Raw genomic sequence first — 144,179 nt, forward strand, 5'->3', positions numbered from 1 at the left:
GAAGGACTCCAAGCTGGTTTTTATTCATGTATGTGTGTGTGTGTGTGTGTGTGTGTGTGTGTCTCCTCGGAGAGTCAGCTGTCACACAGCGGGGTGATTGTGAGCTAGGTCATGGGAGAGCCTGAGACTCTATGTTCCTTTCTTACTGGTCTGGGCGTGTGGAACAGACGCACAGGTAAGGATGGCAGGATGGAAGGATAGAAGGTGCCTTTAGGTCTTGCTCAGCAAAGCTGGTGCTCAGCTGCTTTAAACTCACAGGGCTTTAAAAGTGAGGGCCTGTTACACTCTGAGTGGCAGCATGTCATCTATCTGTGACCCCTGGCTCCTGTTCTAAGACCCAGTGATTGCCCCATTTTTCCTAGCTTATGCCATTACCAAGGAAGGAGGCTTGTTCCCAGTTCCCAGCTCTCAGCCGTTAGCCTCAGATTCCCCCAACTCTCCTAATAGAAAATGCAACTCCCATAAGGACCAAGACAGCAGGACTAGAGCGAGCCAGAGTAAGCTAGGTGGACAGAGAGGGGCCAAGGCCATGAGTGCAGAGTGAAGGACTCAGCCGAGCTACACCTATAACAAGCACCCTGGCTGCACACACTGATGACAAAAGTGTCATCTTGAGGCCACCTCCTCCCAAGGAAGGAGGAGGAAGCAGTGCCCCACAGGTCAGTGGCTCTGTCTGCAAGCTCTGTCTCCTGCCCCACTGCTCTCAGGCCAGCACTTGATCTATAGTCACCTCCTCCACACTTGCTCCCCTCATCAGCTCAGACTCCTCTGAGTTCATGGCTAATGCCTTTGCCCCTGACTTAGCAGCTTTCCCTGGAGAGCCGACGTCCACTTTGCGTCTGTAGTCTGCAGGGTTAGACCTCTTGGTTTTGGCCTTTTCATGGCTTCTCGGAATTTCCTGCCCCAGCTTCCCCCACCCCCAACAAGAGGGAATGTGACTGTTAAGAAGGTGCCTCATTAAAAATTATTGTTTAAAAATGCTTACTCCTTTAAAAACAAGTATTTGTACAGCCATGTGGGTATTTCTCTCTCCAATGAAGTCACAGCCTGCATCCACAAGGATGGTCCTTTTTTGACGGCAGGAATGTGCTTGGTGCTTGGTCTCCTTTTCTGCTTCAAGTGGTTGTCACGGTGCTGGGCACACACAGAGCCCACAAGGATTCTCTGCTGAAATAATGAATGATTAAATTCTACACAGTGTGTACAATTATTTCTCCACAGGAAAATATATTCAGGGTTTATTTAAAAAAAATCAACCTTTCCTATTGCTATAACCAAATACTTGACACTGGGCAATAGATAAAGAAAAGAGGTTTATTTAGCTTGCAGGTCTGGAAGTCTAAGAGCATGGCTCTGGTTCTGGAGAGAGCCCCCATGGCTGTGTCACATCATGGCAAACAATATCATTGAGAGAGTGCACATGACAGGGAGAGGGTGTATGGCCAGACAGGAAGCTGGACGGTAGGGAAGAGCTCATCCTGTCTACTCTCACTCTCGCTCTAGCTCTTTCAGACCCATTGCAGGCTGGGAGAATTACATTAATCCATGTCGAATGTGATGCTTCCAGTGATGTCATCACCTTCCATTAGGCTCTGCCTCGGAAATCACCACACTGAAAACCAAGTCATTGACGTAAGAAACTTGGGAACACTCACGCTCAAACCACAGCAGGATTTCATCTTTGAGAATCTCTCACTGCTGTAGCTCTCAGACTCTAGAAACCACACACACACACACACACACACACACACACACACACACACACGTATGTACATATACACATACACAGATACACATACATGCACGACCACACACATGCACACACATACACACACGCACACACACGTATGTACATATATACATACACAGATACACATACATGCACGACCACACACACATGCACACACATACACACATGCACACATAGATACACACACACACACACACACCTGCATAGACACACATGGTGGAGAAAGCTTATATATACTTGTAAATAATTCTAATTATCCCAATAGAGAAACTATTGGTGCCCATGATAACATCCTATATTAATCTGATGCCTTTGGTAGGATTCAGAACTGAAGCCATCAGGTCCTGAATTTTTCATAAGACTTTTTTTTTATTGATTTTTACAAAACATTTTATTGATTCAATCTCATTCCTCATTAGTTAGTCTCTTCATCCTTTTCGGCTTCTTCACAGTAGATTCAGTAGGTTTATATTTTTAGGGGTTTATCCATCTCTTTGAAGTCATCTAGTTTGGGGGGGGTGTTTGTTCACAGTTCTCTCTCTCTCTCTCTCCCTCTCTCTTTCTCTCTCTTTCTCTCTCTCCCCTCCCCTCCCCACTCTCTCCCCACCCCCACTCCCACTTCTCTTCAGACATAATGTCCTCTTTTATAATGAAAGGGAATTTACCCCCTTCTCTACTTAGTCTGGCTACCAGCTTGGCCATTTTGTCTGGGGAGATGTTTCGGTCAGTAAAGTCCCTGCTACCCAAGTAAGAGAACCTGAGTTCCATTTCCAGCACTAGTGTGAAAACCTGGGGCTGGTGGTGGGTGAGCCTAGATGAATAAGCAAGTCCTGGGTCCAGCGAGAAACCTTGTCGCAGAAAACAGAGTGGAGAGAGATGGGGGAAGACAGCTGATGTTGCCCTCTGGCACAGCCCCCCCCCCCCAGACTCACTGTGGTTTTCATTCTGAGGGTCCTCTCTGCTATTTCCCTGGTTTTTTTCTCCCCCATCTCCGTTCCAGGAATTGTTGCTTCCTGTGCGGACTTTGGGTGCAGTTTCTTCTTCCTCCTCCTCACTGGGGCACAGGTCTGGGTGGTTTGGCTTCTTCATTTTTTCTTAATGCAGTGTCTCCTCCGGTCTTGCCTCTTAGAACTTCTTTTTGCTGTATCCACACATTCTGGGTTTTTTTTTTTTTTTTTTTTTTTCATTTCCATTTCCCTTTGTCTCAACATTTTTTCCCCCACACTTGGTTTCCTTTCTGACTCCTTGGTTGTCACAGAGTGTTGCTTAATTTCCACATATTTTCTAGTTTCTTCCTGCTGCCGACTTCCTATTTCATGCTTTTCCTGAGTGTGTAGTTTCATTGCAGCAGGAAAATATATTCGATGTGATTTCAGCCTTCTTCAGTCTGCCAAGGCCTGGTTTCTGGCTGAACATGTTTATCCTGGAGAACACTTCACGCCTGTGCCCTTGATTAGAGAGTGAGCCCGCTTCTGACGGATGGAGTGCTCTACGCTTAGTCCATTCGGGGCCTAACTTTGTTCAAGTCCGCTGTGTCCATGTTGATTTTCCATCCAGAGGATGTGCCTGGTTTTTGAGAGGGGGGAAGTTGTATGCTTTTCATCAAAATTCACATGTCTAGGACTAATGTGGCTCAGTTGGTAGAGTGCTCGTCTGACAAGCAGGAAGCCCTAGGTTCGATCCCCAGCCCTGCATGTACCAGGTGCAGTGGCGCACACTCATAATCTAGTTTTTGGGAGGCAGAGGTAAGAGGGTCAGAAGGTCTTTGTCAGCTGCACAGTGAGCTCAAGGCTAGCCTGAGCTGCGTGAGACCCTTTCTCAGAGGAATGAAATAAACATTCATTTGCTGAGACGCAAGACCCAACGTATCACAGGGTGATGCCTCCAGGCAGTGATGAAGTACTTTTGGAACTGGGACAAATGACTGCATACAAGGTCTGCAGGGAAAGTGATATGTCTGCTTTTTATCTTTTACAATATAGTTTGAAAAGGGCTTGGACCTCTGGGTCTTCCACAGAATACTATCTTGGTACCTTGTTCATAATATGAGGCAAGTACCGCATGAACAAGAGCTTTAGGGCATCATGGGAAGCCAAGGAAGTCTTGACTAACGGTGTAAAGAGCAGATGGCATCCTGAGTGAATGTGTTTTGATGACACGGGGCATGGCCATGTCAAGGACCCAATGGCTCAGATCCACGGGAGTGGCAAAGCCTTCCCCTGGGTGAGGCTCAGAGGGATGACGAAGCTTTCCTCTTGTCCAAGCGCTAATGCCGACAGTGTGCAAGTGTGAGTCTTTATGAAAGACTGACCGTTGTGTGCAGAAACCTTAGGCTGCAGCTGTCCCCTTGCTACTGCCTGCTGGCAGGCTCCTGAGACGAGCTAGCCCCGCCCCTTTTGCTGTACTTAAGGCTCTGACTCCTGCACAGTAGGTGTGCTCCATTGGATAAAGCCCACCTGATCTCAGCTTGTCTGTACCACTTCCCTTGCCTTCCCAGCCAGGTCCAGGTCCAGCCCAAAGCCAAGCTGCCTGGGGACTTTGGTAGTGCTGTGGTTCCAGGGCTAGGAGAGGAAGCTTACAGAGCATTAGATGCTGGAGCTTAGAGGTCAGGAACATTCCCTCCAAAGTAATGGTAGTGTGTTTTGTATCTGTCATTACCAAGGAAGAAACTCGGTGGTTGCTAGGCTTCTTGTGGGCCTTGGATTCAGTATATTATATACCCAGGAACATGGCTTTGACCTGTCTACCATGTAACATGGAAGACTGGGTCCTTTGAATGGAGTCCCTGGGAGAGCAAAGGGTCTACAGCATCACATCCAGGATGCAGATAACTAGCTGGTCCTGCGATTTGAACCACATCTCCTGTCAGACCCTTAGGTATTTGAAGTGTTAAGACAGGATGCTATGTGGAATTTATGGCAAACCCCAACAAGAGATTGCGAAGTGGATATACAGGATTTTAGAGTGGCAAAACTCCTTGCACAATGTTGGGCCCTCATAGGGACAGAACATCCAGTGGCCATTTGTGACCAGAGCTGCCTCTTAGGAACTGCATTTTTTTTTTTAACTGGACATGGTGGTGCACACTGTAATCTCAACACTCAGGAGGCTGAGGCAAGACAATTTTGAGTTCAAGGTCTGTCTGGCATATATATATATATAAAATGCAAGGCCAAGCACGGGGTATATGCAGAGAGATTGACTCAAAAACAAATAGCAGGGGCTGGAGAGATGACTCAACGGCTAAGAACACTTGCTGCTCTTGCAGAGAACCTGGGTTCTGTTTCCAGAACTCACCCAGTGATTCACAACCATCCATAATCCCAGTTCCAGGGTTTACAACAATAAATCAAATGATACTCTCTTCTGACCTTCGTGGGCACCCGGTATGCACGTGGCACACACATACACACGCAGGCAAAACACTTATACACATGAAATAAATTTTAAAAAAATTTTAAGGAAAAAAATTTTAAAAACAGCAAAAGATTCACATACAACTTTAAAAAGTTTTCTCTCTAAAGATTAATTATGCAGAAGAAGCTGAGTTTAATCAACATGTGCAGTCGTAAGAAGAAGCGGGCAAGAGAATTTTGGGCCCTCGTAGAGACAGAACATCAAGTGGCCATTTGTGACCAGAGCTTCCTCTCAAGAACTGAGCTTTAATGGAACATGGTGGCGCACTGTAATCCCAGCCCCAGTGCATCTTAAGACGGGAGTGAGGTCCAGCAGGTGAGAGGACGAGAAAGCCCCACGAGCAGGAGGCTAGGACCCCGCTTCTCTCCCTGGCATATCATGGGTCCCACACCTGTCCTTGCCTCTCTAACCAGTACTTAGAATCAGCTGATGAAGAAGAACGGTCATTCTGGTCCACATGTGGGTCAGCGTGGGACACAGACTCAGCTGACCATAATTCCTTATTCTGTGGCAGCCTAAGTGAAATCTACCTGTGAGGGGAGATCCCCCAGTGGACAGAGGTATAGGCTGTGAAGGTGGCCATCATTTTATATATAGAGAGAATTGATCCATGACAGATGTACATACAGGCCCACCTAAGGACAATGGCCATATGTTCCCAGATGATGGAATTGATGGCTCTGAGATTCACGAGGGGCAGGGACAGCAAGGCCTCAGCTGTCACCACTCTGACTGATCCATGTAAGGAGGTTCCCTGACATTTTAGGCCCACGCCTGGCACAGGGGAAGAAACATGCTTCCCCCAGGGAGAGTATGAGGCTCCAATTGGCTCTAAGACTGTGGCCTGGTCATCCTGGGATCCTTTAGTCAAGAGCCCAGCACATGAAGTAAGTTTGGAGTCACCATCCTGGCAGGAGGTTGACAGTGACCCTAAGGATGTGGCTATTCCTATCAACTGGAACTAGGGAAGCGGGTGGCTGCGGTCAGCTGATACATGTTAGCAAGTAACTGATGAGTCGCAGGATCCATTGACAGACCAAGATGGGGATGATGACACAGGTTCAAGTCCCTTAGGGATGAGGTCTGGGACACTATCGTGTTATTTAAAAGGCCCTGCATAAACCCTCATCTCAAGTGAGGAGTGGAAAATACAGCTGGGGGCTGGCACTTCAGCACAGTGTTGGCTCCGGCTTCAAGGTTGGGGAGATATATGTAGTCAGACTTTGGCTATTTTGTTGGTTTCTTTTTCCTACCTCCCTACACTGCCCCGATCCCTTCCAACCCCCCAATACTAGGTAGGAGAGAAAGAAGGTTCAAGGGGGAAAGGAGGCATAGAGTTCCTCACAGACAGTCTGAAGGAGTCCCATATCCCATACCTGGGATTAGAACAAAAAATGTCACCTTTCCATGTTTTGAAAGAAACCAGAATTCTCATTAGAGTCACATTTTGCTAGCTTTTCCCAGCATGAGCTCAGGAAAAGGGACCATCTAGAACTCCAAAGGACCACATAAAAGGATGTTTACCAGAGCCATAGTGCAGCATCCTGAGGTGATGGCAGTGGAGGGTCACCCACATCTTCCTTGCAGGAATCAGGTTCTGATTCCTGCATCTTGCTGGCAGATTGGTGACGCTTGGCTTGAGTCTTGCTCTGCTTTGCTTTTACCTACGGAGAATCCTCTTGCCAAACTCACTCTGTCTGAGGCAGCCGCTCAGAAAAATTATTATACTGGGCAACATAAGGCTTTTCCAGCAAGTATATAACGTACTCTGAAATAACACGCCCCCCCCCACCCTGCTCTAGCCTTCCCACCCACCAACCCCCCACGTGCCCTTCCCTCTCCTATTAGTCCCTTTTGCTCTCCTACATGACTTTGGTCCTTACTTGCATGACATCTGTACGTACATAATTTTATGTATCTAGTTAAGCTCCAGGACTCACAGATGAGAGAAAACATGCAGCATTTGCCTTTCTGAGTCTGGCTTAATTCATTTCATTACCTCTAGTTGTACTTCAGAAATAAAAATTGTCATCAGATGGCACTGTGTTATGCAGAGGAGGGGAAAGGGCATATGTATATGAGCACAGCATAATGTAAGCATGGGATAGAGGGAGGGAGGGAGGGAGGGAAGGAGGGAGGGAGGGAGGGAGGGAGGGAGAAATTGGTTAATTGATTATGAGAGTATAAAGAGTTCAAATCCCTTCTTTTCATAGAAGGAAGAGTCTAGATTATATCAAAAAGCATTTTTTTGGAGGAGTTGAGGAGGTGTGGCTCAGTGGGTAAAGCACATACGAACATGTGTGAGAGTCTGAGTTGGAATTCTCAGAACCCAGGAGTATGTCAGGTGGGCACGGCAGCCTTCCTGTAATCCCGGCACTCAGAAAGTCAACACAAGAGGCCCCTGGAGTAAGCTGGCTGTCTAGACTAGCCAAACTGGCCGTGTAAAATAAAGGTCCAGCAAGAGACCCTGTATCAGATATATAAATTGGAGAACAATCTCAGGTGCACTCTCAATACACACATGCATACGTGCACCCACATACATGTGGATATTCATATGCACACACAAACATACACATACAAATAAAAGAAAAAGGGTTTTAGATCATGATATAAAAGCATAACTGTTTTAAAATAGTTAAAATCCAGAAATGGATGGCTCTGGATTTTGAAAAATCAGGACTGAAGAGGGCAGAGGGGCAGCAAAGCTGGTACTCTTAAAAAAAAAAAAAAATCTTGTGCAATAATTTGACAGCTGAAATTATAACATTCGATGAGCTCATTAAATATGTAAATTAAAAATTAAAAATTAATTACAATGGGATTTGAAATCTGAAAACCTTGGGCTGAAGTCTTAACTCCTCCATCTAGTCCCAGAGTCACCTTAGGGAGGTGCCTCAGTTTCCCCATCCATCAGCTGCTCTGTCGTGCTGTTTGGACATTTTGAGCCAGGCTGGCTCTCGCCTGGAAGCTAGGGATTTACTAAGAGACCACAATCAGGAGAGGTTTGCCCCTTGCTTGGCTTGGCTGGTGAAAGAGACTGCGGGTTGTGCACTTTCCACAGCTGTGCTCAAAATGGCACATCCCTCTGGCTTGTGAAGGCTTTGCACGTCTCCTTCTGAGACAGATTGTCTCATCAGAAATACCAACATATCTGGATGATCTGCTAAACCAGCTACCAGCTAAATTTGCTGCCTCCCAAAATAGTTGTGGGATATCTCTAGGACAGGCCCAGCCCCAAACGCATTCATGAAGGCAGCCAAGGCTGAATCCAACACTCCCACACCCTGCAGCTCTGCGGCTCTCCAGCCCCCACCCCAGACACTCAGTACCTTTGTCCCCCGGCCCTCCACTGGCTCTCCTGTGAGGAGGCTCTTAAAGGCTCACCAGGCCACAGAGATGTATCACTGGTCAGCAGTGACTTCTATCAAAGTGCCCATTTCCCAGGAAGATGCACATTTGAAGGATCGATCGAGTATTAAGTTAAAGAAGATAAATTCTAGTGGTGAATTAATGTAGCAACTAGACATTAAGGGAGGATATTTTGGGACGTGATGACATCCAAGCTCTTCTAAAATTATATCACGCACATGAGCACAGTCAGAACGTCTTTTTCCACACAGAGGCAGCCATCTGACAGGCCTTGTTCAGAGGCCCCAGATAGTGCCTACGGCCAGGAGCCCTAGTCCTCCACAGAGTCCTTGCATGAAATCTCCGCAGACTGCCCTCCAGGTACAAGAAACCCTTTCCCAGCATCCCTTGCGTGTGGACACTTACTGTCTTTGGCCCCAGAAGAGCCTCCTCCTTCCTTCCTCAGTACTGACTGATGGATGGTTCTTGTTAGAAAAATCTTCCTCTAGCCAGTTTGAATCTGGGTCCTCTCTCTTCCCTCTAAAACCAGAGAAAAGATAAGTGGAAACACTCTCCCAGGGTTAGCCCTGTGTGACACAAAGGTATTGTTTCCTTTGCTATTAAAAGAAAAAAAAAAGTGTTCTATTGAGTTTTGGAGAGCTCAGTTCAGGGTGCTCCTGAAGGTATGGGTGGTTGATGAAGGATGAAGGAAGGATGAAGTGATTGGGTAGTCAAACAGGTCTGCGGACTGCCGAGCTGGCTGAAATCACATAGATGCCTTTGTTGCAGGCTGTTTGGGGTCTACAACAAGGCAAAGCACCACCCCTCGCTCTCAGAACGGAGTCTAGAACTGGCTGCTGTTCAGGTCATGTGACCTTAGAAGGCTCTTTTGCTGGGTGTCTTGTGTTATTAGCATTGGTAGACCCCCCAATGCCTAGCTCTGGAGTAGGCATGCCTGGTGTTCAGAGGCCAGCATCTGAGGGCTCACAGAAGCAGAACAGCCATGCTCCCTTCAGCTCTGCATCCAGTAACCTCACATGGCTTCCTCAAAACTGGCTGCACCATGTGCAGTTACGCTACAGAAATAGACTATTAGTCCGCTTTCTGTGTCTGTGACAAACAAATCAGGGAAAACAGCATGTAAGAAAGATTTATTGGTCTTATGGTTTCATGGGCTTAGGTTGCTCGTGGTGGGGAGTGGGAGAGTTGGGGGTGGGGGAGTTCAGAGGTGGGGGGGTGGAACAGAGCAGCTCACATGGTGGTGGCCAGGAAGCAGAGAGCAGACTTGTGTTAGTGAGCATTTTCCTTTGTTGCTTTTTAGTCTCTCCAAGCTCTCGGTCTGTGGGATGTTTCTATCCCCACTCAGAGTGGGTCTTCCTCCGTTCATTCATCCTTTCTGGAAATGTCCTTGAAGACACTCAGGTGTGCTCTCTCCCAATCTCTAAGCACTTCCCAACACGTCAAGTTGGCAATCAAGCTGATCCATTTCTCTGGCCAGGTGGGGCTTTGTGCTCCTGGAGAGCTGCTGCTGCTAACACATGAACCTGACGTTCATCCGATGGCACACCACTACAGCCACCAGTCAACAGATGTGGCCCGTCCTTCCTCACTGTGGTTTGAACTGATAAAAACAGGCCATTTCTGCTTTGAGACAGGACATGGAGATGGCATCTCTAAATGCTTCATCTTCAAGTCACTCTACCCCAGTGGCTGCTGAAGCCCAAATGCACTCCATGAGGTAGGTCAGTGTTACCTTTGAACAGAAGTCTGTTTCGTGAAGGGACCCAAGCCTCCAGAGGTGGCCTGGGTGGCTAAAGCTGGTAGGCCACAAAGCCCTCATGCTGCAACCAAAAGCATGTAGAAGGCGCCGACTCTCGGGCAAGGCCACCCTTCCTGAAGTCCTCAAGATGACCGTGTGTTGCTGGTGTGATCACTCCTGCCTATCACACACCAGGCTTCTCCCAGGGGTGCGACATCCTGGTTCTTTGATGTAATACGAATCCTACCATTGTGTGGCCTTGAGAGAAATCAGTTTTCTTATCTGTAACATGGTAAATAACAACACTTAGCTCCATGGTCGTTATCAGAATTAAACGAAAAAGCATCCGTGGGAAACACAAGCCACTGTCTGGCCCACAAGCGCTCAGTGGTAGGCGGCCTTCGTAAGCACTATGGTTAGAATTATGACGTCGAACATTCCTCTCTCTTGTCATCGATGCCGCTAATGCCCAGGCTACAGCCTCTTTGCCAGTTCTCCTGATCTTCACCTTCTGTGAGTGAGATAGGCTCGCAGTTGCCGTTCTAATTTCTTTCCATCACTATGTTAAAACATCCAGACCAAAAGCAATCTCGGGAGGAAAGGGTTTTCTTGGGCTTACACTTCCAGATCACAATCCATCACTAAGAGAAGCCAGGGCAGAAATCGGGAAGCAGGAACCATCAAGAAACACTGCTTGTTGGCTTGTTCTTTGGCTTAGTCACTGGCTCTTGCTTGGCTAGCTCTTTTTTCAAATACAGTCTCTGATTATCTGTCCTAGGAATGGTGACACCCACAGTGAGCTGGCCCCTCCTACACTAATTAATAATCAAGATATTTCTTTTCAGACATCCCATAGACAAACTTGATCTGGGCCATTCCTCAACTGAGACGTCTCATCTCAGAGGACTCTAAACCATGTCAAGTTGGCCACTAAGAACAACCGGGATAGCCATCCTTAGGAATGCTCCGCACAGCACATGGGAGCTTGCTTTCCAGGAGATACCTGAAAGGTGTTTCCCGTGTCCCACCGTCCTCCAGGATCAACTACACTAGTGGGATACAAAAGCTTTGTTCTGTGGTGGGATGTCGCTGTGGTACTGTTTTGGTGTAGACCTTTATCAGGATGATGCTCGGCACCCTGAAACTGGTTTTATTTAGCCATCTCCTACAGTCTTTCATTTTCTTACCATTTTCACTTGGAGCTTTCTCTTAGTCAAGTGCTTCTAAGAGCTCTGACCCCAAACTGGCCGCAGCCCAGAGTCTTATGTAAGACTTATGAAGCCGAGAAGGCAAGCACACTGGTAACTCCTGCTGTGGGTCTTACCTTCATCTTGTCTAGGTAAAGAGCTGTAGAAAGGGCCTAGAACAAAGGACAAAGGGGCAAGCAAACATCATATGGCAAGAGGAGAAGCAGGAAGAGAGGAGGTTAGACAGAAAGACTGAGAGGAAAATGGCCCAAAGAGTAAGGGCAAGATACTCAGCCTTGTTGGAGAGTGCCCAAGTCCTGAATAAGGACTCAGTCCCCTATCAGGCCTCAAACCAAACCAATGAATGACTCTTCACAACGAACATTTGCAAGTAAAGCTATTTGAACAAAAAGGTATACTGTGTGACACACCTTAGTTTCCATGGGAAGGAGATTCTTTATTTATTTTTTTAAATTTTATTTTCTTTTGTGGTGAGGTTTAGGGTGGAGGGCAGATATGGAAGAACTGGGAAATGAGTGGTATTGGGGTGCATGACATGACATTCACAGAGAATCAGTAAAAAATTATGAAAAAAGTTGTAGCAAGCCACTTGCACATTCTATGATGCAGGAGCAGAATTTACCTTATATATTTATGTATCTACACTGATACCTGCTCCTACATATCTATCTATTTGTCTGTCTGTCTGTCCGTCCATCCGTCCATCTATCTATCTATCTATCTATCTATCTATCTATCTATCTATCTATCTCCATGTGGACCTTTGTTGATGAACATTCTAAACAACTTCTTTACCAAACCTCATTTGGAGCAGTTGGAAGCGAATACATGGGGTGTCACCATGTATGCTCATGTTTAAAAAACCACCTTGGTGGATAATGAATACTTAGAGGGCAGAGGTAGCAGACCTTAAAAGAATGCCAGCAGCAGCTGTAGACACATAGCAATCACAGAAGAAAAATGGTAACATCTTCAAGTAGCCCAAGGAAACTCTTAAGCCAGAATCTCAGGTAAGAGCACACGCCTTCAATCCCAGCACTCAGGAGGCCAGCCTGGTCTACAAAGTGAGTCCAGGACAGCCAAGGTTGTTAACACATAGAAACCCCATCTGGGGGGAGTGGGGAAGAGTTAGGAAAGGGACCATAATCCTGGTACTCTGGAAGCTGAGGCAGAAGGATTGTTGAGAGTTTAAGAGCAGTACCAGTTACACAGCAAAACCCTATTTAAAACAATTCAGGAGAAAGGAAAAACAAGTCATTATAAACAAAACCCAGTAGTGTCCCCTACTAACAGGTCCTGTCTCTCAGACCTATGGAGGGGTTGTACTAAGGCGGCTAGTGCTGGAAGCCTGGACTGCGCTTTAGCGGTAGGAGAAGGACTAAGCAGATAATCCAAGAGACTAAAGCTACAGTGATGCTGTGAAGAGACTATGGGATGTAAGGCAGCATGGACCCGAGGTGTTGGGCATGAGGACTGCACCAGACGAGACGGAGCCAGTACAGTTGGAGTGTGCAGCAGTGCAGTCTTACACTGTTTGATGACAGGGATTTTTATTGACTTCAGACTTTGCGAAATCCACTGTAACTTGTGAAATGGCGAAACGCAGGCCAGAGAGATGGCCTAACAGGTAAAGGTGCCTGACCACCTGAGTTCTGTTTCTGTGACCCAAGGCTTTAAAGGACAGAACTAACTCTCTAGGGCCATTCTCTGAATTCCACACATGTTATGGTATGTATAAGCACACACACACATGCATGCATATGTACACATACACACACCATGGCATGCATACCCACACATGCGCATGCATGTGTGTGCGCATAAAAATATTTTTTTACAATCAAGGAAAGCCAGCTAAAGAATTTATATAAACCAGTAAATGTAGGAACTAAAAACAGTCAAAGGAAAAAGACATTAAAAAAAAAAAAAAGGACAATCAAATGAAAGGAAAAACAACGTAGGAAAAAAAAGCAGATGCATAGTGTTCCTAAAAAGGCAGAAGTGAATCTTCATGGATTAGTAAGCACAATATGTCTCAATGGATGTGAATCTCTGGTTAAAATACGAAGACTGTGAGAGTGGAGTTTTAAATTTCCGTCTTTGTATCCTTTGTAATATGTACATAAAAGAGAAAGACTGAAAATTTGAAAGTCAAAGACCAGAAGAGTCACGGTGTGGGAGGACGTTGTTGAGAGGAGGAAAGAGGGCTTTCTGTTCCTTACAGCTGATGTTGGCATCCTGTATCCCTGAAACCTGCTCATGTACGTCTGTCCACCCTATTCCCGCTTCACCTCATGAGCTTGTCCAGTGTCTCCCTTTTCAGTCCGGAGCAGAAGTGTGCACACGTGGCCCAGGATCCAGCTCACTCTAAGATGAGAAGAGATGAGCCACATTTCAGAAAGTTTGTTCTGTTGGTGAGAAGAAAGCACCAGAGGCTAGGCAATAGCAGACAATGGTCCAGGCAAGAGACAAGAACAGATAGCATAGTTAGGAGGTGTCAAAAGAAAAATCTGTAGGACAAATGGGAAGGGTCTTAGCAACTTGTATTCCAGGTTCGATCTGACTTCACAAGTGCTCATGCAGCGGCTGACAAGATGGCAGCAGGTAAGAGCACATCCTGAGGGGGAGATCCTGGTCCCCAACAGCTATGTTGGGGAGCTCATGACACCTGCAATTCCACCTCCAAGCAATCCAATGCCCTTTTCTGGCTTCTGTGTGCAAGACACACAGGCTTATACACACAGTCTCTCTCCCTCCCTCCCTCCCCCCCTCTCTCTGTCTCTCTCTCTCATAAAAATAGTGTGTGTGTGTGTATGTGTGTGTGTGTGTGTGTGTGTGTGTGTGTGTGTGTGTGTGTGTGTGCAGGCGCGCATTTGCCCAGAGGGATACTTCTGAAATGACTTCAAAGAGCTCAGCCAACCCAACCCAACAACACTAAGACATTTACAAACAAAACAACAGCAGGAATGGGTCAAAGGGGCTAGGGAGTCTGGAAGCAACAAAAGCTCAGTTAAGAAGTATAAAGAGACAACGCATGCCCACCATGAGTTGATTTACTTATTTCTAGGCAGAAACCCAGGACCATGTGTGGGCGCAATGAGACACACAGGGGCATCTCCTCCCTTCCTGAGTTAAATGAGACCAGTGGACAGCTTGGCATGCCTTCTCACTTTGAAATTTCATGAGTGGAAGTGGAAGAAGTGCATGCGTGCCTCTGTGTGTGTGTGTGTGTGTCCTGCATTTCCTCATGTCCAGCCACTTCCCTGGATGTCATCCTCTGTGTATGTGACTGTTCATTCCTTCCTCTCTCTCCTCCTCTGCTGACTCCCCACCGCCCCCGCCCGCCGCCTTTTTTTTTCCTCCTCTGAAACTCTGTGAGACGCATGAACATTTCTCAGTTATGTGATGTTCTCAGCAGGAGGATGGAGCCAAATAATGGTGTTTCTAGTTATTACTCTGATGAATCACAGGGGAACAGCCTTCACCAAGGTAGAACGGCTCGCATAAAATATGTTCATTCAATTAAAAAAAAAAGAAATTGAAAAATAAGATACTGCCAACATGGGGCTCTGAGTTATGTAGGGTTTATGCAGCGATTCAATTTGCAATTCAAGCAAGAAACACGCCAGAGAGGCACCTGAGAAGAAACTCCCTGGAGTTGGGGGAAGGGCTCCCACTGCCAAATAAAAGCCCTGAGCCTCTGATGAAGTTTGTGGACCAGGAAAGGAGAAATATGGGTAGCCCTCGGCCTCCTCTAGCCTAGTCTGAACACAAGATGGTACTAGGAATGCTGTGGCTCTTGGGAAGAAGCCTTAGCTGACCTGTGACCCCTGTTGCCTAAGGTGGTCATGCTTTGGACCACATGAGTCTCCGCCTCGTTGCCTCATGGGATTGACTCAGTGTCAGCACCTGACCCAGACACCAGAGACAATGAACTATGCCGACCAGCCTGAACAAGATGCCCAGAAGTCAGGAGAGAACAAATAGAAAATAGCAGAGGTAGTGAAAGAGCCAGGCTGTGATGAGGCGGGACTGCTCCCTCTTGTTGTTCTAGACACTGGAAAGGAGAGGACAGGGTCTCTCTTCAACAGAGAAGCTTCTCTTGAAGTCTGCCCTGCAGGCCCCCCCCCCCCCCCCCCCGATTCCTGTTGCTCTTCATCACTTTCACTTTTCCCAAGCCTCACACTATTACATTGTGGCACTATCATTTCCTTCTACACGATAAGATTTAGGCTCCAAGCTGAAGAAACATGGCTGACATAAGCAAAAGATGAGGAAAGAAGGCATCCTCAGAGACTACAGGGAGGAGTGTCGGGAACTTTGCTGTCTCTGATCATCTGCCTCAGGCACACAGAACACACATTTCAGGGAACATAGCCACCATCATGTTCACCCCCTCCTACTGCAAGATCCTTCAGGAAGAGAGAGTCATCCCAGGGAGCACACTCCTGGGCTCAGCCTGGGCCAGGTGTACCCCCTAGGCCCATCGTTGTTTTGGGGGCCCGAAGCAGCGTGGTTGGCTCCCTCATGTACACAGGCACCTGTGGCCAGAGAGGTAGACAACTCTACCATGCAGGCACTGAAGGAAAGCAGGAAGGAGGTAACAGTTACTGGAGAGCGATGCCAGGCAACACCGCACACGCGAGGCAGAGGCCAGGCGTCACCCCCAGGCCCCTCACTCACTGTGAGCTCCCCAGGGCTGGAGCAGACCCCTGGAGACAGCATCTTCCTGCTAATCACCTCTGAGGGGGCAGCTGCTGGAATACATTAAGGTAACTCGATTGTAAGATTTTAATGACACAGCACTGAGACCTTGGAGGCCTGAGACCCGCGGTCGATCAATGCATGGTCCTTTCACTCAGGCCCAAGTGACTGAAAATCATTTTGCTCCCCAAGCTTTTAAAGGTCAGGAGTTGAATGCTTCAAGAAAAATCTTTCTCTATTACAGGGAAACCTCCTGCATTTAGCGGCCTGTCAATCAGCAGCTCACCCCCAGGAGGCCTCAAAAAGGGAGTGCAGGAAAGAAATACTGCCTTAGTTTGTTCCTCCTGTTTTTCTTTTGACTATGCCACTTGTGTGTGTGTATATGTGTGTGTGTGTGCCTGCATACGTGTATATGTGTGTTCTAGTGTGTATGTTGTATGTGTTCATGTGTGCACATGCATGTAGGTGTGTATATGTTATATGTGGGCATGTATGTTTACATGTGAGCATATGGGTGTGTCTTTTTTGAGTGCATGTGTGTATGTATGTGCTTTGGGTGTGTGAGTATGGACCTCTGTGCATGAGTATGTGTGCCTATGTGTGTTCACATGTGAGCACATGCCTCTGTGTGTTTGCATGTATTTATGTTGTGTGTCCAATATGCATGTGTGTGCTTCTAGTGTATGTATGTACACATGCATGCATGTGTGTGCCTTTTGTGTGTGCATGTGTGTGCATATGTGTATAATATGTGTGCATTTGTGTGTGTATGCTGTATGTGTGCATGTGTGTATGTGCATTCATGTGAATGCATGTGTGTGCAGGCATTTTAATTGTCTGTGTGGGTGTGGGTGTCCATGCCTGTGGGTGCATGAATATGTGTGTATGTGTTTACATGTGTGCATGTGGTGCATGCCTGTGTATATGTGTGTACATGCCTCTGTATGTACCACTGTGTTCATGTGTGCCTCTGTGTGTGCAAGTGTATGTGCACCTGTGTATGAGCCTGTGTGTGTGTGTGTGCCAGGGTGTTTGTATGTGTGCACCTATGTGAGTGTCTGTGCATCTATGGATGTGTACATGCATGTTTGTGCATGCCTATGTGTGTGCTCCTTTGTGCATGGTGGTGTATGGTAAGCCATGTGATGGGGTGTGGCGTGGGAGTGTTAGTTGGGGAAAGCTGAATAAGTCTGGGGTTGTGCCTTAGTGGGTAAAGTGCTTGCTGTGCAAGTATGAGGGCAGAGGTGTATGACGTACACTCGTAACCCAACATTGGAGCAGGAGTTTGGAGACTACAGAGACAGATGCCACAGGCTTGCTGGTCAGCCAATCCAGCCCACAGAGTGAGCCACAAGATCAGTCAGAGAGCCTGTCTCAAAAAAACATGGTGAAGAATAACAGAAGAAGACACTCAAGTTGGCCTCTGATTTCCATGTGTGCACCCAGGTGAACACTGGCACATACACACTTATGCCACACACATGCATGCATGCGTACACATGTGCGCACGCACACACACACACACACACACACACACACACACACACACAGAGAGAGAGAGCTTTTTCAAAAGTAAAAGAAGTTGTCACCCTAGGAGTGCTTGGAAGCCACTTCAATCCTTAGCCTACTTAAACACTTCCTTGTTCTGCCTCCAAACTGGTAGCTTCAGCTTCTGTCAAAGATTGAAGGGAGGTAGGGAAGAGTTGGGGGTCACCACATGACTGGAGGACACCTCCTCAGGCCACCTCAGAGTCCCAGGAATTCCTTCAAGGAAAGCTTCTTCCACTTGCCTCTTATAGATCAGGGCAGGGGTTCAAAATGCAGATGAAGCCACAGCACCTCTGTGTGCTGGCTTGGCAGGGACTACGAAGCTATGTGTCTCCTTTGCTGACTGGCCTTGGGTTTAAAGACATGCAAGTGGGAGGGACAGTGTCTGTCACTGGGGCCTAATCCCTTTGTTCCTACCTGCCAACCTGGCAGCCTTTTCTAAACCAGTTTTGGCTGCCTGGGCAGCTGTGAGGTGCTAATGGGAGTGCTGGGCAGCGGGACTGGTTGCCTGGTAACTGCAGGCTGCTCAGGGTCTCAGGTGGCTGCTGGGTGGGCCCTTAGAGCTGCCCCAAAACTACAGCCTCCTCCATCTTCAATACTAGAGGGCTCAGCGCTGCCCAGTAATCGAGGAACCATGTGACTTGGGGCTGGGGTCCTCTTGAATCCTTTTCCTTATTTCTGAAATCATCATCTTGACAGAGTGTCTCATTGACCAGGAGGCCCAGGCCAGCTCCCATCTCCTCTGACTCAGCCTACTTCCTGGCTTATCTGGAATAAAGACAAAGGACTCAGCCTGGGTCTGGAAAGACAGGCATACGTTTCTGAGTTCAGATCTCCAGCACCCACATAAAAAGCCAAGCACGGTAGTAACCCTGGTGCTGCAGACATAGAGATAGGTGGGTTTCTGGAACTCGCTGGCTGGCCAGTTTAGCCAATTGGTAAGCACCAGGTTCAGTGAGAGACCTTGTCTCATGAAATAAGGTGGAGAGTGACTGAGGAAGACTGTCCTGCACACACACACACACACACACACACACACACACACGTGCATACACACAGGTTCATCTGCCAACATAATGGTTGGAAGTCTTAGGAAAGATAAGCTGATGTACTCTTCCTTACAGAGAGCTCAGTTGTACAGGGACCCTGGGGAGGTGGCTTTGGGAGCTGTCCCTCATACTGGGGACAGGCTCTTCAGTGACTTAGCTGCTTTGAGTCATCTGGGCTCCTATAAGTAACTTACCCCTTACCAATACTCTAATAAACAACCAGTAAACGTGTTGGTTCAGTAAACTAGGTGTGGGTGGACTCACTTCTCAGGTCTGTCATCCTCAGACCTGTCTGGACCATAGAGACATTTGTTTGTGTATAACCCCCTTCCCATGAATTCTTCCCTTTCACAGTCTCCTGGGTCTGAAATGCCACCTTCACCGTGCCAACCAGACATCACCCCACAGATGTGTGCTCATCAGGTGATTGCTGAGCACTTCAGGAGTGTATGGCTCCACTCTTGCCACAGGCCACCTGGGATCTGGAAAGGGCCATAGACACATCTGACACACCCTGAGTAGGGAGGCAGCCACGAGTACTCAGGAGCAGGACAGTCCTTCTGAGTCTTGACACTAAATTCAGGTTCAGCCCAGGGTACCAAGTTCCTTCCTGAGGTCTGAGGGCGACAGACAGAGCTGGAGCCTCTCTGGTCTCAAGTAAGTACCACCGCTGGCCTCAGGTCTGTGTCACTCCCACACATGAAAGGGCACTGAGTCACAAGACGGAGGCTTGTGGCTCCCACTGGGCCTGAGAACGCTGAGGGTCAGTCAGCATACTGAGCAGCATGGCCAAGGCCAAGCAACAACCGAGGAGCGGGGGGGGGGGGGGTGGGGTGGGGAGGCACAGGAGGGCTTCTGTCCTTCAAGTCTGTCTTTCCTCCCCTATGTCCGAGTCTTTCCTTAGTAAGTTCTCTGAGGACAGGTTAGCCAAATGGCCACACCACTCTGTCTCATTAACAAGCAAGCCATGGCAGCCTGTGGGGAGCAGGAGAACCCAAGGGAGCTCAGAGCCCCCACTCTTTCAGGGTCCCCTGTGGGCCGGGGCCTGCCTTGTCACCTCTGGCTCTGCTCTGATGTGTCTGATGCCCTGGAGCTTCTCACACTCCCAGCCGTGTTCTAGGCTGAGTTCTAGCTCACCAAACTCTGCAGAAAATGAAGAATAGCTGCTCAGATTTGCAGAGCGCCCGTGCTCTGACTACCAAGTAAAGTGAGGGATGCAGGGAGGGGATATTAACTATCTGTGAGGCATATCGATCTCCTGGCCCCACACTGGTCAGGAAACAATTAACGGCCAATATGTAACACAAAAATGAAACTCACAGTTGTCAGACGGCCCATTTGGAAATATCCTAACCTTCATTTTGTACCGAGAGAAATTCTGCGGGGGACCAGAGCCCTCCCTACCTTGCCAGTGAATGCTGACCTGAGAGACATGGGGTCTCAGTCTGTACTGCTGTGCTGACCTCTGTAGGCTCAGTTTTCTTAACCAATATATTTTATTACAACTTATTAACCGAACTTATGTCACCTATAACCCGACTAACCCAAACAACAGGAAATGAGGATTAAAGAACACAACAACAAAACCTTAAGGATATCAGTTCTGAGGAGCGATTCTCCTGGCGTAATCAGCAGGATTTCTTCTGCTAGAACCTGGAGTAACCAGAACCCGGAACCTCAGCAGGAGCCAGAGCCCTGAAGCCTTCCCTTGAGTGGTTCTCTCTAGGAGCATCTTGAAGTGCAGCGATGAACAGCCGAAACTATCCCAAGTCTCCAAAAAGCCCTGCCTCTGGTTCTGGGCTCATTTATATATCTCCTCCCAGAGTCTGTTCACGGGATCTTTTCAGCTGTCAACAATCAAGCTCGTCAACAATCAATCAAGCTCCCGCACGAGGTGGTAGGCTCAGCTCACAGTGATGTAGACTCCATCAAGCCCATGGCTTTCCTGCCTGTCCTATGTCATAAAATGGGGATCCCTTACTGTATCACCACAGGAAGTCTGGATAACTGTCCACAGGAAGATAGGCATAACCATCGCCTTCATACACATTAACTTGGAAGATAAAGGTGTAAGCTATCAGGACCCATTAAAATGACAGATATAAAGGGATCCCCCGCCACTGAGAAGGAAATGGCTGAGTTCCCAAATCCCAGGGTCATGTTGCCAAGCTGAAAAAGCCAAAGGTCAAAGACCTCACCGCTAATCTGGGCTAAGTGTACACTGCTAAGTTTTCTGTACATAAATACAATTCAAAATTGCCCTTCAAAAAAAGTCTACCTGTGTTCAGTATGAAGCAACTACTTTTCTGAATACCTTTAACCCTTGCTTAGCTGGCCTTGAGGACACAGCACTTCTGGCTGTGGAGGTCTGGGTGTACTTACAGCTTAGTGTGGGGGAGGGGGGAGGCCGGGATAGCAAAGGTGGTGATGAATCCTGAGAGGGAGGGTGTCAGATACAGTGACTCGTGGGAATAGGAGGCTGTTTAGAGAAGGGATGGAGAAATGATGGGCTGAGCGTCGAACACCTCAGGATGTTCTACACTGAGAAAGGCTGATGGTCTCCCACACTGCAGGCCTCAGCATCTTTGACCATCTTCAGCATACCCCAGGTTTCATGCCACGCAGTGTGCAGCGGGTTAGCGCCCAGACAAAAATGATCCGTCTAAGTCAGAGCCGATCCCCGCTGCCTGCTTCCACACCCACAAATTAAAAGCCTGGGACATATGAGGTCTGCTAAGGAGGAGGGGCCCTGGTTTCCTACCCTTGTTTTCAGGGGCAGGTGTCCACAGCTCCATCCTACTTGGAAGTGATTACACTGTAGAGTCTAGTCCTGCCAAGGCCTATGTTGAGCTTCCACGAAGCCACTGTCCTTCACTTACTCAGCACCTCCAGGTACACCCTGCTAGTTGGAGATCATCCCCTGCCTCCTATCAGCACAGCTATAGAAAGCCCCATGAGCCCCAAGGGGCCCCATGTAGGGGAACACAGCTCAGTTTTTTTTTGTTGTTGTTGTTTTGTTTTGTTTCTTCTGACTGGCTGGACTTCATCTTTCTTAGTTAGAGTTTTTATTGTGCAATGAAACACCACGACCAAAAGGCAAATTGGGGAGGAAATGGTTTATTTGGCTTACACTTCCATATTGCTGTTTATCATAGAAGGAAGTCAGGACCGGAACTCAAACAGGGCAGGAACCTGGAGGCAGGAGCTGAGGCAGAGACCATTAAAGGGGATTGCTTACTGGCTTGCTTCCCATGGCTTGCTCTTTCTGATTTCCTTTAGAACCTAGGGCTTGTCTGGCACACAGTCTAAGGAAATAAGATCTAATGCCTCATAAGCTTGCCTACAACCTGATCTTATGCCTTATGGAGGCATTTTCTCCTTTCTTTCTTTTTCTTTCTTTCTTTCTTTCTTTCTTTCTTTCTTTCTTTCTTTCTTTCTTTCTTTTTCTTTGTAGCCCTGGCTGTTCTGGAACTGGCTCTGTAGATCCACCGGCATCTGTGGAGGCATTTCCTTAACTGAGGTTCCCTCTCAGCTGGCTTTAGCCTGTGTCAGGTTGACAGAAAGCTATACAGCCCCCCACTGTCCTTGAGTTTCTGCTCTGAGTAGCTGAGCCTGGAGTCGACAGCCAAGAGCGCCATGCAGCTTGGGCAGGGCATTTGGGGACACACGGCCCCATGTCTCAGTCTCAGACGGGACAGACGGACATACACAGTTGCTCTTTGCTTCGATGAGAGTGGAAGTTCTAGAAAAACAAGGGGCACCTTTGTCCTATAGCCCTTGCCTGCCACAGTCGGTCCCCAGGCTGCATGCACTCAAGGTCTCACCACCTGCCTGTCGCCTGCAGACGGTGTCCACTCTCCACCACGCTTTCCCCTCCATTCTTCCTGGAAGTGTCATGACTCTAGGGACGCTGCTGATGTGTGTAAAGGTAACCACTGTTCTCGCTAAGGGATGGGTTGGCAGGGGACATGCATTCCAGCTCCAGCTACTGGACAGAAAGATGGACAATCCTCAGGAGAGGGCCAGGAGGGAAGCCTCCAGCTGGAGAGCTGTTTGCAGCTCTCATGAGAAGCGAACAGACTTGGACTTAGGGAAACAGAGCTGAAGAAACTACCAGAAAGACTGAGCTGAGCCCTGAGAAAACTGACCCCATGGTAAGAGTTCAGTTACGAGAGGCTCTGTATCCTGGAAGCCTTTACCTAAAGTCACGTCGTGGCCCCATCATTATGAATGTCTTGATGACTATAGAGGACTGTGGGTGAAAGGTCAAGGTGTTCTTCTTCTCCAATCTGCAGCTGGGCCCTCCACCTTCCTCCTGGTGTTTTGGCGAACTTGACATCTCCTCAGCATGCTATTCTTTCAGCCTATACACTGGATCCCGGAACTTACCACCCTTTCCCTGTCAGCCTTTCTTGGCTTGCCACACCCGTACCTCAGGGCATCTCTGAAGTAGAAGGGAGCCAGGGGCAGATGAGGGAAGAGTGTGTGGAAATTGGCTGGAGTCCTCACAAGAGTAGCAGATGCCAGGCAGGGCCTGCTTATTAGGCCCACTGTGTCTGGGACTCCCACTGGCCTCACTGGGCTGCACTGGCTGGAATGGGAGACAGTGGAGGATATCAAGGAGAGACAGGGCAGGAGAGATAGGGTGAGAGGAGGGAGAGAGGAGGGGAAGAGGAGAGGGAGAGAGAAGGACCTTGTGGGTATTAGGAAAGGAGAGGCTAAAAAGGAAGGGGGAGCAGAGCAAGGGGGCATGAGCAAGAAAGGAAGCAGGGAAGGAAAAGAGGGAACAGCCCTGAGGGGAGAGGAGGGCTGCAGGGGGAGCTGGGGAGGGGTGAAGGGCGGTGGAGTACAGAGGGGCCAATGGTGCTGAGTGCTGAGCTGCGTTCCACTGGGAGCAATTTCGTCAATAGCACTTTTACCACTCAAGTGATTCTCATCACAGCTGGTGCCAGGTGGGCTGGGAACGGCAATAAAAAAACAGTTTTGTTTTGGAAAAAAAAATCATCCAGGTTATTTGAAGATTCTGTACGCACGCATACCCTTTGTGGCCTTGATGGGAGAGGCCAGGGTAGGTGGGGTAAGCGGTTGGCCCTTCAAGGACATGGGGCACATCTCAGCCTGGTGGTGATGAGGACAGAGCCCTAATACATCACACACACACACACACACACACACACACACACACACACACCAGGAGAGTATGAACTGTCATTCTACTGTTTCAAAAGAACTTGGGCTCTGTTGGTGGGGCCTCCCCAGCTTCTGGAAGCCCAGAAGTCCATATGCCAACAAGTCTGGGGACCAGGAACAGCCACCATAGGTATAGGATCCTAGGTTATAACAGGCCTGTCTCTGCCCAATCAGGGCTTGTCTGGCACACAGCCTAAGGAAATAAGATGTAAGAAGGCTGAAAGAATGTCAAGAGTCATGAGATCACAGGAACTCAAAGATCATGGGGAAAGAAGTTGAGGAACCGTACTGGAATGGTGTCTAGGGCTCCAGAAGGCGCCTTATTGTACAGAGGAAAGGGAACACGGCTGGTCATCACTCCATAGCTAGACCACCTCAGTGTCTGTTTAATGGGTTTCATCCAGGGCTTTTTGCCAGTTTGCTTTAAATGATATGTAAAATAAATTACTAAAAGATGGGGTGGGGCTTTCTGATGGTTTTCCCAACCCTTTTTACAGATGGAGAGGCTGAGCCCCCAGAAGTCCCTTAGCTGGGTGGTGACAGGGTCAAGATGTGCACCCCAGTTTAAGAGGCTGTCCCAGCAACCTGAGTTGCTTCCATCTATTTAACGAGAATGGGTGGTTCCAGGGGCTGGTGGAGTTGGTGCCAGCCCTCAGGATCTTCCTGCCTCTACCTCATTCCCAAGCTAGCAAGAATCTTCTGGGGAGACCAGTTGTCCTTGCCTAGTCTAAGGCACTGTCTCCACGGTGCACTTCTTGGCTCTAAACATCTGAGTGAGGGGTTATTTCCACCATGTCTGTCTCTTGCTTTTAAAAGCCATTGTGGCTTTCCAGAGCACTTTGCCGAGTGAACATAAATTTCATCCACCACCACCACCCCCGCCCCATTTTTATTGCTTCTGTGGGATTACTGTGCAAATATTCCCAGGCATCTTAATGCCGCTTACTGCGAGTGCAGAGCAGAGGCTGTGAGCAAACAGCACGCAGGGACCGGTTGGAAAGGCAGCATTTAGAGTTTCCACGGAAGCTCAATTGGACAGCACTGAGCTGGGGCCCACACGTGCTGGGTTAACATGTGTCACCTTCCTCATCCACAGTGCCCCCCAAAACCGGGGAGATCTTGAATTTCCATAAGACCAAAGGGGAAGCGAAGAGACCCCAAAATTCATGTTTCTCACACCGTGTTGGAGTCACAATTACTGTGCTTGTCTCAAGCAAGCTGTGCCACACGAGGGCAATTTGGCTTCCACGCTAGCAAGGGGCTGAGGCCTGTGAGCGAGGGGTGGGATATAGACAAGAAACAAGAGACTGACGTCTTAAAGGTGGAAGGTCAGAGGTCACTCAACTAGAGAGCAAAGGGGCGGGGGTAGAGGTTGGGACTGTCTGGCAGGAGGAAAGGAGAGAGTGTGGGTGGTGGTGGCCTGGAACACAGGCAGTTTAGAGCCCTGCATCCATGTCCTCCCTCTCTTGGCAGTGCCTCATCCCTCATAGCTAATGGTTAGCTAGGCATGTCACTCACCTAGCTTTCAGTGGGATCAAACCCTAGCCAATCACAATTTACTGCTTCAATGGGCCCACTAATTGGCTCAGGGCTATTTCGCTGGGCCAATCAAAGCCCTTTCATGATTTGGGGTGATGTTAGGGAGAGAGACTCATTTTGATGAGTGTGTGAAGTCTATGGTGCTTGCCTCTGCTAGTGTGGGGAGTATTCAACTGAGGACCAACTGACACGGGAAAGCAGAATTCTGAGAGCTTAATTATTCAAGAAACCTTGAGACAGTTCACTGTGTGAGCCTGCTAGGGTCATTGTACCTTCTCTCCCACTTTATAGAAACCAAGACCAGGAATTTGTAAGCTAAGACATCTTAACTAATACAAGGAATGTACTGTCAGTCATTTACCTAGACTCTGCATGGGAAAAACATTCAACAGGCTTTGGGAGAAATGAGAAATATGTGCTGGGAGTGGTGGTGCACGTAGTTAATTCCAACACCCAGGAGACAGAGGCAGGAAGATCTCTGTGAATTTGAGGCCAGCCTTGTCTATACAGTTAGAGGAGAGAGAAGGGAGAGTGAGAGAGAGAGAGAGAGAAAGAGAGACAGACAGACAGACAGACAGACAGACAGAGTCAGAGAGAGACAGAGAAATAGAGACAGAAACAGAGAGATGGAGAGACAGAGAGAAATAGAGACAGAAACAGAGAGACAGAGAGAGACAGAGAGAGAGAGAGAGAGAGAGAGAGAGAGAGAGAGAGAGAGAGAGAGAGAGAAGGGAGAGAAGAGGGAGAGAGACTGCCCTTGTGCTGTGTTGAAGAAAGCTTTTCTGGGGACCAGGAAGGAGCCTTCCATGAGGTCAAAGACATCAATCAGCAAAGGTAAAGTTCCTGACATGGTGAGCAGGGTAGTCAGAACTAGACAGAGAGGCAGGCAGCACACAGCCTGTGAGGCCTGGAGGGCAAAGGTGGGAAATGCAGAGCACTACATGTGGATGGAAGATCTTGCCGGACAAAAGGATCCATTTGGGTGGCTTCTGCATGGATCTTGAAGGGAACGCATATAGCAGTCAGTACTCTGCACGTGGGAAGTGAAGGTATTAAAAATTAAATGGAATATCTCTGGAAGTGATGAGGCCCCAGGGGAGAAGTGAGTGAACCACCAGTGCAAATGTGGCTGAGAAAAGTAGGAGTCGAACAAATGTGCTCTGGACTTTTAGGATCTGGACAGTAGGGCCAGGTCTCTGCCCAATACGCTCATGGAAGACTGGAAGGATAGATACAGGGATGAGTGGATGGGTGGATGGGTAGGTGTTGTGGTGGTCTGGGTGACAGTGGTCCCATAGACTCATATATTCTTATGCTTGGTCCCCACTTGGTGGAAACTGTTTGGGAAGGATTAGGAGGTGTGGCCTTGTTGGAGGAAGTTTCAAAAACCCATGCCAGCCCCCCCCCCCCCCCCCCGCCTCATGTTATGTGCCTCAACTTTTAGGTTTCTCCGCCACTGCTCCAGAACCAAGTTTGCCTGTCTACCTGCCTGCCTCCTGCCATGCTCCCCGCCATGATGGTCATGGACTCCAACCTTCTGGAACTGTGTGTCCCCAAATTAAATGCTTTCTTTTCTAAGTCGCCTTGGCCATGGTGTGTTGTCACGGTAACAGAAAAGTAATAAAGACAGATATGTTGGTTATTTTTTTCCTCGTAGCCAGACTGGGTGGATGGGGGATTAGAAGATGGGTGTTTGGTGCAGGGGATTGGTGGATGAGTGAAAGGATGGATGACAGATGGGTTGGCTATCTCTTCCCCTACCTAATCTTGGTGAGGGAATGAGAAGGTGGGTGGGTGGATTTTAGGATGGGTGAATGGAGAGATGGGGAGACAGATGATAAATGAAGGAATTGGTGGGGAGGTAGACATACAGTGAGTGCTTAGATGAACTTATGTGCAAATGACAGGCGTTTGTCAACGAGTGGGCACAAGCCACCCACTGTACCCCAGAAGAGAGGCCAACATGAGCTAATGTAGCGCTTCTGCTTATTTGCATATGTTGCCTTGGACAAATGCTATGACACTGCTCTGTGCCTCAGTTTCCTCACTTATAAAGTGGAGAGGGTAGTAGTACCTGTCTGGTAGAACTTCTACAAAGAGATCGTGATCACCAAATACAGCAGTGCTTGGGGACCGATAAACAGCTACTGAGTGGCAGGCGTAGTGTTATTGAGATTAATACCATCACGACACACCCCCGTCCTTAGACAATAGTGCTCTTCAGGGTGACATCGATGTGGAGTTCAGCAAACAAGGGATGAGTGGGAACTGGGAGCTTGCTCACTCTCCCTCGGGCTCAGGGGAGCTACGCTCAGCTCTCTTGAGTAGGCGTGGAAGATTGGTCAGCCATGTGTGCTTTTCCAGACACGGGCCTGTCAGGTAGAATTTGACAACTGCGATTATATACGTCCTCATGAAGAGATTACTGTCAGCGCAGCTGGAAATGTCCCCAGCCCAGCTCGGTTGTGTCTCATAGGCTGGGGCTCATAGTTGCTCTTGATGTGTGACCCACCCTGTCCAGCCCAGGCATTCATTTATGTGGTGACACGGTCCACTGTTCCCCGGTCCAGCCTGTCTGTCTAGGAACTTCACAAATGGGCTGCCCATACTGACTTATTCCCACTTGCCCTTTTCACCATGAAGGCCCTTCCTTCATGGCTTGCAATGGTTGGAAGCCCAAAGAAGCAGCTAGGGAGAAATAACCACCAGCAGTGTGGCACTGTTCTCCCCCCAACTCTCTCTCCCACCCAAGCATTTCTTCATCCGCTAGCTGCAGGCTCCTCAGCCTCCTCCATGCCAGCATCTCTATTGTCCCCATTACAGGAAAAATGAACTTTCGAAAGCTGACATCCAATCATCCTGCCCCACACCCACACTTTGGAGAAAATCTGACTCCTGACCAGCACCCTCCCTTTCATGACACTTTCCACAATAGCACCAGCTAGAGCCACTGGACTCACCACCCACTTCCCCCATGTCCACCCCAAGGAGCACCATCCTTGAACTTTTCTTCCTAGGTGTTCTTTCAGGTTTCTGCCATGGCTCTCCTCTCCCTCCAACCCACCTCCCCTTTGCCCAAGTGACTTCTAGTCTTCTTTGTCATCTAGGCTTATACTGACTCAGTCAGGTCTTCCTTGACTTGGGCCACGTCGGCTGGGAGTGAGGCAAAATTCTCTATTTCGCCCCTCTTAACAAAGACAGGCAACATACATTTATTTGCATTTTGTAGTTCTTGTCCTTCAACATTATAGTAATTCTGTGTGTAGGGGTTAATTCTGACTTACCTCAGAAGGGCAGAAATCAAGATGGCAGTATTTATTACTGATGAAGGCTAGGCTAGAGATGTCTCTTCTGGACTTGGTCAAACTAAGACCAGGCACTCACTGGAAGCCCTGGGTAGGATTTAGGAAAAGCACCTTTCTCAGAAGCAAGAAAAAGTGAGGCACAGAGCAGCTGTCTCCTGCTTGGGACATTGGAAGCCTTTAAACACCCTGCACCTGCTCTGAACACCACCCTTTTAAGAGGAATGTCTCAAAATGACATTTGTGGTCCATAAGTACGAGGTAAGTCTGTGTATACAAGCATGTCTCTGAGCTAGGACTCTCTTGGTAGAGCTTGCCTAGCAAGCATGAGGCCCTGGGTTTAATCCTCAGAACAGTATTACACAGTGTGGCATGCATACCTGTAATCCACACACTCCAGAGGGAGGAGACTTGATATTTCAAAGTCATCCTTGGCTTCACATCGAATCTGAGGCCAGCCTTGACTACGTGAGACTCTGCCTCAGAATAAACAAGCTGACAAACCTCCATGTTCCCCACATTGCCATGATAATTGTCTTTCTCTAATCGAAGCTCCATGCATAAAGAGATATAGTCTTAATTATTAATAAGTGCCCTCCCCTCCCCCAATTCCTTAGATTAGCAGTTTCATTGAACCTGATGCAGCCAGGATAAAAGACTGCATTTTGAAGCCTCCCCTTGTAGCTAGTGTAGAGAGAAGGCAGCACATGTGTCACATCTGGCGAGTCCTAAGATAGGGCTCATGCCTTCTGTCCCACCTTTTACCCCCTCTGGAACCCCAGGTCTGATGGCTGGGATTTCAATAACCGTTGTCGACCATAAAGATAAAAGCCACATTCCAAAGACTGTAGTGGGAAAATGGGAACTCCAATTTCTTTTAAAGTTTTATTTATTTTTAATGTTCCTATTATACATAATAGTGGGTTTATTATGGCATTTCCATACATTTATATAACACATTTTGAGCATATTCAAGCCCCAATACCATCTCTCATCCCTTCCCACTTTTGTTCACCCCCTTCCTCTTCTCAAATAGCTTGTCTTCTACTTTCATGTCTCCTACTTTTAAAAAAATTTACATTCTGTCTGTCTGTCTGTCTGTCTGTCTGTCTGTCTAATCTTTCTCTGTGTGTAGTGGTTTGGATGATAATGGCCCCCCCATAGGCTCATAAGTTTGAATACTTAGTCCCCAGTTGTTAGAACTGTTTGGAAGGCATTAAGCTATATGGCCTTGTTGGAGGAGGTTTGGACTAAGCCTGGGACAAGCCTTGAGGTTTCAAAAGATGCAGGTCAAGCCTAGCATGTTCTCTCTCTTCTTTGTGGTGGTTGCCTCAAGACAGGAGCTCTCAGCTACTGCTCTAGTACCATGCCTGGCCTGCTGCCATCCTCCTGTCATGATGGTCATGGACTCTACATCTCTAGAACTGTCAATCCTAAAATATTTTTCTATTCATTGCTTTGGTCATGGTGTCTTATTACTGCAAGAGAAAAATAGGACAGCATGTGTGCATGTGTCACAGCATGCATGTAGAAGCCAGAAGAAAGTTTGCTGGAGTTGACTCTTTCCTTTTACCGTGTGAGTCCTGGAGATCAAAGTCACATTGTCAGATTTGGTGGCAAGCACTCTTACTCACTGATCCTCTCACGAGTGTGTGTGTGTGTGTGTGTGTGTGTGTGTGTGTGTGTGTGTGTGTGTGTGCACTCACACACCCCAGTGAGTTTCATTAGGATTGCTTACAAGACCCTGGACACTGTACCAGTGGCTAAAACATTGAACAAAATGCCTCTTCCTCCCAGACAACCATTAACAGTCTAGATCCTCATGGAGGGGTGGAGCCTGGAAAGCCCCACCCACTCTATTAATTGCATTTCACAGAGGCTCTATGTAGCCTCAGACTGCTCTTTTAAGTGAGAGACTAACATCAATCTTAAACTACTGCTGTTTGGGCTTTCCATTTTCTTTTACACACGAGGATCTAATCCTACAAATCCATACCAGGAGAGCTAGAGAACTCATGAATGAGGCTCTTGGGTGCCTGTGGCCTAGACTTTTGGGCAGCTGAACTAGAAAACAATTGTCGAGGCATAGTGATACTGAAGGGTGGAGACTGTTACCTAGCAACACATCCCCCTAGGATAGAGTGATAACTAGGGATGCTTAAGTAACCGGTGCGTGGGTTCAGACTCACACCTATGAGGAGCAGCTCCAGAGAAGAGAATGAAAGCTCTAGGATGTTCTGTAGCATAGAAACGACTGAAAAGTAGCTAAGAGGGCTTACTTTCTGAGGTGTCTGCAAGAGACTTGTCTCCTCTGTGTCCCAGAGTGCCTGCTGACCCCACAAGAGCTTTGTCCTTCTTCATGGGGCCCATAACTACCACCAAGGGTCACCCTTGATGGAGGAGGTGAGGAGGAAAAGCCATTGCATTTAAGTTCTACCAAGGCAGGAAGGGTGGGTGGTAGACAATCTAAAATTGACCACAATCCCGAGGAAAAAAATAGAAAAAAAAATGCATAATTAAAGATATTTTTAAAAATTAGAAAGAAGATCCCAAATTGACTAAGGCCCTTTCCAACAAGAGAAAACCACTCAGCAATCAGATGGCTGTCGGCTGACGGAGGCCTGAGGCTCCCCGGGGCCTGTCTCCCTCTGCTCACCTGAGCTCTAGCATCTTAGTTCACCTTTAGCAGTGTTCCTTTCTTCTTGTAGCTCCCCCGGATCCCAAGGACATGTTGTCTCCTTCCTAAAGGGATGAACTAGATCACCAGATGGGAAATATGCCCTAGGAGTAATTTCTCCAAAGCTTTAGGACTTCAATCTGAAACAACTGCTAACCTGCACTAACCTGAAGCTGGGTAATGGGCTGGATAGTAGAGTGGCTCCAGGGACCTCCGGAACTTGAAAGCAGCCTTTGTTCAAGACCAACCTGCCTTTAAGAAAAAAATAATAATAATAATTCCCAGAGTTCATATTTACGTATATGCACACATACACACGCCCTGCTCCTAAGAGCCCATAATGGTCCTCATAGACCTCAGAATCCAGATCCACAGCAAGGAAGAATGCCCTAAGTGCTTCCCTTGCTGCTGGGGAAGAGAGAACACAGTGCCCTCTCTTGTTCCGGCACCTATTCTAGCCAGCCAAGCTGACCCAAGAAGACAACCTCAGCGAGGGAAATGGACCACTGGCCTCACTGCCTCACACTGGGAGGAGCCGCCATTCCTGCAGACTCTCCCACAGACAGCAGCAGCTCCGAGCTTTCTGCTGTCCCCTGTCCCAAGCCCACACCAACCTTGAAGCAGAAGGCAGGCAGTCTGGATGGAGAGATCTATAGGAGCTTGGTGAACTTTCATGTACAATATAGTTGACTTGTGTTCAGAAAAAGAAAAACAGCTGGTCAGCATCTTCCTGTGGCCTGTCCCCAGCTCCAACATGACCATCCTGGTTTCCTTGTCCCTGGCTCCCACTCTACTGTGCAAGGTTGAAAACAGCAGCTGGACAGCTCAGAGGGTAATGGCATTTGCCCCAAGCCTGATGACCTGCATTTGATCCCCCAGAACCCACAGATCCCCCAGAACTGATTCCTGCAAGTTGTCTTCTGACCTCCATGGGTGCCACCACCCACCATGTGTACACATGCTGTACACACACACATACACAATAATAACACACTTTTTAATTAAAGAAGAAATTGCACACATGATTTTCCTCCCTCCCCACAAGTAGGCATTTTTAGAGTGAAAACCAGGCTAAATGAAATTTAAACATTTAAAAAGGGATGGAAAAATATGTGGAGGCTTACATCATTGTCAGAGATGACGTCAACACGTGCCAGCTCTGAACTTTTCAGGGGGTTGACTCTTGTGGGCTTGAGGGGATAGGGCTCACGAGAAGCAGAGATCAAGGGTATAGAGGGTAAGTGTTAAGGGGCCATCCCAATATCCTTGGAAACAGGCCTGCCAGTCATGGCTGCTCTTTCATCCACAAGCCTTGGCACCCACTTTCCATGCAGAGCTGAGCCTGGCCAGCAAAATCCGACTGTAAGTACCAGGCAATCTTGATTGGCCCCAGTCACACCTCCAGAAGCATCCAAGCCAGGACAGGCATGATCCAGTCACGTTCTTGGCCTTGTTTCTGCCCCACACCTGCGGCCATAACAAGGAAAGGACAACGGAGCCAGCTCACCCCATGCCCAAACCCTCTTTTCTTTATTAGCAAGAAGCCTTATCCACATGGGTCCTGTATTAATTAGCAAAATTTTTCCCTGCTGCTTGAGCAGCTTTGTCTGATATTGATAGGCAGGTAGGGAGGGGAGAGGGTGTTGTCTGCAGGAGCCCTAAATCCAAGCCACAAGACTTCACCAAGGCAGTGCACAGGGCTTCTAGGCTGGCTGCCTCTTCATTATCCACAGGAAGATGGGCCAAGCCCATCTCCTGCCGTCCTGCTCCCGCTGACAAGGACACCAGCGCGAGTCAAGGCACAGTCTTCCTCCACCCCTCTCTACTGTGCTGAGCTGGCCATCATGACACTCTCTTGACCCTGCACCAGGAGGGGGTCCAGAAGCCCAGCCAGAACCCCGCCTAGTGAGAGGGCAAGTCTGTGACACTGGGTCCTGTGCCACGGGCCATCATCCTGCCAGGAGGCATGGGGACACTTCTGGGAAACAAAATGGGGACAACAAAGATGTCTTTGTATTTCAGACTCACTGCCACTAACTGGCTGGGTGACCTGGGGTAAATTAATTACCCTCTCTGAGCCTCTTCCCCCCGCCCCTCAGTCCTAAAATAATTACAGCAACCTCAAGGGATTATTGTGAAGTGAACAGAGATAAATACTGAGTACTTGAAAGCACTTAGGCCCCCCTCCCTCCAGGCTGAGCATCTTGTTTACCCTTGCTTTTGGCACAAGGACTACACAGAGTAGTTTCTGTGTTCCCTTCTTTCTAAAGAAAAGACAAAATACACTGGGCCATTGTCACTCTTGCCAATACATTGTCTCATTCAGTTCCCACTGCAGCCTGGCATAGTCCAACACTCCCTGCCCATGGGTCTCAAGTGCAGGAATTCAATCACCTGTGGTTTGAAAACATTTAGAAAAAAACATTGGGTCTTTACTGAATAAGTACTGGCTTTTCCCCTCACTACCATATGATACTTAGCAGAGTATCATGACTATTTTCGTACCATGCAAGATGTCTTGGGTGGTTTGAGTAGCTTGGAGAAGTCTTAAAGGGTGAGAGGATGTGAATGACATATGCAAATCATATGCAAAGAAAGCACCATGGCAGGGGAGGGGCTTCAGCACCTCTGGCTTTACCATCCTGGAGAATATGGATAGAAGTTTATATACAGTTAAGGAACTCGTTGTGTCATCAGGCCAAGAGCTCACAGAAAGTGGTCCCTTGGGTGGGCCCATGTGTAGGACAGATAAGCCATTGTGTCTAAAGACTAAACTGAGGGTGGGGCCATGACTAGAGAAGCTGAGGAATAGGGGAAAAGGAGTCAAACGTTGCATGCATGTATTCCTTCAAAGGGAGCTGATGGTCCCCAGCAGGGATGTCTGTGCTGGGCATTCCAGGAAGGTTGCGGGACATGGCCACCAGGATGGCATGGACCCTGCTGAGACCTCCTTAAACACCCTCATGATGTCATAGGCTGGGGACTGCTTGACAGGGGACCCTGTGTGTGCAGCTACATGCCCTTGCATGAATCTGCAGAAATCTGATCCCACAGAGCTCACGCTAACCATGAGGTTAAGGAGAACTGACCTGAACTCAGCTCCATCACTGGCCAAATACTTCCTTCTCCGAGGCGCAGTTTTCCTCCGTGAAACGAGTGTGATCATAATATCCGCTCCTCGTGGCTGTTGGGATAATAAACATGAAAAAACAGATCACCAACATGCCACATACAACAAGTCTCCTTATGTGTGCTCAACACATGTCAGCTGTCAATATTTTCTGTTATTGGTCAAGAGGCTGAGGAATGAGTTTTACTCACCTCTCTCCCTCAGAATGTCATAGGTAGTGAGGATTTTGGTTTTTTTTATGTTATATGCGTATGTTTTTGTTTTAATCCCAGGTGTGGGATATGAGGCTGCTTCAGATAGTCCACAGCTACTTCATAGCAGGTGACTATGATTTATTTGCCTTTTGCTCTCATGCAGGGGCATGATTTTTACCAGCTGCAGATAGTTTGATTCTGGGGAGTCTGGAAAGGGAATAAATTGGGGAGTCTAGAGAGGGCATTCTGTAGATGTTGTTCCTTGCTGCTGCTGGTCGCTACTGTTGCTGGTTCCCGCTGCTGCGTTTGCTGTTGCATTTGCTGGATTGCTGAATATTTTGACAACGAAGACTGGACTTGCCCCAAGGAACCTGACACCCCTGATCAGCAGAAAGTAGTCTAAAGAGGTCTGTGGGTCCTTTCCTCTCTAACCTTTTTTCTTGCCTACTTAGTGTAAGGAATGGTGGGCGGGATTGAGGTGGATAAGGGTGGTAGATGTAAGAACTCAGTAAAGTAGCCAAAATGTAAGGCTCCAGCTGTGTGTCCTACTCACTGCAGAAATCCGGTGGCTTATGCCTCATACATCTCCCACTCGCTCACAGCAAGCTCAGCTTCTAGCAGGAACTTTTTTGGCACGAGTGCAGTGTGGGAAGCACCGGCTCCCACCCCTGCTCTGCTCTCTTCTCTCCCAGTCACCGAAATCCTAGGCCTCTCACTTAGTCCTCTTGCTCCAGACTAGATGGTGAGGCTCCGAAGAGCACGTGTTGAATTCACTTGTACTCAGAGACAGACAGCTGAGAGCCACTTGACATATTCTTTCCCTCAAGATGTTATTCTATGTCTAAGAAAGATGGAAACTTGAACTGGGGAAATGGCTCAGTCAGTAAGGTGCTTGCCTTGCAAATATGTGACAGCCTGAGTTTGATCCCCAAAACCCACATCAAAAAAAAAAAAAAAAAAAAATGCAGGGGATGGAGAGAGGCAGCTAAGAGAACTCATTGCTCTCACATAGGACCTGGGCTCCGGGCCCAGCACTCACATGGTGGCTCACAACCATCCTTAACTCTAGTTCCAGGGGATTCAACAGGTGGGTAGGCAGGTTTGATGAAAGCTTAAAGCCGTTATTCTGAGTCTGGGCCCCTGAATGCCTGAGAGAAGACATGGCCAGCATGCTTGCACAGTTCTGTCCTGGGGGGTAAAAGTTCTTATCTTAACAATTGAGATGTAATATGAATAAATTAATAATAAAAAATAAAATTAAATTAAAAAAGAAAAAGTAAAAAAAAAAAAAAAAAAAAAAAAAAAAAAAAAAAAAAAGGTTCTTATCTTTTTACCAGACTCACTATTGGCCTGTGGACCAATCAGATTTGAGAAGCGTTCCTTCCAGGACAGCTGAAAGGGGTGTTACTTATACATATATCTACTGACTGCCTCTGGCCACCTGAAATATAGCTGGTGTTAATGGGGTTAAAGCTTTCATTCTATTTGTATGAGCTAACTTTGATTTAAATCCAAACAGCACTTGTGGGTGGCTGATACCATATCAAGCTGTGCCACATGAAATGGTAGGAAAGGAGTGGAGGGTTGGTGTCTTGGAGTACACAGCGGGCTTCCTAGTGGCTAAGGCTCTCAAGGTCCCTGAAATATTTTCATTCGTTCATTCATTCATTCACTCACTCACTCATTCATTCATTCTTGAGTTAGTATGGCAAGTGCCAATAGTGTGTAAAAGAGGTGCTCTCCATCTGTGGGGACAGAAGGTCCGCTGGGCTGGGCTGGCAGTCTGTTGAGGTGACTCTGATCAGAAGAACAGAACTGCTCAGTGGTATTCACTCAGCTTCCTGTAGTCTTGTGGGCAAGAGAATGTTTCTCCCTTTGACGGGCGGTTGGGCTCCGGCCGACGGGAGGCAGTAGCTGTGAAGCTTGCAATCCAAAGAGGCTGGGGGTTTTCAAGCTGTTTATCCACAGAAAGTCCTTTCCTTTTCCTGTACCTTGTGTTCATGTGCATACCCACATGCATATGGGGGCTAGAGAGCCACTCTGGGAGTTTAGCAGGAGCCCTGTGCCTCCCTTTTGGACACTGTGTCTCACTGAACCTGGCACTCACTGATTCAGCTATACCGGCTTATTAGCTAGTTCCAGGGATCAGCTTGCCTCTGCCTCGCCAGCTCTGGAAGTGCAAGCATGTGCTGCCATGCCTGCCTTTTTTCATGTGTGCCATGAATCTGAATTCAGGTTCTCGTGCTTGCATGACAGACACTCCGCCAACTGAGCCACGTCCCAGCCCTACCAATGGCAATTTCACAGATGATGATGCTGATGATTGACAAGGTCTCACTATTCATCCCTGGCTGGCCTGGAACTCACAGAGATCCGCCTGCATCTGCCTCCTCCGGTGTTAAGGGAATGCACCACACCTGACCTCATAGTTAACTTTGAACGGATGGGGCAGTGGAGGTGGCGGAGCAACTCCTGAGAAATATAAGGACTTAGCACATGGCTTTTATTGGCCTTGAGATGTCTTTTGTTCCTGTTATCACTCACTTCTCTCCTCCTGGGCTGTGGTAAGTGTTGTTTGTTTACTCTATAGCCCAGGCCAGTTTCAAGATCACTGTGTGTCATGCCAGGTTCAGAGACTCTCAGCCTTCCAAAGCTGCCAAGGTTACAGATGTGAGCCTCCAGGCCTGGCACGTGGCAGGAGCAGTGATTGGCCCTTTACAGAGAAACACTGATGGCCTTGCCCACAGTGGAGTAGGCGCTCAGTGTTGATTATCAGCATTACTGTTGAGAGAGTGCCCAGCAGTAAACGGAAAAGTTGAAGAGTGTGCCAAATAGCTGAAGCGGCTGAACATACCAAACGAATGTGGCTCACTTGCAAGTCCTGGGTTCAGCCCCCGTATACAGTGGCACAAGCCTAAAGCCCAGACCTTGGGAGGTGGAGGCAAGAAGATCAAACTTAGGGTCATCCTAAGCTACATAGAAAATTTGAAGCTAGCCTGCGTGAAAGCCGAAACAAGCAAAACAACAAGCAAACCACATTAAAGCAAGCACCAGGCCACAGAGGCCTTTGCCAACTAGAAAATGACAATCACCGAATCTATAGGAATCATAAAGAGACGTCCATGGACTTTGGGACTATAGCCATGGGTGTGTGTCATGCCAGCTTTGAGATCCCATATTTGAGCCCTCAATGGACTGGACATGGCTGAGTCCCTCCAGAGTTCTGAGAACCACCTGTCTTCTTTTAATACTTTACACACAATTGTGCACACACACACACACACACACACACACACACACACACACACACACACACAGCAAGTGAGCACCAGCACTCCACAAGTGAACCCAAACAGAGCCTAGCATTCAGTTCCAAATGCTCCATTTAGCAACAGGGCAAGCATTTCCAGTAGTGTCTGCTAAGAGCATTCCTCCCAAAGTGGTCAGCTCTGTGGGACTTCTGCACATGAACACTGGAGGCAACACAGCCCCTACCAGGGAAAGGAGTGGGCCAGCCTCCATGGAAATAGACAAAACAACCCCAAGGAGTCCAAGTCACACACTATAGAATTGTAAAAGCTTGTTAGGGTGAATGACCTCCTTGGTAAGCAGCTGTTGTTAGCCAGGCACAGTTTATAGCTCCATTCTGCGGGCTGCCTGAGGCCCTCAGTGTGGCCACTGTCTTGTCAACGTGAAGCCCTTTGGCCTCCAATTCTATTGTTTTAGTTAAAATGTCAGACTTGCTCTTCTGATTACGATTGATCTTTATTTTTCTTTTTAATCTTGTTAATTAATTTCTTTGTGTGTTTACTGGCCATGGTGTACCCGTGGAGGTCAGAGGACAACTCATGGAAGTTGGCTCTTTCCTTCCACCGTGTGGGTTTCAAGGATTGAAGTTAAGTCATCAGGCTTGGTGGCAAGTGTCTTTACCCACTGAGTCACTGTGCCAGGCCCATTGTTGATTGTATAACCTCCTAAGAGAGGAGTAAAAACGTAGCTGAAGAAATAGCTCCATCAGTAAAGCCTTTGCCTTACAATGCTTGAGGACCTGATGCCCTGTAAAATGCTGGCCATCGGGGTGCATGACTGAAAGCCCAGAACTGGGAAGGCAGAAGCAGGTGGACCCCTGCTGCCCACTGGCTAGCCAGGTTAGGTGACTCTCAGGTGACTTTCAGGTCAATCAAAGTTTGTTTTAAAACACAGTGAATTGCACTTGAGGAATGGCAGCTGAAACTGTCCTCTGGCTCCTGCATCCCTCCCTGTACACACGCATGCATACACACTTACACACACACACACACACACACACACACACTGACAAATGCAAAGAAGGCAAAGAACGGAGGCCAAGGAAGCCAGCTCACTGTGTGAAGAAGGGACAACGTTTCAGGGTGGGAAGTGGAGGGGACAGATGGTCTCCAGTGAGGTCACATGAAGACTCAATTCTGCAAATGTTCCAGGAATGTTCTGGGTGCCTGAACAGGGATCAGACTGAAGGAAGGAATGTGAGTTGGCATCTCTGGGGATGATCTCAGCCTCTGGAGGACCTCTTAGATTGGATATGTCTGAAAAGCGACAACCCCGGCTGCTCTGACAACACAGGTCTATTGATGCTTTCCTCCCCTCTGTCATCCACTGAGTCACACTGGAGTCCCTGGGAGCTGGGAGGGAACTGAAGCTGTGGCCAAATGTGGCAGCCCGCTCTCCTCCGAGCTATGCAATGCTAGGCAAGCCTGCCTGTCTCTCTGAGACTACTTTTCTTAACCAGGAACTGGAAACCCCAGAACCTTCCATGGGCATCCCTGGAGAGTGGCGTGCATGTCTGCGGAAGAGTCACATGCTGAGGGAGGATTTCTGCTATTGTTGGATATCTCAATTCAGAATGAATGCTATGGGGACCCAGCTGGACCTTCTCATCTTGATCTTTTTCTTAAACCCATTAAAATTATATTTATTTATTTATTTGGTGTGGAGGAATACATGGCATGCGCTCTCTGTCTCTGTCTCTGTCTCTGTCTCTGTCTCTCTCTCTCTCTCTCTCTCTCTCTCTCTGTGTGTGTGTGTGTGTGTGTGTGTGTGTGTGTGTGTGTGTGTGTGTGTGTGTCTGACAGAGGACAACTTGAGGGATTCAATTCCTTCCTTCTACCATGTGCGTTCCAAGGGACGGAGCTCAGTTGTCAGGCTCGGTGCATTTATCGGCTCAGCATCTTGCCAGCTCCATCTTGAGTTTTTGGAAAAGTTCCTCTTTCCAATTTCATAGTGAGCCTTGAAATAAGTCCTGTATGTAACTCCAAGAACTCCTGGTATCTTGTCATTGTTTCTTGCATCCTGGGCCATGCACCTTGTTGCACTGGCCTTGGCCACACTGGCAAAACTCTGACAGAAATTTCACTGTCCGCATTTATTGAGTGTCTGCTCAGACACTGTAATGGCTCCTCTTTGGTTGTCAGTTTGACACGTCTGGGAAGAGGAAATCTAAATTGAAGAATCAATTCTATCAGTTTGGCCTGTGGGCATGTCTGTGGGGTGTTTTCTTGATTACTGAAAGATAGAAGAGGACCCCGCCCACTGAGGGCAGTATCAACCTTAGGCAGGTGGGTCTGAGCTCTGAGAGAAAGGTGCTGAATATGAGCCTGAGAGCAAGCCAGGAAACAGCAAAGCAGTGGTTCTCTCTGTGTGGTGTCTGCTTCAAGCTCCTGCCTTGAGTTCCCATCCTAGCTCTCCTTGATGACAGACTGTACTCTTTAAGATGAGGAAAATCCTTTCCTCCTGAAGTTGGTTCCATTCAGTGTTTTATCACAGCAGCAGAGAAGCAAACTAGGGAAGACATCTGTGTGGTACGCAGAACACATCAATGGGCAGAGCTGGGCCATTTGTTCTCAAGAGGGTAGAGAGACACTAACTGTGATTCTTAAGTCTACTATGTGGCTTGTTGAAAGCAGTGAGGGAGCCGGGCGGTGGTGGCGCATGCCTTTAACGCCAGCACTTGGGAGGCAAAGGCAGGCAGATCGCTCTGTGAGTTTGAGGCTAGCCTGGTCTACAAAGTGAGTCCAGGACAGCCAGGGCTACACAGAGAAAGCCTGTCTTAAAAAAAAAACAAAAAGAAAGAAAGTAATGAGGGAATGAAATGAAAGGTAGATCTGGGAAGAGTGAGCTCAGAGCATAGTAAGAAGTGTGGGCAGCAGTGGAAAATGGGGCATGTGGGGTGGTTTCATGGACAAAAGAAAACTTGAGCAGCTATGGTAGAGATGAGGTTGTTAGCCCAGCAGACGAATTGCAGAGGAACTTTTTAGAAAGAAGGATCTACTGAATAGAGCTCTGCAGATGACTTGCCCTTGCTGCTGGGGCAAAGGTCAAGTACATGGAGTTGAGGGGATGAACAGAGCACATAGAGCTTTGTTGGCCATCACAAGGGACCTTGCTCTGCATGGTGTGGAAGATCATTGCATGGCTCTGATGCCAGATGTAACCGGGGTTTGTGGGTTCTTCTTTCTTCTACTCTTCTCCACCCCTTTTCTTCCACGCTTTCAACTCCATAACACTAGATAAGAAAGAAAAAGGGATAGAGAAGAAAGGAAAAAGACCCTGGAATAAAGTTGGGGATTGGAAAGGGGATGATGCTATAGTTAGAAAACTTCCCGCTGATTAGGGGTGTTGAGTTCCTTGGGGCAAGTATGATCTTCACTGTCAGAACGTCTAATTTCTTCTTCTTCTTCTTTCTTCTTCTTCTTCTTCTTCTTCTTCTTCTTCTTCTTCTTCTTCTTCTTCTTCTTCTTCTTGTATTTCTTCTTTGCTCATGACTACTTAACAAACCTTGACCAACAACAACAAGAACAACACACACACACACACACACACACACATCCTGAATGACCAACAAACACAGACCCCTCTTGGGGTTCTAGCATTTATATACCCTCTGAAATTTTCCCAGAATTCCAAATGTCACACAATTGCAGAAACATCTGCAGCTGGCAAATCCATGCCTCCACTAGAGCAGGAAGCAAACGACAGTCAGCTGCTGCAGCCAGGCGTAGCCCCACACCTGGGATCAAAATGAAAACGTAGTCATGATATTTCTGTGCTGTGTTGTTGTTGTTTTAAATAACCCAAATTTCTAGAATTACCACTACACAAGAAACTTGATCTATTCTTCCAAAGGATGTTGTGGTGGTTCCATATTAAGCAGAGCTGGGGCTGAGAAGACAGCTTGCTCAATGAGTGACGTTCTTGTCATGCAAGTACCAGGACATGAGTTCAATCTCTGACACAAATGTGAGAAGTGAAGCAGGCAAGTGAGATCTTGTACTCTGAGCACCAAGGAGGCAGAAACAGCAGATCCCTAGGGGCTCACTGGTCAGATAGCCTGGAGAGAGAGAGAGAGAGAGAGAGAGAGAGAGAGAAAAGTGCACTTGTAGAGTGACAAAAATGGAAGCTGGGAGACTCAGGAACTCATTGCCATAAAGTGCGGTACCTTATATAGTGAGATAGTGACTTGCATTGGGTGTGGCTTGGCAAAGAAGTAGGGACAGTGGTCAGAATGTGGATACAGCTAAAGCTGGGATTTCCGTGTTTGCTGCTCTATTCTCTCTCTCTCTCTCTCTCTCTCTCTCTCTCTCTCTCTCTCTCTCTCTCTCTCTCTGTGTGTGTGTGTGTGTGTGTGTGTGTGTGTGTGTGTGTGTGTGTGTTGGTATAAGAATCTAAGGTGGCACCAAATATTTCAGTTGAGTGGTAAGATGGAGGTGTTACCAGTGCCTGGGGAGGCTGTGGGTGGGGGTGGCTTAGGAACATTGGATATGTGGAGTTTGCAATGCCTGTTAGACATCTAAGTCAAGATGTTGAGTGGGTGTTTGGATATATCAGACTGACGTCCAGGAAAGAGGTCTGAGCTGGAAATATAAATGTGGGTGGCATTAGCATATAGCTGGTATTTAAAGCCACGAGACTAGGTTGCCATGAGCCTTTCTTCCCACAAGGCTTCTGATCACTTCATAACCAGAGCTTTTCAGAAGACAAGCAAGTGCCCACTGGTAGTAACACCCAACTCTCACAGGTTCCCCATTCTCATCTGGCGCTCCCCAGGGAATCTTCCAGGGAACCTGGCATCCCAACCATCCTAGTCCCTAATGGTGCTCAACATCTGTGCTATGAGGAGAGCCACCATCCTTACACCACAGCCCTCAAGGCCCAGAGTCCAATTGCACGCAGGGACACAGGATACAGAGTCTTCTTGACTCTTTCAAACTTGTGTTTTGGAGACTTTCCACAGACTGTGAGTTTAGGTCCAAGCTCCATGTGATCTGTTTGTTCCATCAACACCATGCACTTGTCCTTCTCTGGTAGATGTCTGACGCCACACAGAGTATGTCAGGGCGGGCAAAGTGTCACGAGGTCAACATGGCACATCTTGTTCATGTGTCAGTGTTCTTAACAGTAAAATAAAAAATAAAATAAAAGTAAATAAATCTACTAATGATAACAATTTGTTTGAAAAGTAAAGCCCCAAATTAGATTAGAAGTTGACATCAACTCCAGATATACCTATGTGCTCTTGCATTGTAACTTTTCCGTAGATACCCTCAGGCCCTCCCATCACCATCTCATGGATGGTGAAATGTACAATTTGAATTTCTAGATGCTGTCAGTGGCTGTATAAAGAAAGCAAGATGAGGAAGCTGAGGGGCAGCTGTCAGTTAAGTTTCTTAGTTGGGGAGGATTATGTCAGCTCCTGGAACAGAGCCCAAAGGAGACAGGAAAGTGACAAGATGGGGCAGTGGATTCCATCGGAGTTGGGGTGGAGCATAATTCCTCATAGAGAGGGAGTAGGGTATTTTCCTCCCGAAGTCCTTTGATGGAGAGTTCCCAGGATCACAGAGGTCTGAAATCAACACTAATAGGTCACTGATAGTTCAAGGTTCTAGGATGAGACTTCCTTGGGAAGCAACTGTGATGTTTTTCAATGTCAAGAAGACAGAAACTCATTGACCTAATCAAAGACAGCTAGCTCAGTGGAGGACTGAGCGTCTGATGTGACGTTTGGCATGTGTGATGTATAGGCTCAACACAACAGCTGTGTGGAAGGAAAGATGAGAGAGTTCCAGGGAAGACAGCCAGGAAGAGAGTCCATGCCCAGCCCACAGGCCCCAGCCCACACCCCACTCCCAGCGAGCCATTCCCAGAGCCAAACTTAGCACCAAGCTCTCCACCAGTAGTTCCAAATGATGGAATAGTCAAGTTCACCAGAGCTTTGGAGCCTATTAAATATATTTGTCTTTGGTCTCCTCTTTTAGACCTGAGTCATAACCTAAGAAATGATTTTAGAAGGGCCTTAGCTCTCCCAGGTTAGGTTCCCATGTCTCCGCAAATGTCTCCTGTGGGGTGTGGTTCAGTTTTTGATGTCTATCACCTGTCTACTGTGCCAGGGAATGGACTGAATCCGTGGAAAGTAGAAAGCTATGTAAGCCCATGCCCTCAGATAGTCCAGAGACATGAAAAGAAAGACATGACAATTTCGGGAATGAGTTCAAGGCAATGGAATTGTGGCTCTCTGGGCAATGCTACTGGGAGCTGGGGAATGTGACCCACTCAAAGGCTATGAGATCATAGGACGGCTTGAGCCAGTCTTTCTCATTAACTGGCCAAGAGAATCCCAAACTGTGGCACAGACCCTGAGCCAAAATTCCAGCTGGCCCAAAAGGGGAGTCACAGAGATTCATTGTGTCTGCTGGCCTGGTGGGCTTGCAACACCCAGGGACAATGGCTGCCTGAGGAGGCAGGTTTAGGACCAGCTTGCACCTAGATGTTGGGAGCAGATTGAGGGGTGGGAGTGGGGTGGGGAGAAGCAGCGGCCTTCCCCTTGGCCTAGCTTGAGTCCGAATGCTGTGAAACGGTCTTTGGGATGATGGAGAGAATGCTGCTTTCTGCCTCAAGCAGAGCAGAGCTTTCTGTGAGACTCCTGCGCATTGAAAGAAGCACACGTTTCTCTCCTCCTTTGCATCATGGGAGAACTGCAGGCATCGTGATAGTTACTCACGGAGCAGTGGACACGTTTTTAACATGAAATGTATGAACTGGGCTGTGGAAGGCCCAGTTATACAGCAGTTAGAGAAGATGAGAGAAAGACAGAATCCTTGCAGCTCATGGGTTAGCTGGCCTGGTGCATATGGTGGAGACCAATAAAGAGACTGGTCCAACAAGCTGTGAGGCAAGGACTGGCTCCCGAGGTCATCTGCTGCCTTCCACGTGTACAATGTGGCATGTATGTGCTTATATTGACAGACACACACACACACACACACACACACACACACACACACACACACACACACACACACACACACACTTTTAAAAATGAAAATATTGAAGGGTTGGTCCCGAGCATACATACTGTTTGGAAGGCTCTTGATATCTTAGGAGGTAGGGTCTACCTGGAGGAAGTAGGTCCCCGAGGGTATGCCCTTAGTGGCTGTCTCCTGTCCAAGACCCCTGTCTTGCTCTCTGCCTCTTGTCAGTCATGAGATAGACAGCTTCCCCCACAAGCTCCCTCTATGATGCTCTCACGCTGCGCACTAACACAAACTCCTCTTCTGTCAGTTGTTTCTCTCAAGTATCTTTTTAAAAAAATGTTTTAAATTTTATTTTATAAAATTTATACAAAACAAAATTTGCAAATAAAAATGTCACCCAAACTTAACCAGACCCCCAAATCCATACAACTCAGTGAACTTCCACACACTAGAATGGGCAGTCAGAAGCTGTGGCGCTTACATGCTACATTTTACACTTTCACTATTGAATGTATTTTATGTACTTATCCAGCACCAAACCCAGAAGTATTTATGACGGAGTTAGAACTAGAAAGACAACTAGCATTGTACCTTCTCTTGTAACTCATGCCCACCAACCGCATGCAGTCTCTCTTCATCCCCTACTATTTAGCCTTGTTCTCTTTTCTACATGTTATATATACTCACATGTACATTTCTTTACATATACACATATGCTTGTGGTTAGATTGTATGTATGAGAAAGAACATGCAGGGATTTTTTTTCTTTTGTGTGATCTCACTTACACAATTCTCAGTACAATCGTTCCCTATAAATTCTTCAACTTCACAGTTTTTAGTGGTTTATTGTGTTTTATTATATATATATATATATACCAATTTTATATTATATATTATTCTTATTTTATATTATGTATTTTATTGTGGTAATTGATATATATATGTATATGTGTGCACATACCAAGTTTTCATTATTTACTCATCTGTTAATGGACTACTAGGTTGTTTTAACATCCCAAATTTTACATACACAGTAGAGGAGACTGATGCCAGGCCAGGGTACAATTCCTAACAAAAATGTTGCCTAAAAGACCCAATGCTTGGTGTCCATGGCCATTTTTTGTGGGTACCAGAAAGATGGATATCTGGGGACTCCATGTGAGACCTTTCCTGTATATCCCCAGAAATACTCTTACTGGGAGGAGATTTCTTGGAGGGAACCCACACCAGTAGGTGAGTAGAAGGAGCCAGAACAGTCTGGTCTGTTCAGTTACAAGGACTTTCATGAACCAACAAACTGATGGAGCCCAGAGAAATTCAGTGTGTCACAAAAATGATCAGACTGTGGGGGATGGGGAGTGGGTGATGGGTGGGGAATGGTAAGCATCTTTGTGGGCTTGTAGACAGAGGCAGTGGTCCCAACCTGCTGCCTCACAGAGGAGGCATCCTTCAGCTGTCTGGAGATCTGGAAGCCTATATGATGTAAGAGGTTGTGGTGTTCACACTGATTGCCAACTTGACAGCATCTAAAGTCATTTATGAGACCAACTTCTGGATGCGTCTGTGAGGACGCACTAAATCAGGTTCACTGAGATGGGACTATCATCCCATTGGCTGGAAACCCAGCCTGAACGAAAAGGAGCAGACACACCGGGTGCCAGCTTCATCTCTCTCAGCTTCCCAGCTGTGGATGTGATGTGACCAGCCGCCTCCAGCTCCTGCCATAATTCACGCTACCCCTGAGCTGTAAGCCAGAATTAACTCTGCCCTCCTTAAGTCACTTCCGTGAGAGCAGCGGAGAAGCACATAACATAAAGGAACCGGTGAGGACAGAGGGGCAGAGTATGTGGAGACCATAGGCTGTCGCCATATTGCTTGCCCAAGGCACCTAGCAAAATGGGCTCTCCTGGAAAGGTGACCACAGACTGACACCATTTGGAAATTAAACCAGGGAAATCAAGGCCAGAAAAAGAAGGATTTCTCTGAGAAGGGTCCCCAGAAGATGGATTCTCATTTCCGAACAGCAGGTATCTCACTCACAACAGGAATTCCTAGCAGACATCCCAGGAGCCATGTTGGGAAGCATATGACACACACCTCAGGAGCACTCCAGCCCCAGAATTTATGGGCACGTGTAATCTTATCGTTTATTCCACCACACATCCCAGGTGATCTCCTCGCCCCCCCCCCCCCAAAGATGGTGCTTGTCAAACAGACCACTCGGTCTACAGAGAGAATGCAATCGGGGCCCTGGGAAGGGCTCTGAGCCGCTAATGACTCCATTCCTTCTCCGTTATGCTATTTAGCAAGCGCCTGACATCAGCCTCAGCCCCCAGATCCTGACAGGAGCTGGGCAGGGGGTGGGCGGGGGGTGGGCGGGGGGGGGGTGAGATTCACAGCTGAGATTATACAGCACTGCCTAATTTGTTCTGAGCTTCCTGAGAGCGGCGGGGAAGATCTCAGAATCGTCGTCTCCTCTGAAATACAAAATAAAATAAAATAAAAGCTTGTGACAGAGATTTAAATGAGAATAAAATGCCAATTAACTGGGAGGTATTGACCTAGACTTTGCTTCTCAGAAGAGTCCCAGGCCCCACTTGGAGGATCAGTTTCAATTTCCCCCAAAGCACCAAAACAGCCGCATTGGGAAGCAGGCCTCAGAACAATCCAGAACTCAGCGCCAGACCCACGACTTATCACTTTAATTGACACTTACGCCCTATGATGCTCATATATTCCCCGAATGGGTTCGACTTAATTTGAAATGGGGAATTTTTCTTCTTCCCTATTGAAATATTTAGTTCGGTGGGCTTGAGCCACACCAGCTTCCCAAAATCACACTGCATCACTCTTCCATTCTGTTTTGGAAAATAAATAAAACAGAAAAGAACCCCTCCTTCACCCATGATTTATTTAGAAAACATCCGACTTTCACCCACTCTGTAATTAGACAGCCTATTGAGGCCCACACCTATTCTTTGGATGGGGTAATGAGACAGGCAGGAGAGCAAGTCTCATCGGCTGTCTAGCTATCCTGCCGTCTTCAACATGAACCGAACAGGCACAACGCTGCTGAAAGTAGAACCAGGAAGGGTGAGGCAACTCATCTACCAAGTGGGAGGGCGTATTTCGCTTCCTGTCTATCCGGCACCCCCACCTCATGCAAACCAGGGTGAATTTGAGAAAGATCTAGATCCCCGGGTCATCAAAAGAAAGCAGGTGGGGGCCTCCTTCCTATCAGGTGGCGTTCCCCCCCCCCCCGCCCGGTTCTATGTTTATTGGTGCTGACAGACGGAGCAAAAGCATCATTCACCCTGGGGTGTTACATACTGATACACTGACAGGCAATTATCTTCCGAGATAGTGTTAAAACACAGTAATTAATTGGAAGACCAAGTGAGGGAATGAATGGTGGCCGCAGGCCGAAGCAGACCGTTATTTCTAAAAATGCTCTAGGAGGCTGGTAATTTAGCTTCAATGGGTCATTTGATTTCCATCACCTCCCCACTCTCCCCTCCCCAAACCTTCCCAGTGCCCTGTTTTTCAAAAAGCCCTGGCCATGAATGTGTCTCAGACGTCACTAAAGTGCGGGCCAAACTCCCTAGCAACTTCCCAAAATGGTGCCTGGCACTAAAGAAGGCCACTGCTTCGGCAGAGATGTCTCACACAGCCAGCCTTTTGTGACAGGCCAGCCCGCGCCCAGCCCACTATGGCCGCATGGCTTTGTCTCAAACACAGGCTGACACATGTCTGCTGAAATAAAACACCCCCACTTCAGCTGACTGATTCGGTGGGAACAAGAAGTTCACACACCAAAGCATGGGCTGACCCTGGTGACCCCCTCCCCAGCAGGGGGGCGGGGAGGAGAGGATGAAGGCATTGTGGTTTCCCTTCACTAACAAGCCTCGCCAAAGCACCGAGCAGGGCTCTTTCTTTTGCTTGTTTTCCTGAGGTGACATCCATTGACCTATATTTAATATTCTACCGTAATATACATGTGTCAGCCACCAAAGGTTTGATTGAGAAAAGGGACAAAGAAGAGAAGGCCTCTGGAAGAATTTTGCCGGTCAGCAAAATCTTGAATGCGCTATTAAGAATTCTTTGATTGCAAGAGGCAGAAGCCAACCGGACTTAGCTCAAAAGGAGAAAGGAGAGACTTATGGCAGACATAGAGATGGTGACTGGCAAAACTCCCAAAGACAGCCTGCACCCCGGTCTCAGGAAGAGGGCAGGCCAAGAAGTCATTTTGAATTTGCATCCCTTGCCCCCTTGCTGCTCAAAAGCCCGTTTGCCTTATTAGTCTGAGTCCGGGGGGCGGGGGGAGTGTAGCCTTCCTGCTACCAAGCTCACATGTGGAGGGCGCACCAGGTGAGCATGTCTGATTTGTGCTGTTTTGGCTCCTGAAGGAGGGCCATGGTTGGTCTAGTTCAGTCAAGTGCCCATGCCTGCTCCAACAGCCTTGACACCAAAAGTCACAGCAGAGATAAGAGGGCATGGTGACACCTGGGGCAGGCTACAGGCACCGCCTGGTTTGTTCATAGAGAATATTGGAATCTCAGTTTCCTCTGAAACAAAAAAAAAAAAAAACAAAACAACAACAACAACAACAAAAAAAAAACGTTAAAAAAGTAAAGCATCTGGCTTGTTCTAGAAAGTGAGTCACTTACCCTGAGCAAAACAGTTGTGTGTGGGACTGGTGAGATAGTTCAGTGGGTAAGGATGTTTGCCGCCAAAGCTCAGGACCTGATTTCAAGCCTTTGAACTTACATGGTAGAAGGAGAGAGCTGACTCCTACAAACTGTTCTCTGACCTCCACAATGCACCATGGCACATGTACAACTTCCCCACATCCCCAATGAATAAATGTTAAAACAACAACAACAACAACAACAAAAACCAAAACCAAAAATTTTCTGTATACTAAGAGAAAAGAAAATAATTTCATTGCTATACCAAGAGGTGTTTATTTCAGGTCAATGTGCTAGCAAGGGTGGATTCTGTGAAGGCCCTGTCTACTCCTGGCTTTCAGATAGACAGCTAGCTGCCTTCTTGCAATCTGTTCATGTGCTCGCTCTCTCTCTCTCTCTTTCTCTTTCTTTCTCTCTCTCTCTCTCTCTCTCTCTCTCTCTCTCTCTCTCTCTCTCTCTCTCTCTCTCTCTCTCTCTCTCTCTCTCTCTCTCTGTGTCTGTGTGTGTGTGCCTGGGTGTGTGCCTGGGATGTGAAGATAGGGTGAGGCACAGAACTACAGAGTGATCCCAGTTTCGTTATAAAATTGTTTTTCTTTCTGGTTTTTTTTCAAAACAAGGTTTCTCTGTGTAGCTTTTGACCATCCTGGACTCACTATGTAGAGCAGGCTGGCCTCAAATTCAGAGATCCACCTGTCTCTGCCTCCCTAGGGCTGGTATTAAAGGCATGCGCTGCTACCGCTGGACTCTGTACATGTTAATGGGGCACCACATGCTGTGTCCTACCATGTATAAGCTGTGTAATATTTAATTGGGGTTAGCTGGTCTTTCTCCCAGTGCTTGCAAGTGGACGCTGTACTCCTGCTCTCCATGGTTGCCCACTGGGCAGCAGTGCCCAGGGTGTTTACTTTTCTTGCAGTGGGGTTCAGCGTCTCTCTACCGCTCCGCTCCTGACCCCTCCTTCCCTTCCTAGGAACCTGGCACTACTATTCTGCTTTAAATTTCTTCAATGTTTTCTTGTGTATGCATTTTTAAATACTTGAAACATGCATGTATATGTGTGTTCATGCAGGTGCATGGGTACGTGTGTGTGTGTGTGTGTGTGTGTGTGTGTGTGTGTGTGTGTGTGTGTGTGTGTGTAGGCCAGAGGTCAACCCTAGGTTGTCATTCCTTAGGACTAATCCACCTTGCTTTACTGCTGTTGTTTGTTTGTTTTGTTTTGTTTTTTCTTCTCATTATTGGTGTGTGATGTTTTTGTTTTGTTTCGTTTTGTTTGTTTTTAGTTGGAGGGGTGAAACAGGGTTTCTCTTTGTAGTTCTGGGTGGTGAGGGCCTGTGACAGATAGCATCAAGAAGGCAGAAGCATCATATGGGACAGGATCCCATGACAAGCCAGACAGTGGGGAGCAGGCTTTTGTATTCTGGTGATCAGATACCATCTCCCTAACTTAGAAATAAAGATATTTTGATAAGGGTTCTTTCTCTCCCTCTGCCTCTCAGAGCCGATTCCCCCTCCTGTTGGCGTCATTTACTTCTAGTGACATAGTCTTTCTTCTATGCTAGGGAAGACTGACCCTTGGTAACCCCAACTGCAAGCCGCTAAGCCTCGGGCAAAAAGCAGCACCAGTAGACACAAGTCCTTATAAGGCTGACTGCTCTGTCCTCAGTCACACACTCCTTCCTTGGCCAGTCACTGCAGCCAGGGTTAGCTCAGGCCATAGGTATCCCCAGCCTCCCATGGAGTATGAGTTTTCAGGTGCCATACTGTAGAGTCTCTGCAGGCCATAGAAGGGACACACACATACACACACACACACACACACACACACACACACACACACACACACAGTATTTGGCCTCAGATGTTTATCCTGGGTACTCCAGATGGGTATTGAGGAACCATACAGAACAATAAATAGCTTTGATATCACAGCGCCAGGAGCCCACAGATGCATCTGGAAGTACATTTAGAATTCATAGGTTCTTGGCAGCCTTCTACCATGCTAAGAGCTCAGACACACATGGAATTACCTTCTAAGACGAAACACCCAAGGTTAGGGCTGACTGTGTCTTTACGAGCAGCTTTCCTCAGATCCTGAGCACACACCCTCACCTTTTATTATGGGAATTTGTTTTTCATGACAGTGGACACAAGAGGAAGGAGGCATAGGAGATTTGGGAAGAAAACGTTTCCATGCCTAGGACTTTTCATTATCTTGTGCCTCCTTAGCTCTTGTGAGATGAGTTATCGACCTCCATGCAGTTGGAAGAAATAATAGGGAGAGATTTTTCTTTCCCTCCCCCGAAAAAGGTTGTCCGATCAGTGGCAACATTGTCTATGATGGACGCAGAGGATCGTCACAATCGATATGTAACCCACGAATCTCGCTCAGACTTCACCAGTTCTTTAAACGCCCATCTGAAGGCTAGATTTTAATGTGCATAGATTTTTCTCAAAAGCTGCTTCTTCAAGCAAATGTTGATGCTGTGCTCATTAGGAGAATAGTAACGTTACCATGGGTTTCATATGCAGACAGGACCCTGTTTTTCTAAAACACTAGAAGGGGGAGCTCTAGATACCGTCCTCAGTGTATCACTCTTACCTAAAGGAACAGTAAGTAGAGTCTACAGGGTTGAAATACACAGCGTATCCACTCATGTCAAAGTCGTCATGGGGGCCTGGAGACATGTCTCAGTGGCTGAGAGCATTTGCTGCTTTTCCAGAGGACTTGGGTTCAATTCCAAACACCACATGGTGCCTTACAACCACCTGTAATTCCAGTTTCCCCTTCTGGTTTCTGCATCCTGGAATATACATGGTTCAGAACACACATGCAGGCATGTGAATTTCTGAAGAAGAATTTTTAAAAAATACTTATAAAGCAGTACATTGTGCTGAGCAGGCCACCACAGAAGGCACAGAGGCTTCTGGAAATAGACTCTCTAGCTGGGGATATAGATTTTAAAATGTTCGGGAGCACTAAACAGAGAATCCTCAACAGAGGAATATTGAATGGCTGAGAAACACTTAAAGAAATGCTTAGTGTCTTTAGTCATCAGAGGAATGCAAATCAAAATGACTCTAAGATTCCATCTTACACCCATCAGAATGGCTAAGATCAAAAATTCAAGTGACACCACATGCTGGCAAGGATATGGAGAAAGAGGAACACTCCTTCATTACTGGTGGGAATGCAAACTTGTATAACCACTTTGGAAATCTATCTGGTGCTTTCTCAGAAAACTGGGAATAGGGCTTTCTCAAAACCCAGCTATTCCACTCCTTGGAACATACCCAGAAGATTCTCCACCACACAACAAGGACATTAAAAACAGGGAAATCCTGAACTTTGTGGACAAATGGATGGAACTAGCAATGATCATACTGAGTTAACCCAGAAGCAGAAAGACTCACATGGTATATACTCATTTATAATTGGACACTAGACCAAAAGGCATGCCCCATGAAAGTCTTCACTTGCCAGGAGATTGGAATAGATGTGAGGACATCCTATTGGTACGCTAGGTGAGAGAAATATAGGAGAAAGGGGAAATAGAAGGATCCAGAGGGTCCTAGAAACCTACAAGAAGAACATCATGATGGGTGGATCTGGGCCCAGGGGGGTCTGCTCAAACTACTGCACCAATCAAGGATAATACAAGCAGTAGACATTGAACCCCTACTCAGATCTAGGCAATGGATAGGACATTCTCCACAGTTGTGTGGAGAGTGGGCACTGACTCAGACATGAAATCTGGTGCCCCATATTTGACCACTTCCCCTTGGTGGCGAGACCTGGTGGCACTCAGAGAAAGAATAAGCAGGCTACCAAGATGAGACTTGATAGCCTATGACCATATATAGGGGAGCAGGTCCCCCTCGGTCGTAGACCTAGGGGAGGGGAATAGGGTGAAAGCAGGAGGGAGGGAGGAATGAGAGGATACAAGTGATGGGATAACAATTGAGTTGTAATCTGAATAAATTAATTAAAGTATAATTAATATAAATAATATTTATATAATAAATATAATATAATAAAATTCATAATAGTTATAATTAATATAAATATAATTGTTTATATTAATAAATAATTAATATAAATTAAATTATATGAAGATGTTGGACTCATGCAGTAGGAACTAGAGACCCAAGGGGCAAGAGTTGGAAAGGGTACACTTTGTGGCTAAGTGTAGGGTAGTTTGAGAAGAAAAAGAAAGGAAGCCAGTAGCAGAGAGAGAGAGAGAGAGAGAGAGAAAGGACATCACAGAGCTGAAGCTAAGCTGCAGAACCAAAAAAAGGGAGCTGCAGAAGAGTTGAAGGATGTGTGGGGCTTTGTGTTTGGCCCCTCACCTTTGTGTTCATGTGCATGTGTGTGTGTTCAAGTGTATAGGAGCTGGCATGCCTGCACATGCATCCAGGAAGCATTCACACCTTAATATTTTTTATTGCAAGAGCCAACTGAGGACATTCTAGTGCATGTGGGTGAGTCTTGTGTCTGACTCCTTGGTTTTGAGGAACTGGTCAATATCCAGTGGAATTGTTCCTCAGTATGTGGAGGCTCTTATCTCTGGGTTTGAAAACATTTTGCAGAAAGGAAGTACCAACCTGCCAAAGTGCTCTTGTGTCTTAGTTACTATTCTGTTGCTGTGACAAAACACCACAAATAAGGTGACTTATAGAAGGAAGGGCTTGTTTGGGCTTATTGCTCTGGAGGGTTACTGTTGGGAGAATTTCGGTTCCTTTAGAAACACAGAAATGCTACGTGAATAGGTTTTTGTCCTGATTTCAGGTGTGGGATATGGGGCTGCTTTGGATTGTCCACAGCCACTAACTGTGATTTGTTTGGTGCTCTGGCAGGGGCGTGGTTTTGCCAGCTGAACACAGTTTACAATCGGAATTCTGGGGACTCTTCAGAGGATATATAAATGCCAGAGCCCCAGGATAGGCGGCAGTTGCTGCTCCCCCTGCTGCTCCTGTTACTGTTGCTGTTTGCTTTTTGCTCTTTGCTGAATTCCTAGTTGCTGGTTGGAGATATCCTGACAATGAAAAACAAATTTGCCCTCAAGGAACTCTATGCCCCTAGTCATCAAGAAGTAGTCTAATGATATCAACACCCGCCCCCTTTCCCTCTAGCCTTCTTTTTCTCTTACCTAGTGTTAGGAGGTTGCAAAGAGTAGGGGTAGAGTAGGGAGGCAAATAAAAGATCCCAATAAAGTAGCCAAAAGTCTAGCCACAGGTTAGAGTTGATCGTGCTTGGTACAGCATGGCAACAGGGGCAGGCATAGCAACAGAAGCAGGAAGCAGAGAGAGAGCATCTGGAAGTGGGTAGCAGTCTTTAAACATCAACGCTTGCCTCCAGTGACATCCTTCCTCCAGCAAGGCCATACCTCCAAATCCCACAAATAGCACTAGCAACTGGGGATCAGGAGCTAAAGTACATGAACCCATGAGGGACATATTCTCATCCAGATGACTACATCTCATTTTCATTTTATAAATCTTCCTAGATTTTACCTCTCTTCACCTGCTAGAGGAGATTTGCCAGGAGCTTCTTCATGACTCTCCAAGCCCCTTCCCAGCTGTCAAGGGGCAGGATAGGAGAGGCTTCTGCTTGGGCATGGCTCCTTCACTCTGGGATTAGGCATGTGTGGGGTGTCAGACATGGATGGAGGGGCTGTCGTAGAGGATTTGTAGGAAGGAGTGAAGCTGCTTCTGGAAGCAACCATTCTAAGGTTTCTGTGTTGGAGGAGAAAAAGAATCACCTGCGTCCCAGACAAAGCCTCAGTGTGCTGGAGAAGCTCCCAGGGAGCAGAAGTGGCTTCCTCCGATCCAGCGTGGGTAGAGTAGAGTGACCCTGCAACTTTAGCTGGGTGCTGGATGAGCTACAGGGGCAGTGGCACACTGTCAGGGCACGGGAGGACACCCACAGCGACACAGTGAGGAGAGCAGTGTTCCAGATACTCTGGAGGAGGCGAGACTGGTGCCAAAAACCCAAGATGGGGATCCCTGTAACAGCAGCCTGTGGTCCTGAAGTCCAGGGGTCATCTTGAGGGAAGGAGGTCCAGTCCAGGCTAGGTGGACATGTGTGACAAGAAAGGCACTTGCCTCCCGGGGAAAGAGACACATTTGTAACTTGGAAGGGCAAGGTGGATGGAAGGACTCAACAGCATACAGAGAAGAGCCAGCCTCCCTTCACTCCTTCTTCTTCATCTCCCTTTTTCCCTCTCCCTCCTGTCTCTCTTGCATCTTCTTCACTTTCCTTCTTTCTTTTCTTTCTTCCTTTTCATTTCCTCTACCCCTTTTTCCTCCCCTTTTCTTCCTTTCTCTCCTCTCCCCTCCACTCCCTCTCTCCTCTCTTTCTAGGTTACTCTCTACTTGTACTCTGCCTTTCTGCCTCCAAGGCTTTCTGCATATGGCAGAGAATGTCCCCAGTGGCTCCGGGACAGACATTGTGACACTTAGGTCAAGGAAAGAGTGTACCTCTGACCATATGCTAGAATTAACTTCCTACTGAAAGTTGATTGATCTGCCTCAGGACTATCACTATGGCCAAGGTGACAGGCATGGCTGGCACTCTCATGGCCGTCCCATGGATACCTTGCCAAGGAAGGGAATGCTGATCCCTCAACCGGCTGGGTGCTTTTGCCTGGAGAGGTAGAGGATTCTGGGTATCCAGAACCCACTACTATCTTTGTCCTGCTCCTGTATGGACCCCGGATAAGAATGCTCCTTCCTCACTGTCAGACTCTCTTGACCTCCCTCACCTCTAATCAAAGCTGCTGCATTTTTTTTTGTCACCATGAGCCATCAAAAGCTTAGCACCCAGATAGTGTGGAATCCATGCCCTCTACCACACCGACGGCTGTTGCTACACCAGTGCCTTCTTATAGAAAAGGAGAGTCTTCAAAAAGGGAGCAGGGCTTTCAGTGTCCCCTCAGCCCACTCTGTACATGAGGCTTGGTTGACCTCTTTCTGAGAAGAGAAAAACAACTTCTGGGGTCAGCTGTGGGACCAGGCGGGGCTGGTGAAGGTTGCCAAGCCTTCCTGTGGAGCAGTCCATACAACTTAGCTCCAGGGAGACTGACACCCACTGTCTGCACCAGCACCTCTCCCATCTACCTTGGAATGGGCTGGACCCCTGGCTCCAAGGTTTCCGCATCCTGGACTCTGCCTGGCCCGTGTCCCAACCCAATTCCAAGCTTCAATTCCCCAGCTCCAGGAAGCCTTTTGAGCATCAGTCACTCAGAGTTCTCTCTCAGCCCCTGGGAACCCATGACAAGTGGCATCAGTTTTTTTGGAACCCTGGCACCTGTGACAGTTTTCACTCTATCCCAATGTCAGCCATTTGGAAGGAGCGCACACATGTCTTGAAACGCCTGGCTGGTGAAGGGTGGTTGTGGGCACCACAGAGTCTACAGGCCGTTGTCAGACTGCTTTTGTCACAAACACCTGGGCCCCTTTTATCTGCCTGGTCCAGTGACTGTGCTCCAGACAGTAACTGTGGGTGCATTCTGGGTCTCTTGATGTGACAGCACAGGAGCAGACACAGCAGCTGCTCACTTGGAGTTGTGGCAGGACGGTCAGGTCAGGGAACTGGGGGGCTTATGGGGAAGGTGAGAGAGAAAGCTGGCCTGGCTACAGATCCCCAGGTCTCAAGGGGTTAAGTGAATGTCTTGACTTTGGATTTAACAGGGGCTCGGGACTATGGCTCCTTTACCTTGAATATATCATATGGGACAATGACATGTGATCTACAGACAGGAGCAGAGACAATCCCAACCTGGGAGCAAGTGTCAATACACAGATGGCAAATGGCAAGCTCCTACTTAACCAGATGACACCATCTAGTCAAACCCTTGAGAGAAACAAGACCAAAATCTCATACCTTTCAGTAAACTTGAGGCTGGAGGGTACAGCAGAAATAGAATCCTTGGTGGTAGGAGACAGGAAGTCCGGGAGTGAGCCTCCATAGTTTGTCAACTGTGTAGCCTCAGGCCAGTCCCACTTCCACAGATCCACATGGCCTCACCGGAGAGAAAGCAATTCAGGTTTTGTCCTGCTGAATCATTACCATAGCCTGAGCGCAGGCCAGTAGTTCCCACGACTCAGCCCAGGGCTTATAAAGGATGTGGGTTCCCTTTGATTTAAGCTGCCTGTGCCTCCCTCAGTCCCAGTGCAACCATCTTCTAGGTCTCCCTCAATCCTTCTGGCCTCTCTTTGGCCGCGCTGCCCTTTAGAAGAAGAAGAGGTCCAACCCCTAGCTGATAGGTCAACATCTCAGTGTCTGCTTTGGCCTGGTGCTGGGAGTTCTGTGGGAACAGGCTCAGGAGAGGGCAAGCTGTCTCATCTGGTGACGCTCTGAGGACAGGCATGGAGGCAAGCTCAGCCCTGCCCCCACACCTTCTTCATGAACATAGTCCTCTGTGAAGCTTATGAGAACTACCCTGTCTACTCCATAGAGGAAGGAGACAGAGATACCAAGGATCCGGATCATGGGAACCAGAGTTTGGATTCGAGGGTGGCCTAGGACAGGGTCTCCATGTTTCTATCACCAGAGATGGTGCAGGGGTTGGGGGCTGGGGGCATCTGCCTTTGGAGCCTTGTTTATATAAAGACCCTTTTTGAGCATCTGCCAGCCAGAGCCTCCTCTCATATTGACAACCAGGAGTGCAAATGATGGAAGCCTCAGGAAAGGGTGAGAAAGCCACTGGGGACAGGAAGAGGACATCTATTGAACACTCTAACAGTCACTGCTTTTCCATACCCATGTCGTCACGTTTCAGCACATCTTTCAATGCCTCCAATGACCATGGGTAAACGTGGTCTTAGCATCTTCTCCAGGCCCATGTACCCTGCTGAGCATCAGGGCCCAGGAGGAGCCCTGGTAGCCCAGGCCATCACCCGTCTGCCTTATAAGAAACAATGATGTCCTCTTATCCCATTTGCCACCCTCCCAGGGCTGCCAAGATGAGGGACAGGCGTTGATTGAAGCCATAGCAAATGGGGCCAGAGCTGCCCACGGTGCAGAGAAACAGGCGCTGTTCTGAAAGCACATTCTGTTCTCTCCTCTTCTTTCTAATGAAAACCCTCCTGTAATCTGCTGGTGCCGGGCACTGGAGCATGAATTATTCAGAGAAGTCTCTGTGCTACGTTATCTGCCCTCCCCCGGGACGCCCCTACCATTGTCCGCCCTGATGGGTCATTACGCTCTCTGCGAATTTAATCTTTTAGGCTATCCACCGCACAGGGGGGAAAATGTATGAATAACAATTTTCCTGTAATAACCTTCAACTAACCTTTCAACCAGAGTGAGTCATTCCAATCCCATTTTCACATCAAGAGGAGTCAAAGGCAGGCAATTACCTCTTATCTGTTTCCGAAGCTCCCCCCACCACTGCCACCGCCCCTGCTGCACCCTTAATTTTTAAAGGGGTGTTGAAGAATGTGGTAAGAAGCAGGAAATGAAGGAGGCCATGGGGAGGGCTGGGAAGGATTGCAGGGCAAGAGGGAAGTGCGGAGATCCCAAGGCCAAGTCTGAAAGAGGAATCCTGAGTCTTAGCCTCCTGTTAAGGATTTAGGATGTGACCTACCTTTGTCCCCTAGCACCATCAGCACTTCTTCTCATAGGCCAGGAGCTGGTTTTCATTTCTTACTTAGGCAACCACTAAAAGACTGTCTCAAGGACCCAGAGACTTCTGCAGAGCCCTTCCAGGTGTGGCAAGTTCAGAATCTGGCTCCTAGTGAGCAATTATAGGCCATCATGCTGCTGACCTGGGAGAGGGTAGGGGAGGGCAGGGTCCTTGCCCATCCACCAGAGAGCCCCACTTTACCTTAAGCCCTCTGCTGGGCAAAGACATGGAAGGAGCTTTGGTAAGTCTCTTTCCTCTGAACCTCAGGAGAATAGGTTGTCAGTAAAATGGGACAGGGAAGGAGTCTGTTCCAAGGTACAGCCTGGGTCAGGTGTCCACAAAGAGCATGCCCTCGCCCTGCTTCTCCTGTTGCTATGATTAAACAGTTGGACTAAAAGCAACTTAGGGGAAGAAAAGGTTTGTTTCAGTTTGCAGGTCACATTCTATCACGAAAGAAACTCAAGGCAGGAACCTGGAGGCAAAGCTAAGACGTTACAGCCAAAGGAGTACAGCAGAAACCACGGAGGAGTGCTGCTTTCTCATTCTTAGGTAGCCTTCTTAGACATCCCAGGACCACCTGCCTAGGGAATGGTGCCGCCCACAGTGCCCTATCAGGTAATAATTGAGACAATCCCTCATAGACAATGCATGCACCTCAGCCACTCTGCTGGTCCTCTCCCTCACCTGATACTCCCTTCTCAGGTTACTCTAGGCTGAATCAAATTAATAGTTACAGCTAACTAGGGTACACCCCAGGTTGAGTTCCACCTGGTTCTGAATACGCCTGCCTGTTCCTCAGGCCTTTGGTGCCCAGGCAGAGTCTTTTACACATAGGTACGTTCAAATCTTAAGCAGAAGCTTCCGGATGCTGAGACAATCATATAAGAGTGCAATACAGGGGTAGGGGGTGAGTATACCAGGGCTATGTTGATGCTTATTTTGAAGGAACTTGGCAAACTGGCACTTTGTAGGCGATGTGCTCAACCTTATGTTTTTGGACCGAAACTTTCCATCTGCCTTTTCTGGTTTGCCTTGAGTCTTTTTTTTTTTTTTTTTTAATTATCAAATAAGAAGAAACACAAGGCCAGAATGTGAAACAACTACAACATTTCACAATCTCTGGGGCTGGGGACAGATTCTGGCATAGACACAGTTATCCTGACTCCTCTCTGGATGCTCTCAGCCCACCCTACAACAGTGGTGGCCTGACAGCCTCTGGTAGGGAGGCATCCATGACAGTCCTTAGTTCAGCCTTGTTTGTCCAGCTGCCAGTGAGTCTCTTCTGTCTGCAGACAGAGGGAGGGATGCTTGGGGTAAGAAAGACCCCACGTGTGGTCTATAGACATTGGGTGTCACTAGCCATTGGTTTTCAGACTCCAAGCAGCTGGATTCCATGTGCGTAGCACACCTAGAGCAAGCAATACGGAGCTTTGAGAATGATGGAGCCTTTCTCAAGTATTAGTGGACATAACTGGGGGCAGCTGGATGGTGAGGCCACCCCAAGCCAGTGGTTTCTGGCTTAATCATCTCACACCCATGAAGCTAAGGAAACATGGATGGAGAGCAAGCCTCATGGACATGGACTTATTAAGGAAAAGCAATAATACTCCTGAGCAACTGTGGTAGGGGCTCCAAGGGAGGGCTGCCACCATGTAGCCCTGGTGGCCTTTCAGTAGATCCAATGACAAGAACTGGATGTGGGATAAAGTTGTCTTTACTGGGATTGTCATTTTTGAGCCAGTAAGGAGCCCACATGCCTAAAGCTAGAGAGTCACTCCTCCATTCATGGGAGAGGCCAAATTGGCTACATCGGCAGCTCGTGACACACCATGAGCCCCACCCTCATTGTCTAAGAGGATCTAGGTCCTCTCACAGCAGAAACATGGCCTCCTAAGGGGCCTATCCCCGATCTGTTCCCTATACCGACTCTACCCAGCCCCTGTTTTCCCAGTCTGAAAACCCAGCTCCTATGTTGACTCTCTAAGAAGCAGCTTCCTATGACTCTCTCTTGACCTCTCCTCCAATAGTTGTGCCCCTTCCACATACTCAGACATTTTTGTGTCAGGGAGGGGACAACACTCTGAGATGGTGAACCTCTGCCACTCAGGCAGTCACATGTTGCCTGGCACAACATGGGCTCAGAGTTGCCAGATCTTGAAAGTAACCACCACCACTACCACCACCACTGGAAGCAAAGAAATTGTTTTTCAGATTAAATAACTTAAATAAATAAATTCAGGTTTTCAATGTTGTTAGTTAATGGTGTGTGTGTGTGTGTCTAAATGCTCTGAGCATGTGAGAATTAAGTCAAGAATGTTAAAACGTTTCTGAAAGACACACAGAAGACAACACAGAGAGGTTTCCACATTCTTGGATAGGGAGTGCGCCATCTGCGTCCACTGCTTTATTCGCTGCTGTGACAAAAGAATCCTAAGGAGCTAGGGACTTATTTTTGACAGTACAGCCCATCACGGTGGAGAAACTATGGCAGCAGGTGTGTGAGGTAGCTAGCCAGGAAGCAGAGCCAGGTGAATTCTTGCACCTCCTTTTTATTCAGTCTTGGACCCCAGTCCATGGAGTAGGGTAGCTTCCTATATCTCAGCCCAATATGGAAACATCCTGCCAGGCATGCTCTGGGACTCTACATGGGTCTGATGCTATCAGCTGACAATCATCACACTGACTGAAACTTTTAATTTATTATCTATTTATTTATTTATTATGTTGTCACGAGAGGGTGGATGCCACGGCATGCATTGGGAGGTCAGAGAACACTTTGTAAAAGTCAATTCTCTCTTTCTACCACGTGGATCCAAGAGGTTAAACTCAACTCAGCAGGTTTGGCAGCCAGCAGCGTTCATTGCTGAGCTATCTCACTGGACTCATGATGACAATTTTAAGGAAAATTCCCATTCTTTCATCCTTTCTCCCACTTGAGATCTAACAGTGATACACATGCGTGTGATAGAAGGAGGGAAGAATCCAAGATGGCGGCAAAGGACAACAAGAACAAACGGGGAGGCTGTCGTTGGGACCCTGGACTTGAGCTGGTCTGCTATTGTGGACTCTGCTTGGGCACCCAGGCAGAAGTCACCTGCAGGCTGCCTGTGCAGGAGGACCTTTCCTTGGTCCGCACACACTGTTTTCCTTTGTGGCATGCTCAGGGTGGTTCTAGGTCCCAGTGGACTTCACCCTAGCCATTATCATAACTTGTGCGGGCTGGTTTTGTGTGTCAACTTGACACAAGCTAGAGTCATCAGAGAGCAAGGAGCCTCCTTTGAGGAAATGCCTCCATGAGATCCAGCTGTAAGGCATTTTCTCAACTAGTGATTAATCAGTTAGCCCATTGTGGGTGACGCCATCCCTGGGCTGGTGGTTGTAGATTCTATAAGAAAGCAGATGGGGCAAGCCATGGGGAGCAAGCCAGTAACCATCACTCCTCCGTGATCTCTGTGTTAGCGCCTGTCTCCAGGACCCTGTCCTGTCTGAGCTCCTGTCCTGACTTCCTTCAGTACTGAATACCAATGTGTTGGCCAAATAACCCCTTTCCTGCCAACTTGTTTTTTGGTCAACACAGCAATAGAAACCCTAGCTAAGAGAAGCTATAATGTTCTCAAGCACCTGCCTTGGCCTTTCCCCCTTCAGTGAATAAAGCCTCAGGACACCAGCCTCACCTGTCTGGAGGGCTGGCACAGATTCCTAGCAAGGGAGCCCCCAGTAAGGTGAGGAGGAAAAGCTCTGAGCTTGGGGTGTGTTCACTCAGATGTCTGTATTTAAATGGATAGAAAGTAACAATGTGCTGAAGAGCTAATACACAAGCTAGAAAGCCACACCACACCAAGAGCCCTTACCTTTCCCCAGAGAAATCAGGTTGTAAATATGTATATGTGTTTTTTTCCCATGGGGTTGGAGGTGCTACATTTTAATGCCTAAATTTGGGCGTTAGGCTTAGAAAAATAACTGTGCCACCAATGGCCAAATTTCCCTCCCTACAATCCCAGAGAACTCGAGTTCATGTTTAAAGTTTCTGCAATGGATTTAAACACATAGTGCCCAAGAGCAGCTGTTTCAGCCAGATGTGCGTTCCTAGCTCCGCTCGGAAGGAAAACAGAGACACAAAACACCACTCCCATTTGATGGCATCCAAGGTTTGTATAGCCACAGCAAAGACTATCACCCCAGGTGTTTCCCCAGTCAGCATGTCATACGCATGTGGGTGACACCACAGTGCAGACTGCCCACAGCTGAGGTTCAGGAGACAGGCGATAATGAAGAGCCCTCCATCTTTCCTCTGACAGCCTTGCCCCACCCTCCTATCCTGAGTTCCAACAAGAGCAAGGACACTAACCACTACAATATTGGATTCCTTTTAATGTTGCATTTCCAAGGCTGGGCTCTGGTGGGACAGATGAGGGGACCTAACTGTCCTCCTGAGCTCCCGAAGCAGCTGTTCCTCAGAAAAGCCAAATATACTCCCTGTTGCCTGCTGGTTGTGAAATCAACTGGTCCTGGGTCCCTTTAGCACTTCTGGGTTCTCTGGAAACACTCAGTTCTGTAGCCTTCCAGCTCAAGACCACAGGCTAGCCTCCGAGAGTGACCTTACCACAGTCACAGAGCCAGGGAAAGGCAAAAGTACCAAACAGCCTTCTGCTGCATTTGCCACTGACCCTGTGGAGAGGCCCAGAATCACACAGGGGACAGGTAGAGAGGTTGCTGTGGAGCACTGACATTTCCCAACGGTGTGTTAGGCAGAGCCTCTGTCCTTGGATCCGATAAAAATTCCAGTGAGCTCTGTGCTTTGGCCGACAGCCTGTCTAGCCTTAGGGTGCTGTGCACACATGTGTTGTGGAACTCTGGATTAGTGCAGCGATGGGCTTAGCCCCTATCTTTCTTGGGGAGGAGTAAAATAGTATTCTAATATTGGTTAAATCCTTCTAAATGCAAAGTGGTTTAACAGATTAGCTTAAAATCATCTGGAAGACTGTGCGGAAGTAGGCCACAGGAAAGGTAAGTTTGGATTCAAAGCCGGGCCGAGGGAAGCGAAACCACCTGAAATCCAATTTGAGAAAAGCTTATTTAAATGCGCTTCTAGGGGGAAAAGAAATGTTCTGCGTATTGTGTGTTTGTGCACCGGGAACTCAAAGGCCAATCAAGCCTTAAGAGGCTCTTTGCTCAAGGACACATGTTTGACTCGGCATGGAGCAGCCAGATGTGTGTTGGGAAGCGTGTTAGCAGAGTTACTTTAAGGGTCTCACTGTGTAGCCCAGGCTGGCCTTGAACTCACGATCTTCAAGCTGTCTTAGCTTCTTGAGTTCTGGGATTATAGGCACACACCACCATGCCAAGAAACTCTTGCTGCCTTAAAGTGAAAAAAACAAAACAAAAACATCCATATACCCTCTGGGGAGGGTCTAATGTAAGAAGAGGACATGCCTGCCCCATCAAAGGCTATTAAAAATGACAACCTGGCCTGCAGCTTTAAGGGCTGGGTCTCATTCATGCCCATCCTTTATGCCCAGCTCAGGGCTAGCACCTGAAGTAAGTGTCCACTGAGCAAAAGAGGACATCGGGGGGGGGGGCTGGTGGAGAGATGCCCCAGTCCATAGTGTTTATCTCGCAAGCATAAGAACAAGAGTTTGAACCCCAGCAACCATGCAAAAGTTGGGTATGGTGGTATATGACCCCAGGGCTGGGGAGCCAGAAACAGGCAGCCCCTTGGGCTCTCTGACTACTCAATTTAGCCTCATCTGCAGGTTCCACAGACAGTGTGATGGCTGGTGAGGAATGACACTCAAGGTTGACCTCTAATCTTTACAAACACACACACACACACACACACACACACACACACACGCACACACACACACACACACACACACACTCATCCTTGTCTTTTAAGATGGGGTTCTATTAAAGCAGTGCCAGACCACAAACCTAGAAGCATTGTTATGTAAATTGTGCCACTGTCCAGAAGGATCCCAGAGAGATGACTTGAGGAATATGTGCCTGGCTGCTTCTCACTTGGATGGCCATAGCGAGCTGCTAACCTCTGTGAGATTCAGTGGCCCTCACTGGACCAGGGATCCTAAAAATACCTGTTCTCCCAGGTAACCGGAGTTCTGGGCAGGGAGTTAACACATGAGATGAAGGCATAAGTTGAGGGGATCTGAGAAATGGCAAGGTACCCTCTCCTGTATAGAAGTGTACCTTGCCAAGGCTTTCCAGGGCACAGCCTCAGAAGCCTACCATGCAGGGAAGGCTGAAGGCCTTTACAACTGGGAGGTGTTTCTTCCTGACATGCATGGAGAAGGTTTCAGAGTTCATCTACTCTATCTGGACCCTGAAAGCCTAGTAAGAGGGTTGGACTTCTCCAGATAGCAAACCAGTTGGGGCCAAAGAGAGACCGCGGTGTTAAAAGGTGTCCCCCAGCTATTGAACAGTCCCAGTTTCTCATCACTAACGAGGTCCTACCCAGGACCCAGTGGTGAGATTAAAATTTAGGGGGCTGGAGAAATGGCTCGGAGGTTAAGAGCACTGGCTGCTCTTCCAAAGGTCCTGAGTTCAATTCCCAGCAACCACATGGTGGCTCACAGCCATCTACAATGTGATCTGGTGCCCTCTTCTGGCCTGTAGGTGTTATATGCAGGCAGAACATTTTATACATAATAAATAAATAAATAAATAAATCTTTTTAAAAAAATCTAGGTTCTGGCTATGCATGGGGCCTAACTGGAGGCTGAGAGCCTGCATTTCTCATGATATTTCCACAGGATGCTGACGATGCTAACCTGGGGCCACATTTGCAAGAGCAAAAACACTAAGTACCAGTGAGCCAAGTCTCCTGTGGAAACCTGGCCTCGGGCAAAGGCCTCCTAAACCCTGTAGCAGGTGGAAGTTTGGGGGGAATTCTGGCAAAGGCAGTCCTCCCTGGAGAGAGTAGAGTGACTAACACAGAGAGATGCTGTTTGTACGTTTGGATTACCGAGTCTGTGTGATCCTGGTAAGTGAGCTGTGCTCTCAGCAGTGGTAAGATGTATTTGCAGGATGGAGGTCTTAAGATCTTATGGCTCCCTGACACAAAATCCAGGGACCATTTTCACGCTGCCCATCTTGCCTCACTCTGGCCTTACATTTAGTTAAGTCCAGGACTCGGTGTCTGGGTGGTGTCTGGGCCATTGGTTCTCTGATATACTTACATCTACCCATCTTTGTCTCTATTTCTTCTCTTTTATCTATCCCTCTTTCTTCTACCTCTTTCCCTTGCCGTCCACATGTTTTACCCTCAGTATCCTCAGGTCCCTTGCCTTCTCACCAAGTGGTCTTAGAGTGCCACCCTTCAGAACGTCAGGCAGCCTGTGAGTCCCTGAGGATGGGCATGGATGGCTCTTCCATTGTCTAACACAGAGCTCAGTGCAAAGTGTGGACGAGAGTGCTTTCTTGTTCCTACACTGTTGGCAACAGCTGCCTCCAGAGGTGGGTTTCTAAGCTTCATGGCAGAGAGCCTTCAAAGCCCAAGTTCAAGTGCACTGTGCTTCCTTCCTAAGCACTGGTTTCCCCAAGTCTTGGAAAGTGCTGTATGAAAAATGAAACTTCAAAGTCTGAATAGAACAAGCAATGCCAGGCATCTGTCTCAGTGGGTGAAGAGCAGACCTGGGAGGGATGAGGACACAGCATCTCTAAAGAGGGAGGCCAGATGAACTTATTGATGTTACATAGGCCTTGGCATGTTGACACCTGCTAGGGATGGTGGGCTCCCCGTGCACGGAGAGGTCATCTGAGCCCAAGGGTACAGCGTTATAAACACTCAGATTAACATAAATTCTCTCTGCTTTTGTGTGGCTATGGCATTCTCCAAAAGAAAAAGGGGTGTTGTTGTAGCTTGCCCTTGCTTCCAAGCCAGCTTCCTGGTTAGAGTATTGGTCTTTACTGTCTTACTGGGGAGATGGGTCTGGTCTTGGTCTGTGGTTCTTCTTGAGCTGGTAATTATATTCCTCTTTGTAAATGAAGAACATGGAGGGTGCCACTTAGAGTGTGGTGTGTGAACCAGAGTCCCTCTATGAGCCCTTACCGGAACACAAGGATGGGGGAGGGACCATCTGCCTTGTGGTCATTTGGCATTGGCCCAACACCCAGGTTTTCTGTCTGGTCTTGTCAAGTAGGACCACATCCTCTAGCTCAAGTAGTGAGCTCCTGATGCTGTGATCCGGGCATTGGTTCCACCTATGAGGACTATGTGTCAGACCACAATGGATTAGAATTTTCCCCCCAGTATGATATCGAGATATGGTTTGAGCTCTTGGAGTATTTGATGGTGTGGTTTGCGACATGGAGAATCTAATCACCATGAAGCGCCAAGTGAACCAAGGACCAAGAACACGTTTCTAGACGTGGGAGCAAAAGGCCCTCCCTCTGGGAGACTGTGTGATCAGGCTGTCTGGGACACCAGCTGATGCTCTGGGTCTCACTCAGCCCTCCTCACCTAATTTGCCAGAGTGACAGTGTAAGGTGCATAGAAAAGTATGGCCATTTGTCTGGCCAAGCCAGAACACCAGCTGCTTTGCCTTTTCAGGTGAGATTTGGTGCATTCAGGGTGTTACGGCCATAGACAAAGAAAAATCAGGCTTTTAGTATATTCTCCCACCACCACCACCACCTTCTTTCTGAATAGGTCTCATGTAGCCCTGGCTGGCTTCAAACTTGCTATGTAGCTGAGGATAACCTTGAACTTCTGATCTTTCTGTCTCCCCTATCTGTGTGCTGGGGCTGGAGCCCAGAGTTTGGTCCATGCCAGGCAAGCCCTCTCTACCAACCGAGCCCTAGCCCCAGCGCCTTCCCTTGTCTTTTCACAATGTACTGAGTCTCCCAGATTCCATTTCCTGGGGGCATCTGGCAGGGACAGAGGGACATTCGAGGAGCTCCTGCAAGCTGCCTAGGCTGGTCTGAAAGCCAGTAATCTCAGAAAAGATGATTTACAGTGCAGCGTGCTGGGGTGGGAGGCAGCGAGCTAGCTGTTCCCCACGGCGCTCATTAGGCTTCCATAGATTGCGTTTCCTGCCTCCCCCGCTAACCCTCCAAAGTGCCTGTTATTAATTCATAAAAACACTGCAAGCATGATTGAGTCCGCTGATTACTGGAGCAGGCAGACACAAGAGACAGTAAAATATTCCGTGTCTCTCTATCAGGCTCTCAGGGGCTCAGGAGGAGGAAAGAGAGAGAGAGAGCGAGAGAGAAAGGCAACAACTCGAAGAAAGGGATATGAGAAAAAAAAAAAAAAAACCCGTGTTGTGAAATATTAATCAGAACTGTTTGCCCCCGGGGGCCGAAAATAGGAGGTGGTATAATCAGTTCAGCACGGACTGCCCAGCGACCATCTTTGAGAAGCTGATTACAGCGGGTAAATACAGCTAAATATTCTAGATCTTTGGACTATCCCTCGGCTGTCGCAGGAGAATCTGATTCCCTTATCATCCTTCTGCAGGCGTGGCCCTGGGGGAATGCAGTAGGTGCTCGTTGGACCTGGCTGTATAGGCAGGGAGTCACTGGGGCCTAAGTAGGAACCACGTTGGTTTCCTTCCAAGTGTTCATTCAGGCAGGGTGGGACCTGGGGAGGCGCACTCTTGTGGGTGGGTTGGACTTTAGTCTCAACAGCTAATGACCCAATGCTGACTGTGCCAAGGGAACCCTCCCTGAGGACCATCTTTCTGCAGGTGCTCAGATGGAGCCAGCAGAAGCTGGAAAGGGAGGGGGCAATGTGGGGGATAAGCCAGCAAGACTGCAGTCTTTCCTACTCAGCTCCGTATTTGAGGCAGTTGATTCAGTGGTCCTCGTATCTGCCGTGCATCCCTCAAGCTCAGGGATTTGGCCACCATGAAGCCTGCATTGGTGTGAGTGAGAGGAAAGGCCTGCCACTGCAGGCTAGAATGACTCCAGAGACTGCCCTCCCTTTATGGCAGGCTGTGTAGGTATGGGCTTTTATCCATAGAGGCTGAGAAAATCAGAGTGGAAAGTGTCTTTAGATCTCAAGTATGTCACACAGAGGTCCAGAGCAGAGTGTCATTTCTAGTAGAGAAAGGATTCTTGACATGCCACTGAGTATGGTGCGGAAGGGACAGAGCTCAGGGCACGGCTCAGTTAGTAAAGAGCTTGCCTTGCAAGCACGAAGACATGACTTTGATGCCCAAGAAACACATAAGAAAGCTAGCCATGGTGGCACGTGCGTACCACTCTAACGCTCAGGAGATAAATACAGCCATCGTCCATGGGGCTTGCTGACCAACTAGCCTAAATGAATGGGCAAGACCCTGCCTCAAAGAACAAGATGGATGGCTCTTGTGGCCACCACATTTCGAGGCACACACATTCACACACATACCTTTATCCCACAAAGGCACACACATACATCTATCCACAGGACCGTACACCCACTTTCATCAAGTCTTCCTTGAGCCTTTGTTTCTTCATTTGTGTATTAGTTTGACTAGGGGGATTAACAAAGAGCCCATGCAGACCATGAATGAGACTAGGGCAGGGGATGAGCCATACCCGGGGTCTTCTCAGCAGAGGAGAGAGAGTGGAGTAGAGCAGGCACGCAGGCTCTCCAGAGCATCCTCCTGTCCGTGGACCAGGAAAGCACTCACCATGAAGCAATGTCCCTTACCTTTACCTCTCCAGTCTGGAATTACAGGTGTGGACCATCATGGCAGGCAAGGAACTAATTTAAAAAACCAACAAACACACCAAAGCTCTATACAGCTCCCCCAAATGCCCCCAAATCATCCCGTTCCTGTCCGAGTGTGTGTTATGGGAGCTCAGGAGAACCCCATCTCTGTTCTCTGCCAGCTTTAGCAGAGGGTGGGAGGGACATAGGCAGACAGTGGCCAATTGGGTTAGTGAATGACTTAACCTGGAAACAGCTGTTCCTTCTTGGCTCTAGGAGGTGGTTGTTGTAGCTACTTGGGAAGATAATGGTAATTATCTTTCAGAATGGAGGCTACAACCCCCTGGATCTTAAGTCAACAATACTCATTTTACAGTGAAAATAGAGCAAGGATTAGCAGGTTTCAAATGTTTGCTTCTGGTCATAATGTTGACCAGTATTCTAACCATACTCTCATATGTGTTTGTGTCTCAACTTGGAAATGGAGGGTATATATGTTTGTTTTGAGAAGGACTTTCACATAACCCCAGTTGGCCTTGAACTTGCTACATATCTGAGGATAATCTTGAACTTTTGATCTTGGCTGAATGCTGAGAATTTTTGAACAAGGGTCTGTATGATTCCCAAGACATACATGGTCTTCTCACTCCTCTACCATTGATATCAGGTGACAAAAATATGAGTTAGAGTTTTCGATTTCTCGTTTCTTTCAGGCCAGAAAAGTGAGCTTCAGGCTGGAGGAGAGAGTGTGATGGTCTGGTAGTATATATCTGCAGTGTATGTACAGTGGGTGGTCAGGAGCCCCCCATACCTTGGACTCTGTTCAGTCTCCTGAGGACAACTGAACTAAAACCTCTGATCCCAAGAGGGCTTTCCAAGATCACCAAAAGCTGTTGATGCCCGTGGGAGGCCTACAGAACAGGAGAGGCAACGTGCATAAGGATGGAAATGTTGTGGCCTTTGTAAGCTTGGTGTGAATCCAGGATGCAATTGAATCACAAATGATGAGAGCGTGGTTGCTCAGCGATTAGAAAAGGAATAGGAATCATAAGGGCCTGAAAATGGCTTCACAAAGAACAAGTGAGTCAAAGTAAGCCTGTGTCAGAATATGTGGTCTTTAGTGGGTGGACAGGGGAACACAATAAAAGTAATGGATCTAATTTTAGTAAAGCAATTGGCATGGACTTTCAGTGCCTTCAGATGGGGATGGAAAAATGCAGGAAGGGATCCTAAGCCACTGAAGTGAGAGAAACTCAGGCGACTTGGTTAATGCCTGCTTCTGTTGCTGTGATAAGTAGCACGGACCAAAACAACTTGGGGGAAGAAAGTGTTTATTAGCTTACAAGTTACAGACTGTCATCCCTGGAAGCCGAGGTAGGAACGGGGAAGCAGGACTAGAAGCGCAGGCCATGGAGGGACGCTGTTTACTGGCTTGCTTCCAGGCTCATGCTCAGCTAGGCTGTTTATATAGCCTCAATCATCCATCAAGAGAAGGCCCCACAGACATGCCCACAGGCCGATGTCATCCAGACAACTCTCCAGTTGAGGTTTCCTCATCCCAAAACATGTCAAATTAATAACAAACCTAACTGGAGCGATGCCCAAAGCCTGGCCCTCAACAGACTCAGCGATGTCTCCTAAACATAGGGTCATTATGCGCAGTGGTAGTGACAGAACTAGAACCTGTCCCAGCTAATGATTTGATCCATTATCTGACCATAGAGAAGTAAGGCTCCAGTTGTGACTCATAGTATACTATATCTTAATCTTTGCAGAGTGGTCCAAATACCCTTAAAATGAAGTGAAAAAAAAAAAAAAGAAGTATATGGAAAAAGTTCTAGAAGGATACACACACACACACACACACACACACACAAACACAGTTTGAGAAAGAACAGACAGGGAACAGAGGATAAATAGTATAATTCTAATTCACTTCTGGTAATTGTTTTATAAAAGAGTTACCATATGTGTATACATATATATACATATATAAATACATATATGCATGTATACACACACACACACACACACACACACACACACACACACACACACACACACACGGCGGGGGGGGCGGGCGGAGAGAGCTTGGTAACTAACATTCTTGCTTTGCAAGCATGAAGACCTAGGTTTAATTCCCCAGACCCCATGTAAAGTTATTTCAGTACTGGGAGGCAGGGACAAGCCAGAAGGAGAGTTTAGCCACAACCCTGTCCACTTCTCCTAGCATCAGGAACTCAGACTTTGTACACCTGCCATCAACATTTACTCACCACCTACTGTATACCGAAGCTATCATTTGTCAGTGGTGCCCAGAAGCTCAGGGAAGATGCTGGCCCTGACCAGCAGAGCATCTGCAGCCCATCCCAGGCCATGACCAGCAAGCAGAGCACCAGGCAGTCACAGAGCCCCAGACTCTGAGGATAGCAGCCATCTCCTACCTGTAGGGCTGCTGCGTGGATTAATGTGCTTGTGTTTATGAAGGACGCTCAGCTCCTCAGAAGGGCTCTGCAGAGGCAGAAGTGGGTTGTAATTACCACCACTGTAATTAACAAGTCCAAACTTCTTAGAGAATAAAGTGTTTAATAAAAGGAGGGGGAGAAAGAGGGAAAACCCCGGCATGTTTGAACTTGGGATTCCCCCCACTTTGTAAAGTACTTCTTGGGAAGGTATCAAATGATATTCTATTCTCTTCTTTCAAAATGGAGCCCCAGATGGGATGTCTCAATGCCGAGGGCAGAGTCTGGAAGCGTAATGGAGCATACTGAGGCTCTTTGAAAAAAAAAAAAAAAAAACAACAAGGCAAGACCGGTAATTAGGAACTTAGAGCGAGTCCTTGTCTTTAGGGGTCCAATGCTACCCACCTGCCCTGGTGGTGGGTCTCACTGGACTCTGGGATGTGAAGCACCAGGCACACCTGATATGCCATGGTCACTCCCAATCCCAAAGGCTCCAGGTGGACGGGACACGGTACCTCCTGCTTGGCCTATGGGAAAATCAGGTAAGCGCATGCATAGCTCATTTCTCATAGCATTTTAAAAACGTGTGACCTTTGGCAGGGCACAAGGGGTTTGTTTTCTTAGGATGAGAGAACAGGGTGGAAAGGAGAAGGCTACTCTTCTTTTTACCTTTTTGCAGTATTAGAAATGGAGCCTCGAACCTCAAACTCGCAGGCAAGCACCCCACCTCTGAGTGGCGTCCCCAGCCCTACTTTAACATATGGAGTCAGAATCTTGCTAAAGTGCTCAGGCTGCCCTTGACCTTTCCTGTTTCAGGCAAGCCTTGAACTTGCAGTCTCCCTGCCTCTAGCTGGGATTAACAGACCTATGCCACCAGGCCCAGTTTAGAAAAATGAGTTGTGTGTGTGGCAGTGTAATCCCCAGGCGGCTGAGTCAGGCAAGTGTGCGCGTCTTATATCAAGCCCTCCAGTACCACGCATGGCTAATTTAACGTGTGCGTATGTATACACTCATAGGCGATGTTAGACATAAACATTGTGCAAGGTTTTGCACCGTCTGTTCAGCACTGGGATGTGAGGTTCTTGCTCTGCCTATTTCTACCCGCTGACTTTGGTCATGAATGAACCTGTTAGTGGTTCCGCCACATGCTACAAGTGGTGAACGAACAGGCAGCTTTCCTTCGATACTGAAAAGCAACTTAACGCTACACCAAAGGCAGAATGTTTAGAAAACAGAAGCAGGATTTAGGAAAATAAGCTAGAAGCTAAATCTATTCGAAAACAGTTTTAAACAACTTTCGTACACTGCATAGTATGCAGGATTATTTTTGAGGTACTGCATTTGTTATTTGTGGGGAGTGTGGGGGTGGGGTGTGCGAGCTCACAGCACAGGTCTGGAGGTCAGAAGACAGCTTGCTGGAGTCGGCTCTTTCTTTCCACTCTGTGGGTTCCAGGGTTTCAACTCAGGTCATCAGCCTTGGCAGCAGGCACCTTTACTAGCTAAACCATTATCTGTCTGGCCCCCAGATTTAATTTGTAAAATTCCTCCTGAGGACAAGGATCCTGTGGTGGCACGCCAGCGAGACATTCGTTTTCTAGGCTGGGCGTAGCTGATCTGCTATCATCACCAGCCTTGGCCTCTTCCTGGCTCTGGTGACATCAGGACCTGTTTCCACTCAGCTGTTGGGAAATTCCAGCCCAAGCGCTATGTTCTACATTAATTTGGTTGTGTCACTTACTAAAATCTTCACGGTCTTGCCAGTTTTCTAGCTTGTTTCAGCTCTGAGTTTCTCCCTGGCTAGAGGCAGTCTTTCCATGACCTGTGCTCCTATCTTGTGCACAAAGGCATCTTTTCTGGCCTGTTCCTGCAGGCAGACATTTTTCTAGGTGTCGGGCACTGTTTCTGCCCGAACAGCCAGATGGAAATGTAAGCCAGGTGGAAATGTAAGACTTTGTTTCCACACCTTTCATCCTCCCCAATCCTGAGCCCCTCAGGCCAAAGGAGTTTGTACTTGACGTTGCTTCTCCAGTCTTTGGATGAGGAAAACACATGTGGGGACACCTGCCAAGAAGACTGGCTTCATTGGGCCTAGAACTCCACAGCCTTTCTGGGAAGGAGCTAGTTCGTATGAGACTGTGAGTATGGACAAGGAGGAAGAGAAGTGGGGGCCACAGGTATTTGTGGGGCACTCTGGATGACAGATGATCTGCCCTCAGCGTCTGCAGCCAGTGTAGCCCACACTTGACCTCGTCAAGCAAGCATCATCTGAGCCTGTGCAGTCTCATGTTCTACCCCAGGATGCAGTCTGGAAGTGACCTCCATCACCACTACCACCACCAACTCACGTACTGACGTTTAAGGGTCAGTGTGGTGGCCTTAAAAGTGAGGAAGCCGGGTACTTGCTCTGCAAGCCTAAAACCTGAGTTCAATCCACAGAGCCAATGTAAAACACTGACTGTTGGGGCTCATGCCGGATACCGCAGCCCTGGGGAGGTAGAGACAGGACGTTTGTAAAACCTACTTGGCAAATTCTAGATCAGTGAGAGACCCTGAGGACCCACACCCAGGGTTGACTTCTGACTGCCACAGGCACACATATGCACACGCGCGCACACACACACACACACACACACACAAATTCACATACACATGTACACATACATACATGCCCCTTGGGGTGGTCAGGTCACGAGGGCTCTACTTTCTTGCATGGGGTTAGCTGCAGTCTCATGAAAGGGTTGATGCCAGTTGGGCCTTTAGTTTTCTGCTCTTCCTTCCTCGAGGAGGTCACAGCATCTGTCCCTCCAGAGGGACACCCTGAAGGCACCGCCTTGGAAGAGAAGACCAGACTCTCATCGGACCTTGAACTGTCAGCCTTCAGGACTGCAAAGTACACATTCCTGTTGTCTATAGCCACCCTGTCTCAGGTTTTGTGTGACAGCAGCACAGAAACTGTGCCCTGGACATTTTCCCTGTTGGTACTTCAACCAGCAGGGGTAGGTAACTCGTTTCTGCTCTGAACAAAGGAGAAAGAAGGCAAGATTCAGGGGCGGGGTGGGAGTGGAAGAGGGAGAAAAAGAGATGGAGTCTTGGAGCTGAAGACTGAAAGAGGATGGGGGGTGGTAAAGGGGGAAGGTCCAGGCTGCCCCACCCTCCAGCCCGGGACAGTCCCATGAATCCCTTCAACAAATCCCATTTTCCTTGAGACTGTTAAGCGACTTTCTGTTCTTCTCAGACTGGCCCAGTTATCCTGATCACTCGACCTCGTTTGCTAATGTTTACGGCTTCTTCTAATTTTTGAAAAATAAAAATCAGATGGAAATATATTCTAATTTCCTGTATTTGTTCCTCATCTACAGAGTGGCTTCTGGATGTCTCTGTACCATGCCCATCACCCCTTCCCACACTCCGAGACAGTTATGTGTGGAAGGAAAAAATGTTGCAAACATCTGCCTGTCTGCAGAGGTTGGTGGCCAAAGAGCTATAGTTTTGAGTAGATGACTCCAGGAAAAGCCCCTAAAGGAGGCTAGCTCAGCTGCTAAGTGACCTGCATTCCTCCCTCCTTTCTTTCTTTCCTTCCTTTTAGACTGTTCCTCTTAGGAGGGTGGGTGTGATGGTAGGTACTCTGGCCTCTGACTTATAAGCAAGAGGATGCAGACCCACACTTTGGGTCTGGCAGGGCTATTGAATGTCCTGATCCATGAGAAAATGGCTAATTACTGCCTACACACACTATCCCAAAGGCAGCCCAGGAAGCCCCAGCCCTAGTCTCTGCCTCCTTGTCTATCTCCAGGCTCTCTCTTTTCTTGCTAGAATATTCCTACATGAAGCTAGCATCTTCATGTTTCCCATCCCACTGAGTCACTTCTGATGGCCGCTTCCGCCCTGGATTGACTCAGCCCTCCATCCTTGAAGTCTTGTTGCAGCTCATCTTGCATAAGTGGGACACACAGCCCGGTTTAGGGTGACCCCACCCAACCCCCACTGCTGAGATCCCACCACACAAATCTATTCTTCAAGGGTATTGCTGCAAGGTCTAAATCCTGACAGACAACCCAGAAACAAAGCCTAATCCTAACGCAGGGCTTTTCAGCTCTTCAGGATGCTGTGTGCTGGCCCAGTGTCCTGGCAGACATTTGGGGGAAGACATGCCCACCGCAGCAGTGGGGATGCTTGCTGCCCATTTGCAGCTGCCCATGTGCAGTTCTTCCTTGTTCCTCCTGGATCGTATTACAGACCTTCAGAGCTGCCTCTCCGAAGCTTTTGTCCCTCTACCAGACCCTCCCACAGGCAGCATGGTCTGTACAGAACACAGATCTGCCACTTCCTCCTCCAGCTTCACCAGTTCCAAGTCTCCCGAGACCTCACAAATATTGCTTGCTTCTTGGACCCTGTCTATCGTCCAAGCACAAAGCTCTGGTGACCCTGGCCCTCTGGCCCTCTGCCTCCCTTTCTCCACCTGACCTTTGGATGGCATGCCACTTCTCTGTTACCTGGTCCCTAGCACCTGAGGTCATGGTAGGTTATTTCCCTGGTGGACTTGAAGGAACTCCCCAACTGTTGCCAGCCTCCCACTATATGCTCACGGTGGGGCCTCAGGAACCCTGTTAAATGATGGCAGGGAGAAAGTGAAAAAGCAGGGCCTGGGTCTAACAGAGGCCTGAAACCTTCCAGCACCCTCTGAATTCTTCAGCAATGGCCTAACATTGTTTCCCTCTGTCCAACCATATTACCTGTTGGGAAACACAGCCCTGGACCAGGACCAGGTGAATTCTCCACTGCCCACCAGCATCCAGGCCACCAAGCATTGGGAGAGAGAGACGTACTTCTCTTCCCCTTGTCCAGGGAACCCAGGGCCCTGCAGCCTTCTTCGTCAGAAGCCAATCATCCTATAGAGTGCTGAATTATAGCTTGGGTCTGGCCTTGAGAGACAAACCCAGATGCTACTGCAACCTTGAACTTATGTGTGTGAAGCCTCTGGCAGGTGTGTGTGGGATGCCCTGATGTAAGAATCCTCAGTTTGATCTGCTGGCACCTCCAGCAGGTCCTGTTGGATCCAGCTGCTGGCCAGCTCTGGGGATTCAGGGGGGCAGATGATGCCGGGGGATGGGGGTGGGGCAACCTAAAGGAAGCAGCCCAGAGCCTGTGCCATCCTTGACCAACGAAGGCAACTCCGTGGGCCCAGCCATGTGGGGCAGCCATGGTAGGATGGATAGGAATGATGCCACCTTTTGGGTCCAGGGAAGGGCTGTTCAGAGCCAGCTCCCCTTCCCTTGGGCTGTATTCCACATCTCATCCCTGGAGCAGTTCCTGGGCACCACCCAGCTCCCTTTGTAGCTCTTCTTGAAAAACCTTAGAAAGAAGAACGGATATCTAAAGCCCTCACTGCACCGTGGAGAAAAATATTAAGGAATTATCATGTCGCCTTAAACCTTATATATGCAAATGTGCTCATTTGAATAGCTGCCAATTTACATGTCCCATCAAATTAGATATTCAAATTCTAGCCAGGCATGTACAGTTTCTCCTCTTCCTGGATCAGGCGTAAGTAGTCACATGAAAGATGAGCTGGCAGCTCTTCTTTTGGGCCCATCTCTCTAGAGCTAAGGGGACTAACAGGGGATGTGTTTCCTTCAGGGTCACTTGTGCCTCTGATGGTCCAGCTGGCCTCTCTGGGAATTTGTGGTGTGTGTGTCTGTTCTTTTTACCTCCCCTGGGCCTCAAAACACCCCCAGAAGGCTGTCAGGTAAAACTCACAGATGATATACTTGAAAGGTCCGGCTGTCCCCAGGCCTCTGCTCTGTTCATCCTGTTTGCTGTACGTCTTTGTTACTTTGTCTCAGAAAATCAAAAGCCTGTAGGCTGTGGAGATGGTTCAGTGGGCGAAGCAGGCACTGTGCAAGCATGCGGACCAGAGCTCACAGGACACCCACAAAACATCCAGCCCAGTTGTAATCCTGTGCTCAGAAGGCAGACAGGATCCCCTGGGCAAACTAGGTACCAGCAGAACAGGCAAGCTCTGGGACTGGAAGAGACCTTGCCCCAATGAAGGAGTGTGTGATTGAAAAACATATTAAGTCTCTCTCTCTCTCTCTCTCTCTCTCTCTCTCTCTCTCTCTCTCTCTCTCTCTCTCTCTCTCTCTCTCTCTCACTCACTCACACACACACACACACACACACACGTAATATGAATATGTGTGCCACACACTTATACACTCAAAAACAACAACAATGACAACAACACAGGATCAAAATCTGTACTAGAAGCGCTGCCATCCTTTTCAAAGAATCTCCCACCTGTTTGATAAGTCCTTTCACCTGGCATTACCTAATTTCCCTCATTGCGTGTGGAGGCAGTTGCTTGTAGCTTAGGTGACATCAGAAAGGCCTGGAGGTGCAGGACAGTTCAGAAGCAGGGCAGGGACTATGGCTGTGCCATTTGTCACCCAGAGACCCTCTTGGAGACTGACCTGCTTGCGGGGAAAATCACTAGCATCCTTGCCAGCTCCACAGCAGCGCCCTCCATTGTAGGCCGGAAATGAACCTCCGTGGGAGCCTGCTGAGGAGAGCGTGGCTCCACTGCTCCCATATACACCTCAAAGAAGACAGACCGGACATCGGTTTTATGCCCTTGTCAGCTGTGTGGTTTAATCTTCTGTCTTCAGCCTTCAGCATCACTCTCTCCAAAGAGAAGTGATCAGAGTCCCCACAGCTGATTTAACCAAGGGACTCACCTGCCCCTGAGCTGGCTCCAGCTCCAGCTAGAACCTGTGGGATCTGCAAGGTCTCAAGGCACAACTAGGGGACCTGCCTCTGCCCTAATTATCATACCCTGCCCTGTGTTCCCTCCCCACTCTCTGACCTCTGGACTCAGGAAACATGAGTCAAGATATTCACTGCCTGCCTGCTCCTGCCTGTCTCCGGCGGCTCCAGACCCTTTGTCAGTAACCAGTGTTCCACAATCCACTTCCTGCAGGACACCGAAGAATTACATAGAAGGAAGCGCCAGATGTGCCAATCGGAGAAGCCAGGATGGCCGTCGTTGTACTCAACTCTTAACCCTCGATGACCTGACTTTCAGGATTGAACACCTCAGGCCTGTGTTCTGCCGGCCTGCTCTACCCTATGGCAAGCCACAGGCGATGATGCAGGTTCAACGAACAGACCTGGCACTGCACGGAGGGCCAAAACACAGTGAACCACCACTTAGACGGCAGAGTCCCTCGGGGCCTTCCCAGCAGGAGCCCCCACTTTGTGGTGAACTCTGGGCTTGAAAAACCAGCTGTTGGCTCTCCGCAGTATCAGGAACCCCACAGGGCAAGCTGGCACAGGGCTCTAGGCCAAGGGCCCCTGTAGGCGGGAGAGTCCGTGGTGGCTTGTGGGTATTGTTCCCTCTGTTCTGGTCCTTTATGGTCTCATCTCTCTGTTGTAAACATGGTGCAGAGCTGTGGGTAGTCACCGGTGGGAGCCCTTTTGTTTTCCTGAGGCCCCGTGGTGCCTATTTCAGAGCTAAGCTTTCCAGGCTCCATGTTGCTGGGGGTAATTTTTGGCAGCTCTCTTGATGTAGAACAAATATTCCAGCAAGAGACCCAAGATACCTACAGTTTATTAATTTTTTATTTTCATTTGTATAGTATTAGGGATAGAATCCAGAGCCCTGCACATGCTGGGCAAGCTCCATAGCACCAAACTACACCCCTAGCCCAAGACCTGCATTTTAATAGTGACAGAAGGGAATACTGGGTGAATTTCAGGTTGGTCTCTTCCTCATGTATACTCTTGAACATATGTAAAGCCGCTTATAATATTAAAACATAGACAAAACAACTAATAATAATAATAATAATAATAATAATAATAATAATAATAATAATAAATTCTCAGAGAGCCCCCCCCCCCAGCCCCAAGCCATTTAGACAATTAGGAGAATAGAATTCCTCAGGAGCAAGCCTTTAACCCCAGCACTCAGGAGGCAGAGGCAGGTGGATCTCTGTGAGTTCGAGGCCAGCCTGGTTCTACAAAGTGATTCCATGACAGCCAGGGCTACACAGAGAAACCCTGTCTTGGAAAAAAAGAAAAAAGAAAGGAATGAAGAAAGAAAGAAAAATTCTTGAGAGTCTGCAATATACTCCTAAGCTTCCTGGAAGCATAAGCAAAATGGACCATTTAAAAGCTAAGTTAATAGGTCATTGGGATAGGGGTGGGATCCTCTGAAAGAGTGGCTTGTCTGGAAGAATCAAGCCTGATGCCTCAAGGAGGAGCCCCTGGATTAAAGAGAGGTGGTCTCCTTGCTTTTTCTCTTCCCACTCCTTTACCAGCTGCCCTGCTCTCTCTCTCTCTCTCTCTCTCTCTCTCTCTCTCTCTCTCTCTCTCTCTCTCTCTCTCTCTCTCTCTCTCTCTCTCTCTCTCTCTCACCTCAGCTCACCCACTCCCAGAAATGACATTGGTGCCTGCTATTTCCAAACCCTCTTCATAAATAAACATAGGCGCCAGGGAAGGAATTCCCTAAAGATAGTTAGGAAATCAGAGGTGTGTTTATATTAAGGAGGAGGGCGTGCAGATCCAGCAGCTGCTCGGGTCCCAGCCGGAAATAGGAGAGGAGAGGGATTTGGTAGCTGTCTGTGGTGATCAAGTGTGGTCTAGCCCAGAATAGTCAAGTGGATTTGGCTTGGGACCTAGGTAAGTACTAGCATGAGGTGACTGGCTTTGTGCAACAACTCTGGCTCGGAACACTATGGACAAACTGGTCCTTCATAAAGGGAGCGCTGTTTCAACACGCATTTGGGCACACATCAATTAAAGGCTCCATTGGTTAATCTTCAGTAAGGTCTTAGAATGTCTGCCAGCTTGATCCGGCTGCTCCAGGTGGCTTCCTAATGGCTGATTTGGTTAAACTGGGAATCCTATGTACCTGTTCGGCAGAGCCAGCCTGCTTCCTGGATAGCCGTCAGGTGGCCTTGCATCTGGGCCCTCCCCTGGCGTGAATTCCGTGGTATTTGCTTTACTGCTTGAACAAATCAACTCAGTTTCCATGATCTGAGTCGGGATGTTTATGCATGTGGGGTGAGACTTGGTTTGATCTGCATTGTTCTAAAGGCATATAGCTACACTGGCAGCCCCCACAGAGATGGTGCGGCTGGCTGATAGGCGTTTGCAGATCTCCCCCATCCTCAGGGCAATTTTCAGAGAAATATGCACACGGGTGGATGTGCTGGAGAGACCTGCTGCTGGCTGAAGCGGTCAAAGCTGCCGAACACTAGCTTCTAGAGTGGCTCGTGGGAGTCTAAGCTGAGCACAGGGAGCCTGTCATCAGGGCCTGAAGGTTGTCTGCTGCCCGGTCTATGTCAGTTCCTGGAATGCCTCCCTGCCTTGTGATTAACTGGTGGGCTCTCCACTGTATGCAGCCAGCCCAGGTATTTCATGGAACTCCCTTTTAGTGGGGTGTTCCCCCTAATGGAAGGTGTGTTTTGCTCTTTGGGGGACACTTGGTGATGTCATAAAGTGTTTTTTCTGTTGACTAGTGAAGGGGGGGGTACCTCTGTCACCTAGATTGCAGAGCTAACTTGGCTGTGCACAGGCCAAGCCCAGGCCAGAACTCCTTACTTCTCTGAAACTCAGCAAGGAGCAACCTTGCTCAAGGGAGTCCCCCTGGTCTCCACCAGACTGCACTAGGAGCCTGGCTTTTATGTTCATGCCAGGGGCAAGATGGTGGAAAACCATTGTAAGGAAGCACCCACCCCTTCAGACATCCATTGGACATTATACCCATAACTTCTTTCTCTTTCCTCTTCCATCTGCTCAAGGCAGAGGGCTGTGGCCATGTGAGGTCCAAAGAGGTCCCCAGACAGTCTCTTCCAGCCTCAGTTTCCCTACCTTGCTGACTTTGTCCAGGATGGCATCCACTTGCTTCTTAAGGGGCTTCAGTGTAAACAACTGAGGTGCCAAGAGAACCCAAGATTAATTGCCCCCCTCCCAGCAGAGCTGAGGGGCACAGAGAAGGACCAGCGAGTAACGCCCTTCTAGCCCTGTCTCCTTTCTTGGTACTTACCTCCCTCCCAGCTGACTGGTTTGATACTGAGGGACCGGAGCTCAAAAGCCAGTGCAGGAGGGTAAAAAGCAGAAGCAACAGGAAGGTTTCCACTGTGAACTTGAGTAAATCTGCTCCTCTCAGGCCTCAGTTTACTCACCTGCCCAACGACAACGGTAACAGCTGGGCACCTTACCCACCTTACCGTCATTAGGGAAGCCACAGGGGGTGATGGATTCGTTAGTTTTTGTTGTGGTGGTCAAATGCCTGGCAAGAAGCAACCTAAAGGTTTTCTTAGGTCACAGCTTGAGGGGACAGTCTATCACAAGGGGATGACGTAGTGGCAGGAACAGGAGACAGCTAGTCACACTGCATCCACAGCGAGAAGCAGAGGGAAGTGAAGACTATGACTTAGTCTCTTTCTCCAATTTATCCAGTCTGGATCCCCAGCCCTTGGAATGGTAACACCCACATTCAGAGTGGCTCTTCTCACCTCAGTAAACCAGACCCAGAAACGGATGTGCCCAGGAAGTCTCCTAGGTCACTCAGTTTCCATCACCTGCGTCAGGATGTTAAGCGTGGGGGGAGGGTTACCTATCATCCCTCACAGATGTGCCCAGGAAGTCTCCTAGGTGACTTGTGAGTCTCTCAGAATCAACTATCACAGAAAAAGTGAAAGGATGCAGCTGGTATCTCTGGCCCTTTACCAACAATACTTTTAACTGCTCACACTGATTCTCTGCTTCATAGGGGCAGAAACTCAGTCTTAGAGACAAGGATGAACATCCCATGTCCATAGTGGTGATCCCATCACTGAGGACCACCTTACCCTCTCCCACACCGCACTGTGTCCGTGGCCTGTGTTTTCTGTGGAAGGCTTTGGGAACTAAGGGACGGTGGGCACATGGGAACACTCACCAGCTTTTGTCAGCATACTGCATGCTTTACTCTGGATTGAAGGCTCAAGTGTGTGGGAGTGAGGCTAGCAGGAGCAGGGAGAAAGGAAAGAAAAGAGGAAGTAGTGGGAGTTAGAGAGGCAGGAAGGACCTTAGCAGAGCCTTGGAAGCTGGGGCCCAGAGGAGTCAGTAGGTCTTTCACAGAGAGTGAGCTGGAAGTGAGGGAAAATGGTCCATGCATAGGCTCAACACCATGGGAGAGAGAGACATGACCAAAGTTGTGATGGCTTGCATGGACCGGCATGGAGGCTGCAGGTGACAGTCGCAAGAGCACCTGTCTACAGCAGGGACCATGTGACAAGGACAGAGAAGGTCACAGAGCTGGGTGTGTCTGGGGACTAACCACAACCACCCTCTGCAGTCTCTGCTTTTTGATTCCTCATTCACACTTTGGGGTCAATGACAGACTAGCAAAAGGAAAAAAAAAAAAAATCAGTAGTAGAACCCTTGGAGATAATTAGCATTTTAATTGGGATCACTGCTTCAGGCTAAGGTGAGGGGGTGGGTGGGGGATGCATCCGATGGTGGGATTCAGGCAGCAGCTGGCACTTCCAGCAGGAAGTGGGACACCGTTCTGCCACCCTGCCAGTCTTCCCTTCTCTTTTTCTCACGCCTTTCTATTCAATTAACCTCAATGGATGTCTTCGCTGCAGTGAGGCCTCGATGGGTGTCTCTACACACTGTATCTCTTTAATTCCATCCACAGCCCCAGGGCCACCTCTGAGTTATTTCTCCAGGATCTATTCTCAGGCTGGCCTGGGCTTGCTACAGTGGCTCGGCTAAGGTCCCACGCTTTGTAATTGGGCTAACACTGGTGCTCAGATGCTTTTCTAAATACCAATGCTGCTGCTGTTGCTGCTGCTACGACTCTTGGACGATAACTCCTGACTGGGTGAGTAGAAAGGGCCCTGCCCCACGCCCTCTGCCCCCACCCACACACACACACCTCAAGTTCTGCCTGTCAGTTGGCAAGAGTCAATATGGAAAGCCTGCTGCCTTGGAGACTTAAGGTTCTCAATCTGAGAACCATCTATTTTTATAAGGACAATTTCATGGAGAAATTGTTGTAAAATGCCATTCTGGGACTAGGGAGAGGGATGGTGAAGTTCTTGCCTCACAAGCATGAGAGCGTGAGTTTGGACACACCGAGAACCACGTAAAAGCTGGGCGCAATGCTGTACATCTGTAGTTAACCCCAGACCTGAGGGCCATAGAGACAGGAGGCTCTGTGGAGATTACGTGCAGCCAGGCTACATGAGTCAGTGACCTCCAGGTTCCATGAGAGACCTGGTGGAAACCAGAGAGCAAGTGGGGAAGACACCCGATGCTGACCTCTGGGCCGCCACACGCAAGCACACGAATGCACATAGATACACACATGAGAGGCTGTTCTTTTCTGCTCTAGCGGGAGGCTATTAGGGAGCTCCTGGGCGCATGCCTTCAGTAAAGGAAACCAGGCTTATCTGGAGTTTGATGGCTGACTGGCCTACTTGGCTCTTTGGTTTGGGCTTCCTGGAGCCAGGCACACACCACCACACACCACTCCCACCACTCCCACAATGCTCTGCCTCAGAGTCAAGGTCAAAGTGAGCCAAGTACATGTGGTTTTTGTCTCAACCTTCCACCTCCCATCTTCTCCCTCCATGCAGGCAAGAAGGAGGCCGGGTGTCTTGGTCAGATGTGAGGTCAGTAGTAGCTTGATGGAGGGGTGTGTGGGGTCTTCTCTCCCAGCCTTGTGGGATAAAGACAGAAAGAGAGCTCATTTCAAGAGAGGAGCTCCATGTGTCAGGATGCGTATCCAAGGCGACAAGCACACAGGGAGAACAGGGTGTGGACAGAGAGGGAAGAACTCTTCTATGAACACCCTCCTGCACTGCATCAGAACCCAAGAGCACCTCTGGCTGTGCCCCATTCTGAGAGCAGGGAGTTCAGAAGAGACCCTTAAATTGGTGGCCAGTGGCACTAATGGTACTTGATTCAATGGCACTGATCATTCTTTGGGGATTCAACTCCAATCTGGCTGTGGTCCTCATCTCTGCAGCCCTGGACTCTAGAGGCAACTCAGGGCATGGTTTCTGGGGAATCAGAGGAGGGTAGAGAGCTGCCAACTGATGCAGCAGAGACACAAGGGTGGGGTGGGGGTGGGGCTAGTATGGCTGGGTTTAAGGATGTGTGCTTACCTGTTCCAGACCCCGCAAACATTCAGACTCTCTAGTCTCACCATCAGGGACAGGCACGTGACAAAAGTGCAGCTTTGTGTTCACCCTTAGGTACTGGTTACTTAGTACTTTGATTAATTTATTAAAAGAGATTCAACAGTCTAGTTCTAAATTTGATTTTTTTTTTCCATTTTTCTTTCACTTATTTTATTTTACTCTTTTGTGACAGGCCTTGTTGGCCTGGGGCTCACTCTCCAGGTAGGATAGGCTACCTGGACACAGAGCCCAGGGCTCTACACGTTATTCACACGTAATAGAATTAAAAGTACTCCCAGGTTCCACTCGGCTCTTCTGTGGGTGCTGGGGATTGAACTCAGGTCTTAATGCCTGTGTAGCAAGCACTTGGCTAATGGAGTCACAATGCCAGATCTTTCTTTTCTTTTGTTTTTTTCTTTCTGAGACAGAGCTTTGCTGTGCAGCTCAATCTGGCTTTAAAAACTCTCAACCCTCTTGCCTTGGGCCTCTTCAGTGCAGGGATTATACACGCGTGCCACCTTGTCCGGATCTGGATTCAAATCCTCAAGAAGACTAGATTTAGGAGCTCTCTGACCCACTCAAAGCTTTGTCCTTTGTGGTGTGGCCCTCGGGAACCTGCAGCTGTGTGAGGAAGTGGATACAGCAAGTGGTCTCTAAAGACCAGACAGGACTCTAAATTGAGAGTCTGAAGGGGCAAGGGTGCTGAAACAGTTGCCTCAGGGAAGGATTCAAGGTTGCACAAGAGGAAACGAGGCCTGGAAAGTGCTGAGCGTGCTAGCTGAATAGCCGTCATGAAATGCCAATAGTTACTCCAACTTGGAGCACAGTGTGCTTGTGGCCAGCCTTCGCAGCCTACTTTCCATTTTCGTGTTTTCTCAGGGCACACCACACTCCAGCCTGTCTTTATATAACACCTTGTTTTCACTCTCCTTAGATTTTGGCTAAGCTCCTGTGTGTGAAACACACACACACACACACACACACACACACACACACACACACACACCTGCTTCCACTCTAAGTTCAGTCTGGTGACAAGCCCAGATGACAGAGAAGTCGGCTCACTGCCTTTAAGCCCATTAGGAAGAAAATGAGAACCAGAATACAGCCTGGCACAGCTTTGAAATAAGATGCGAGGCTGGGCCAGCCTCTGCCTCTTGTGGTCGCCCCCTGATCGCCCTGGGGAAGGCCGTCCTGCTACAGAACCAGCCCTGATCAAAACCCCCACAAACCCGAGCTGAAACCAGAACCCTGTGTTATTAAAGTGTTTAATAACTCCACACAGCTCCTGCCTCACGAAGCCCCTGCCTGCCGGGGGGTTGGGGGTGGGGGCCCTTGTTTGTCGTTCCTTCACCCCTGCCTTTCTGATGGAGGATGGAGGACTGGAAGGGGGGAGGGTGGATGGGTTTGATTTCCCTCACCCCATTCACGATCATAATCGCCATGTCGGTAGTTTCCATGTTCTGGAAACCTCCTTACAGTATAACAAATGCCCTCATTACCGCGTTTGCTGCCCCTTAATGTAGTTTTAAACATGCGGCTCCGTTTCAGTCGCCCGGCAACGTGGCGAATCGGTGGCTGGCGAAGCTTCCTGTGTGCAAAACAGGTCTCTGGCCTGCCTGGATCCGGAGATGTCAATCTTATCTGGCAAGCTGAGTAATTTGAAATTTAATCATCTTTCTCCCAAGTGAGAACAGCTTATCATTACTTTTTAGAGAAAAAGACGAGCCTAGAAACCAATCTCTAAAATTTGGGGGTGATATGGAGGGCGGTGGGGCCTCGGGCTTGGGTACCCATGACTTCCTCCTCTGGGAGCCTTTGAGACTCTTTATCCAGGTATTGTGTGACTCTTGGCAAGATTATGACTGACATCCATGGCAGGGCTGGTGGGTGGGGCTGGCTGATATAGGTGGCCAGGACAGAGGTGGGCACGCCCTTGGGTGGTCTCCTGTGTACCCTCTGCTCCATCCCTTTCTTGTGCTCAGCATTGCATGAGATTTTCCCCCCTCCCTTATTAAAAAGCAGTTGCATCAAAGAGATGGGATAGCATGTTAGGATGAGCCCACGGTCACCACCTGGTACCCGGTTCCCTCAAGTGGTCACTGAAGCTGTTTTACCTGCAACCTCCAGGCAGCAGAAGAGTGTGCATTTGCGAGTGCGGGTGTGCTTGCGTGTGTGCATGCATGCCAGAGTGGAGGTTGGAGCTGTGTGCTGCTGCACCCGGCTTTGCATGGGTTCTCAGGGCTCAGACTTAGGTTCTCATACTTTGGGACAAGCCCATTTCCCTCTGCACCATCATCTTCCCAGCCCACTGGTTTTTATATTTATTTTTAGCTTGGTCTCAAACTCATGTTGGATTTCACACAGGCCTTGAACGTGTTATCCTCCTGCCTCAGCTTCCTACACAGCAGGGATTATAGGTCTGGACCATCAGGCCTGGCTGTTTTTAATAAAATCAGATTCTGCCTGCAAATCCTGAGGAGAAACAAGAGTGTGTTTGAGCCAGAAGCCTGTGTACGGAAATTCCTGTCATCAGCTGTGTGTGCGTCTACATGGGGGACCTGGCTTGAAACGGCGTCTGGCCCAAACAGACGCTCCTTCCTGCTGGAAGAGATGTGATGATCTTGCTCATGCAATTACCAACACCCGGCACACTGACAGCTCAGGTGCAGAGGAGCTCCATGGAAGATTTTCTGGATTCTGTAAGAGTCTTAACGCTCCTGACCCAACAGCAACAGGCCCTGAAGTGGAAAGAAACTTCCCTATACATTTATAAATGAAAACCGAAAGGCAATGCAGAGTGCCAAATGGAAAACCAGATTGCGTTTTCTATTTTGCCCAGAACTGTTGGCTGGGCAGAGGAGAGCCAAAAAAGAGATTGTGGAAAACATCTGGGGAATGGGGAGCTAAAGGGCTGGCAGGCAGTAGGTACAACTAAACATGGCGTGTTTCCTGGTTTCTCACATTTCACTGTGTACACATGTTCATGCACACGTGTGTATTAGTATGTGTGGGTAAACAGGTGTGCACAGATATGTAGAGGGTCCCAGATCAACCGCAGGTGCCACCCGCCTTTTATTTGAGACAGAGTCTCTCTCGCTAAACCAGCACACACCATTGCACCATCCCGTCTTATGTTGGTTCTGGCAATTGAACTTAACTCCTCAGAACTGAAAGACAAGCACTTCCCCCAGTGAGCTGTTGGTCTCCTCAGCCCGTGTTTGGAGTTTTGATGGCTTTTAAAGAATACTTTGTGATTGGCGGTCTTCTCTGTACAAACATTTCTTTCTTTCTTTTTTCTTTTCTTTTTTCTTTTTCTTTTTTTTTTTGTTTTGTTTTGTTTTTCAAGACAGGGTTTCTCTGTGTAGCCTTGGCTGTCCTAGACTCACTTTGTAGACCAGGCTGGCCTCGAACTCACAGCGATCCGTCTGCCTTTGCCTCCCGAGTGCTGGGATTAAAGGCGCGCGCCACCGTGCCTGCTCTTATACCCAGTTTTGTATTGGGCTTTGGCTGAGGGTGTGAAACAAAGGTGGGCAAGGATGACCCAGAGCCATGACTTTTTTTTTTCCTTCTGGCTTTTTGAGACAGGGTTTTATTGTGTAGTTCAACCTGCCTTGGAACTCACTCTGTAGACCAGGCTGGCCTCGAACCCACAGAGATCTGCCTGTGAGTCACGCCATTTTTATGTCCCCGTGGTTAAAAAGGAAACTCCCTTATTTATAAAACAAGGGGGAGTTGATGGGCTTTGAAAACAACCTTCCTTGGCAAAGGAAACAGCGGGCCCTTCCTGTCATATTCTGCAGTGAGTATCCCCACATAGCGGAATCTCAGAGGAAGATGTCATTGCTGGGAGGGCAAGTCCATGGAAGTGTCTTCGTATAGGAGGGGTTTGGGGTAAGACGTGGGTTTGATGGAAAGACGTGGATTTGGCTGTGTCAGCTAAGCTTTGGGAGACCTAGATAGAGCACAAAGCTGGGAGAAGGAGGGATGCTGCCCAGGGCTAGCCAAGTATATTCCACAGTCCCATCCCTCAGGGTTGTGTGCCGAGAGTTTCCCCACAGCCCTGGCCTCGCGCTGATCCCACCCGCTCACAGCTTGCTTCTCACATCTGTTCCTCCAGACACCGAGCTGCTGTGATTGCAGTACTTCCAGGTGCCCCTCTCAGGTGGTACCAATGCCTTTCTGGACTGCTTAGCATCTTTGCACACATGCCTGTGAGTCCCTTGCTCACCTCCAGGGCACCTTGTCATCCCAGGTCCTAACCTGGCTGATTCTGACACATAGTATCCTTTGTACCAGACGAGACCCTGTGACAAAGGCTAAAACCATTTGGACCCTATCTTTCATGAACCAAGAGGTCATGTCAAGACTACCTTGGCAGGTAGGTTCAGTCCATTAATATCAGAGGTCCCCAATCTGTGGGTTGTGACACTTTGGGGTGTGGAATGACCCTTTGACAGGAATTGCTCAAGATTATGCTACGTATCAGATATATACATTACTAATTCATAACAGTAGCAATTTTAAGATACGAAGTTGCAAGGAAAATAATTTTATGATAGGGGTCACAGCAACATGAAGAACTGTGTTAAGGGGTCACAGCGTTAGGAAGGTGAAAACCACTGATTTAAAAAAAAATCCTGAGTTCTGCTTAGTTTCCCCTCCCCTCAAACATGTGGGGATGTTTGATCCTCCACTGACACCATTCAGTCCCTGAAACAGTCTGGAATGGTGGCATGGTTGGTGTGCAGTGGCAGACATGTGTGACTGTTCAGCTGCTGCAAGGTGAGCTGTTTACCCCCGGGCCCCGCCTAGACAAGAGAAAGCCAACCTGTATCTAACAGTTAACAGACGGCAATAAGACTTCTGCCATGTGATGTCTGTATCGGGCTATGTAGACGGTCCCTTCACCTGCAGGGTAGCACCACAGAGAACCAGCTCAGACGGAAGGAAGGACTGTATCACACTGCCTCCCTTCTGTCATCTTCTGTCTTGTGGTTGCCCCAGCCCAGGGTTGCAGGACATCCTACTAGTCAGTTTGGGTGTCAACTCTGCTCCTTTCCCTCCCAGCAGAGAACTCAGGCCCTTCCTCTTACATCCATTCTGAACTGCAGGCCGATCTGAGAGCAGAGAATAAGGGTGAACTGGCTCCTGAGGGGACAGGATCTTTATTGTTACCACCTGGCTCTACTGTGACAAGAACACAAAAGCTGTAGCCCAGAGTCCTCCTGGAAATGAGAATGAGGTCTCTCAGGCCAGGAGAACCATAGACCCGTCAAAAAGTCTTTCAACAGTCTGGAGTAGACACTAGAGACTGCGGGTGGGGGGGGGGACGAGGATGCGAGGGGGGCGGGGACACTTAAGGAAGGAACAGAGAGTAGGGTCTGACCCAGCCCTACAGGAGCTCCACAAGCCACTGGGAGGGGCTTATCCATCAGCAGGCAAGGACAGAGCAGTCGCCCAGGGCATAGGATGACTGAGTGTTCACAGCCGGGAGCTTTGTTTTTTAATAGTAAAACATCAAAACAAAGTGTAAAGATAGGTAGTTGACCCAGGAAAGATAATTTTACATTTCAGGTAGAAATTTTAAGATATACCAAGAAGTCCAAAGAATAGCTAAGTTCCTGTCTTCAGACCAGGGATGGATGGCTACTTCCTCCGTCCTATTTTTGTGTGGCCTAGAAGCTAAGAATCACCATAAAATGGCTGAAGAAAAAAAAAAAATACCACAGAAGAATAATATTCTGTGACATGTGAAAACTGTATAAAATTCAAGTTGGAGTGTCTGTAGGTAAAGTTTCACTGAAAAGTGTCAGGCCTGTTTGCTTTCATGGTCCCTTGGCAGGGAGGCCTAGCTCAGACAGAACTGTGTGGTGTGCAGGCTGGGGAAGTGGCTCAGCGGGTAATGACAGCTGCTGTGTCAGCATGGGGACCTGAGTTTGAATCCCCAGCGCTGCCATGCAAAGCTGGGCATGGCCACTTTGCCAGTTGCTGGCTGCCAGCCTGGCTCCAGGTTCAGTGTGGGAGACCCTGTCTCAAGACACAGGCAGAGAGCGATAAAGCAAGACATCTGCAGTCCTCCTCCGGCCTCTGGCCTCACTCACAGGCACACTCATGCTCCCACACATGCACACACGCCACACATTTACCACACACACACACACACACACATACTATCACCACCACCACCAACAACAACAACAAAACACAACAAAAAAGAAAAGCCATGCAGCCTTCAAAATGTAGCTAGCATTTCCCACCCATTCCTTTAAGAAAGCTGCTGACCCCTGACTTAGAATCTGTCAATAGTACCATGCTACACGCAATTTATCACATGTACAGATAGGAGAAGGATGCAGCAGGAACTGCTACCCAGAATTAGCCAGCAAGGAAAAGGAAGGCCTGCCTTCCTAGGGAGAATTTATAGAGGGACCACAGGGGAAAAGGACCAGAGAAGCCAGCCAGTGTGGCCTTTTCCCCTGAGCGTGGAGCTGTCTGACAACGATGCTGTTGCTCTTCCTGCTGTTCCTGGGAACAGACTGGGCCAGGCAGACACTGAAAACGTGAAGAAGTTCCACACATTCTGGAAGGACATGTGTGTAGCGCAGACATCACCGTGTATGCGTGACTGCGCGCATGCGTGTTCACATGGTGAATGTGCCAAAAGCCAGGTGCCTTCCTGAATCTCTCCACCTTGTTATGTTCTGAGGTAAGGTTTCTCCCTGAACCCTTAGCTCCAGGATTGGATAGACTGAACTGACTGGTCAGTGAGCTCCAGGGATCCGATTGTCCAGTCAGACACGCCCTGCCCTACGTGGCTCATGATGTGATGTGAGAGCTGAGGGTCTGAACTCTGGTTCAGCTTGCACAGCACGTGCTCTGTTCTGGTCTGCTTTCTCCTCTTGTGATAAACAAGATGATGCAAGAAGCTTGGGGGAGGAGCTTGTTTCATCTTAGAGTTTATAGTCCACTGGGGAGGCAGGGCAGAAACACAGCCAGAACTGGAGCAGAGACCCCAGAGGCACCTTGCTTCCTGGCTTGCTCAGCCTGCTTTCTTATAAAACCCAGGACCACCCACCCAGGCATGGCACCCCACACAACAAGTTTTAGCTTCCCACATCATCATTAATTTTTTAAAAAATGTCCCAAAGACTTCCTTACCAGCCAATCTGATAAAGTCGTTTTCTCTTTTGAAGGTCCCTCTTCACAAATGACTCTAGCTTATGACATGTTGACAAAACAAACAAACGAACAAACCTTTGACCAGCACACACTCTTCCCCACTGAGCCATCTCCTGGGTCTTGGCATAGATCTTTGGAAGCCCTCAGGGGCCAGGTCTGTGAAGTACAGGAGCTGGCACACCTGTGACATCCATGTGTTTATCAAGGGGATACAGGTCTGAGTCTCTGAGTGAGACACCGACAGGGACACGGGAGTTGCTGGTGGACAGGCATTAACCCTGGACAATGCCACTGTGATGATGCAGACATGTCTAACCTGAAGCCTGCACATGTCTCAGCATAGTTATGAATGCGGCCTGATACATAATTATATACCTAGTTAAAGCATTATGTGAATTTTTTTTCAGCATTATTTTTATAATTGCATGAACTTTGTAAACGATAATGCCAAAAGGTTAGGGATGGGGAGATGTCTCAGGGGTTAAAAGTAAGTGTGAAAGCCTGAGTTTGGATATCTAGCACCTGTGTCGAAATCCAGGCATGACAGCATGCACCTGTCTGTACTCCTGACACCGTAGAGGCAGAGAGAGGAACATGGCTGGTGCTCATTCACCACCACTCTACCTACTGATGAGCTCTAGGCTCAGTGAGAGAGCCTGTCTCAAAAAATAAAGTGAAGAAAAATTAGGGCTGGCACCCAGTGTCTAGCCTCCACACATTTGTGGCACACGCATGCAAGTGATCCTGCACACACAGGAAACACACACACACACACACACACACACACACAGAGTTGACCCATGTGACACTGTCCCCTGTGGCCAAAGTGCTGTCTGAGAGGTAAGGGTGATGCCTAATTTCGGCAGTCCCCACGAGGCGAGGAGGAGAGGGACGCGCTCGGCATGGAGAGCGTCTTGTGCAGGTTCAGGCCCTGCCGTTGGGTTTCTAGGTAGCTCCTGGAGGCAACTTCAAAAACCCTTCCACAAAAGAGAACGTGATTTTGCAAACAGGTGGCTCAAAGCTTCACAGTATGTTTTCCTGTTTCCGGGTAACACTGGGGGGAAAAAAAAGGCAAAGAAGAGCAGACAGTTTGGTGTGACGGGAAGAAGCTGAGGAGAGTGGGGGAAGCTGGTGATCCACACAAGCCTGGCAAGGAAGCAGGTTCCAGAGACTGATTGAGCTGCAGCCTTGGAAACAGGGTAAGCAGTGTGTTGGTGGCAAGGAGGTCTCTCCCAGGCATGAGAACTGAATCGCCCACGGCCTTGGAGGCCTGTGTGGGTTCCATTTCTTCTGCTTTGTCATTTGGGCAGGTCAGAATGGCTGGAACGTGTCCTGCCCACTGCCCTGACGTTTAGCACAGGAAGATACTGTTTTAGCTGCTTTCCCCAATGTTGTAACACACACGACAAAGCAGCTGAAGGAAGGAAGGCTTGCTGTGGCCCTGTCGTCTGAGGATACAGTGTAGCGGAGAAGCTGTAGTGGCGTAAGTGTGCCGCAGGTATCATGGCATCCTCAGTTGCAAAGGAGAGAGAGGCAGATGAATGCCAGTCTCCGTGCGTGCTCAGCGCTTTGTCTTGTCTTTTTCATTCGGTCCAGGATCCCTAGCCCAGGAATGCCATCCACATTTAGGGGGACTTCTTACCTCATTCAATCCAATCTGGAAACTCTCTCGTACATAGGCAGTGAGCTTTGTCTCTTGGGTGACCCTAGATCCTGTTGACAGTGGATATGACCATCACAGACACACTTATTGGGTGTCTTTTACATGTTCCACCCCGTACTGGCCATGTTATTTATTCGTCCTGCCATGCCCTCACACAGGAGCCTCAGGGACTGGGCTTTAGGAACTTTTTCTGTTTGTTTGTTTGTTTTTGTTTTGTTTTGTTTTTTCGAGACAGGGTTTCTCTGTGTAGTCCTGGCTGCCCTAAACTCACTTTGTAGACCAGGCTGGCCTCGAACTCACAGAGATCCACCAGCTTCTGCATCCGGAGTGCTGGGGTTAAAGGCATGTGCCACCACACCCAAGTGGCTTTAGGAACTTTTGAACAGAGGATCTTGATGGATCATTTATGATAAGTCCACTCCCCTCATGAGTGACTGGCTTACATGTGATTTCACAACTGGATATGGTTGGTGACTCTTGAGGGGCCATCTTTTGGGAAAGGTTTCTTAGGGGGTGATGGAGTGTTTCTGAACTCCCCAGAGGTCATAGTTGTAATAGTGCTGGGATGGACTAACATCACTTTGAAAGGTTCATTTTGTGTTTGAAATTCTTGGCTGACCTGTATGTAATCTTTGAGTACAGGACCATGGATGGAAAGAGAGAGGCAGCCCAGGTTTGTGAAAGTGGTCTCTGTTAGATAAAAGACTGAGGTTTGTGAGCATGTGGGCTTGATGGTAGCTACCCATGCTGGCCCATCTGCCCTTTGTGGGGTGTTTCAGAGCTTGGAATTAATGCTGGTCCTCTTCTGGGATTCTCACTGCAGGCCTGTAAGGTGGGTAAGAGGGGGTGGCTCACAGTTTAGAGATGATGGTGATGATGATGATGGTGGTGGTGGTGGTGGTGATGATGATGAAGATACATCAAGAGCAGGAAAATCAGAACAAGAATCAATAGAGTGAATGTCACCTGTCAGTCCCTCTGCATAGTGTTCAGCCACTGCCAGGGTTATCGAGAGAGGATTTTGTTGTTGTGTTTTGAGACAGGATCTTGTGTATCCCAGTGCAGCCTCAAACTCCTGACCATCCTGCCTCAGCCCTGGAATGCTGAGGTTATAGGCCTGTCCGGGCCACCAAGCCCACTTCAGTGCTAGATACCAAGCCCAACGCTTCATTCCTGCTAAGCGAACACACCACCAATGGAGCTACATCCCTAGTTGGGGGAGGGAACACGATGCTCATAATTATAATAACAGTCAGCAATTATTAGACCCCTACTGTGTGTCAAACAAGGCTTTAAGCACTGTACATTAATTGTATTATTGAATTGTTAATAGCGTCGGTCTAGATTTCACAAGAGACAACCACAGCCCAGAAAGGTGAAGCAATCCTACTAAACTGATACGCGGAGGGGCCAGAGCTCAGGCAGTTTGCTGCCAGTCTGATCTGTTCCTCTGCTAAACCGATCGGCTCCTCTCAAGTCTCTGGCAAGTGGCTGGAATCTTGAGGACAAGCAACTTGTTGCCAGAAGAGGAAGAAGGCAGTGAGGAGGAGGAGGAAGAGGAAGAGGAAGAGGAAGAGAGGACGAGGGAAAAGAGATGGAAGATAGGAGGAGAAACTGCAAGAGGAGGACAGATGAGGAGGAGAAGAAGGGGGAGGAGAGGGAATGCTCTTTGGCCCTTAACTTCATAGATAGCCTTGAACTCCTGATTTACCAGTGTCTACTGGGATTACACCTCAGGCCCTAATGCGGAGTGCTTTTGTGCCTCTCCCCCTGTCACTCTTTCTGTTACAATTTTGCTTCACTTGCACAGACAAGGGGCCTCCTGGGGAGAGGCCGCCACTAACCTGTCCTGTGGGCTCTCAATGCTCACCTTCGCTAATGCGCTGTGACATGAAGGTGTCCAGTGAGTTCAACACCCCCTCCCCAGACAGCCAAATGGCAGCTTCATGGGATCAAAAGTTGGCGGCGGGGGGGGGGCGATACACATACTTGTTCATGTAATCTAGAAAATTCCCAAACCACAAGCATAGGCATCCGGAAGTGCAGTAGATGGCTCTCTTCCTAGAACTATGGGTGTGTAATCCCAGTGACTGGGGGATGGACATAGGAAAAATCAGGAGTTCAAGGCTACATATGGAGTTAAGGGCCAGCCTGGGCTATGTGAGACCCTATCTCAAACAACTGAAAACCAAGCAGGGCACACTGGTATGTGCCTGTAATCCCAACATTTAAGAGGCTGGAGGGAAAGGATTCCTGTAAGTTGGAGGCCAGCCTGAGATACCTGTATCCAAACAACAAACAAACAAACAAAACCCAAACAGAACAAAAACAAATCACGAAGCAGAGAAGGAGGAGGAAGGGAGGAAGAAGAGGGCAGGGTGAGGGAATAATAATCTGAGAGAATCTACAAATAAGAGCAGATACCACTGTGTGAAGAGAGAAAGAAGAACATTTCCCCCTGGCACCTGAAGAAGGCATAACTGCCACGTGGGAGGAGGTGAGCACCTGTGGCTTGGTGGTGAAAGGCCCCTGCTGCCATGCCTCATGACCTGAGTTTGATCCCCGAGACCCATATGATAGAAGGCCAGTGAGTGCCTGCCACAGCGTGGGTCAGCTAGCATGGGCAGGTGGGCAGGAAGGATCAGGTGATGCCACCGCAGAAAGACAGATGTGGCAGGGCCCCTCTTACCATAGCAGTTGGATGTCAGGTGAACATCACAGATGAGTGTCTTACGTATGCTAACTTGGTCGCTCTCACTCTGAGGATACCAACTGACAGTCCAATATTTGGGGGGATATCTCAGGCTTCTCATTTATCACCCTAACAATGCAGAAGCAAGCTAAGTGCCCAACGAACAGAGGAGTGCTGAGGTAAAGTACAGCCACTTAGCAGACTCCACAGGACAGACGCCTATTGAAGACGACAATTACATGGTGTCTCAGCCATGATAAAATATTCTGGGGGAAAACAACAACAACAATAACAACAACTTAAGGGGAGAAGGGTTTATTTCAGCTTACAGTTCCAGGTTTACAGTCCATCGTGGCCGGGAAGGCACAGCGGCAGGAGCCTGAGGCAGCTGGTCACACGGCATCCGCAGTCAGGAAGCAGGGAGCAATGGATGCTGCTGCTCAGCTCACTTCGCCAAGATCTTAGCCCAGGCAATGGTGCTACCTACAGTGGGCGGGGCTTCCCACCTAAATTAACCTAATCAAGGGTGTTCAGAGGCCCATCTCCCAGATGATTCTAGACCTCACGAGATTGACAAATGAGACTAACACAAGAACACCCTTCAGGTACTGAGTAAGACTAAATGGACCCCAGTTGGAAAGCATGCTGATAGCAATCTGTAAGATATTAATAGCTCTATATTCCAAGTGTTTTTAAGCAAGCTGGGTTGCCTTAGGGGCAGCCCTTTCCTATATGCTGGCTTGCATGAGTCTCTGTGAGTGGGTACACTCAGAGAGGCAGGGCTCTGGGGAGCCAGAGCCATCTGCCTCCAGCTCCTGGCTCCTGAGTCTAGCTCCCCAGCCTGAGCCTCAAGGAGCAAGGACTACAGGTACACTAGGCATTGATTTCTAGTGATGGTCAGGCAGATGTCCGGATGTTCATCTCTCACTTAGAATGTAGAAGAGCTTTCTCTGCCTTCAGGGCTGAGTCCCACGTGGTGGCTTCAGTGCTGGCTGGCTGCACATTCCTTTGATGCCCTGACATGTGGTGGCTCTCAGCAGAGGGGTTGATGACCTGGGAGAGGCCTCAGGGGTGACTTCACAGAGGGCAGCCCACAAACGTGGCAGCAACCACAGGGTAGCAAACTGACCTATGTGAATATATGCAAGACATACAGGACTTCAGGAAGTGGGGTGGGCCTGGGGTAGGGGTGGGGGAATATGGGGATGTAAAGCCACAGAACAAAGTGGCTGCTCACACTAGAGTGGCCTACAGACATCTGAGTGACTCTCACTCAAAAAAGTCCAGAGAAACCATGGTGTCTGGGGCTGTGACTTGATTCGTAGAGGTACTTTTCAAGCCTGCTTGAAGTACTGGCTCTCATCCTTAACAGCACATAGTCACTGGCGTGTGCCTGTGATCCCAGCACTCAAATGCTAAAGGCAGGAGAATTAGACATTTAAGGTCATCTTCAGTTACATGGGGAATTGAAGGCTAGCCAGGGCTAGAGCAACAAAGGATTCTGGGTACTGGTGGTCTTGGGAGGCTGCAAAACCTTTGAATAAATTGCCATCTCCATATGCATGATGACAAGTAGTAATGTCCTTCCTTCTCTAGGGACCTACTAAGTCACAAGCTACAGACGATTCCAGAACAAGACGTCACCTCCGCCATGTCTCCCAGGAATTCTCTTCCTACTTTTCCTCTCCCCAGCCAACCAGTCCTTGCTACTCATTCTGCTCCAATGCCCCAGGCTTCTTCTGGAACCTCAGGGTCATCCTGTCTGTCTAGAGCATTCTCCCCCCAACCCACCACCTCATCTTGGCTAGCCCTGCCTCTAGGCCCAGGGATCATCTTCACGATGTCACTCCTCTACCTCCACACCCATCACCATCCACGCCTCCCTGACTTTCCCTTCATGTCATTCTCAGTTGGAGAATCTTCTAGATTTTGTGAGGGGCGGAGAGTCCGTGACCCCTCAGGACTGTGTTCAAATCCAGTGACTACGGAGAAGAACAGAGATCCCATGGCAGATACTGTGTAAATGTGTATTGGGTGGGTGGATGGACTGACAGAGACACAACACCCGGTTGAACATGCGCTGATGGTCCACAGTGAGAAGATGGGCAGACGGCAAAGTGTCTGAAATGACCCACAAGGTAAATAAGTGGCAGCCTGTGCAGCGGCTATTGGGTCTCAGGCAAGATCATGAAAAGGTTAGACTTGAGAGATGAGAAAAGTACAAGTCACGGATGGCAGGAAGGCGTGGGCTGCAAGCCTGCAGGTGTCAGTCCACCGTGGGCCATTCTGTTGACCAAGCTTCCCCATAACAGCCATCTGTGGCTAACATCAGGACCTGTGGGTCCCTCAGACTGCCCAGCTCCTCTTATCCCTACTCTCAGCTACAATGACACTCAGCTCCTGATACTATGTGGGGCTCACTACTTCCTGAGAAGCCGGCCACAAGTTCGAGCCTCTACCTATATAGAGCAGTGGCTCTCAACCTTCCTACTGCTGCGACCCTTAGATACGGTTCCTTATGTTGCAGTGACCCTCAAACCATAAAATTATTTTTGTTGCCTCTTTATAAATGGAACTGTGCTACTGTTATGAGTTGTAATGTAAATAGTTCGGGAGATAGAAGTTTGTCAGAAGGGTTGCGACCCACAAGTTGAGAACCACAGACCTAGAGGGAGCCCCGACTTCCATTTATATAGCCTACCTGAACCCCTGGCCAGTGAGGAGCTGGTGGAGACCCTATAGAGCAACCCATGTCCCTACACTGGTGTCATGGCAGATCCTTTCCTAAGCTAGGCCTAGGCAGAGCTGAGACATCAGGCTTTTCTTCTCTGGATCCTTGGAGATCCCGAGAACAGATGCATGGGGCACCCAGAATGCACTGGGGGAAGAAAGAATGTTATTCAAGCTCACCAGCCTGCTGGAACAGAGAGGATGCAGAAATTAATTTCCTCACAGGTTGGAGGCCGCAGTCTTCTGAGGCCTCCTTCCTGTGTCTTCCCTCTGTCCTCCCTCTATACATACTGTGTCCCAAATTCTTCCTCTTCCAAGGACACAGTCATACTGCATTAGGACCCGACACCCTCTTTTTACCTCACCTCTGTAAACACTGAACCTAAAAAAGAGTCTCTGACATACAAATTGGTTGCACACAATTCAGTCTATTCCAGAGGCCCAGAGGTCAAGGAATGTACTTCTCACACCCCGTGAGACAGCCTGGACCTCGGCACCTGTTGTCCAGCTATAACCCACTGAGCTCATTGCTGACCCTTTGGCCCTCCCCACTACCAATCTGGCAGCAACGGCTCCCTGAGCCAACAGTTCACAGGTATGAGATTAACTCTTGGCAGGGAAGCCACAGAGGTTAAGAGAAAGAGGACCCTTGGCCAGGCTCTAAGCCCCCTCAGAGACAGGATGTCCCCAGCTCTGAGCTTATCAACACATTGCTGGGATCTTATAACTGGGATGACATTCCCAGAGCAATTTGGAGTTCTCACCAGGCAGACGACGGGACTTCTGGTTTGCTGCTTATGAAAAACAAGAAATTCCAGTAAGGAATTAATGACTTAATTATAAATGCAGCTTAGAAATGTAAAGGTTATTAAGGAGGGGAAAAGATACACGCTAATAAGTAACACACTATTAACAGCAGAATAAAGATTCATTGTTGGCGCCACCGTAAAGTTTTCCAAGTTTGGTAATAAAAACCACCTGGTCTGCACCAGGCTGGCTGCCATGGTGACAGGACCGCGCTGGATCTTGCTAATGAGGCTTGTCTGCCTGTCTCTGATCATGCTCCCCGTGGGGTTTGGGCCTTCTGGTAAAATTGGCCCACAGGCCTCAAACCACTGCAGAGAGAGCCAGGCTCCAGCTTTTCAGGCACCGCCCACTGGGCCCTGGGTGCCTCGGGAGTCACCAGAGCAAGTAGTTCCTGTTTCCACAGGAAGCAGCCAGCCACATCTGAGCTGGGTAACCTTGGCCCTGTTTCCCAACCTCTCTGAGCCTGGTTCCTCATCTGCAAATATATGGAGATCTTACATCTGGTTCTAGGGAAGAGAAACAAACACGTGTGAGGTAGCTGACACAATCACAGGACAGACTCCTTCCAGTAACCCCACTCCTCCTCACAGGTTACCCAGCAGCCCCATGCCTGATTGCCTTTGACCTCGTTCACCACAGGGTGCCTAGCACCCTCCCCATTTTGGCTCCCACATTCTTGAGGCTCTTGCAGATGCCACTTACACAGCTCTGGCTGACCTCAACTTAGGACATCTCTGGACAAGCCCTGGGCCTCACCCTGGGCTTGGTCCTGTAGCGTCACCTTGCGCCATGCTTCCTAAAGACCACAGCTGTAGGGAGAGGGATGACAGAGGAATGAGGGAAGGGTAAGGGGAAACTGGTGTGGCAGCCGGAATGGACCAGTCTGAACAGTAGTCTGCCCCCATCCTGCTCCCTCACAGCCTCAGTGTTCTCATCTGCAAAATGGCTACTACACTCCCTCTGAAGCACCCCCATGCGGGAATGTGAGAAAGCTCTTAGCAGCATCTGTTGTGTGGCAGGTCTTCAGGAAATCCTCCTAACCGGTCCTCTTCTTTTTTAAAAAAAAGTGATTTTAATTGCATGTGCATTGGAGCTTTGCCTGCATGTATGTCTGGGTGAGGGTGTTGGATCCTCTGGAACGAGAGTTACAGACAGTTGTGAGCTGCTCTTTGGGTGCTGGGAATTGAACCTGGGTCCTCTGGAAGAGCAGCCGATGCTCTCAACTACGGAGCCATCTGTCCAGTCTCCATTCTTCTTCTTTGTATGTGTGCTTAAGTCACATGGGTAACATGTCTGTTCACATGCATGTGAAAGCCTAAGGTTGATGTCTGGTGTCTTCCTCCATCTCTCTCTGCCTTATGTATTAAGGTGATGGGTTCTCTTTCTTGAACCCAGAGTTCATGAATTCAGCCATTCTAGCTAGTTAGCTTGTTTTGAGGATAGCCTGTCTCTGCCTCCCTCCTGCTGGGATTTCAGGGGTGCCACTATGCCCACTGAGCATTTCCATGAGTGCCAGGAATATGAAACCTGGACCTCACACTCGGGCAGCAAGAGCTTTGATCTGCTGAACATGCTTCCAGGGAAATAGGGACAGGAGCAGGGGAGGGGGATGGCACATCTAAAAATGGGAAAAGTAATGAAGAAATCTCCATCTAATTAGACAGGCTGCAGTTTAATCAGACAGAGTTTCTCTGGCAAAACCTGTTTGCATGTTTTCTGTCATTCAGCCAATGTGTTAATTAGGCAAATAATATTAATAATGATATTCACTTTGGGAAAGTTAAGAGGGGAGAGGAATGTAGAAGTGACAATTTGGGGCTGAGCAGGCTAGAGTAGGGAGGGGCACTTTAACTCCCAGCCAGCAGAGAGAGTAGAAGCAGGGAGTCTGAGGAGACACTGGGGGGGGGGGGTTACCCAGCTCTGCTCTAAACCTCAGTTTCCTCATCAGTACCACAGGAGTGATGAGGCAGAGGCATGTCCACAGGCTTGCCTCAAGAGGTATTCCATCCAGCTCCTGCCTTTCCTTGATTTACCTTCTACCTTCCACCTGCTTGTTTTCAGGGCTGGGGTCCTCTCGTGTCCTCGAAGGGGCAGAGCAGGGGATCATGGGAAAATGCAGAAAACCCCAGGCCTCAGCTTCAGAAGGACCCCATATAGGAGTTCTTCTGCTGGCTTCTAGCTTCCGTTCTGGCCTCCTGAGCTCCAGGGGTTGGGACCAAGGGCCTAGAGACAGCTGCCTTGCTTGCCTGACCTCTCTCTAGTACCCCAAGTCACTCCCCAGCACGGTTCTCAGGGGCCCCCCTCCTCATCTTTTTCTGATGCTACTTTTGCTAAACCGAGAAGCCCAGAAGCCCGAGTGGAGCCCCACAGAGAGAAGAAGCTCCCAGGCCAAGATTAGGGCCCAGCAGTGAGGTGCCCCTCCCTGTATGAGAGATTTAAGCAGCACTCCCAGAGTGCACCAGTCGTGATAAGTGTTTCAAAGCAATGCATTTAAAAATGAAAAGCAATGTCTAGATGCCTTTCAATGAACTTGGCCTTTAAATATACAGCTTTGTGGGTCTTGGTGGCACACGCCTTTAATCTCAACACTCGGGAGGCAGAGGCAGGTGGATCGCTGTGAGTTCGAGGCCAGCCTGGTCTACAAAGTGAGTCCAGAACAGGCACGGCTACACAGAGAAACCCTGTCTTGAAAACCAAAGTTAAAAAAATAAAATAAAATAAAATAAAAACATGGCTTTGTCTGGAACATTTCTCACTTGACCACTGAGTGTTTACCTGTATGCTCCTGCCTCCCTGACCTCACCTCGCTGACCTCACCTTCATCTAGCTCTGGTCCTCAGCATTAGCCTTGTCATTTTCCTCCGCAAGTCCCAGGAGCCAGACACTGGAAGCACTCTCAGGGGCAGTAGCTGTGTCCTCCCATTTTCCCGCGGCTGCCCAGCATGTGTGAGTGACACTGGAATAGAAACAGCACAACATGCATGGACTACGTCATGGTGGGGAAGAAACCAAAATCAAAACATTGGTTTAACTGCTGGTTCTCACACAGCCACAGGCTGTGAGGCCAGTAGGGTTGTTCTGTGTGGGACAAGTTTGTCAGGCTTAATGGTCTGGCCTCCCAGGGGCCATGTGTAGAACAGAGCTATCCTGGGGTCAGAGAGCTGCAGGCTGGCCCACAGCAGGGAAGTGAAGGCATGCCAGTGGGAATGTGATGGTGGTGGAAGCGGGGAGCAGGTGTCACCACCAAGCTACTGAAGAGGACAAGAAACCAATAATCACACAGCTGCCTCCTACTTCATAATTACCATCACATGCAAGTCCTTAGAAACCAGGTAGCCACCAGTCTCAGGGGAGACCCACCCTGCAGCCAGGGGGGGAGGGTCAGTTGGGGGAGGAGGGTCACTGTGGGCGGGGGAGGGTGGTCCTTTCCCATCAGGTACTTCTAAAGTGCTCTGTTCGGAGCATTTAATCAACAGTTCAGCAGCTGTGCGCTGCTAAAGTGCACAACAGTCCAGCATTGCCCTCCGTGCACTGGAGTCAACACTGCAGATGCCCTGGCCTTGTGCTCACAGGGACCTGAGGCTCTAGTCCCCAGGAAGGGTCACACAAGTCAGATTCGCCATCCTCAAGTGCACACTGGCTAAGTCTAGTGTTGACAGGTGTTGCCCCTCAGTGTCTGCCATTTGATCTGCCCCTCAAGACTGACAGATCAGACTCAGGACCCCAAAATACAGCTCAGAGCCCCCAGAGTTACCTAAACTTCATCAGTCACTAGCCTTCAAAAAAAAAAAAAAAAAAATGAAACTCAAGACATGATATTGTTTCCTTCCACAATAGTCTTCTAGAAGGTTCTACCTACTGAGGCTCCTGTTTGGAGAATTTGGTGTTATAAGCACCTAATAAAGAACAGTTTATTTTTCTCCTCAAATAATCCCAGTGAGGGGAAGGCTGTTGTCTTGTCCTGTCTCAAAATGAGGGACCAGCAGCTTCCAGAAGGCACACACACAGACAGATACACAGTTTCTTGGTTCTACCTCTCTGCATGCCTGGCAAGAAGAACCAGATTGTTATGGCCCTCACAGGACACCATCCACTGCTCCAGGGCTTGACCGCACTGGCAGCTCACTGGGGCTGGTGGCTCAGCAGCTAATGCTTCCTACTCTACTCAGACAAGCACAGCCAGCCCATCTTTGTAGTTTGTCTGCCGGAGAGAGGCTGCTCAGCCCTTTCAACTGCAGCCAGGGGACTTGGCTTGGTGTTCCTCTCGCCTGAGGTCAGACGCACCACACACCTCCCAGCCTGTGGTGAGCAAGAACTTTACGAGCTTGTAACTCCGAGTTCCAGAACCCCAAGGGAGCGCTGACCAGGCCTAACCCTGAAGGCAGATCTTTGGGAAGATGTGAACATGATGACTTATGTCTTTCCTTTGCAATCACGGGATCTTTTTTTCATTATTTATTCATTTATTATCTCTGTGTGGGTGCAAGCACACACACGCTGTGGCATGAGTCTCAGGTTGTTTTGTTTTGTTCTGCCATGTACCGGAGGCTAACTGGATCACAAGCTTCCAGGGACTCCCCTCCCCAGCCCCAGCCCCACCTCCCATTCCACTGTAGGGACAATGGGGTTACAGACATGTGCTAGTATTAGCTGGTTTTTACGTGGGTTCTGGGAACGCAAGCTCATGTCCTCATATTTTCATGGCAAGTGTGCTATTCACTGGACCATCTCCCTAGACCAGGAATTCTCAGTCACCAACAGGGTGCCCAGTCCTCACGTCCTCTGCTCTTACAGGCAGGTGGCTATAGTCCTAAACTCCAGCAATCACACGGGGGTGGGAGTAAGGGCGGCAGGGAATCCAGCACATTACAGAAAAGGAGGCAAGCCCAGAAGAGGAGTGGGACCCATCTATAGTCTTTAGGGCCAAAGGGTCCTAGACCCAGTGGCTGTCGGGCGGGCCTTAATTTATAAGCTCAGAGCCTGTGGGGGGGGGGGGTCCGTTCTTATGGAATCCCAGAACCCCTCTGCTTTTGCTGGCTACCAGGCAGCCCATGGTGGCCTCGCCTATATGCAGTCATTCTCGGCTCTTAATGGCATTATGTATGCTGTGGACATCAGCCACAGTGGCGCCTCTGTGTCCTTCGCCATCCAGAAGGAGGAAAAGCACCAGATGAACAAATTGGGGGCCTAGGGGTGGGGGTAGGGGTGGGGGGTAGGGGGGGTCTACAAAGGAGCCCTGCGGGCGACAGCATTAACTTGTTATGTAAATACCTTATTCAATTAGCCCTCCCTCTCCAACACCAGTCAGCTAATCACTCATGCCTGGCTGGTTCATGAATATTAAACCCAGCTCCCTTGGCAGAGCATCTCAGGGGTGGGAAACAGTGGCCTCCAAGGAAGGGAGAAGGAAAATCAGATGCCAGAATGTCGTGTTTCAGTGGGCTAGACATATCACGGTGGGGGGAGGGTGGTGGGGAAGGCTCTCCTCTGCCTAGCCTAAAAACGGAGGCAGGTGCTCAGTGGCTCCCTAAGTCCTCCAGGCTGGGCTTGGATTAGCTGTGTGACTTGAGAGTATGACTTCTCTGGGCCTGGTGTCCTCAGTCTTTCAAATGGCACAGCAGCCTCCATCTTATCTGTGATTCGTGAGCCCAAACATGTAGCCTAGGCCTGCTCTGTGTACGTGGTTAGGAATCCCCAACTGTTTTAAGCCTCCTTGAGTGACACAGAGCCCTTAGGCAGCCTGCGGTCTGGATGCAGGCTCATCTGCAACAGAAGAAAAGAACAGAAGGCTCAGAGGCCAAACAGGCAGATGAGAGGGGGAGGCTGAGCTGGCAGAGAACTCTTGGTCCAGAGCCCGTGAGAAGGGTTGCTAGCCGAGGTGGCTTGGCTGGACTACAAAGAGGACCCTGTGTGGGGAGATGGTTCAGCAAGTAAGAGTGTTTGCTACATAAGCCTCAGAGCCTGCAAGCCCCTCAGCACTCAGGTAACAAGTTGGGTGTGATGGCATCGGCATCTGCAAGCCCATGTTGGCTGCCGGCCTACCTCCAGGTTCAGTAAATGTCCCCATGTCAAGGAACCAAGACAGAGTGCTAGAGCAGGACATCTGCCTCTGACCACACGCGCGGGTGCATACACATGTGCATAGAGTGCACATACTAAATAAGCAAGCAAGTAACTAAAACACAGATGCAGTGTCCCCTTTGCCTACATATGTCCATTGAGCAGCTGCTGTGTGCTACACACTACACTCAGTGCATGGAATACTCCGAAGGCCCGGTCCTGGGAAGGCACGTTAGGGCAGAGCTGCAATCCTCAGCTTCCTGCTACTGAAAGGTATGACCTACTCTCACCCCTGGGTCGGCCTTAATGATGACCTGAGTAAAAGAACAAGGCAGAAGAGAGACCCTTGTGGCTTCCCCCAAGTTACTTTAGGAGCTGTAGACTCCAAGGCCATAGTGAGCCCCACCATGTCAGTGAAGCCACGCGTGGGCACTCCAGTACAGTGAGCCCCAGCTTTTCCATGCTGATTTCAAGGTACAGACAGACCAGCAAAGCCATCTTGAACATGCTAGTCCTGCCACCAGCCATCTCCATTGTGAGCTCCTGGGGTGGGACAGCCACTAGCCAAGTTTTGTCTGATGCTCCTCGCAAACAGCGAGATGGAATGACCTGTTTGCTGTTCTGGGCTACTTGCTTTCTAGGGATTGTGTCACAAAGCAATAGACAGTGAGAATTCTGAAATGGGTGATGGGCAGACCAAATCAAATGTGCAAAAGCAGCCAGAAGCTTAGTGAAGATAAAAACTGCAAGGAGACTAAAGTGGGAAACAGGGCATGTGAGGTGGGGTGTGTGTGTGTGTCTGTAGGTGTGTGCCTGCGTACATGCGTGTATGCCTGTGTGTGTGTGTGTGTGTGTGTGTGTGTGTGTGTGTGTGTGTGCATTCAGGACACACTCATGGAGGGATAATATCTGAGCAAAAGCCTAATTAAATGAATGCTCCTGTGTGGGAGAAGAATGTTCCAGGCAGGAAGAAGACCTCAAGTGGGGGGATATAGGGAACAGCCAGGCAGGCGCATTCCTTACTCAGGGCCTTCACCTTAGCTCACAGGAACAGCATCAAGGCGTTGGGTGCAGCTAGGAGTGGCTGGCTGCTCATGGTAGTGGTACTCTTCCAAGGTCACACGGTCTCCAGTGTGGGACTTCTTGTCTCACTGAGATCCTAAGTGTGTGCTAAGATCAGCGTTCCCATGCTACAGGCTGGGCTCTGGAAAGAGCACAGGGACCCGCAGCTTTTGCAAGATGGCCAGAGGAGGCGTCATTGGGTGGCACTTAGTAACTGCTTCTTTTCCTCAGCTCCGAGCCCTCTGAGGTGAGCGCTATGGTGCTCCTTTACGGATGAGGAAAGGGAGAACACACATGCCCCACCCTAGGTCTTTCAGCAGGAAGGCAGCCACAGGCATTGCATTTCACAGCTGAAAGATTTGAGGCCAAGTTTCTACCCCCTGCAAGGTTCTCTGGGTATGTGGGGGTGTTTGTCAGCAGGGAAGACAGCAGAGGATCCACAGAAAGAGTCCACAGTGAAGAGATTGCAGGACTGGATGGCTAACTCTAAGAAGCTGGACAGCAGGAAAACGCACTCCCCTCAGCCCCTCAGCCTTCCCTCAGCCATGTAGCTCAGTGAGTAGAGCACTTGCTTGGCACGCATGAAGTCCTGGCTTTGATCCCCAGCACCAGGTGAACCACAGTGTGTGGTGGTTGATGCGTAGAGTCCCAGCACTCAGAAGATGGAGACAGGAGGACCAGGAGGCCAAGGTCATTCATATCACGGAACGAGTGTGAGGCCAGCCTGGGCTACAATGGGACCCTAGTCTCAACAACAATCACCAGCTGTATTCAAGGCCAATAATTATTAAGGATAACAGCAGAGTTGGCATTTATGGAAGCAGGTTTTCAACGTAGCCCATTAGTGTCTCAGAATAACTATGTGGTAATAGCCACTTTTTTGAAGGGAGACAGAGGAGTTTAGTAACCTTTTCAGAGTCACACACTAAAGGGTCAACTCCTCCCAATGCTGGGCCCTGTGTTCTCAGCCACTTTATAGTGGCAAAACCAAGCTATAGACTTGGTGATGGGATGGTGGCACCTCAGACAACAGTACCCAGTGCTCACCACCTACACTTGCGAGAGGGCCTCGCTTCTTGCTTATGGTTTCATTTGAGTCTCATGAGAGGCTCTTGGATGTGACATCACTGTTTCTTTTTCCTAAGTGGGAAAACTTCAAGCCACGACTCCTTAAACAAGAAAGAAACTGGCTGTGAGGTTGGGACTCGATCCCCAACCATCCACGTGCCTCCCAGGCATTTGCTTGTGGCCCAGACCCTCCAGCTTCTGGGCTCTGCCTCTTTGTGCCCCAACCCAAGGCAGGGGTTTGGTACTGGCTGGAGCTGTCTCTCCAGCTCTGCCATGTTACCATTACCAGATTGCCCCCGCAGTGAGAACTCAGGGAGTGCAGTCTGTGCAGGGTTGTGCTGGTGTGTGTGTGTGTGTGTGTGTGTGTGTGTGTGTGTGTGTGTGTGTGTAGCATTGTGTGTGAGGCTCCATCTCAGCTGAGAGCTGGGCTCTTGAGTTTGGGGTTCATTTCACATAGCCTTCTGCACTCTGGGGATTCGCAAGCCTGAATTCTGTGGTCTAAGAGTGACTTGACACCCACAGTGGTGTTGAGGCCTAGTCCCAAGGAGGTGCTATTGGGACATGGTCAGGTCATGGGACTGAGCCTTCAGGAAAAGAATCGGCCTTGCTTGCCTGAGTGAGTTCTCAATTTCAGAGCCTGGGGCAGTCACATGAGCACAGGTGCTATGGAGTGAGGCCATGGGAGCTCCCCACTGGCACCTTCTGGAACCTCCTAGCCTCTCACACCAGGAACACCTACACCTTCTTGCCTTTCCAAGTGATCCAACCGAAAAGATCCTATCCAGAGAAAACAGGTTAAAACACCCTGAAAGTGACACCTGTGTGCTTCATTAATTACCAAAGAAAAAAGAATAGCTAAGTTCATTTCATGATACGTCAGAAAACAACCAAAGCCAGCCCCTCCCCGCCCACCCCCCCCCCCCTGAACCCTGAGCTGAGAACTAGGAGAAGAAAGAGGAAATGACAAACAGGTGTTTTCCTCCATCTGCCTTAGCATAGTGCTGAAAGTATCGCATCCGGGATGGGCATGGGGTATGTCAGTAGCAGCCACTCAAAACCATTGGTCAAAATCAAGTTTGAGAGCCAAACTGGTCATTTAGGTGACCGATAAAATATACCTTTCTGGGGCTGGAGAGATGGCTCAGTGGTTAAGAGCACTGCCTGCTCTTCCAAAGGACCTGGGTTCAATTCCCAGCACCCACATGGCAGCTCACAACTGTCTGTAACTCCAAAATTTGACACCCACACACCAACACACATAAATTAAAATTAAATAAAATATTTAAAAATATATATATATACCTTTCTGTCCAACTATTCAATTTATGAGTGTTTTCCGTTCAAGCACACCAGCTATCTGTGCAAGCATGTTTGTCATGGTGCTGGCCTGTGACTGTTTAAAATGAAACGATTCCTGGCCTGGGAAGATGCCGCATTGTGTAGGGATGCTTGCCGCCAAGTCTGACAACCTGAGTTCAGGCCTCCAGACCCACATGATAGCCGACAAGAATCAACTCCCGCAAATTGTCCTCCGACCGTCTAAATGCATGCTGCCGCAAGCATGCCCCCTACCCACCTCACCTACAAGCAAACAGATAAATGTAATACAAAAAAATGGAAGTTAAGTAATATCTAAGTGTGGGCGGATTAAAAAAAAAAAAAATTCTGCCAAATTCAACCAGTGTAGTGTTACAGGGTTGTGAAAAAGAGTATGGCTTGTGTCCCTGTAACATCAATAGCAAAGCTAAGATACACAGTTCCTTGGGGAGACATCACAAATAGCTCCTATAATTTCACTATACATATTTGTTGCTATTTCTTCATGTGTTGATTTCTAACTTAAACTTCAGCCCAGCAAGCTGTAAGTGTCTGCTACTTTGGGGGAGGGCCACAGACTCAAGGGCTTACAGCTCTCTCCGCTGCCACATTTGAATTTTTTTTTACTATGCCTTCTTAATATTTGAAAGCGGATGAAAAATGTAGATAATGAATAAACCATGGGCTTTTAAAAAGGGAAAGGAACAGGGTAGGGTGTGGGACTCCAGAAACAAAGAAAAGGCATGTGACCAGGAGGAGGTGGAGGGATCTCTGTGTGGAAACTCCAGTCTGCAGATGGTGGGGAGGTCTTGGGATGGGGGCTACAGAACACAGGGACAGCTCCACACAGCTGCTGGGGCCTCCAGGGTTCTGTCCTGCTGTGGGATGCATGGATGAGAGATGGGAGCCAGGGAGGGAGGAAGCCTCTGCACAGAGGAGGATGGAAAGCAGAGATTCTGTAACAGATTCTTCTGCTCAGAAAGTCCCAGTGACAGAGCAAGGAAGACACATGGGATGCTGTAACTGATACAATCAGGCTCCAGGCTCTCGCAGGAGACAGAGCTGCAGGCATATCTGCGAGGGGTTCAAGGTTGAGTTCATTCTTGTGGGCACTGTGTGCAGCACCGCTCCGTGGGATGTGGCTCAGGATGCAGCAATAAGGAGACTATGAGCTGAGCCCCAGCACTCACTCATCTGTGCTTGCTGACTGTAGATGCAGCGTGACCACCCACCTGCCTCACCCTCCTCTGGACGTGCCTTCCCGCTGCAATGGACTGTGTCCTCAGATGGAGCCCAAAATGAACCTTCACTTCCTCCTTAAATGGCACTTGTTGGGTATCTTGTGTAGCAACAAGAAAAGTAACTAATGTGGAGGTATGGAGGACTCCAGCCAGCGTGTGGCATGCCCATAGCTACAGCAGGAATGTGAGCCTTGAGGACAAGCACAGTGTTCAGGGCCCACTTTGAACCTTTAACAAAATGCTCATTGTGATAACTCTTGGGGACAAGGGTTCTCCATGTCACCCAGACCCTAAAGCCCTAATCAATCAGGACCAGGAATCTGTACTTTTATCCAATTCTTCATGACCATCGGGTACTCTGAAGTTTGAGAAGCGAGGCTTAAAGGCCATCAAATGGGGTTTTCAACTTTATTTACTTACTTTAAATGCAATGTATCCTTCAATAATTGCATCCTTGGATACAATGTCTTCCACTGACTGTCACTGCTGACAGACTGTCACCCTCCCTCCACCTGCTGCCTACCCTTCCCCATCTCCCTCTAGTCATTTTGCCTTGTCTTGTGACCCAGTGAATTGAACCAGGGCTGTCCACATACACGAACATGGGTGTGAAATTATCTATCGGAACCAGGTGAACCCATGAGTGGCTGCACAGCAGACAACAGTGTCTCCTCCCCACCCTGCCAGCATGCATCAGTAGCCAACAGCTCCCTGAGTGGTTCCCCAGGATGCACACAGATGCTTTGCTTAGCTACCCCTACACTACAAACATTTGGTCCTTATTGCTCTAGCATCCAGAAAACTCTGCCATCATTGGTCCAGGTATAAGAAAAGCATCCGGCTGAGCCACTAGGGCCAAATCTGACTCACCATGCAATTCTAAATTCTGATGAGTTAATTTATTTTCTGCCCTCACTTTCCTTGTTTGCAAAAAGAAGGAGATAAGCCCTGTGTTCTCCAAGATCCCTCCACGCTACATAACTTATCACTGTGACTCATCTTGAGCCCCTGCACCTCGCCCCCTTCCCAGCCCCTGCTCTGTGCCGAGCAATTGAGAATTCAATAAATATTTAGCTGATTGATGTAAGCAAAAGCATAAAAGTCACTGAAAGGGACGTTAAACTTCTAAGAAGGCCTGGAACCTTCTGTGGTATCTCTCTCTTGTGAATTCCCTCAGAGAGCAGCAAGCATAAATAAAGAAGGCAGCTGAGCTTTTTTTTTTTTTTTCCCTCCCTCTCTCTTTAAAGTCAAAGGCCCATAAATCATGCATGTGCAGATTCATTTCATAATTAACATCGCTGGGTAAGATGTCTGTGAAAGTTGGGTTTCATCTGGGCAAGTTGTTCTACTAATTAAAGGCTTATTTTGTGATGGGAATCATTTTGTGGAAGCTACTTGCACCCACCCTACTTTAGATATGTACTTTTTAATGACCCGCACTGGCTCCGCAAAGGAATTCAACCAATGGCACAGTGAGGCTCACGGCTTATTACACAGGAACCGCTGCGTGTACACCAGAGCCTTCATCCTCCAAAGCAGCCAGTGGCAAGTGCGTCCTTGAAGTTACAAGGAGGGAACCAGCAGGCTATTGGGGAATAAGTGAGGCCCAGGGCTGCCCACTAGACCAACAAAACACAGCTTAAAAACCCCCCCGCCCCCTTTTATAACATCTTACCCAACTGCTGCCTAGCCTCCACAGCCCTGGTTGCCTTGGGAGAGAGCTGTGGATGCACTTGCTGGGCTTATGTTGGAGCACTGGGGAGGTGGGCCTGCTCACTGCAGGGCTGAGCACCCCCTGGAAGCAAGAAAATTGGAAAGAGACAGCTGCGATGAAGTCTTAACAGTTTTAATAATGTCCGGGACCATGGCTGTTGCCAGGAGATTAGCAGGGAAACGGAACAGTGTGTAATTTTTTCTAAGAATTCCATTAACAAAATCAAACGGGCAGGCAGGGGGTTGGGGGGTCGTGAACAGCTTTCTGGAGGGCTTCGGCAGGAGGACGTTTCTAAGCTCTGAGCCTCAACAAAAGCTCCTCTGTGAATCCCAGGTTCCCGTGGCTTTCTCTCTTCTTTCTCTCCATGGTGATGGGGAGGCAAAGAGGGTCAGGAGAGTGAGGAGACCTGAGTTCAGGTCTCTAGCCGGTTTCTTCCTCTCCATTGGTTTTAGACAACTTCCTCTCCTGCACCCAGGAGGAACCTTACCAAGTAAAGGAAGCAGACACAGTGGGTTCCAGTGCCTGACACACTAGCTGGTACAGACTGGCCTTGTCATTGGTCCCCTCTTCAAACACCACCCGGACTCACACAGGCTAGTGCCAGGTGCCAAGGGTGACAACAAAGAAGGGAAGATCCAGCTGTACTGCTAGATGCTGGTCATTCAGAAGCAGAGTCAAGGCACTCCCTGGAGGGTGAGGGTGTGCCCAGATCCCAAACACCCCCTGGAAAGGGACTCTGTGGTGATTTGGATGAGAACGGCCCCCACAGGCTACTATGTTTGAACACATGGCCTCCTGTTAGTGGAACTGTTTGGGACGGATTAGACGAGGTGGCCCTGTTGGAAGAGATGTGTCATTTGAGGTGGACTTTGAGATTTCAAAAGCCCACACCATTCCCAGTGTCTCTTTCTCTCTCTGCCATCTACTTGTGGACTATATGTAAGCTCTCGGTTACTGCGTCAGCACCATACCTGTCTGCCTGCCTGCTGCTGTGCTCCCCCCGCCGGCCCCCCACCAATCAGGACAGACTCTAACCCTCTGAAACTGTAAGCCCCCAATTAAATACTCTCTTTTATAAGTTGCCTTGGCAGTGGTGCCTTAGCACAGTACTGGGACAGTGACAAAGGCATACTCTTGGTCCCATTTTATGGATGAGGAAAGCGGTATTCAGACAGACTGTTGTCTGCCTTCAGCCTCATCCTAGCCTCGCAGACTTCAAAATGGAGTGCTCACATCCAGGTTTGAAATCCCCAATTCTTTCTCCAATATCCTTACTCATACCTGTCCCCGTTTTCCCATTCCACTGGTTATTTTCTCATTTCTGTTTGTGTTGGTCTTATGCTATCCATTAGACTGCATTCCTTGAGGACAGGTGTTTATCTCTGTACCTTCTATGAAGATAGCGCACCCATAGGTGCTTCAGGAAGAATAGAGAAGAGATCGACTGTTTCCTTAATCCATCCAGATTGTCTAATGATGTCCCTGTCCGTCACCCTACATCCAGTACACACACACACACACACACACACACACACACACACACACGAAAGAGAGAGAGAGAGAGAGAGAGAGAGAGAGCTTGAAAAATCTAATAACAACCAGTTTATAAAAACATACTAAAAACAGAAAATTTATGTAGCATGACCCAAATTGAATTATACATTACAGCGCTATAATTGATTTTTTAGAAGAGAGATTAAATTTATTTTATGCCTCACTAACTAACAGCTAGATTTACCTAATTGCTTAGAGTGCAGAGTTAGTATGACTCATTAAACTCCATACATGCTTGGGTACGCTGTGCACTGAGCAAAGCTTCCCTACCCGCGGCAATTAACGGGGAGAGACCCGAGGCCGCTCTGGTAATTGGTAAGAACAATGCTGCTGGAAGTAGAAGCTGGCGGTGGGTGCTTGATTTCTGTCAGCAAGGTAGCTACAGAACCTTCTGGTGAGGCAATCCCAACAACACCAGAAACAGAAGACCTGGCTCTCCACCTCACTCTCTCCCTGTCTCCCTCTCCCCTTTGTGATGGGGAGGAGAAAAAGAAAAGAAATATGGGGCAAAGGTAAAACGGAAGCTCCATCTTGGATTGATTACATCAGTCACAACAGTTCCTTAGGAAGGCCCACCAGCAGCTGACAGCACGCAGGCAAAGTCAGCCAACCTAACAAAGAGCTAGTTTGGGTGGAATCAGAGAGCGTGCCATAATTATATACACATTATCAAAAAAAAAAAAGGTAGCAATTTAGGAAAACTGGGGAGAAGTATGCTAATTTGGGTAGCAAGAGAAAATTAGAAGTCTCTGAACCATTTATTTATTAATTATTATTAATAATAAAGAACATTTCCAAGTGGCATGTGTTCCAGAAATAAGTGTGTTCTCTGTGTCCGCATGCCTGGCTAGATATGTTTATGGGTTCTGTAGAACTCACTCACACACCATTTCCCCCTCGTTCAGAGCCAAAATTGGGATTTTCATACTTACTTCCAAGGCAAGTGAGTTAAACATCAGTACTGTACTACCTACAGACGAATGGTGCTGCCTGACTCTTGTGTCTTCCATTGCAAGGTTCTGCCCTGAGTGGATGCTATAGTCTCAAGTCCCCAGTCTCTAGGGTACCGGCACCTGTACTGAAGAGACAGAGATATTCACTTTGCTCTAGAAGAGGCACAGTGGTCATAAAAACTTCAGCCATGACTTGTGTCTTCCGGGAATGGACAACAAACTCAGAGAGGAGTACTGTATTGGACACCCATGAGGCATCCTTGTCCTGCTTTACTTTCTACTGCTGTGACAAACAAACAAACAAACAAACAAAAACCCCACCATGACCAAAAGCAACATGGAGAGGGAAAAGTTTATGTAGCTTACACATCCTAACCACAGTTCATCGTCGAGGCAAGCCAAGGCAGGAACGTGGAGGCAGGAACCAAAGCAGCGACCGTGAAGACACACCATTGGCTGACTTGCTCGGTTTGCTTTCTTATAGCACACAGGGCCCATCTGGCTGGGGATGGCTCTGCCTACAGTGAACTGGGCCATCCCATATCGACCATTAATCAAGAAAAATGCCCCACAGATTTGTTTACAGGCCACTTTCTCAACTGAGATTGCCTCTTCCCATATGACTTTAGCTAATGTCAAGGTGAAAGCAAAACCAAACAACAAAAACTAAAAAGCACAGTCCTTCTCTCACAAGACAGTAAGTGGGAATCTATTCAAAGCTGTTTGGGACAGAGAGATAGATGCCCGGCCCAGGATAGGCTGATCACAATCTTTCCTGGGGATTTAAAATTAAAATGAGATCTCAGTGGCTATTTGGAGACCAGACACACCGGGGACAGCACAGCCTAAGTTCTACCAATTTCATCTTACATCTCGATGGGGTCCCAAGCCAGATGAGGGACAGTACAGCATTGTGCATACCCCAGACATCTCACAGGAAGCACTGCAGGAGTGGGGCTGCTCCCTACCCAAAGCAGGGTTGGGCCTACTCAACTGCATAGAGACAAAGGCCACATCATGATAAAGTCAACTAAGCTTCCGTTTCCCCGACAGAGAACTGGATTCTCAGTAATCATGTGACCAGCGGTCTACCAATCTGACTGAAACACTTGGAATGTCCCCGGCCCACCCCCCACATACACACACCATTTCCTCCCTTGACCTTTTTCCTCTCCTCCCCTCCTGATTTGAGCTATCTAAGCTAGACCTATTCCAATAAATGCTCTGTCCTCTGAAACAGTCTCCCAGGTTGGGTTGTTCATAACCGCTGTACTCACCACGGGAGACCTTGCTCCCCAGCTCTGCCACATCCAGAGACCACTGGTGTGCAAAAGCCAATCGGGGTTGGCGGATCCACACATCTGTAAAGCTTTTCCTTTATTCTATAGATGCTCCTGGATCCTGTCTCGTCTAGAATGTTCCAACTATTTGTAACCAAAACCAAGGAAATGGCACAACTGAAAGTGTGTAGCTCAGGCACAACTGTCACATCATCTATGCTGGAAGATTCAAGGATTTGTGGGTATTTGGGCCTCCCCAAAGGATCTCTACTCCAAAGGGATGCAAATTGGTCTGTTACCTCAAGGGTCTGTGTACCAACCCATCCAAATCCACATGACCTTACAGAGCATCCTGAACAGATGAGGCTTAGCAACTCTAAACCATTACTTTGAGCAAGAAACAGGTAGGAGTAGCAGGATTAGAATTGGGGTTCACCATTCACCCAGCTCACATAAGGCTCAGATGCTTTCTTCTGTGGTAGCCTATAGAATCTACCCATGGGGTTCCTGGACCCTGGGGTCCTGGAAGTCTGACCATGGTCAATTGCATATCCAAGATGGTTGTGAAACACCTTCCCTATGAGTCCCAAGTCTAGGGCCATGTGAGGTAAGAGCTGTCCCTGCCTTCAAGGAGCCTACAGTCCAAAGGGGAGACCAGCTTGCAAGCCCTGGGGCTCCTTTCATTGCTATTTTTCCTGCTGGCTACCTTCCCCAGTGACTTCTAAGGAGCCACCAGTCCCTTCCAAAAGGCGCCAGAAAAGGCTTGTTTCTAGAGTTTCCAATCAGAAAAGATCTTTCCCCACCTGGGTAACCATCTTTCTCTATCTGAAGAAAAGCACTCCTGGGACAAGGTGTTGCTCCTACTGTGAGCAGCCACAGGAGCATGCAAAGATGCAGCAGCTGCCCCTGAATGCTGGCAGTGTAGAGTCTTCAAGGCCAATAAGAGTCTTGAAGGCCAGTGAAGCAGTCCATGAAGTGCTCTGAGCTGGGAGACAGAGCACCTTCTGCAGCCCTGTCTCCATTAGCTCTTAGCATATTGCCTTCTCTTTCTAGACCTTAGTTTTCTCTCCTTCAAACAGAATGCCCAGGAAGGCAGCAATCAAATGTGGCTCAAAACTAGTCGAGCTGTGAGCACCGCTTTGTCTTGGCACCTGAGAACAGCTGGCAGTGTTTGAGAGGAGAAATTCCTCCTTGAGGGGGAGGGCCAACCTGGGGTTCCTCTATTTGGTCATGTGACTACAAACCCAACCCCGTTTCTTCTTTTCTCTCTTCCCACTGGGTGAGTCTACCTTCGGCCAAGGATGGGTTGCTGCTCAGCATCAGAGCAAAGCTAAGTCCCCAGCTCATCTTGGACCACAGTTAGCATTGGTTTTACACCGAGATGATTGTCTCTTGGCCCTTTGATAAAGAGTGTATTCCCTGGGACTCGTTTCTTCTCAGCTAGGAGCCTGTCTGTCTTTGTCCCATTAAAGCAAAGATTATTATCTCTACAAGTCCCTTCTGTACGGGTGGCAGGGGGAGTCTTGGTGTGATACCTTACCCCACATTTTAGCCCAACTAGCCAGATCCTATGGCCACTGTAGGACCATCCTCCCAGAATGCTCTGAGTTGGCAGTCAGACATGCAGCAGCAGCCTGCCAGGTGAGCATCTTGGGAGGGTCCAGGCCATCTGCACAACTCACATTTTTAGTCAGGACACAGCTCACCTCCTGGCATCACGGCCCATGTCTTATCAGGGGAATGGAGCTCCCATTTGCCCAAGACCCTATAGGACGGCCTTAGAGCAGAACTCAGCCTTTTCTTTGAGCCTTCCCCAAACTCCAACAGAGTCTTGTGTGTCCACGCAATCTGACCCCACTCTTGTTTTCTTTCTGTTGCTGTGACAAATGTCATGACCAAAAGCAACCTAGGCAAGGAAAGGATTTATTTGGCTTATGCTTGCAGATCACAGTCCACCAATGAGGGAAGTCAAGACAGGAAGTCAAGCAGGAACTTGGGTCAAAAACTATGAAGGGACACAGCTTGCTAGCTTGCTCCCAGGCTCATGCTTGGATCTCATCCTTATACAGCCCAGGACCACCTATCTGAGGATGGTACCACCATAGTGGATGGGGCCTCCTACCTCAAAGAGCAATCAAGCAAATTCCCAGAGGCCAATATGATCTAGACAATTCCTTTCTCGGATGACTCTAGGCTGTGTCAAGCTAATAGTTAAAGCTAACTCGGCAGTCTTAGTTCTGAGCACGGTACCGTCTTTCAAGCCATCCTGATGGCTTCCAATTTTCCTTGGAAAGTGGAGAAAGCCCCTTTCCCACAATCCAATTCTCTAAGAGCTGCAAGTCTAGCTAGAGGTGATAAAAACTAATATTTAGTTCCTTGAGCAGAAAGAACATCCTAGAAAGCCCTCAGTTCTTACCTGACAGGAGGATTGGCTCTGGTCAGAGACACAAGCAAACAAGAGCAGAGAGGGCACACCAAGGTTCAGAGACACTTTCCTCTGTGCCAAACCACATGGTTCACAGAGCAATTTCACCTTCTGCCTCAACTCAGAGCAAGCCAGCAAAGCAAGTGAGGGATTTCTCCCAAGGCTACCACCTCCACTAGCCAAAAGCCCAGCAGGGTTGGGATTGACCACCATGGGCTTCCAATACACCATGCTGCATTCATGCAGAACGGGCCAACATGGCGCAGAGGGGACTTCAACAGCTGTGAGATTGACTCCCGATTCAATGAGAAATCATGTGGATATCAAGGCCTTTGTGCATTGCACACCTGGGATGTTGCCCTGAATGGAGAAGCTTCTCTATGTGAAATCAAACCAAGCTCCCGGGCGCCTTAACACTGCCAGCACAAAGATTCATTGGCAGCCTAAACAAACCTGAATCACCGGTGAATGGGGCGAATTTAAGACCTCAATTCTATGTTTCCTGCTTGTAGGATTGGCATAATTGAAATCCATTTGCTCTCACATAGGAGAGAGCTAAGAGTTGAAGTAACATTTAAAGAAGTATCGGGAATCTCTTTATTTTGTCCTTCAGCCCTCAGTAGAGCCATGACAAAAAAGATGCCTGAATTGGCCCTATTTATATCTTTCGTAAGGCAGTTTCTCCTTTGGGTAGAAACTCCAGACTAGTAAGAAATGGTTTGGGAAGAAAGTTGGAGAAGTCTTTGATATGTGCATAGAAACTTGGGGGCCTCTTTTGAGGGGAATGTGGGGAAGGGGAGAGCAGCAAGTAGCTAGCAAGTGGGTTATGCTGAACTTTCTGTAGCTAATGAATGCACTTGATGCGCACAGTGTTGGGTATCAATGCCACATAATGATAATTTAATCTCCTTGGCTGAGTTTCTGTGGCTTTCCAGGAGAGAAAGAAGGGCCAGGGTGAGAGCAGTTAATCACTCTGCCTTTAGCCAAACTTCATCTAAAGTTTCACCGTGTTCTCTAAACAGCACCAAGGGACTGTCATGTGCTTCAGTGAGTCACCCGTAGATTTAAAACAAGCAAAAGACATGGGCGGGCGTTCTTCCTTTTGCTGGGCTGGGAGTTTTGGTTACACGTGATTCAGAGCGGTACTGGGGCCCAGTCAAACAGAGATGGCAGCCATTCTCTCGGGCTTTCTGCAAAGGCCCCTGGCATAGACAGGCATAGCACTACTGTAGAGAAGGGGAGACTGAGGCCCAGAGGATTGGGAGACTTGTGCGTGGTGATCATCAGTGGCAAGGTGGAACTCAGTGTTCTCTCTTGCCTGATGTACTCTAAAATCTGTTTTCTTTGTCATTAAGCCCAGAAATCAAAGCAGAGCACACTAAGAAGGAGGATTCAGTTGCCCTTCCAAGAATCACCCTGGCCACCTCCCTCCCCTGTGAGAGATGCTCTGGGCCATCCAGGAGGAGAAGCCCCACACATCTTAACATCACCATTTGTGGTCCCCTCCACCAGAGGTCAGAATCCTGGCTTGAAGACCCTTCAATTGGGTGGACAAAATGAGACCCAAGCAAGGCTGAGGAAGTTGAACAACTGAATAAGGAAGGCCCCTGGCGTAGCAGGAGCCAGTGCTGGAGTTGGCCTACAGCCCCAGGGCCAAGACTCGCTCCCTCCCTTCCACCCCAACTCAAGAGAAAGAGCAGTCGTATTTATGACCAGCACTTAACAGCTAACAAACTGGAAGCCAGGCAGGTGGAGGTCCGCTCTGAGCTTCATGGGGATATTTAACATGAAAATTGATAGTGCACGGAGGGTGCACGAACAATGGCTGAGCACAAGTGTAAACACACACTGCACACCCCTGCAGGAATTAGTAACGCAACTTGAGTTTTTCATTATGACTACTGTGTATATGTGACATGATATGGCAGCCGTGTGCCACGGCTCACAAATAGAGGCCAGGGGATGACTTTGGAGAATTGGTGACTCTCTCTCTGTCTTCCTCACTGTGGCACTGACGTTAGGACATCAAGCTTGTGAGGCAAGTGCTTTTACCCATGAGCCATCTCTCCAGGCCAGTGATGTCACTATGAAGAGATGTCCGTTGGAGGAGATTCATGTTTCCCCCTCCCCGTCCCGCTTTGCATTTCTCCCTTCCTTCTCGTGTGTCTGAATTTTGAAACTCTAACCCTCAGTGTCATGATGTCAGGCTGTAGGGCCTTTGGGAGGTGACTATGTGATGTGGGTGGGGCCTCGTGAGTGCAATCAGTGCTCTCCCATCCACAACTTGAGGACACACCAAGAAGGCTCCACCTCGGTGTGAAAGGTCTTTCACCCCAGCAAGTCCACCTGGACATCTGGCACCATGAGAAGTGATTTCTGCTGTTTCCAAGTTACCCTGCTTGTGGTATTTTATTACAGCAGCCCCAATCGGCCAGGAACCAGCCTTCCTTCCCAACTTCCTCCCAGTTTTCCTTCTTTCTCCAAGGAAGTGAAAGCTTGGAGGCAGGAAATAGCTGGCTTTCTAGCCCTTGTGCTGGGCTTCTAAGCCAGCCTGGCATGTTGCCGCCCTCGAAAGCGATGTCTAGAGCCTGGTTCCTGTGTCTGTTTCCCCAGTTTTCTGTGTGCTGCTGTTGTTATTGCCCCTCCCAGGGCAAGCTGGCCAAGCTCACCTCCTTCTCTCCGCCCAGAAGAAATCCTCCAAATGGAATTTCATATTGATTCAAAACCCAGACTCCCCACGTGGAACCAACAGTGTTACATGCTGTCTGGTTTCCACCCATGAGCTAAGTGTTATTTAATATTTATGCTTCAATATCGGCCTGGTTTTATTGGGAACATTCTCAAGGTGGGGGGTGGGAGGGGTGGGCAGGAGAAGAATTTCAAATGGAAGGCAGCCCTGTAGCCAGGTACTCCCTGAACCTGTCCCTTGGACCTTCTCCTAAGCTAGCACTCTGGGAAAAGCTGGGTCCTCTTCTGGATACTCCCTGGAATGGATGGACATTTGAGGGGCGGGGAAGGCTAAGGACAGAAGAAAGAGCAAGGTACATGGCCTTTGCTAGAGATGGGACTCACAGATGACGTCCTGAGCTGTCAATCCCAGAGCTGTGGCTCATGTGCACCCTGCAGCAGCCACGCTGGATTTTGCCTGGATACAGCCTGCCAGTCTCCATAATCACTCCACTGCCACGTTGCCTTTTATAAAAGCCATGCGTGGGGGAGAAAGGAGGACATTGCCATCTTTTTTCCAAATGGAAGCGTCATTCCAGAAAGAATAGTCAGTAAGGCCTCTCTCTCAGGAGCAGATTAGAAACACACATACAGGAAATTAAACCAAGCCTGCTGGGGCCTTGGAGAGGAGCAGGCTGCCTGTCCTTCAAAACCTCTGCCTGTTCTGGCGGATGGACCATTCACGGCTAGCCCAGGAAGCCTCTGTGGGCCACTCGGCTGTGACACCGAAGTAGGAGGGTTAGGAGCTGGGAGGCATTGCCCTGAATGCTTTTCCTTCTGTCCACACAGTAGGGAAGGTAGACAGGTGTGGAATGGAGACCTCAGCATTGCTCCCCAGCCCCCTACCTTCTGTCCCTATAGAAGTCCTAGGGATGGAAAATAGTTTTCTCTTGGCTACCAAGAGCGGGTCTACTGCCCAGGCCCTCTCAGAAAAGCCTGGTCCCACCCTGGCGTTTCAGTCTTTGCTTGGGAAGCCATCTGCTGTATCTAATCTTCTCCGTAGCAGTTGGGCTGGGCTCTGCCCTTAGGCAGCTCTGACTGTGCCATCCTTACCTGGGCATGCTAGGAAGGCCTGCCCCTATCCCACCCCCGACCCCCACCCCCACCCCCATCCCCTGAAAGAGTGGCTCCCTCACACAGCTGTATACCTGTCCTAGTCAGTGTTCTACTGCTATGAAGGGACACCATGACCAAGGTAGCTCTTATAAAAGAAACCATTTAATTGGGGGCTGGCTTACAATGTCAGAGGCTTAGTCCATTATCACCATGGCAGGGAGCATGGCAGCATGCAAGCAGACATGGTGCTGGAGGAAAAGCTGAGAGTTCTACATCTGGATCCAGAGGCAGAAGGAAGAGAGAGACACTGGGCCTGGCTTGAGCTTTTGAAACCTCAAAGCCCACCCCAATAACACACTTCCTCCAGCATGGCCACACCGTCTAATTCTTCTCAAGTAAAGGCCACTCCCTCATGACCAAGCATTCAAATATATGCCCCTGTGGGGGCCATCCTTACTCAAACCACCACAATACCCATGAAGGCAGCGGCCTACACGCACCTCTGAGTTGTGTGCATGTACATGCATGACGTGTGTGCATAAGAGTGTGCGTGCATGCTCCTGTGTGTGGTTATGAGTGCACAAATGCCACAGAGCCTTCAGGCACGGATCCTCTTCCCACCTTGTTGGAGACAAGGGCTCTTGGCTGGTGTCTCAAGCCAAGTTAGTTGCACTATGAGATTCCATTGATTCAGCTGCCTCCTCCACTTCTATCTCCCAGTAATGGGCACTGGGATTACGGCGGGGGGGGGGGGGGGGAATATACCAGTGCTTCACAGGCTTGGTGTTCAGTATGACCATGTGCTAAATGTAATATTATTATCATCACACAGCGGCAGGGCTGACTTCTTATATCCTCTTTTCCCACTTTGCAGGATCTGCCTGGTCCAAGGGAACTGTCAGTCACACAGTGCTGCAGAAGGACCAGCGTGTAGCCTACCATCCAGTCTGTGCTAAATCCTTGGTGTCTCTGAGCCTCTTGGCTCCTCCCTGATTCTGTCCCAATCCCCCTTCATCCTTTGACCTGGCACCCCTTCTGCTTTCTGGCACCCTCTCAGTGTCTCTCTCAGCCTTCTTGGATCCCAGTGAATTTGCTGGGCCCCTATCCCCTGCCTAGTCCTCCATGGCTCAGAATTTCCAGGTTGTTTCCACTGCCACACATGTTTATGACAAAGAGACTTGAATACCAGCTAGTGGCCTGGAGGTGGGGAGCAGGTGTACAGGTGTGCTCAGCCCTCCCTGAACTGAGTAGGACTCATACATAGTTCCTGCCTCAAGCCTGTCCCTGGGGTTCCCCATATTTTGCAGACAACAAAGGAAAGGCTGGCACAGTGCTCTTGAGAATAGGATAGACCACATGCCTTCTCTGTGAGAGTTTTCCCACCAGCAGGTGGACCAAAGTGTGGCCCACAGGTCCCCTGCTTCCTAAGTAGCTCAGTTGTCAGCACTTCCTGTATGTATGTGATCTGTTACTTTTGTTTTCATCATCCTGCACAGTCCATTTTATCTGTCTCAGTGGTGTCCTCTCTCTTCACTCCCAGAGACGTTGCTCTGGTCTCAACTTCTTCCCTCCTTCTTGGGCTCCTGCAGTCTCCGCAGCCTCCTGCCCTCTTGCCTAACCTTGGTTAGGGGGAGGAAAGGGTTTATTTCAGCTTACACTTCCATGTATTGTTCATCATCCAAGGAGGTCAGGACAGGATCTCAAGCAGGGCAGGAACCTGGAGGCAGGAACTGATGCAGAGGCCAAGGAGGGGTGCTGCTCACTGGCTTGTTCACCATGGCTTGCTCAGCCTGCTTTCTTATAGCACCCAGGACCACCAGCATAAGGGATGGAACCACCCACAATGGGTTAGACGCTCCCTCATCAAGAAAATGCTTAGAAAAATGTCTTACAGCTGGATCTTCTAGAGGTATTTTCTTTCATAGAAAATGAAGCTCCTTCATTTCAGATGACTCTAGCTTATGACAAGTTGACGTTAAACTAGCCAGGACATCATTCAAGCATTTCCATTTCAGCTGGCAAGAGCCAACTTCTCCCTGTCCTACAAGACTGCCTGGCCCCTCAAGGCCTTCCCCAGGAGCTGGAAACGGAAGTCTGTAGCAAGCACGAGAAGGCTGTGCCTCTAAGCAGGTTCTAAAATGGACTATAATCTAAGCTCAGTTAAATGTGAATTTCAAATAGACAATAAAAATCTTAATATAAGTATATGCCGAAATAGTGCATGCTGAAAAACTTTTTTCCTCTATCGGTTTTCTGAAATTCACCATTAAATTCAAGCAGGCTGTATTTGTATGTGTGCTTATTTATTGGCTGTGCTGCGGTTTGAACTTAGGGCCTCTCGACCAGCACATGCTAGGCAAGACTCCTTAGCTCCTGAGCTGTATCCGGTCTGGTAAACCTCATTTACACATTTGTTTCCTTTCTAGAACAAAGCAAGAAAGGGGCAGAGCAAAGACAGAGAGGATGGAGGGGTCCAGAGAAGATGCTAAGACTGGGAGAGAAAGTGCAGAGGACAATGGGGAGGAGGCAGAGGAGGGCAAGGCTGAGGAGAAAGAGTGCTCCCTCTCTGCAGCAGCTACTTCTTTCCCCTACACTGTAACCCCCCCACCCCATCCTCCCCACCTCACTCCCACCCGCACCCCCACCCCCACGCCCCAGCAATGCTCTGCGCACAGGGCAGGGGATGTTGGGCACGTCTCAGCAACCTGAGTGTGCTCTCTGAAATGTCAGCAGAAATAAACCTGGCTGATCCTCCTCGATGGCCCGTCACATTAATATCCCTGAAATTCCAAGCGGATTAAAATAACCACGAGCATGACACCGTTTGGAAGGCCGGGGATTTGCTTGGATGAGGAGGCCCATTGGCGAGCGGTCTCCTAATTGCCCCTTCGTATAAATAGAGTGCTCTTTAATATTGCCACCAGCCCTGGCTGACAGATTTAGATCGGAGCTGTCGAAGTCATTAGTGCCCAGGCCGTGGTAAACCGAGGCTCTGTTAGGGCTGTAAATGGGATTCTCATGGGCCGATCAATCTTACCAAAGCCGCCAGCGTTGCTTGCTGATCTGCAAGGTCCTGAGTGGCCACAGCTTCCCAGAAATGCGCTTGCATCTGTCAGAATTATGAGCAGCTGGCAGCTGACTCAAAGGTCATATTTGCTGCTAGTGTGGAAATAGAATCTCCCCAGTACAAGAAATGCTACTTAGCAGTATATCAATTGCAGGCGGGTCATTACAGGAGAGAGAGAGAGAGAGAGAGAGAGAGAGAGAGGAGGAGGGAGAGAGAGGAGGAGAGGAGGAGAGAGAGAGAGAGAGAGAGAGAGAGAGAGAGAGAGAGAGAGAGAGAGAGAGAGGCTTGTGGCTTGCCTTGCCCGGGACACACTTTCTCTAGGTCCACACTGCACTCACAAGCAGGTGTTCAGATGAATAAAATGAGAAAGTATTGAGTTCCCAGTGAACTTTGGAGAATGAATGCCCTAAGGAAATTTCTCCTTCTATCATCTAACAAATATTTAGTGTGTGCTCACACTGTGCAAGACACTCTTCTAGGCACAGGGTAGAGACTTGGTCCAGCCCTCTCTTACTTATTGGCTGTGTAGCTCTGAGCCTTGAGTTCATCATCTTTAAATGGCGCGTTTGATGCCTATTTTTTGGAAAGTATTGAGAAGATAGAAAGCAGCAAAGGTCCTGCCTGAGGAACCAGCAGGGAGCAAACTCAGTAGGCACTGACGGTGATGGTACAGTAACAGATACCTCCACGGGCCATGCAAGGAGTAAATGGCAAAGCAGAGCAGAGAGCTAGGAAAGGGCTAGCTTGGTCTGACGGGGGTGGGGGGGGGAGGCGGTGGTTGAACCATTGATGGCCACTCCACAATGAGTGACCAAAGGTCACGTGCTAGAGGACACATTTGGGCTTTAAAACTCCCACAGTAGGACTACATGGAGACACCTGGCCTCGGCCTTCTTCGAGGGTGTGGCTGTGCCTCCCAAGTTCAGGCAGGTCAGGGGCTCTGTCCTCTTAGTTTCTGCTTCTCTGAAGAAGCCGTTTGTCACAGGGAGCTTTCTTTCATTTTTTTCTTAACAAAGCATGCTTGTTATACAAACATACGAAAATTAGATACAGTATATAGTGGAACTGAAAGTGACCTGTGACCACCCAAAGCTAATACAGTAACTATTTAGGAATATATTTTCTGTGTTATTTCTGGCCTGTGTCCTTCCCCTGTATTGACGAGGAGCTCTTTTAACTTCAGAGAGCTGAAAATCTGACCCAGGCTGAGCTCAACATGAAGGGTGTTTCAGTTCCACTGTGGAAACGCCTGTGACCAGGCAGCTCAGGGCAAGGCTAGCCCAGGGCCTTTCTCCTGTCGTTACCTCCCTTCTCAGACTCCCAAAGCATCCAGGGATGTTCATAAGCGTGACTCTGGCCAGCAAGGAAATGGGAGCCACTTTCCCAAAGTTCCTTCTGTTTAGTCTGGCTTCTTGTTGCCGTGCCCTCCTCTGAACCAACGATGGCGGCTGGAGAGATCGTGAAACACTGAGTGATGTCAGAGCTGCGTGCTCCGCTGCCAGAATCTGGCCTGAGCCACCCGGACCTGAGAGAGAAACATGTAGGCTGGAGAGATGGCCCAGCAGTTAAGAACGCTTGCTGCTCTTGCAGAAGACCCGGGTTCTTTCTCAGCACCTTTGGCAGCTCAGGACCACCGGTAGCTAACTCAAGGAGGATCTAACTCCTTCTTCTGGTCTCTTCAGGTACCAAGTGTGCACACGGTGTACATATATATGTGCATACAAACACTCAGAATCATAAAATAAAAATAAATGCATCTTCAAAAAGAAAAAACAAAAGAAAAAAAAAAAAACCGGTCTCAAGTTTCAGCAGATAAGGCCATGACTAGACACTGAAGAAATGGATACAAAGGAGGCATGATGCTCATTGGTTGACCCTTGAACCCTCAGGATGCTGACATGCAGCTCCAGGATGCCCTCTGCCAAGCAGAGGTCCATGCGGCTTCTGCTATCCAACCTGTCTGGAGGACCCAGGTGCTGACCCCTCCCCCAGAAGCAAGGCAGTCACTCCTCCCTCCTCCCCAGAGTCAGTCTATGAAGCAGATTCATCCTGCCTCCTACTCACCGTGCTTACCTTCTTCCTGTGCACCCACCAGACAAGAAACAGAACAGGACAAAAGCCAGAAAGTCCAGGGCAAGTGGGAAATGCATTCTGGGAAGTGCCTTTCTCATTAGGCAACCTGAGCTGGTCCCCACCAAGAGAAGCCATGACCATTTCAGCATGCTGGGAAATGTCTTCCCCCATAGCAACCAGGTCAGGTGGCAGATAAGGAGTCCCATCCTAGACTGAAGATTGACTGACCAGAAACTGGGCACTGAGCTGGGAGCTCTCTCCTAGGCCTGGCCCATCTGCTGGCCCAGTTTCCTAGTGAGGTCAACGAATAAGCCAAAATCGTTTGTTTGTTTGTTTGTTTTTTTTTTTAAGTGTGTATTGTTTTTTGTTCGCTTGTGTGTTGTGAGAAGGGTTTTGTTACTATGTTGCATTAGGCTGACCTCAAATTAGCTACATCCCTCCAACTTCCTCCAATCCTATGTCCTTCAGGATCCAGTGGGTGGCCTGGCTTCCACATCTAGTGTGCTGGTCCAGGCACTGCTTGTTTCCTGACAAGAACAGACAAACCTTGAGGTCAAAGGTCCAGTTCCTCCTTTAGGGTGAGGACCCCATGCGCTAGGGGGAGACAGAAATGATTCTCCACCAGGTGTTACAGTTTAGCTTTTTTAGAATGAAAATGGCTGGTATCAGATGGCAGTGCAGACCCTGGCACTCCACAGGTAAGCCTGTGATGATGCCAGAGCTCTTCCATTAGCTGCCACTAAGCATGGCAGAGGACGCAGGCAAACACCCGAAACTGGACAGAAGGCAGACCCGGTGAGATGCTGCAGGCCGGGCAGGTGCTTCACCAGCAGCCCAGCACTAATCTTGAGGCAGTGATGGGGCAAGCTTCAGTGGCTGCAAGGGATACCTTGATCACCTTGACCAGCTGTCAAGCCCCGGGAGTCTCAGACAGTCACGGTGGAGGAATGGTCTGAACACGAGAGAGCAAGCCAGCCAACCTTTATTTATAAACTTCGGGCAGTGGGGAGGGATTTGTCTGATTCAATGGGACTAGGGTTTATGCCAGGATACTTAATCTACATACAGGGGTATATATGGAAGCACAGGGTCCTATCACAAGAAGAAAAATACAGTACTTAATTATCCTATGAACGGGGAAAGAACTTCTAAGTACAATTAAAGGTCATTTGCTGAACACTAGGATTTATTTAGCATGGGGTGGGGAACTTCCAGGAATCCCCGGGTGCTTGCTGAACAGGCTTCTTATAAGGAAACGGTTGGGCCTATAATCTTCCCTGAGGGCTATGTGATGCTCCTTAGAGTTTCTATGGCTCAGAAAGGGGATCTCACTGAGAAAGGGAGTCTGTTGTAATAGACCAAGCTCAGTTGGCTATTCGGATAAGCCAGACCTCCCCAGCAGCGCCCCACAGTACTAGGACTCCAGGCCTGCGCCATCATGCCCTGCTCACTAGTCCTTCACTCACTATTTCAAGGAAGCAGAACTTAGGGAGAGGGCGCCCATTTCATTACAGAATGAAATAATGAGCTGATACATATAGGGAGAGAGCGGGAAATCGAAGAATGACAACTGCTGACTATAAACATAATATTTGACTTAAAAATCACCTTGGATACAATCAAAAATAAATATTATGACCCAGAAAAACAAATCAGCAAGACAGAAGGAGAATTAAAAAAAAAAAAAAATTGGTCAGTTCTCTTGTGGGCTCCTAGTTTCAGTGTTGCTGTAGATTTCACAGAGGCTGTGAGGACTGACAAGTGGCAGTGATGCGGGGAAGCAAGGCCACAGAAGCTGGAAAACTAGGACACTGGAAGGATGCTGGGTGGGCTGAGAGGGCGCCGAGGAAGGCGACATCAGCAGAGGTAGGTGCCTTCTTCATCCTGTAAAGGGTGTGAGTACTTCCTGTTGATGAAGAGAAATAGTTTGGCTCAGCAGAGTGTGACCCATTCAGGACAACCCAAGCAGGAGTCATCAGCCAAGAAGCCCCAGGAATTCTGATATGGCCAGGCTAAGCACACTGACCACTGCTGCTGGGACAAATACCTGACAAAAATCAACTTTGGAGAGAGGGAGTTTATTTGCTTTATTTTCGGGAAATCAAGGCAGGAACTTAAAGTATCACATCCATAGTCAAGACCAGAGGGAGAATAAAGAGGATACTTGCTTGTTCTCAGCTAGATGCGCCCTGTCTTATATTGTTTGGGGCCCCTGCCTAGGGAATGGTACCACCCACAATGGTCTGAGTTCCCCTACGTTGATAGGCAGTCAAGAACACACTCCACAAACATGCCCATAGGCCAACCTGATCTAGGAATTTCATCATTAAGACTCTCCATCCAGGTGATTCTAAGCTATGTCAAGTTGACCATCAAAACTAAGCATGCAGCCCAATGTAGTTTAGAGGGCTGCAGCATGGCCGAATCTGAGGGGCTGCTGAGTAGTGGGCAGTGTCTCTGTGCAGCTCTCACCTTCCTCTTGCCTCCTCGTCTGAACTGTACATTCTCCAGCGCTCACCCTCTTCTTCCTTTCACGAAAGCCCACTTGGCACAAGGGCCAGCCCGCCTTCTCTAGACACTTTTCGTGCCATCTCACTCCTGCCAGGGAAGAGGGAGCTGCCGTTCTGTTCTCAGGCAACCTGACCTGCTCTGGGGCCTCATGTCCCTGATATCTCAGAGTGCCCAGTCTGTGGAGATGGGATCTTGGCCTGACTGCATCTCCCCTGGGGACAGTGACAACCTGCTGAGACTTGTCACAGTCTTGCACAGGGACAGCACACAGGTACTCAGGACTCCGCAAGAGAAAAAGAGAGACCCGAAGGAGAAGAGTCTAAAGTGAGGGGCAGCAGGGTCAGATGATGGTCTCTTCTGATGGGGACTCTAATAATAAAGGAGAGTCCAGAACTATATTTAAATCCACACTAGATATTGGCTTTGAGACCACCCTGAGCCCTTCTCTTCAATTGGGCTCTTGTCAGCCATCTTCTTCAAAAGAATTGCTTATGAGGCTTAAAAAGAAAATTCCAAGTCTCTCTGTGACTCTGTCTCTCTTTATGTCTTTCTGTCATATGTGTATGTGTCCATCCATAATATACATACATACATAATATACATACGTACATACATTACATACATTACACACATTACACACATTACACACACACACACACACACACACACACACACACATACACACACACCTGCCAGAGAAGAGCAGAGTTGGAAAGAAGGCACTCTCTATTGTCTGTATGTCTCCTACATACAGCTTGTTCCATGATTCAATTTTTCAGTTCTGAACGGGCTAGACACAGCTCTTCCTGCATGATTCCCAGGGCCAGGCATCCCAGAGAAGGCATCCAGACCCAGAAGCAAGAGAGTCAGGATCAAATGCCGTCAGTTGCAAATGTGTCAATCTTGTGCCATTCCTAGTCTCCGGGATTCTTTCTCTACAAAATATAGTGGTAAGTAATAAGATTGCCACCTCCCCTCTTTGCCTTAGGTCCTTCCAGACACTGTCACAGAGTCTGACTTCAGCTTATTAAAAACGTGGCAATTTATTTATCTTGGTTTGGAGGTTGGAAATCTATCCTTAGGGTCCAAGTGGACTAAAAGTTAATAGAGGGTTTTGCCTAGCTTGCAAGTGTTCAGTTACCAGCACTAAATAAACCAGGTGAGATGCTGAGCACCCATAACTGCAGCACTATGGAGGTGGAAGCAGAACGAACAGAAACTCAAGGCTATCCTTGGCTACATAGTGAGCTTGAGGCTAGCCTGGGCTACGTGAGAACCTGTTTGTTAGTCAATTCATTAATTAAAATAAAAAGCAGGCTGGAAAGGAAGGACTAAGGCCAGACATAGGACTCAAGAAGGAATAATTAAGTCAGGAAAGGGAGTCCCAGGGGAGATAGGCCAAGCAAGTGGCCAGGATTGCAGCACAAAGCCCCTGCCACAGGAGGGATGGCGTACTCTGCCAAGAAGCCATATGTCCTACGTACTCCCAGAGCAGGGTCATCCTAGGCTGGGGCATGGTCCAGAGCAACATGATGGAGGAGGTAAAGCCTCAGCAGGAAGGCGTAGAACGTGTCTGAAGCTACACTAACACTGCCAGTTCCCTCACGAGGTTTTATGATCTCAGTTTCCCCTTTAAGCTTTCAAACTACTGAGGTCTGAATAAATATCCACATGTCACAGAAGAGAGACCAGGGAAGCTGAAAGAGGGGCTACTCCATTGCTGCACAAAATGACTCAGATCCAAACAGGGTCCAGCCTGGCTCCAGGGCCCAAGTTCTTTCTTCCCAAGGGCAGCCTTTTTGGCATAGCAATGAAGCTAGCATACACTAGCTAGGGCCTCCCTCCCTCCTGGCCTGAGCCCTTCGCTCCCAAGGAAGTCTCCATCTTATCCTTGCTCACCTTACCACCTGCCCTTCCCAGTTGGCAGCAACCACCTTACAAGGCTGAGAGGGAAGAGACCAAAATATTGGCTTTGGGACCTACCTGGTCCTTCTCTGTTAATTGGGCTCTTGTCAGCCATCTTCAGGATTGCATATGAGGCTTAAAGAGAAATCCCAAGTCTCCCTGTGTGTGTCTCTCTCTTCATGTCTTTCTGTCTGTCGTGTGTGTGTGTGTGTGTGTGTGTGTGTGTGTGTGTGTGTGTGTGTGTGTCTTCCCAACAATCCTTCTTCCAAGCCACTCCAGAGCTCTGGCCTGGCATATCTGTGCTCCTGTAAGCCTTTAGCGCTCGTTCATGCTCAGCAAGGACTGAGTGAAAAGTGGGACTCTGTTCTGAATCGGATGAGAGTGCTGTGGTGAGTTTGTACCCTCTTTCATTAAGGTGCCTTTGCACCAGTAATACGCTGCAGGAAGGTCACAGGTGGGAGGCAGAGTGTCCTGGGTTCAAAGCTACCTGGGCTACAAAGGACAATCCTATCTCAAAAAAGAGAAAAGAGGAAAAATCAGTCAACTGGTTGACAGTTTGGGAGGTGGGAGTCCTTCGAAGACTCTGCTGCTTGGGGCCCTCGCTGACTGGGGTGAGGTGCTCCTATGCCAGGACTGGACCAGGAAGGCCATGGTTGGGAGTAGGCCAGGAAGATCATCCCAGAGCCTGGCCTGGCCTCAAGGGCTTCTGACAGGAGCCAGAACACCTTCATTTGTCTTACTCACTGGTTTCAAGTCAAATGAAGAAACAGAAACCCAAAGAAACTGTTGGGAAGGAGTCAAGGGAACTCTGGAAGTCACTTGTCACCCAAAATGGCCCATTTCACAGGGTGATGTGACCCTCACTCTCTGGCTGTCCTCTTAAGAGCTTCTAGGGGCGCACAGGAGCCCTACATCGCCCTGGGTCTCCCCTCCTATGAAAACCAAGCTTGTTCACTTTCAGCTCTCACCCAGCTGGGGCTTCTGGGAAGAGCAGGGCTGGAGAGGCTCCAGGACATCGGCCTGGAAGAAATCCCCAAAGCAGTGCTACCCGTGTGATGCTCCCAGCACCTTGAGCTGCATGACCTGGGCCACAAGCGTGTTCTCATCTCATTAGTGGGGACCCTCACTCTGCACCTCCAATGATTCCTTTCCATTTTCTCTTCCCTTCTCTCCCACGCCATCACCCCCTTTTGTACCCTAGAATGGCTTTTGCAAGGCTCAGGAGCAGCCGAACTCCACATCCTTCAAATCACAGTTCCAATGAATTCTGGCAAATGACACTTTCATAGAGTCAGAGAGTCTGAGAACTTGAAAGGATCTGATTGATGGTTTCAACCAGCTCCCTCTTTTAATAGATGAGGAAAATTAATAGATGAGGAAAATGAAGGCTGGGGGGGAGGTGTCTTGCTCTGGGTCACAGCAAGTCAGCACAGAGCCTGGACAAGCTCTCTGTGGCCTGACCTCTTAGATCTTGCTTCTCTCCCCACACCCTTCCCACAGTCCATTCTGGAGGGCAGGGGTATAAATCAATTGATAGACTATTTGCCTAGCATGTACAGAGCTCTGGGTTCAATCCCCAGCACCCACAAGCCAGTTATGATGGCCCATTTCTGTAATCCCAACACCAAGGTGGCAGAGGCAGAAGAATCAGAAACTAAAGGCATCCTTGCCTCCAAGGTAACTTTGAGGCCAGCCTGGGCTACATACAACCCTGTCTTAAAAACAAACAAATATACATGAAACAAACCCAGTGTCCCAAAAAGTATGTGGTCAGGGTAAAAGTTGGTGACAAGCCTGACTGCTTGCTATGGTCATAAAGTCACTTAAGGCAGAGGGACTCCAGGACTCAGTGACTGGGTGACACACAGGCCCTGGACTTTTTACTTTCTGATTTTTTTTTTTTTTTTGAAAACTAGAAAAATAGGTTTTGCTTACTTATCTTTTTTTAAAACCTATGTGCATGTATATGTGTGTACACATGTCTTCAGATGTATATGAGGGCACACGTATATGTGGCAGGGCAGCATGTATGTGCATGTGAGGTGTGTGTGTGTGTGTGTGTGTGTGTGTGTGTGTGTGTGTGTGTAGGCCAGAGGTTAACATCTAACATCCAGTGCCTTCCTAAATTGCTACTCACCTTATTTCTTTGAAGCAAGGTCTCCCATTGAACATGGGGCTCACTGGAGGAGATGAACTAGCTGACCACTGAGCTGCAGAGATCTCCCATTGCCCAGTTCTAGGACCCAGTGCCTATCATTGCTGGTGCCTATTTGCACATGAATTCAGGGGCCCCACCTTGGATCCTTGTGCTGACATGGCAAGCTTTTTACTCACTGAGCCATCTCCCCAGCCACAGGTGGGTTTATTTTAAGTGTAAAACATTTCTGTTTCCAAGTGTAGAACCAAGTCAAAATTTAAACCCTCAACACTAATCTGTGGCCTCAAATGGAGCCCAGCTCCCTTTTATAAATACAAAGAAACAGAGGCCCAGGGCAGTGGCCCATAAGTGACAACCCACACACCACAGTAGTGTAGTTAAGTCACTCTTAAGAATGGCATGTCCTGCCTAGGTGCATCACCATAACCTAGGCCCAAACCATCCTCCTCAGGTCCTTCTAGAAGCTCTCTGGGACCTTACGGTTGGCCTTTTGTCATGTTCTCCCCATGGTCCACCTTTACAAATCTCTTTGTGTAGTTTTCCCCTGACTGTATCCCTCCAAGACTTCAAAGTGGGCCAGAACCCTCCAGGCCCAGGCTAAGGCTGGGAAAGGCAGCATACACTCTTGCCCTGGGCCAAGCCCTTCCCTCCTGCCCCCTCCTATAAACTCTGAATGGTTTGCTCTTGGCATCCTAGCTCCAAATAGCACAGCCAACACCCCAGAAAAGAATCCTGTAATGCCCAGTTAGGGACATGTCAGCAAAAGGAGGAAATGAGATCACAGCCACCCTGCCACCTTCCCTGGCTGGCTAAATCTGTCAGCAGCCCAGCGGTTGCCAGACCCTCCCTGACCCCTCTGGCATGTCCAGCCTAGAGCCCTGGACCAGAGCAGAGGGTGATGATCAGTGAGCAAGGAGATGACACACAGCCTCATAAAGCCACCAGGAAGCATCAGAGAGACAAGTGCTAAGATGAGCCTTGCCAGTAACAAGGGCTTGCCAAGGTCCGAGGGAAGGGTGACCAAAATAAAGGGTCTGGCAGGAAACACAGGCTGCAGGCTGCCTCAGAGAGAAAGAAAGTAGAGAGAACCCTCAAGGTGTCAAATAGGCATGACCAAGGTCCTGGAATGAAATGGGCTATGCTGACTCAAGTTCTCATGCCCATCTCTCCGAGGGCCTGCCATTGTTCTGACCTCTGCAACCTCACCTGCAGGTGGGGGCTGTGGCCATATGAGCTCAGCGCGCATTTTCTCCCAGCCCAGTCTGACAAAAAAATGACCCTGGCCGTATGAATGAAGGGATGAACAAATGGATCAATGAATGGATGGATGGATGATAGAAGTGAATGAAAGAGCAAGTACAGAACTAAGTAAGCATCAACCTAATGAGAAATCTGAGGGCAGACACCTGAAAAAAAACTGATGCTTTTAATTCTTCCAGGATGCTTCTCCCATCAGTCTTTGTGTCATTTCCTTGAGCAAGCCGAGAGGCAGAGAATAGTAGCTTTGTGGAGTTTTAACAAATAATAAAACTGAGGGTGGGTCTCACAGCTCCAGTGTCCCAGGTCCTGCTCTGGGATGCCTGCCCTGACTGGGAAGTTTGGCTGGCTCAGGAGAGCCCCTGATCTTTTCTCCTATGAATCAGTGTAAAGATGTAAGCATCCCTCATGCCACTAAGAAAGGTCACCCCACTTAGCCACTTGTCTCCTGGGAGGCAATGAGACAAGAAGGGGCTTAGTTAGCCTTAGGCCACAAAAGGGACTGGTGGCCTTGGATGGTGACTTTGGACAATGCCTGAGCCTCAGCTTTTGTATCTGTCTGGCAGGGAGAGGTGAAATGCTAGCCTCACGGTGCTTCTGAGAGGATAACGTGTATCCGCAGCACACACTCCTGTCACCACAGAGATGTATAAACTTATACACTCAAAGGCGTACAGGACTTGAGACTTCCATGGTGAGATCAAAGGACAAATAACCATAGATTCAACCAGAGTCACAAACAACGTAGGTTCATTGCTAATGACAGCGGCGTCCCTTCCACTCTTGCTTTTTTTTTCCTTTTGCCTAGAGTGGGGAACATGTTGGCAGAGGCCTGGAACAGCTTTGCTGGTCCAGCCAATGAAAGCAGCAAGGAACGACAGAACAGGGCAGGGCTGTGAGTAAGAGCATTTGCTGCATAGGAATGAGAAACTGAGTCCAAATTCCAAGGACCCACATAAAAAACGAAAAGCTGCTCATGGCCATGCATAGCTGTAATCCCAGTGGTATGGTAGAGGACAGTGGCAGAGACAGAAGGATCTCTGGGCTTTACTGGCCATCAGCACAGCTTCAGGTTCAAGTGAGAGACCCTGTCACATGAAAAAGGTGGGAAGTGATAGAACAGGACATTTGATGTCCTCATCTGGCCTCTTCACGTACACACACACACACACACACACACACACACACACACACACACACACGGGTGTGGGGGGGGGGGTCGGGGAGAAAAGGAAGAATGAAAGAGCAACAATATAGATGGAGTTGGGTCCCTAAAACCATGCTTCCCTGTAGGGGTGGGGGCAGATGCTACTATACTGTGTTCAAGCTAGTGGTACAGCGAGCTTTGGCATAATACTGAACCACTTTCTTGCATTTCACTTCCTGTTCTTCAAAGCCCACCTGAAGGCTTTCTTCTCTGTGAAGTCTCTCCTGACTATGCTCCCGATATCTGCCCTCATCTCTCACCATCAACCATCTCCTAGCACGTATGGCCTAGACCAAGTCTGGACACACTGACTACTCCTTGATTTAATGTCAGCCCCTAGTGATGAGCAGGGCAGGAAAAGACTGGGATTGGATCTTACATGATGTCACCTGTTCTGAGGTCGCATCTTTGTCTCTTTTGCAGAAATAGTGCCATGTAACACTGCAGGATGTGTGTGACACCGTAAATGACATGTAGCATTTGGGGAAGATTTAAGTGCTGGGCTCACATAATACCAAAAACAAAACAAGAATAAGAATCCAAATAGAGTAATGAAGCCAGCAGGGGGGTGTGGCCAGGGACATCCCCAGCACTGGGCTTTAAATACACTCTGATACCAGAGAACTGGGAAACGTGTAACCCAAGACAGACATGCTATAATCAGATCTTTCCGACATGGGAGAATAAGGCAGGCTGACTGCCGCCATAACCGAGGTGACAAATGTCTGTCCTTGAGTGTAAGTTTGGCTGCCCAAGTCCCTGCTGTTCTTTGGGGGAAGTGCACACCAGTTCCAGCTGGAGACCAGTCAGCCTGACCAGCCTCCTCCTTGAGTAGACTGGTTGGGACACCACAAAAGGTCAGGCTATGTTAACAGACACATGTGACACTAAAACTAGTAGCTGGCCAAAATGGCATGGAGAGCCTAAGGACGGAATGAGTTTCCCAGCACCAGAGGGGACCAAGCCAGATCACAGTAAATGGGGTGGTGCCATTAGGGCATTCCAGACTTCGGTGGGGACAAAGATCAGACTGGTTACTTGAGGCTTTGTGACACTGAGTTTTTCAACTGTAGCATGAGTCTTACTCTACTGGCCCCTCCCATCTTTCTTCTTCCACAGAGCCTGTCATAGTCCCTGATATGTTGTCATTAAAGCTCTCTTCCTTATGGGTACGGCTCCATGAACAGGAGTGCCAAGTTGTGCCACAGTGGTGACTGCTGGAATTTTTTACAAAGCCAAGGATGATCTTGAACTTTGGTCACCACTACATCCACATGATGCAGTGCTGGGAGTCAAATACAAGCTTCACACATGCTAAGCAAGCAGGCTAGCCACTGACCTACCCGCCCCCAAAAAAAGATATGTTTAGAGAGAGGAAAATCGAGATGAAGAGAAAAGCATATGACCTATTGTGGTAAGGAAAATCTTCACACACACACACACACACACACACACACACACACGTATATATAACATTGTTGGTGTCCCTAGGGGAGGGGCATCTGGGTATTTGAAGGTCTCAGAGATAGTATTTATTGTTTAGACTTTTACACTATTGATTTATTCAATCACATTCAAGTTCACAAATTACATTTCATTCCACTATGTAATTAATCAGAATTAAGCAGTTTTTGAATTGATGTTGGGAGTAGAAATCCACAGAGTGGCCTTCAGACCTGATGAGAAGAGCCATAGGCAGCCGAAGGCAGTTCTTATCTGGCGATGCAGCTTCGACTGGTTTTTCCTAAGGAAAACCCAGAAAAATGGCAGGAAGAGGTGGCTAAGGCACCAAATGAGCCAGAGGCATCCAGCTCACCAGGCAGCAGCATGGGTTGGTTGGTTGGTTGGTTCGTTTGGGAGTGTGGAGGTGGATAGCCCGTACACAGCCTTTCTTTCCTCTGGCTTCTCAATGGTTCTGTGTTCTCATCCCCATCACACCTCATGGGTTTCCAGGGTTACTGCTAGTGCTGATTCTCAGATTTTTGGAAGTGCAGATGCCCATATCTGTCCTCATGTTTGTCTCCCTGTCTTCTCAGCAGTAAGCCTAGGCCTTACTGTTCCCCACCCTATGGCTTCTCCACTGTTGTCACCTCTGGCTTTCTCGATTTCTGCAAGACAGCTGAAGTGAGTGGTACCTAACCCACAGAGCTGATCTTGGGCTATTGTGGGAAATTAATTAATTAGTAATCAAGTAATAAGTATGACCTAGCAGTACAGTGTCACCAAGAGATTCACGTTATGTTCGAAAACTCAAATCTGTTGGAAGGGAAAGTATGGAAAAGATATTTCATGAAAATGAAATCAAAAGCAAGCAGAGGAGATTACACTAATATCAACCCAAAGTACATTTGAATTTTAAAAACTGCTACGAGGCAGAGAAAGATATTACATATTAATAAAAGTTTCGACACAGCAAGAAGCTATCACAGTTACAAGTATGCATGCCCCTCAACAAAGCGCCCAGATAGCTGAGGTACACGGTGACAGAATTGCAGAGAGTAAAGCACTGGCCGACAACAGTTGCTGAAGATGTCAGTACCCAAGACCCACGGGTGCCTAGAACAACCAGAGGGTAGGGAAGCAAAGAGACACGGCACTAGAACAGCACCGCAAGCCAGTGTGCGGACGACACAGAGCACTCTGCCTATCCAGCTTTGTCTTCTTCTTTTGTTGTTGTTGTGGTTTTGTTTTGTTTTGTTTTTTGAGACAGGGTCTCTCTGTGTAGCCTCAGCTGTCCTGGACTCACTTTGTAGACTGGCTGGCCTCGAACTCACAGTGATCTGCCTGCCTCTGCCTCCTGAGTGCTGGGATTAAAGGCGTGCGACACCACACCCGGCTCGTGTTCTTCTTAAACACAGGTGGAGCACTTTCGAGACAGACCACACGCTAAGCCACAAGTACAGTGTCAACAGATTGATGTCACACAAGGCATCTTCACTGAAAACACCGGGAAGAAATAAAAATTAGCAACTAGAAAAATATGATGTTCTAGTCAGGCGGTAGCAGTGCACGCCTTTAATTACAGCACTCAGGAGGCAAAGGCAGGCAGAGCTCTGTGAGTTCAAGGCCAGCCTGTTCTACAGAGCAAGTTCCAGGACAACCCGGGCTACACAGAGAAACCCTGTCTTGAAAAACCAAAAAATGAAAGAAAGGAAGGAAGGAAGAAGAGATTCACATTCTGGTTTTAAGAATGATAGATCACAGAAGTCATAGGGCAAATGAAAAAATACTCAGACACAAGTAAAATAAAACAACAATTTAAAAAAGGACATATCAGAACGCCTAAGGAGTAGAAAAAGCAATGATTAGGGGAAGTTTTAAGTGATAAGAGTTGGGCTGTCCAGACTTGGTGAAAGTATGCTACAGCCAAGCCTGATGACCTGAGTTTGATTCCCCAGGACACACAAAATGGAAGAAGAGAAATGGTTCCTGCAGGTTGTCTTATGACCCCAGACTTGCACCATGTACACACACACACACACACACACAGAGAGAGAGAGAGAGAGAGAGAGAGAGAGAGAGAGAGAGAGAGAGAGAGAGAGAGAGAGAGAGACAGAGAGAGAGAGAGAGAGAGAGAAGTAAATGCAATAAAAAAAAAAGTCATTGCTTATATTGAAGAAGCAAACTCAGATGAGCAACTTGACTTTGCACTAAAGACAGTAAAAGTAGAAGGACCAAACCTCGGAAGCAGAAGTTAGGACATACAAAGAGCAAAGCAGAGGCAAATCAAGTAGAGAATAGGAAAATCATGCAGAAAACAGCCGAAACAGACAGCTGGCTTCGGAAGATCAACACCACCGATGGCCTTTAGGTATGTTGACTAAGAGACGGAGAGATATGATGCGATACTGATACTGAAACCAGGAATGAAAGGAGGGCCACCACTGCCACTTGCTTATACTGAAACACAACGGATTTTTGAGAGAGCGCGTGAGCAATCACACAGAAACAAGCTGGATGACTGAGAGAAAATGGCCACAGCGCCGGAAACACAAACTACCAAGACTGAGACATGAAAAGAAGAACTCTGAATGCTTATGTGGAACAAGGAAGGCTACTGAGTCACTGATAAAAATTCTCAAAGAACTTGAGAAAAATAACCCTCTGGCCCGGATGGTGTCCGGCAGTTTCCACAAATCTCTACAGATGTTTTCAAGGCCCTCCCCCCACAGACTTCAAGATGATGAAGAGAGGCATCTCCTAACGCAGTGCATAAGGCCATCATGGGTGGGTCTCTGTGGTCATTTCCAGGAAGGACAATCTGACGGGGAGGGACCTTGACACAGGGTGTGTGGCACCTTCAAGTGGAGGCCTACACACAAAGAGGTCCCAGAGAAAAGCGGTAGCTCCCCTGTCCACATCCACTCCACCACTGAGTGGTTGACTCATTGTTGCTTGGGAGACCATCCTTAGCTGACATCGGAAACCAGTTCCTTCAGCCTCTCAGCACAAACTGAAGACCAGCAGCTGCCCAGGAGTCCTTCAGGCCTACAGTGCTGCATTGGAGTGACTGATGTATCCTGCTCTCAGTTATCAGCCTCTCTATCATGCCCACTTTGGACCAATTGGTTTACATTGGATAAGCCAGTGCATAACATATGCATAGATGTGTAGACAGATACAGATAGAGAGATATGCATACGCATACGTTTGCAGTCTATTGGATCTTTTCCTCTAGAGAACCTTGGTTGATAAAGGGACCAGTGTTACTCTGTACCAAAGCTGGGAAGAGACACAAGGAAGTTAATGAACTACATCATTTTTAAGCATTCTGAAAATGTCAACAATACAGTGCCAAAGCAAATTCAGGAGAGTATTGAGACAACTATATACTATGACCCAGCAGAATTTATTCATGTATTGCAAACATGGTTTGTTCATATGTGAACAGCAATAGATGCAATATGCCACATTTGCAGGAAAAGGGGGGAAATTAGCATCCAATTATGAAAAAGCATTCAATCCTCTCATGCTAAACGCATGTCAACATAAAAAGACCATGTATGAGAAGGGTACAGTGGCACATGCCTGTAATCCCATGACTCAGGAGGCAAAGGCAGGTGGATCTCTGTAAGTCTGAGGCCAGCCTGCTCTACAAAGTGAGTCCAGGACAGCCAGGGCTACACAGAGAAATCTTGTCTCAGAAAACAACAACAGCAACCATGTATGAAAAACCCACAGCAAATATCATACTCAATGCTAAAAGACTGGAAGGTATTTTTTCTGTTTTGGTTTTGGTTTTTGAGACAGGGTCTATAGGCCAGGCTGGCCTGGAACTCACAGAAAACCACCTACCTTTGCCTCCCGAGTGCTGGGATTAAAGACATGTGTCACCACACCTAAATGAAAGGTATTTTTCTAAGATCAGAAAGAAGGACAAAGCTGCCCACTTTCACCACTTCTTTCCATTATAGGACTAGAAGTCTTAGCCAGGGCAATTAAGCAGTAAAAAAGGAAATAAAATCATCCAGATTAAAAGAAAAAGGTGGGGCGGGAGGAATGGATCAAGGTTAAGAGCATCTGCTGGCCTCACAGAGGACCTGAGCTCAGTTCAGTCACCAGAACCCACGTGGAGCAACTCACAGTAACCAGAAACTCCAGCTCCAGGAGCTCTGACACCTTCCAGCCCCCAAAGACACCTGTGCTTATGTACATATAAACATACACTCAACACACACATACACAGAGAATTAAAAATAAGAATAAAGCCTTTAAAGGAGGAAAATAAAATTGCCTGTACTTACAGATATTACATACAGAAACTTCAGTTATTGCATGCACACACAGGGAAAAACTGTTAAAACTAACAAAGGAGTTCATCAAAATAAAAGATCATTAGTTCAACATACATGCACACCTTTAGTCCTTTAACTTTTGATAAACAGTGGCAGGCAGATCTCTATGAGTTCAAGGCCAGCCTGGTTCTTTACAGCACGTTCCAGGACAGCCAGGGTCATATAGAGGAACCCTGCCACACACACACACAGAAAAAGGAAACAAAGAGTCAATACACGAAATAAATATTTAACAACCAAAAACCTAAAAAAGTAAATGAAAATATTTTCATTTTAAATAGTATCAGAAAGACAAAATATTTGGGAATTAAATCTACCAAGGAGATAAAAGACTTGTACAATGCAAACTACAAAAGATTTCTGGAAGAAATTAAAGACATAAATAAATGGAACATGTATGTCATGTTCATGGATTGAAGAACAAGGCTACTAAAATGACAACACTAAAGTGACTGCCAGATTTTATACAGTCTCTACATGTCACATGCCATGATCTAAACATGTACCCCAAAATTTATACTCTAAAACCTAATTGCCACTACAATAATCTTTGGAGCTGGAGTTCTTGGAAGTAATTACGTAATGGGAGCAACGCTATTCCAAACAAAATTAATGCTCTGATAAAATAAGCTTTTTACTGTTGTTGTTGTTTTAATTACTTTTATTTGTTGTGTGTGCATTATAGTGCACCTATGGAGGTCAGAGGACGACTTTTGGAAGTCAGTTCTCTTTTTCCACCATGTGAGTCTGGGAGAATGAACTAAGACCATAGTTAGCTAAGATTCATCCATCCATCTATCACCCATTATCTGTCTGTCTATCCATCCATCCATCCATTCAGCTATTCATCTATTTGTTCAAAAAGTGCCATGATCACATACTATATGCAGGCCCTGTACTAAGAAGAGATACAGTGATGATCTAGAAGGTTCCAGATGGATGATGGATAAGTGAGAGATG

Source organism: Acomys russatus, chromosome 14, assembly GCF_903995435.1.
Source record: "Acomys russatus chromosome 14, mAcoRus1.1, whole genome shotgun sequence".
NCBI lineage: Eukaryota > Metazoa > Chordata > Mammalia > Rodentia > Muridae > Acomys > Acomys russatus.